This window comes from Monomorium pharaonis, chromosome 2 (genome assembly GCF_013373865.1).
Source record: "Monomorium pharaonis isolate MP-MQ-018 chromosome 2, ASM1337386v2, whole genome shotgun sequence".
Classification (NCBI taxonomy): Eukaryota; Metazoa; Arthropoda; class Insecta; order Hymenoptera; family Formicidae; genus Monomorium; species Monomorium pharaonis.
In genome coordinates this window covers 23,102,058-23,246,236 of record NC_050468.1, presented here as the reverse complement: position 1 = coordinate 23,246,236, position 144,179 = coordinate 23,102,058, and the positions used below count along the sequence as shown (strand labels likewise).

Sequence of the window (144,179 nt, the reverse complement as noted above, 5' to 3'; positions counted from 1 at the left end):
CTACCTGCAGCGTAGTGATCACGTAACTTTTTCAAGAACAGAAACGTAAAAAGTGAAAATATTTATTGAAGTTAATGAAAAAAGGTTTCGCCTTTCGCGTTTTCGCTATAGGAAATAATTTAAATGATTATTACTCAAGAATGGGATAAAAATTATTTTTTATAACATGAACACATGGTTGAAACACGAAGAAAATATAATGTAGAAATTAGATAGAAAATGTATACTTTTTTATAGTATTCTATTGGGAATCTAGATGTAACGATCCTATATGTTTATTACAATAATAAAAATTGACAGCTATTACATGTATATTTTTACTAATTACATTACAATTAGGATTGTAAAAAGCTATATAGGTAAACTGTGTTAGATGTAGAGAAATGTACTTACACTGTAAGTATATTATAGCATGTATATTACACTATAATTAGTCTATTTTTCTGTTATCTCTTTTTGAAAGATGACTATTAATATTATGTATTTACGTTATAAATGCAGACTGAAACGTAAAACTTGCATAAAAATGACTCGAGTTATAAATTTATTTGTAGAGGAATATAGTTGTTTTATATTAATTGTACAAAATAATTAAAATAATTAAAATAATTGTTTTATAAAATATAAAAAACGCAGATATTAATGTTTTTAAATAAAAATATTATTTTCGTCAAAACTGTAAAATAACAAAAGCTTCGTTTTATTTCTTTATTAAAATATCCTGATTTTTTTTAAATAACATTTATCATTAATATTTAATCAGCACGTACAAGACATTTTAGCAATGTTGAAATGTTACAGTGCTGTAAATCTTACAAGATAAAGAGCTTATAGGTGAGTTTTTTAATTCATCGATTACTCAATCGCACGGTGCGCAAATAAAGTTTTTACAGAGCAAAGTTGCATCTGCGCATAATGCGATTAATCAATCGATGAATTAAAAAACTCACCTTATCTATCGTTCCGGAGTCAATAACAATTTAAATTCAGAATAAACGTATAATTTTATCATATACAATGCACAAGGGTATCCAACGATTTAAATACTGCCCTGCGACGCGGTGCTCATGCTTTCTACAATGCCGTGAACTGCGCAGATACGTCATCGAGCGAGAGAGCGTCGTTTTAATATAGCAAACGTCAAACACATGCAGCTTATATTCTAACTTGAAAAAGTTTTCGCGCTCTTTTCAAGGAAATTCTCGTTTTCGACAGTGACATGTGAGCTTGTCACGATGACAAGAATGATTCATTGATACGAACCAAACGAACATCGGCTTTATGTGTGATTAGGAAAATAATAACGAAGAGAAAGAGAGGCAACAAGAAAGATAGAGAAAGAGATATTTTCGTGGACGCGGCTTAAAGACTGCTAGGTACAACCAGGAGCGGATCGAATCGATTCTTACTTATTGTGAATTGACAATAAAGAACTGCATCACGTACATTGTATATTTTGGTCTGCGTTTCTACAATAAATTTACAATTAAATATATTTGTCAGTTCAATTTTACTTTACAAATGTTTCTGATTACTTTTATTCGAAAATTATTCCTTGATTTATTCAATAAAAGCATTCATAAAAGTATGGTTCTTTATAAAATGAATAAATTTTATCTTGAATTTGATTGATTTTTTCACGCATTAATCTGATGCAGAAGAAGAATTAATGGTTCATTAAAAAGTTTATCTTCGAATAAAAAAAAGCAGTAATTAACTATTTTTTTTATTTGATAATATTAGTTATATCATATGCATGAATGTACAATTATTTCATAAATATTTAATATATTAAATATTTATGAACCAACTGTTAAATAATTTTATAAATAATTTTATTTATTTGTAGAATTATTTAATTATATATTAAATATTTATAAAGCAATTGCAGGTTAAAGGTTGAATAATATTTTAATACAAAATAAAGTTTAATAAGTTTCACATTGTTTTATTAAATAACTGTTTATTTACTTACTTTTAGTTCAATTTAATCGTGTTCAAAGTTTGATGGTCCAAATTATAAGCAGATTGCATCAACTCCAATTAATTTATATACAAAAATTCCATTAACAATGTTTGCAACGCAACCATAAAATTTAATCTTAATAATCCTTATTTTTTGATAATTTTTTGATAATTTTTATTTATTTATTTTAATTATAAATTTCAATATTAAAAGTATTATATCAAATACAAATAAATTATAATTTTCAGAAAATGAGCAATAAAAAAAATAAATAAATAATACGATAAAGAAATAAAAGAATACAATTAGTTTTATTTTGTAGCTGGCAATTTATAAATATAATATCGGTTGACTGAGTTAATCAGAGTTGATGAAATCAGCTTTATGATAATTCAATTGATTTGTGCGATTAGCTCGTCAAGTAATAATATATATATAATATTTAATTAACCCAATAAATGGACGGTGTCAATAATCAAGTTTCTGTTAACTAACACGTACAGTTGAAAATTTTGCTGCGAGCATATTTCGCTCTCGAATCGAATCAATCGGGGGAATTTGTTGGAAGTTTCTCCATCCTAGCGTTTACTTTTCGCAACTTTTGCCGGCCGTTGGAGAAGAGGATACGGTCCTGGCGCGGTAATGCGCGTCTGTCGTTGAGGTTGAGAACCCCCGGAGTGTTTCCAATCCCGAAGGCGATGTCCAGTGCTGCGTTTCGTCGTCGTCGTAGTGGTCGTTTCTGCGCCGCTCGTGTGCACCCGGTGACTCGGCGATCGCGGCGTCACACGTACGTTCGTCTAGGACACGAGCTTCACGGCCCGCGCAACCTCGTAACAGAACTGTCTCGTGCACGCTCGCGTCGCGCACGGTATTCGCCTCGGGTCGCGAATTACGTGAACGTTCCTTGACTAACTTCGTCGCCGTTGTCGTCGTCGTTGTGTCGTCGGCGACGTGCGTGCGTGCGTACGTGCGAGCGTGCGTGCGTGCGCGCGCGCGCGCGCGCTCTTGGCATCGACGAAGCGAGACGTGAGGAGCTGCGCCTGTGTATGTGTACGTGTGTACTTGTGGTGCTCCGAAAAAAAAGAGAGAAAAAAAGAGAGTGAGGCGCGGGCGGAAGGAAAAGGGACGGGAAAACAACGCGCGTAGAATTGCAGCGCGCGAGATGCGTTTGTGATTTGTAAAAGGAAAGGTGCGAATAGGTGCGGAAAGGAACGATAGAGGAGGACGGAAATACGTAAGACTTCAATATAAAGTGTGCGTAAGAAAGAGACAGAGAGATAAAGGCAAGAGCGGCGGCGCCGCTTCTTTTCGTTCTCGAGGGAGGGCGGAGGAGAGAAAGAGAGAGAGAGAGAGAGAGAGAGAGTGTGTGCGAGAGTACTCCGTCTGTCTCCTCTCGGAGCGTGTGGTTGTGATCCTCCGCTCCACCCCCCTCCTCCCTTTCTGCCACTCTTTCTCTCTCGTCCCCTCGTCTGCGCGCTAGCGGCAGGTAGAGGAGGTGCGCGCGCGAAGACACCGAGCGAGTGAGCGAGCAAACTAGCGAGGGCGCGCACAACACACGGCGAGGTAGTGGAGAACGAGAGTGGCGAGGAAGCGTCGGCGTCGAGACGCCCGGCGAGCGATCGAGCGACCGACTACCTGCTGACTACGGTGCCGGTGCCGAGTGGACGCGCGCGCGCGGCGCGCGCGGAGTTTGTCACGTTACGTTGTTGTTGCTGCTTATTGCTGCTGAGGAGGCTGCTGCTGTGTTGTCGCTGTGACTAGTGTAGTGTTGACTGTGTGTTATTGGTTTACTGGTGAATCGGCGGCCGCCCGCGCCGTGGGGAGAATGGGATACGCGGCGTGCCGTCGGGCCGTCGTTTAACGTGATAGTGCGTGTCGCCTGCTCCGACGGCGGTGGCGACGACGGTCGCAACGACGGCGGCGGCGGCGGCGACGACGGCGGCGGCGGCGGCGGCGGCGGCGGCGGCGGCGGCGGCGGCGGTGGCGGTGGCGGTGGCGGCGGCTGCGACGGGGCCCAACGGCGAGAAGCGGTCGGAAAAATGGCGTCCGATAACGAAGCCTCTTGCGCGAGTGACCCAAATTTCGCGGTGATCTGCTCGTTCCTCAGCTGTTTCGGCAAGTCCTGCGGCATCGTCTATCCGGACATCGCTCGGCTCCAGGAGATGCTCGAGAACACGCAGGAAGGTGGGTGTCTCCGCATCAGTTTCTAATCTATCTCTATCTCTCTTTCTCTCTTTCTCTCTTTTTCTCTCTCTCTCTCTCTCTCTCTCCTCTCTCTCTTTCTCTCTGTCTGTGGTTGTGTGTACGTGCTCTCACGCGCGCGAGAGGAAGGGAGGGACAGAAAAAGAGAGGGAGAGAGAGAGAGAGAGAGAGAGAGAGAGAGAGAGAGAGAGAGAGAGAGAGAGAGAGAGAGAGAGAGAGAGAGAGAGAGAGAGAGAGAGAGAGACATGGCCGTGTTGTATATACGCGCGAGACAGCGGCGAGGGAGAGAGAGAGAGAGAGAGAGAGAGATGGAGCGTGCGAGGAGATGCGCGGGAGAAAGCGAGAGGGAACGCGACAGCGACCCGCCCCCGCGAGAGGCCAGTCGTCTAAGCGCGTACTATTAGTTTCCTTCGTACGTCTCCGCTTCGACTGCGAGCCTCCTTCGTTCATTCGTTCGTTCGTTCGTTCTTTCTTTCTTTCTTTCTTTCGTTCATTCGTTGATTTGTTCCGGCGAAGAAGGCAGTCGCTCTCTCGCTTCCTTCGACACAACCGGAGCAAGAACGGCGGTCAGAGCGAGACGGGCGGCCGTCACCGCCGCCACCACCACCATCACCACCATCGCCTCCGCCGTCGTCGTCGCCGCCACTTTTTGTTTTGGTGTGTGCGAGCGGTGGCTTGGCGCGAGATATCGGTATAGGTAACTACGGGCCGTCCCCCTCCCCCCCTTTCCCCTCTGTGTGCGGTCCTCCCTCGAGTCCCTCGCGCGTTCCGCGCGATTTCGCGCCGACCTGAGCGGCCTAATAACACGTTCTCTCTCTCTCTCTCTCTCTCTCTCTCTCTCTCTCTCTCTCTTTCTCTCTCTCCGCGAGGCGTTGCTATTGACAGATACAGCCGCGTGAGATACGGGGAGGGGAAGGGAGGGAGTTTCACGTTGTTGTTGTTCCGCCGCGTGCTGCCACCTTCCTTGTCAGACCTGTCGGTTACACGTGATTACAAGTTTACAACGCGACGCGCTACGCTGCTCCGATTTCTCGGAAATGTCAATGATTGATCCGTCCCTCAGACGCTTCGCCGATCGATCGTCTCCGTAATGTAGAATGCGTAAACAAAGCGAGTGTTTGTCTCTCAATCGCACAATTTGCGTTTTCATTCAGGATTTAAGCTGTAGATTCGAGTCGTTTTTCCCTTCATAATACACACAGTCTAATTTGAATTTGAATAAATGTATTTTGTGTGGATGTTTTCCCAGTATCATGGTGTAGGTATCATTTTAGGACCGATTGTTCCAATTGGTAAACTTATCTTTTAGGTAAATATGTGTCTGTCTTTATTTAGAAAAAAATGAAGATATACACATGCTTACCGGTAAGTAAGTTTATCAAGAAGTTGGAACAATCGGCCCTTAATTACATATTGGACATTTAAATAAATATTTTTTTCTAGATAAATTATTTAAGTTTATAATAAATCGATTTTTTTTAATTTAAAATTTATTGCGTCCATTCGGACACAATACACATACATATACACGCGCACGCGCGACTCGGGACGGCTTGTATAGATCATCTGTATTTTTTTTTTTTTTTTTTGATAAATTTGTACTTTTTTTCTAGTGTCGCAAGAATTAATAGATCTGCACATCAAGTTGTTGCGGAAAACGCGTAAAACTGTGTCACCAGAAAAGTGGGAAAGGGCGCTAGTCAAATTTTGCCACACGTATTCGAATCAGGATGGATGGGAACTTGAACGCTTTGGTTACAAGAAAGCTCGCATTGCTGTTAAACTGCGTTTACTTAAAGTATGATTGTATTTCTTTTTTTGGCCATCCAGATCCAAGTATAGGTATCGATTTATCTTATATCAAATACTTTTTTATATTTTAGGTATTATTGGAAACACAATTTGACTTAAATCAAAAGTTTAAGAACGAAGTGAACAAATTGGCAGCTGCCGAATTGCGTGTGGAACCTTTAGGGAGGGACAAAAGTGGATTAGCATACTGGTGTCAACTGGACGAAGAGTGCAACATAAGAGTTTATAGGGAAGATTTAGACGAAGAGAATTGGGAATTAGTAGCTAAGTAAGTCTTGTTCTTATATATTAGGTCAAATAATTTGATAAATTATTATTTGCGTTATCATTTATTATTATTCTCGACACCTATGTCAATAGTGCATATTGTGTTATTTATAATAGGGATCGGGAAGGTGTTGTTAATCTCATAAATATCCTGTCAAATGGCGAAATTGGAGCTATACCAATTAATGAAGACAGTAACAGCTTAGAAATTTCTGAGAAACCTATAATCGATACCGGACAAGTAACAACATCTCCAAGCTTGGAGGACGAAACTGTGCAAGAGAACGTCGACGAGATGAAGCAATTGCCAAACGGTAGAGGTGAGTTTGAGGATGAACGAGAACAGGAGCAAGATCAAGTTCAGAACGATAACGTTAATGAAGTTGATAAAGAGGAAGAAGATGCTGAAGATGAAGATGAAGACATTGACGCAGAAGAGGAAGATGTGACGAATGATGAAAGTTCCAAGCAAATTACGGAGGAAGACGATTCTCAAGAGGTGCCGCAAATTCCGAGCGTAGAATCAAGAAGTTTAAATAATTCATCTTCATTATCAACGACTAATTTAAAAGCATTAAATACAAAAGTGGACGTAACATCGGTAGATGCGAGCCACAGAGAGGCTACTGACGAAACGTCCGCTTTATCGATATTAGAAAGCAAACCCTCGATAATTCATAAACAGATCGGTACGAAAGCCGAAGTTGAGGAATCGGCATCATTAAAATCTATCGAAACACCTGTTATTACTTTATCTCCACTAAAACTGGTAAATATTACAGAATTGAAACAATCGCCGGAAGAAAAATTAGTAAGTCCAACATCCGTTATCGCACCCTTAAATGCGGTGAAGAAACACGGTGTTTCCGACGAGACGATAGAGCCTATCGTAAAGTCTCACGAGAAACCTAGCAAGAACAATTTAGCTTTCTCGCCTACAGATTCTGTTGCTATGGGGCACAGCAAACTCTCCGTTAAACCAATCGATCAGTTGGCTGCAAATCTGGTAAGGATACAAACAGAAAAATTGGAGAAGCCAAGCGGGCCGAAGTCGCTAGAAAAGATAGCTGAATCTCTAGCAAGGTCTAGTAGTATGTTGGGAAATATGGTGAATGGAGAGGATGACAGACTGCCGCAAGACTTTTGCGCGAGAAATCAATCCGAAAAATTGACGCACAGAAGTCACCGAGGCATAGACTTATCAACGTCACCGCGTGGCTGGGAAAACGCAAACGAACAAAACAGACCGGTAGATTTCTCTGGAATTGATCTCTCTAGTCGAAAATTGGGAAAAACAATGGACTTACCTTCTCCTGGCTACAGGACGCAAGATTTCCAGCACCGAGAAATGGATCTGAGCACGAAAAAGGCGAACAAACCGGAAGTGTCGAATCTGCCATATGACGCGCGCAACGTAATGTTACGTAATCATGTGATGGTAGCTGATCTGAGCAAGAGACAAATGCCATTCAGCGCGTATGAGACGCCGTATCATAATACAGCTAGATTACCTGCCAAGGATGATCACAGATTGCCAAGCTATGCGATACTTTCCGATCCTAGCAAGATCACGGCGCTGAGGATGAATAGCACACCTCTGAAACGCCCCCTAGAGGACGACGACATGCAGCAAGATATGCTGAAGAGGATAAGAACAGATGTAATGCCAATCAGAGGATCCATGGATAAAAGACCGATGATGAGCGGCAACTGGAGAGACGAGGTAAGTGAGGCCATCGAGGAACCTATAATGATGGTTCAGGGCGAGGGATCTGGCAGCGATTGCGATGCAGTGAATCCCATTGTCGGAGAGACTATAGAGGAACCAACGGTTTTTTTCTATGGCGAGGGTTCCGGCGCGGAATGCGAGACGGGTAATCCCGGCGACGACGCGCCCACTGACAATAAAGAAAGCAACGAATCAAAAACCGAACCTGACTCAGCTACCACGGCATTATCGCAGAATAAGGTTTTAACCGAGGACGAGGTATCTACGGGTTCGATACTGTCAAACAAAACCCCTGTAAAATTAAATAGAAACTATCCGCAGTCTAATGTTAGCATAAACGATAATTATCAAATAGTAGATTCTATGCAAGAGAAGCCAAAGTTCAAGCACACATTAGGCGTCCAGATAATACCTAAAAGTACAACTGGTCCTATCAAAAGGGTATCCAGGTGGGACGTGGGAAAACCGGAGGAGAAGAGAGAATGTGACAGTAGTATCATATCAAACGAAGGAGACATATCACTGAAGAAAAATACAGATAATCACGGGCGTGATAACGTAGAAGAGAAATTGTTGAGTGTTGATGCCGAATCAGCTAAAACTGGATACGAAAATTCCGCCGATGTGAGTCAAGGCGTCAAGGTAGACGACCTTGTAAAAGTAAGTAGTGAAACCATCGAAGATAGTGTTAAACTGCAAGTGTCCGACGTAAGTTCGGAAAACATAAGTACAATGAAACAGGAAAAAGACTCTGATCTTCAAGAGCAGCCCGTGCAGTGCGATTCGTCGATATCATCATGTCAGGCAGACACATCGCAGGAACCCGAATCATATGTAGATCCTGAACCTACGACAGCTTCAACCAGCGCACAAAATTTATCCGATTCGAGTAGCACAGTTTCACATGAGTCGAATACCCCCGAAGTAACGAATAACGAATGCAAACCAGCGCCCGCATCTCCACCGAGATTTTTTTTTGGTCCCAATTGCATCTCGTACACATCGAAATCCGATGAATTAGAATCTCAGACGGAGCAAAGGCTGACCACATCTGTTGACGATAAAACGGATACTGTGCAATACGAATGCGTATCTTCGTCGAAATCAGCGGATGACGCAGTTTATTCGTATGAAAAAACGGAAGATTTTGACTTGACGCAAACCAATAATAATTCGTTGAAATCAGATCTGTTTACTTCAGAATCTGACAACGTTTCATGTGGAAATAATAGCAAAGACATAGAAAAAGTTGAAACGCCAAGTAACACATGGGATACAACGGAAGACGAAACTTTAGCTCCTAACAGCTCGATAGATCCAAGCAGTATGTCTGAGTGCAATGTTGCTAATTCAACTCTCGCACAAGTTGAAACGGAGGCAAATAAAGAATTAAATGTGGAAGAATTTGTTTGTGCTGATAAGGAAGAAGATGACTGCTCAAAATTGCATATAAGCTCTGCACCAGAGATGGTTACTGGAAATGAAAATGTTAATGATGTAAATATGATTGAAGAAAATACAATTAAAATCAGTTCGAACAGCGACGAATCCAACGTTCAAACGGCAGAATGTAGGATGGCTGAACTACCGCAATGCGATCAGTCCACTGATTCTGGAAATTTCGTAAGTACAGAGACTCTGGAAGATTCTTTTAAAGAATCGGATGATGTTACATCGCAACTGCTGGATGATAAAGAGAACAGAGATGAAAAATTATTAGTCGATGATTTAAAAAATAAGGATGACTATCATTCGGATAATACAAACGTTTCTAAGGAAGAGAAAAGTAGAATTGAATCCGAGACAACGGCGCATTCATCTTTATCGCCACAAAATTCGCAAACAGAGCTGGCCGATCTCAGGGAATTTGAGGAAGTTAACAACTCGAACGAGCTATTAGATTCTACGAGTGCAATAGAATCTGTGAATTATCAGGAAACAAACAGGCTTGAGAAGACCGATTTAGATTTTATCGGAGAAAACTGCGACAAGCAGAGTGATAAGAATGACAATTTCTCCGAAATTGATGGCCAAGAGGATCATTCGACCGACACGGACAACACGGAGAAGATGAAAGGTCTAGCCGGTTCTGATGCCGATTCGTTATGTGTTAATTACGACAAAAATAGCGAAAGAACTGATGCATTGTCAGATGCGGGAACCCAAGATGATGGATCGGGTGATTCTGAAGAAATTAAAGACAAAGGATTGAACGATGTGCAAGTTAACGATACTGTGTTCGGTATAGTTTCCGAAACACACCTTCCCGAAAATTCTACAGTGACTAGTTCGGAGTCTGTTCAAGAAAGTGATAAACACGATGTAGTTCCTACTATAAGCAGTTCAGACGATGCCTCTGTACAAGACTCTTCATCTCAGGAGAGTGAGCCTGTGCGAATAGATGATGAAAAGGTGGAAAATACTTCGTCTGACACTGATAAGCCTTCTACATTCAATATTTCGCCTGCAACGGTGCCTGAAACAAATATCTTCGAACTGTCCAAGTCTGATATTGTTGAAACTGTGAAAGAAACGAGTTCGTCTAACTTAGTTCAGTCTACAAGTGAGTTTATCGATAATACTTATGAAAATCCCAGTTCTTGCATTGACCAAGATTCGAATGAAGAAATGGTTATAGATGATCGTGTGTCTGAATCGAATGAATCGTTTAAAGAAATTGAAGAAACAAATGCAACAAATGGCGAACAATTAAAAGATACAACGCCAAAAAATATAACGCAAGAAGTATTAGAATTTGAAAAAGAAACTTTAGTAAATATTGAACACGAATCTTGTCAGTCTGAAACTGATTTGTCAGTAACAGAAGCTGAAATCTTAGAAAAAGAGAAATCTGAAACTGATGCAGACAGCAAATCTGATAATGATCTTGAAGAATCGATCGTAAAAATTGAGAATGAAACTTTTAATACAGATAAACAAGATGGGATAGTTGCGGATAATGCCTGCAAAATTAATAGAAATAAAGAGGTTGTCGAAAATGTAGAAAAATCGAAGACAGATACAACAACTATAATTATTGAACAATCGGAGACAGACATAATTGTAACTGCTAAACAACAATCGGAGATAGATACAACTACAACTGCTGAATCATTAGAGGTAGATACAACAACTGTAATTACTGAAAAATCTGAAATAGATACAACAACTGCAATTACTGAACAATCAGAGACAGATACGACTGCAACTGCAAAACAACAATCGGAGATAGATACAACTGCAACTGTTGAACAATCAGAGATAGATACGACTGCTACTGTTGAACAATCGGAGAGAGATACAACAATTGTAACTGGTGAAAAATTGGAGACAAATGTTGTAGATGAAATTTCTAACGAATCACAAGTGAAGGTAGCGAATGTTAATACACAGTCATTAGTTGCGAATTATGATAGTGATTCCAATGATAATGGTAGTAATGATGTTTTTGAACCTGATGTGATGATAAGCGATTCTAAGGATGATGCTGTTGCCTCAATAGAGCAAAAAGTGAATGAAGAGCAGTGCGAAAAATTACTTGTTGAAGAAGAGAACATTGACAGCACAAATTTAGTTTCTCATGTACCTCAGGAACCAGCGTCTGCCGAGCAACAGTTAGAATCTTCAGAAACGAAAATTGATGAAATATTAAATCAAGATGTGACTCTAGCTATAGAGCAAGATGTAAAAATTAAAGAACAAGAGTATGCCGATGAAACGCAAATAAAATCTGTTTGCAATAACATTGAATATCATTCCGAAGATCAGCCAACAATACCTTTAAATAAGGGTGAACTTCAAGAAGAAACTGATATTCGCGACACTTCTGTTACTGACGATTCTAAAATGTCAGAAATGTCATCAGATGTGACGAAACTTTCAGTAACTCCGGTCACGACTGAGATAACTGAATCTCTTCAGAACAAGACTTTCGAGATGACGACTGATTATAGCGAGAAAAATGAAGAATATCTCAATAATTCAATTGATAACGTAAAGCCAGCGCAAGACACTGGAGATGTTAGTGAATTAACAGAAAAGGCGGATTGCTTAACATCTGAAAATGTTTGCGATTTTAGTGAAAGCGACGCGAATGAAACCGCAAAGGTTTCATTTAGTCGAGAAAGCACGGAATTTGATGTTACGAGCAATCAAGTGACCGATGTATTCCACACAATGATGGATCAAGCAAAAAATATAAACGAGAAATTGAACATCGCTTTAGATACCGAGAATATCGCAAAGTTAAAAAATGTAAATGAACTTATTACCGAAGAGCTGCCTATTCCGTGCAAAAGATTCAAAGAAGATCTCGCTGCCTGTGGTAATGAAGACAATAAATATGATGTGAAGTCGCAAGAGGAATGTTTAACTAAGCCATTTACGGAAGAAGTGGATTTACCACCTGTTAAAACAGAATCGGATGTTATGCCAGTAAAACTGGAAAATGCATTAGATACAGATAAATCGTGGAAAACTGAAAGCGCGAGTTTAGAAGGAAGTGTATCCTCGGATGCCTTGTATTCAAATGCGATATCCGAGAAGATGGATAATGTTAATAATTTGGACAGTTGCAACAATCAAAATGAGCCTTTTAGTATAAACATGAATGTAAATAAGATTGCGGAAAACTTTGATAAGAATGCGCCTTCAAATGTGAGTAATGAATCGACGATATTTCCTGCTCAGGAGATTATTTCAGAAATTGATAGTATAAAGTCTGATACCAAGAAAGAAGCTAGTAAGAGGCTGATTGATGCCTCGGATATAGAGGATGTTCCTCCGTTAAAGTCTAAACCTCTATATTTGGAAACCGATAATAAGACACTGGAAAACTTAACAAGCTCTGATATGCAGATCACTAAAACTTTAGATACGTCCAATGAGATCGAAGAATTAAAACCGCAAATCGAGGAAAAAACGAAAGTACCAACGATCTCTACAACGCAATTGTTTCAAAACGATTTTGATACGGTAAATGATTCCGCGGCTGTTGCGCCGATAGAGGAAGATACGAAGAAGATTGATTTAGAAATTGTAGAAATTAAAGAACCTTCGGAAATCCCAGATATCGAGATGAAAGAACTTCCTGAAACTTCTGACGATTCAACGGGCATAGACAACGAAAGTGTCTATGTACCGCCGGAAGAAACGGATCCCTTAGCGGGTACTGATGATGATGCTTTAAGAAATATCACTGAGGAAGTATCTGACGCTTCTAAAATAAGTTTTCGCGTAAAGCCGGCGACTGATGTAGTTTATGAAGGATGGAAATTAGACAGCACTACGGAAACGTCAAAGGTTTCGCGAAAGCGACGAAACAGTACTCAAACTGAATCGAATTTCGAGGATGGAGCGAAGCAAGAAGACGAAGAAATGGGTGGTAAAAGGATGAAGTTACGTGCAAAACGTATGCCTGATAAGGAATTGCGAAAGTCCATCGAGGAAAGTCGTGAGGTAGCGATGAGTTCCGAGGACGAGGCTGTGAAATGTGGTCCCGATAACGTAACAGAGCATGCGAATAAAGACGGTAGCGACGATCCAAACATTATAAAAACGACATCGATTGACAAAAAGATTAGAGGTCGTCCTAGGGGTAGACGAAGGCGTGGTTTTCGAGGTGGACGTCCCCGACCGAAGCACACGGAATTTCAGGGCGATCAGGCTGCTGCTCATCCTGAAGATGGAACACCTATCGACGCTTTAAATACAACACAGAAGAAACGAAAAAAACGTAAGTATATACGCATAATGATCACTTGTGAGACATATAACATTAGTAAAAAACTTGTTGATTGAATAATTTTTTTATAGGAAAAATGGTATTGGGCTTAGAAATAGGCAGAGACATCTCGTTGGAGACAGACACACCAGTATCAGCACAGGATGAGACGCCTGTCAGACAATCAAGAAGAATAGCGCAGTTAAAGATAAAAGAGCAAGCGGACAGGCGCAGAATCGAAGAGGAAACTATGCGTGAGATAGAAGAGAAAAAGGAATCGGAGAAGAAAAAGAGAAAAAAGCAAAAAGTACGTAATGAAACATTATTTTATGTTAAACACATTAAAGCTTGTAAATACACAACTTACATAAATAATTTTTGTATTGCATAGCCGGAAAGCGAGGAGGAAGTTATCATAAAGGAAATTGAAAAAGAGAAAAAGTCCAAGAAAAAACGTCGAAAGAGGAAGAAAAAGAAGATGCTTGCCAAATTTAACGAAGCAAATCCATGGCAGAGCTCATCCGGATCTAGTAGTGATGAGGAGAATGAAAATGAGGACGAGGAAGAGGAAGAGGAAGATATGGAGAGCGAGGGATCCTTGCTTTTTAAAAGTGACCATGAATTTTCTCCGGAGAGCGATCTCGAGAAGGATCAAGAATCTGAGCCATTAAGACGCGCTAGAACAGCACAGAAAGGTAAGTCCCTTATTAAAGAGGAATTTAATGAATTTATTTGATTATTCTATTCTATCGATCTTCCATTAGCCCAAAACGAAGTTGAGGAAGCCGAAGATGAATATGCTTGTCAAAAATGTGGTAAGGCTGATCATCCCGAGTGGATTCTTCTATGCGACTCTTGCGATAAGGGTTGGCACTGCTCTTGCCTCAAGCCTGCTCTTATGCTTATACCCGAAGGCGATTGGTTTTGTCCGCCATGTGAGCATGTAAGTTTACTCTTTCTTTGAATAAAGTTTTTTTATGAATAGTTAAATATACACTTTCCATATAGTTTTATAACTATAATATATGTATAAATGTATTTATAAAATTCTTTTAAGAATTTATTGATGACTAAATTACGGGAGACTGTAAAAACATTGGATCAGTCAACGAAAAGATACGAAAATGAAGTACTGCGGAAAAAGCGATTAGCTTTTGTTGGCATAAGTTTAGATAATGTACTTCATAAAGGCGAAGGACAACCCGGATCGAAAGGATCGCAAACGTCCAGTCAAGAATCAGACAACGGTGAATGTTCTGTATTTTATATGGCTATTTATTTTCTTTTAAATATGACATTGTGTTAAAATGAATAGTAATTGTGCATCATTATAATGTACACGGTGTTTCTCTAGAATCTTCAGATTCATCTTCGTCGGGCTCCAGTTCCGACAGTAGCGAAAGTAGTGAAGAAAGCGAGGCAGTTTACCATTTACGAGAACGTCGGTGCGCTAACACTTACAAGTTTAATGATTATGATGATATGATTAATGCTGCTATTCAGGATGAAGTTGAAGCGGTTCAAGGTGCGGGCAATCAGGGAAGGGGCAAGGATATTGCAACGATAGTCAATGCAGAAAAGGAAGAGGCACAGGTAATATATGTAAATAGTATAAAATATGAACAGAGGAATAAAATGTAATATAGGAAAGTCACAATATTGACTTCCTAAACTGGCGTTATTTCTCTGAAATTAAACATTGTATTATATTAATACAGTAAAGTAAAAACATGATTTTAAATAATTAGAGAAATAAAAATTAGTATATAGTTTATATATGGTTTTTATAAAAGATACCAATAACGAATCTAATTTTTACATAATACGCTACAGGTTGCGTCTTGCGAATTAACGCAAGGTATTTGTACAATCGAACTTGTAAATATTTTGTCCAAATAATTCATATAAACGAAAAAAAAAATATTTAGTCTTGTTTGTTTTCAAAGTTTTACTTTTAGTTTTTGTTTAAGAATATATTATTTACAAAAACAAAGTAATATGCCAGTACTTGTGATCTTTCTCTACGTATTGTTTGATATAATATGCTATATTTTGTTTTGTAGGCTGAAGCGTTAAAAATGACACAATTAGAAGATGACAAAGACGATGTAGAATCAAAACCGGAAAAAGAAAGTGACGAGGAATATAAGGTTGAAAATGAAGAGATGGTTGATGAAATAGAAGAGGAACAAAATACAATTTCTACAGTTGCTAGAAAATTGCTATCACGTAAGAAACATCGGAAATTGAATAGTCTTGATATAAGCAGTGAAGATGATCCGGACAGTGATGAAGATTTCAAGGGTTCGAGCTCCGAAGAAGAGGAGGACTTTGATGATCATATTACATCGTCCGATGATAGTAGTTTTGATGTAAAACGACGTGGCAGGAAGGGCGATTCGCGTCCTGTTAGAAGATCTACTAGGGCGCGTATGACTAAAGCCTATGATGAAGATTTTAGTAAGTTTTGATAATGAACGAAAAACTTCTACTTTTTATTATCTTTATATAATCATGTTTATTAGTTTATTCTTCTTGAAATAAGTTATAATTATCTAATTTTTTTTCAAAATTTTCTCAATATCTTAAGATATAAGGGAAGAAGTTGAGATTGAAATTGCCCATCTGCAAATTGAATATATGTACAAAAAGCATATAACATATGTTATATATAACCTGACGTTTTTTTATATAAATAATATATTTATATAAACATATTGTATAAATTTTAATAAATAATAATTTAAATAATAATTTTAGTAAACAAAATAATTATTAAATTTTTATTTGAAGATTTTTAACTGTTAAATGGATTAGCATTTAATATACTATTATTTTTTATTTAAAGGATTCTAAAAATTAATTATACAAAATTTTTGAAATATATATTGTTATTTATATCACAAATTACTTGAGAATTATTTATATTAGTCTAATAAAAAAAAATTATTATTATTAAAATGATTTAAAAATATGACAGTTAATGAGAAATATGTCTTATTCGAACATAGGTATTTTATGCTGATATTTACTTATGTGATTCTACATATCTTTTCAAGTTCACTTAACTGTGCGCCGAATAGATTTTTCGGTCTTTAAAACATAGTTATGAAGATGAACAAGAGAATAGAATTAAATTGATTATCAATTTAATATCATAATATATATAATAATGTTAACGATAATAATGTTAACAAGCATCTGTTTCCCTTTTCTCCCCAAAATTATTGTAAACAATTTTGTTATGAAAAAAAAAAAATTTTTTTTAGCTAGGGATAGAATTTAGGATCTCCCGACTTTCCAAGGTGATCTTTAGCCATTTCGACTACTGAGACAAATTCTTCATTTGTTGTGTTTTTATATATCTGTACTTTTTATTATTACTAAAAAAGCAATTTAAATTATTTAAATAAAGTTATTTAATTAAATATTCTTTTTAGTTAACGATGACAGTGACGAGAGTGATCGACCAAAGAGAAAGAAATCACGATCTGCATGGGGAGATTCGGATAGCGAAGACAGCGATAATTCATGGAGACAGAAAAAGAAAAAGTATGAAATGTGTAATATTAAAAATAATATATTAAAACACATATATATATATATAATATTTTTAAAATTTTTGCAGAAGCAGAACAATACCAACATCTAGAGTCAGGACAATACCCAAAACCAAGGGTAAAAAGAAGAAAAAGAGAAAACGTATAATTGAATCTGATAATCAGAGTGAGAATGATGAAGATGATGAGCCGAAAGTTGAAGAACAATGTGAACCTAATTTGCAAGAATTTAATACCACTTTAAATGAGATGATAGATGTTAATAAACAGGAGAATTTTGAAACTTCTCCAGGCGAAGGCAATGTTGAAATAAAAGATGATGAATTACAAGAAGCAGTAACAACAGTAACAGCTTTAGATGTTACGATTCCACAGATTCAGCAGTCATCGGAAACAGTAGCGCCGATTCAGAAAATTAAAAAAGTAAGTAATTTTTAATTAATTGTTGCTAAAACAAAAGATTTAATATTGAATATTACTTTTTTCAGGACATTGTGCCTAAACCGAAAAAGACTATTAGACGAAAGGTATGTATTTTACATCTTTATTTAACAACTGATTATAGCCAGTATTTTTAATCAATTCTTAAATTTGAAACTATTTTAAGATGTTATTAATGCAATTAATCAGATAGTTATAGTAGTGTCTTAAGACATTGTTTTAAATTGTCTTGAAATAAAATTCGATTATGAATGTTTACTGGCATACCGGCCTATGAATGTTTTATTTAAAAGATCAACAATTACAATGATTTTATTAAATTTTATTCTTTATAGATTATTTATGGCGGACTTCCAGATGAAAACAAACAAGAAGAAGAGGAAATATTAGGTAGGCGAACTCGAGGACGAAAGATCAATTATCGAGAGGAAATGGCATCGGATAGTGAGGAAGTGAGTAACTTTAATTTTAATGAAATTATCATGTGTATCTAAATCCGGATTATTTTACAGGAACTCAAAAAAGCATTGATGATGAGAAAGGCTGGCGAAAGCGAAGATGAGTTTGTGGTGAACGAGACTGATGATATAAATGATGATGGAGAAAAAGATTCTGATTCAGGTAATATAACATTTTTAAATAGTAAAAGTGTAAGATAATTGATTGTAATTTATTATTTTTTTATAATATATAAATATAGTCTGTCGAACAAAAACGTGACTGGTATAACTTCAAAACTTTTATTAAAATAAAAAAATTTAAAAATATATGCTAAATTATGACCGTATCCAGGAGATTAAGGGAAGTAAATCTTTAAAATTTTTTATTTTTAATTATAAAACACTTTACTTTTGACTCCGAGTAAATTTTTTACCATTAAATAAATTTGATTTATTATTTATTATTGATATCTTTATATCAAAGAAGTTTGTCAGAGCAATTGTCTAGCTTACATATTTCAGAGTTTTTACTACCAACAAAAACTGAGAAAGTTTAAAAACTTTAGAGAATTAAGTTTTTATTTTTAAAAATAATGGATTTTTATGTAATTGTATTATTAAAGGAAATTTTTGGAATTTTACTTTTTTAAATTTAAATTCTATTTTTTCTGGAGTTGTTTCTTTGATTATTTTTTTTAATAATGCGATTAGCAATAAACATGGCATACACATTTTTATACATTCTCTTGTAATTTGTAAATTTTTATTTTAAAAAAGTGACAATAGAAGACAATTGCTCTGGTGTTGCGTGTTTAATCAGATTTCGAATTCTATAGATCCATGTTATTACAGATAGATCATTACATGATATATTTAATTTGTATTATTTGTTTTTAGTATAATCTTAAATTTACGCATACATGGCACTCAGTTGAATATGTATATATTTTTTTCATAAAGATCGAGGTAAAGTATTTTTTGTTCAAAATACAGTTGTAGAAGGAGTCTCACTATTTGCTTTTCTCCCTCTCTTTATCGGCATTTTATATTTACCGGTTTTAAAATAAAAGTTTTAATGGTCACCTTTTTATTAGGCAGATGTATAAATAACGATTATTGTGTACTTATACTGATTATTGAATGTTTTAGGAGATGTTTATATTCCTAAGAAAGATGCCCTAAAATTCAAAAAGAAGTCATTGAAAGCGAAAAAGCCACGTTATGACAAAAGCCCTGCAGGAAAGCGTAAGTCGTTATCTGATGACTTACCGAAACAAAGAAAAAAACCTGGACCGAAGCCGGGCAGCAAAAACAGAGGACGCAAGCCAAAGCTGAAAGATGACATGGACGGAGATATGATTGGCGCAGTCATGGACAATCCTATCGGTGACATAACATCTAAAATGGATGAGAATTTTCCAGATAACGTTGGATTAACGGGCACAACAATGTCAGTAGCGAGTTCTTTTACTGGAGACGTTCCTGAAGGTTCGCTGACCGGTCTTGGTGCAGGGGAGCTGGCTGATTTAGACGATGAGCAGCTTGAGCAAATGATGGATGAAGAGTACGGACGGCGACAGCTGGAACTCGCAGCAATCGAAATAGCGAAGAAGAAAAAAAAGGAAGAGCGGGAAGCCAAGAAGTTAGAGAAAGCACGTCAGAAGGCCCTAGAGATATTGGCTGCGGAAAGACAGAGGGATCCAAATGCACCCGAAGGAACGGACGGTGAGGCGCCTAAGAAGAAGAAGCGTGGACGCCGTAGTAAAGCTGAGATACTCGCTGAACAGATGCGCAGGGATGGCGCACCAAATCTGGGTATTGCGCCGGCAGCAACCATTAGTGGGGACGGCATGAGTAACATGTCACATAATATGAATCCTACCGCCTTATCTGCAGGTATGACTCCAGAAACTGACAGGAGCGTCGAAGGAGGTCACATGCCTCTTATGACTGGACCGGACGGACAACTTTATAATCCGGATGGCACCCCAGTGAAGCCAAAACGACGAGGTCGCGGTAAGGGCAAGAAAACGCTTGCGCTGGAGGCGGCTAGAGCCGCGGAAGCGGCGGCTAAGGCCGCAGCCGAGGCCGGTTTGATCGCCGGCATGGGTACCGACTCGAACTCGGACATGAAACAGAACGATGTACCAAACATTCTTCCTACTCCAGGTAGCAGCACGTCTGGCTCGGCGCCCTCCACACCACCAGCGAGTGCCGTGCCGACACCGGGTCCTCCGTCAACGCAGCCGTCGAATTCACAATCGGTTTATCCATCGCTACCACCTGGTCAACAGTCTTCCGTCATCACAAGAATGCTTCAGTCCCAACCGGTGTCAAGCACTCCACAGTCATTTACCGCGGCGGCGGCCGCGATGGGTCACAAGTATTTCGGACCTAATGCCAGTGGACAGATGATGGGCGGTCCACGAACAGGATACGAGATGCAACCACGCGCCAGAATCCCATCCCCTTACAGGCAGTCTGGTCAATCGTCCATGCCACCGCATTTTGCTGCGGTCAGATCGGGCACACCACCAATGCGTATGCGAGTACCCGGACCGCAGATGTATCACACACCACACCATCCAATGGATCCGTCTCCATCGGGCGGCGGACCGATCTCCATTAGTAATAGGGATCGCAGTTCGCCCTTGACGCCTGGTGGACCGGCAATGATTCCACCATCGGCCGGTAGTCCATTGGCCAAAGGTGGTCCAACGCCGCCACCGCCACCTCCACCATATGTTAGAGGTGGTCCGCCGATAGCTAGGTTTGCCGAGAATCCTATGGGACCTAGGCATCAGATGCCGCCGTTTACCAATGCCTCGCCTGTAAATCACAACATGCAGCAGCCTTCACCACCCCCCAGTCGACCACCTGGTAATTTTTCACCGTATCATCCGCCTCCGCCTCCTAACTACCACTACGGTGCCTACCCGCCGCCTCCGCCAATGTCCACGGCGGATGACGCAGCTGCCTATCAGAGTTCGCCGTATCCTTCGGAGCATTTCTCCTCGCCGGCAGAAAACCAACCGATTCAAGGACCGCCTCAGGGGCCACTGCCGCAGCAATCGCATCCGAATGATGAAGATCATGGCACCGGCGAATTTGGCGGACTGGTATCCTACTTCAGTAGCCAGAGAGAGGACGATCTCGATTCGTAGCATGAGTGAGAGCTTGGCCAACCCTGAATCATTAGGTAGAAGGATCGTGTGCTCAGGTAAGACCGTAACTTTTGCTGCAGAGGGAAAAAGCAGAGGGTAACACAGACGCGAGTAGAGCACGCGTCGTACTTTGAACAATCTAAATTTTTGAGGACATTAATGCATATGGAAAATAAAGCTATCGAGTCTTCCTCTTCGACCTCTAAAGCAAAGTTGTCTTGCAATACCTTGCACTTCTTACACTGTCGGAGGCAAATCTAAGGTTGGCCAAGTATAGAGTGAGCGAAATGATAAATTATAGTGACAGGGCGGAGCCTATTTTTTAAGAGTTGTAAGTTTTTCTGTAATTAGTTTTCAGTTTAATTGGATTTGTATACAATGACGATCGCAAAAACTCTAATTGTAGCGAAAACAATGCGATCGTTTCGTCTGCGAGATAACGAGACGCGGAAGATCTGACCATTTTTTATCATTATTCCTTATTATGATCCGCCAATGAAAAGTCAAGTGAAGTTATTTCCAGAAAGTTTTAAAAGATGAGAATGGAACTCATTCTTTTTGCGAAGAGTGGCGTGTCCTGTGAAAGAAAATAAAAAAATTGATCTTTCATAATGATGAAAAAGGAATAAAAATTATCGAGTGGTTTTGAACGACATCGTTATTAACATGTACATATTGTAAATATTCCGTAAGTCCTCTAGATTATATATATTACATGTATTATATATAAACACACGTGCAGTTATGCAAAATACTATAAAGATGGATTAGTGCGGAAAGGGCACAAATGTAATATTTAAATTTAATTCAAAAGAATGACATTTGAATATAATAAATTAACAAATGGTGTGAAAACTATTACTATAATTATTTATAAAGAAGAAGATTAAGAATTTATGATAGGCAGTATATTGTATTTTACAAATTTTACTTGATAATTCTATGAGAAACCATTAAATATAGTTATATTGGAGAACAGGAGGCTGCTTTAAATGTATCCTATGTGAATAAATAGAATGGATTTTAACAAAACCAGCAGTTAGCGTAATTGGCGATGCATGGGAAAATTTTATTACGTTACATTGTTTATATGTAATGATAATTTGAAAGATATTGTCTTGTTTAGACATTATCTGAAGGTTTTTATGCATTTCCAATTTGTCATTATTCTATTACATTAATATTGAGTGTTATTATGTGATCTACCTGAGTCTAGATTTCATCCAATGTAAAAACCATATTCATCGAGTGAGATGTGAGTAGAGAAGTCGGACTAGTATAAGTGTCTGAGGATATTTTGAAAATATAATTATACAAAAAGCGATAATTATAAAATATCCTTTTTGAATTAATTTGACCAATGCTAATTTTAATGTTAGTCAACATAGATTTTTTTATAACAAAAGATAATATACATAGTTAAAATTCATTTGCAGAATAATTTTGATCGTATTTTTGCGATCATGCGAGTAATCATATTAGCACCAAATATGAAATGTGAATATCGGCCAGTCAACCTGCGTGAATCGAAACAAACATAAATTTGTTTAGATAAATATAATTGCACTGATGGCTGGTGATTGCCTTCGCGTTTTGCGAAGATTAAGTTTTTTAGTTTTTCATATCTTGTGAATGATCATGACAGCCTCCTGCTCTTTGAAGTTAAGGCCGTTAGTGGCCGCGTGCGGAAGAAGAAAAGATCATGTATCTGTTTAGTTACACACGTACATACATACCTAATATAAATAGAAGCTATATGAATAAACAAGAAAAGGATATTACATTATCTTAGGATTAGCTTGCTTGGGAGAGTTTCCTTTACTACGTTGAACGTTTTGCGACCGAATCGAACGGTTACACACATATACACGTATAAAACACCCACAGACATGTACACGAACTCTACATGCCGTATAATGTAATAGAGGGATTTACTACCACTAATTTTATTATTTTTACACCTATTACGATGTATATCGATTGTGCGCAGTTCGATGTACAATCGCTATTGTCTTCTTCTTTAGGCACAGCATGTCTTTGGGGCCGCCGGTTCTTAGGCTGCGCCTCGAGGAATCAGCATCTGTCATGAAAGTGATTAGTTTTCTTTAATGTGCAATCGGCAGGAACTATTATCCTGCGATCTTATATATTGCATCTTATATGATTGCAATGCATTATGAACGGTGAATCGTAAAAAGTAGTCATAGAGATATGTATTTGGTTCACTTCGGAAGTTGTATTTAGCGGGATTCTTTTCTCGACAACGAGCTCCTACAGTATGTGCAGAATTAGGAACTATGATCATTTAAGAACATTTGAACGATTTAACGCATTAGCGGCCTTTCTTTGTATCTTTAAGAACTTAAGAAAATTATAATTAAATTTAAGAATCTTGAGAAAACGATATTTCTATTAAATTTCTTGAATTTTTGAAAAATATATCGAGATCGTTGATGCACTAAATCGGTCCTTGTATGTTCAGATTAGATATATTGGTCAGTAAGCAAGATACCATTAAAGATCACTGATATAGTATAGAATACTTTATAAGTATGGATATATATTGAAATTTACATTCAGATCAGAGATATTGTATACATTTTTTAAATCTTTTTGTGCGCAGCATTGCATGCATTTAATAAAATATTCTCTAATATTTACATATAAATTTATATATAAATATATTGTATTATACAAATATACATATATAATATAATATATATAAATTTATATACATATATATAAATGAATAGTTCAATATTCATTTATATATTGCTATACGATTTATAGCTGTCAAAAAATTGAGCGATATATTATGAAATAAGACATAAACACAGTTTTCTAATTTGTATGAAAATTTTGGGAGCATTGACATATGCTCATCCTTGTCCTTATAGGTATTTTTCCTCGGGGCGTAAATTAGCGAAGTGGCTCGTTAAGACAATAGTAAACATGGTGCAGTTTAGCTTTTTCTTTTGATAAGGGTCTAGACCAAACGCAATTATATTACATGTTGTAGCCTAAATAAAAGAATTTTGTAATAAAATTCAATATATTGAAATAATATCATAAATTTTTTTTTACTTTCACCTTTCTCTCTATTCCTTTGCCAGTCCTTATATTTTGATAAAATATATAGTCTAATAAATCTAATTTTCAAAAAAAGTGTTCAGCTACCTGTATAATTAACTTTTATGCTGTCGGCATTTATTCATTAGAATAATGTTTTTCCTTAAAAAGTTATTTATACGTACAAATAACATACATGTTTGCAAAGTTTTGAACTTTGTTTAGAATCACAAAAATGGTTTCCCCAGCAGTCTAAAGGTTAAAGAAATAAAATTTTAACAAATTAAGGGTATTGTTTTGTATAAAGATTAAAATTATACAAATTCAAAGTTTAAGGTTTAAAGTTTAAATTATTATGAAGTATATCTTTATTTCAATATCTTTAATATTACGTTTAAAATTTTACTTATTTTGTATTACATTAATTTCGATTATTAAAATATATAGTACAAAATCTTTCTGTACATATCTTTAATAAATACAAGCATGCATTTAAACCTTTTATTTTTTTTTGAAAAATATTTTTATAAAATTCTTACCACAAGCATACAAAATTTGTAATTGATATTTTTTTCTCAAAATTGCAGTACCTACAATTTTTGTATCTGCTATTTTTAAAATAGTTTTTTAAAGTAGATATAATAACAATACGGATGGCTGGGAATATAATTACTGTGAGACAGAAGGTTCAAAAGTGAAATACAGTATTTTCAAAGTAGTATCTTGATAGTTATAAAATGGTATACGTTATCTCATTTAAGACTATATACTGGCGTAAAAAAAGAACGACAAAAATTTTGACCGAATTTTTAGGCAATCTTCAAAGTGATGCAACTTTGTGAAAAATTATCTAAATTACATGTACTTTTTTTCAATTAAAGGGCAAAGACTCTACTTTGAAAATCTTTAGGCGAAAGTTTGATTTGTTAAGTGTGAACCTTTTGTATCGCATGAAAACCAAACATGTTCTTTTTAATTGAAAAAAATAAAAGTTTGTTATCATTTTTCACAAGTTTTTCGTTAAAATCTTACTAATATTAATCCAGATTCTTAAAGTTTATTCTTTCTAAGTAATTAAAAAAAAACATGTTGATACAATATTTTTTGTTGATTGCACACGAGTTTGAAATTTGCACTGCATTTTAAGGTATTTTAGCGAATAAATATTTTTTAAATATCATAAATTTTGAGTATCAATATAATATTGCATATTGATTTGGTCACTCTGATGACGGCAGTATGATTGAGTTAATCACGAATAAAATCAATGTGCAATGTCATATTGATATTCAAAATTTATGATATTCCAAAAATACCGTATTTATTCGCTAAAATACCCTAAAATGCAATGCAAATTTCAAACTCGTGTGCAATCAACAAAAAATATTGTATCAACATGTTTTCTTTAGAATTGTTTAGAAAAGAATGAACTTTAAGAATCTGGATTAATATTAGCAAGATTTTAAGAGAAACTTGTGAAAAATGATAACAATTAAACTGTTATTTTTTCAATTATAAAGAACATGTTTGGTTTTCATGCGATACAAAAGATTCACACTTAACAAAAATCAAACTTCCGCCTAGGGATTCTCAAAGTAGAGTCTTTGCCCTTTAATTAAAAAAAAAGTACATGTAATTTAGATGATTTTTCGCAAAATTACATCACTTCGAAGATTGCCTAAAAATTCGGTCAAAATTTCTGTCTCGTTTTTTTTTGCGCCATTGTATATGCTACTATCCAACTCTGATAATATTTAAATAAACAATATTAATACATAATTTAAATTATATGTGCGCGGGCATGTGTTATATATAAGATTTTGATATATATTGTGGATCCATAAATTAAATGTTTGTTTTTTTGCAAAAAACTTTTATATCTTTTCTCCTTTTCTTTTCGATATTTACAGAATATCCGTTTCATTTTAAATGCGTTGTATTGTACCTAGAGGTCTCCAAAATGTTATGGCTTATCAGTCCTTTAACATGATGCTGTGCTGCTGCTGGTTCGACCCGAGAGGCGAGAGGGCGTTGGTGTTAGTGTGTGTACGGCGAATTTTTCAAGTAAAAGCTTGTAAATTATTTACTGAAGAGTACCGGCTTTTGTAATGTCATTTTGTCGATATAATTATCATTAACTCACCAACACATCGAATGTGTATATCAAATTGATAATCACTAAAGCATTTATTGCGGCTCATTGAAATGGAGTCCAATGACTTTGAAGCTATTGAGGACAGGTATTTTTTTCACAGAAGTGGAGCTTTGCGTTTATCATTCATGTTGCAAATACATTTCTTCTCTTGACAACACAATCATGCTCGTATTTATAGCGCAGATGAGAATATAGCGAGCGACGAAACTGTCGGTGTGGTTCTGGAAGAAGCGGAGATAGTGGACTGCGATGCTGACATAAAACTCGATGATGACGACATACGGTACCACCTGTATGCAGTAAACAGAGATGACAATGCAGTAGAATACAAAGTTATGCATGTCAGCAACAATGACAGGGAGGGCAATGAACTTTCGGTGGCCACTCCTATGAATAGTACTGTTCAAGTTTTGACTGCGCCATTGAATGCGCAATTATATGTACTCAGTAATGGTAATGAGATTATAACAGATTCCGCTACAGCAGTTGTTCCCAATGTAACAAAACTGCAAATAGAAGGCTCGCAGAATATTTTATCCGCTAAGAAGAAGGTAAGTTGCATTTATGTGGTTATTAGTACTAATGCACCTTATATTATTTTCTTATTTAAAAAAATTATTTAGAGGACAGATAGACGAAGAGTGGTACACAATGAAGTTGAAAGGCGTAGAAGAGACAGAATTAGCAATTGGATCTCCAAATTGGCAAAGCTCTTGGCAGATTGTGAACTCAGTTCTGAACAGAACTTGGACAAGGAGGAAAATGCAAAACCAAATTTGGAAGCACAAGTACAGCATTTGCAAATTTTTATATCAACATTTGTCTTAATATTTTTTTTTGTAATAAAAGTTATATTATTTAATATAATTTATTCTTTATATAGAGTAAAGGGGGTATACTAGCACGAGCTTTTATGTACATTACGGAATTGAAAGAAACGCCTGATAAACTGGCTCGGAGCTTGAGTGAAAGTGCACAATTGACAGAAGAAGTCAAGAATCTTCAACAAATCGTGACTCAATTGAGAGACGAAAATTCACAATTAAAAGCTCAAATTTTGAAACAGGACTGTGTAATTATACTTGATCCTTAAATTTCTATAAGGATTTTAGCCTGATTCAGTGTTAATATCTTGTATGTTGCTGATATGTATATCGTATATCTTCCTTATACGGAAAGATGGGGACAAAAACATGGACTAAATATAATAGTTATAAAATGTTTATTTACAAGCATATGACTCAGCATATACATATATACGTGTGTGTGTGTGTGTGTGTCTGTCTGTGTGTGTGTGCGTGCGCGCGTGCGTGTATACATATACATATATAATATTTAATAGATGAAAGAAAATTTAAGTAGTTCTAAATTAAATTCTAATGATAAAATAAGATGCAATTTAAGAATAATAAATTGCAATTAATAAAACTTTGGTTTTTAATGATATATATTGAAATTTTTATGTAAAAAATACCTAAAGCACATGAACGCGGTGAATACACGAATAGACATTATAATTAAGATTTTCGAAATTTTGTATACCTTGTATATACGTATATGTATATATGTATATGTTTGCATATTTGAAAAACAATGACAATCATATTGTATAACGTTATATTGTACATATTGTAAACAATAATTGTAACACGAACAATCGATCTCGCAATAATAAATCATCGTCAAGATGATTAAATTAAAGAGATATACAAATATACAAAATGATATTACTGTTTAATCAGTAATTAACTGTACGAACTGTACGTCAGATGTATTGCTTAACAGTAGATAGTTTCACTTAATCGCTACAAAACGTGCTGATGTTATTTTCTCTAACAAGAGAATAGGTCTACGGCATTTTTATTTACACTTACAAAATACGTATATATATGTACAGAAAACACTGCGATATCATGCGTTATCTGTGCTTTTCCTCTTGCATCGTTAGTGCAGCGCGATGTCACTAGGGAAAAAAATGAGCTCTGCTTGCTTCACCGTCAAAGTGTACGCACACGGTTATCGATATCAAATCTCAGGGAAAATATAAACGCGCTTTTAAACGCGTTTTTTATGTACGTAATAGCCTAAATTATGATAACAATAACGCTTAGTTTAATACTTATTGCTTCGAAGCGCATTTTCTCTCTTTTTTTGTGCAGATCTTGCTTGTGTATGATGATTTCTGAAAGAATAAGTTTTTGAAAAAAGGAGAGAAATAAATTCTTCTCCGTGGTATAAATTAACTAGTGCATGTCGAGAGTATTAGATATGTAATTCACCTGCCAATACATGAAAGCTCGTGAGTACGAGACACGAATTTTCGTTTATTTCTTCATCGTAAGAATGCAAGTACAGTTTCGTAAATTGTTCATGAAAAGTTGCGTTTATGTTTGTGCATTACGCAATATCGTGTCTCGTAGACAACACGAGTGTCGTCAAAAGATGCTTCAAAAATTTTTAGAAGACATTCCTCCTTTTTTTTTAGACTTCCGTGTTGCTCGGGATTTTCTTGCTACTTATCCTTAACAAGTTATGTCTCTTTCTTATACTTACATTGGCCATTAAAGCAGTCCACGTATAATAGCGATACTTATAAAAAAAATCACATTCGAACCAATGAGTCATTTCTCCTATAAAAATAACTCTGAAATGAGTTGGGTCCAGCAACAAATTGCGCCTCTCTTAAGTCTAAACATCAACAGGCTAATGATCTCTCTGTACAGTAGGAATCTTGATCCATTCTTTTATCATTATATTGTCCTCGTCGTATCTAGTAAATTACGCTGTCGGGAAATAAGTAAAAATATACCTTTCTGTGTTGTACAAAACGTAAATATCGCCTCGCTCATACTTTTGTTACATTTTTTTAAACATAGCTGCTGAAAAGATAGAATAATCGCGTTTGTTTATATATATATCTCTCTCTCTCTCTCTATATGTGTGTGTGTGTGTGTGTGTGTGTGTGTGTGTGTGTGTGTGTGTGTGTGTGTGTGTGTGTGTGTGTGTGTGTGTGTGTGTGTGTGTGTGTGTGTGTGGTGTGGTGTGTGTGTGTGCGCGTGCGTGCGTGCGTGCGTGCGCGTGCAAAGAGAGAGAATCGAAAGCATACCGGTCTTCGATCTTTTCTATTAAAGACCGGACCAAACAATTCTAATGAACAAAGATGTATTTCTTTAAACTTATTGGCAGTGTTGGAAACTTTCAGAATCCGCGTGATTAAGTCGTTAAAACTGCAAGATCGAACATTTTGTCAAGGGATTGCGTAGATTGCCGTAGATAATATGCTCGTATATATATATATATATATATATATAACACAGAGATTCTCTTCTGCTGGCTGACAAATATTTTCTCGTTGCTAAGTATTCATGCATCTTTCTGTACAAGAGTAGAAAAACTTGAGGGAGAGAGATTCTCTTGATCACATCTCCCTTTTCTCTTTCTCACTTTCTTCTTTCGTTTTTTTTTCTTTTTAAAAGCTTAGCGCTTTATATCGGATAAGGAGGCGTGATATGTAAGTATTTACATATCTTGTCTAAATCACTTTTTTTTCATCTGTATGGATATTTGTATAATACTGCTTTTGCGTTGTTTTGTGCAAACATAAATTTTCCTTTTTCTCTTCATTCTCGTGTTTTATCCTCTCGTCTTCTTCTTCTTGTCTTACTGCCATTCGCAATTCCGTATAAACTACTACAAATATTATGATTATGATGTGAAATAACGAACATTAGGCAGTAAAAGTTATCTTGTATAGCTCGCTGGAAGTTTTTTCTACGAAATACAGTACTACGTTTTCGTTGAGAGAAAAGTGGTGTGCGGAATCGGCTGATCAGAATTTTTTGCGAAACCAATTAATATGGATTTTGTGACTGAACTTGCTAATAGTTGCACAGAATTAATACAAATGATTAATTCTTGTTATACACAAAATTGATCGATAAAATTATTTCCGGAACAATAGTCAAATAATCTAGACGAAGTTTATTTAACAAATTCGGAGACTCAATTCAGATATTTCTTAATCGATCCCGTTGCATTTCTCTCTCAAGATTGCAACCTCAAGGTTTCCTCCCGAGGAAATTGCATCTCGGTTGTCAGTCTTTCGATTATCATAAAAAATACATCCGTGTGACGTACCATGCCAGTTTTTCGATTCAAAAAGCGATTGCGCGTGTAACAATACATCGTATATATTTATCATGTTTCATCTGCGATTTATCAAGAATTTGCACGATGAAGAATGACTAGTACTTTCTCTTTAGTACTTCAGAAGCCTGCTATTGACTTTATACATTTACTACCTACTTCTCTAAATGTCTCTACTTCCCTAATCTACCTTCATGTCCGCTATTATTAACGGTAGGTTTTTTAACGTCAAATATCTACAAGAGTGATTATACACCTTTCTCAGTTAAGTAACAAATATTTTTCTTCTCCGAAACGTTTTCTTTTTGGACGGTGCTTCTCAGATTGAGCATCGTCATAACGTCACGTCGAAGATGATCGAACATTTTTTAGCTTTAAGATCTAAGAGTTTGGGGAGCACCAATTTGAAGACTCACAAAATCCTTGGATAGGCGTGTATAATGAGCGACTTTTGTCTGCAAATATCTAAATTGGACGATGAAATCTGTTTGATGGTGAGAAACGTCTGTGTTCGTGAGAGACAATGGATGAAAAATCATTAGAAGTTTCTTTTAACTCTGCGGATTGCTCTCCACAGATGATAATCGGTCGATGAAATGGATAGCGATTACTTTCCCTGCCTTAGAAGAGGTATACTTCGTAGGACAAAATCCACTTGGGAATTACCTAAATACCTTCGTGCCGTACATATGACGAGGCGCTGTTCATCCTCGATGCTATGAAATCCAAGCGATCATAGTGGTTCGTTCATCGACCCACAGAGAATAATTTCCAAAATTTGATCGGTCGCAAAACGAGCAATGTCACCCTGATTGGAATATCGATTAATAAAGATATTCTCGAACGTTTGTTCGCAAAGGTTCCTAAATTTCGAAACAACCGATATCAAGGTGTCTCGCTTCAGGATTTCGACAGGACGATGCAGCGTCGTTAGCCATAGCTTTACAGGTCAATGTACGGTACGAAGGTAGGCCTGTCTCAGGATGGTTGAAGCCGCGCATTTTTCTTGTTGCTACCGAACATGAACCAGGTCCCGACCTTCCGTCCTAGCGAATTTGTAGTACCCTGACCGATCATTGTCGTGGGCATCTCGTATGCCGACTCTCTCTTGTACGTTTTGTCTGCAACATCATTAAATTAATTACAAGATAAAAATAGATCGATCACAAGTAAGTCAAATAATTTAAATTAAACTAGACAATGTAAATTTAGTACGAAATAAAATTCGAGATATTATAGTGAAAAAATTATTCCAATGAGAGATGAAAATAAAATAAAAATAAATTGATACTTTTATTCGGGTAAATTGATTTCATTAATTGAAGACGTCATAGTGGCAAATATTTACTGCGAGGTTTGATCGGTGGCCTGTTCTGCTGCCTGCTAGCGGCAAGCCTGGCAAGCTGCCTAGCCGCCGCTGGAAACTCCAATCCATCGCTTCTGTCCTGAGCCACCAGCCTTCGTTCCTCGGCCATTGCCGCTAGCCACCGCTGCTTCTCCTCTGCTGTGCGGCAACAGAAAAGCAACCATTTGTCCCGAACGCAGCTGTACACCTTCAGGCAATGCCTGACTGTCACCCCCGATTGAAGATCTACAGATAAAATGGATCGTTAACTTGATGAATCTTTATTACGAGTTACGGTCGGTATTTTGTATATCGTATCTAATCGATTCTATCTTAATAACTTAATAATGCCTTTTGCTAAGATAGAATTACGCAAAACAATTTTTTTATAAAATGAACAAATTATATAAAATTATGAAATGCATGCAATATTTAGGAGAAATCTCATAGAAATCTCATAGATGTTTGTTATCAGTATTATTTAATTAATTATTAACTTAATATTGCGATATTATTATTCTGGTTCGATTTAAGACCGAAAGTAATGGTGCACAGCTCGAAGAACTAGAAAATATACATAAAATCACATAAGAAATATTATTTTTGCACTAAAACTCTACTATAATCGTTGCTGGCCTTTTAATTGTGTTATACATATCACGATCTTGTTCCAATTATTAGTTAATGAATTATTACTTTCATATTGTAAGAGACATATCTTGATAATCTAAGTTGCAATGCATTAACATTCGCTACCTTTTCCGTCAGGCACATCGATGACTTCGCTGGTGTCAAGATAAATGCGACCTTTGTAGACGTAAGTGTTGCGCTTAAGAATGTCCTTCTTGCAATAGACCAATTGATGATCAAAGAGGAATAACATGATGTTGTTCGTCCACATGCCAGTCTTCACTCTCATTGCGTCACCTTGATAAATAAGTTGCGACGAAACTTCTATGAGATCCTCACCCTACGACCGATTGCCATCGATATTAAATATTTCGAGATAATCGTTTTAGATAAAGCTATTAAGATAATCGGTATTATCAAGATGATTCAACATTCAAATTTTTAAAGTAGTTTTACTTACAACTACAAAATGCAACGTACCTCCCAACCTTCTACGCGCAGTTGCCATGCGGCCAACTTCTCCAGGCTTTCCATCCGCCTTTTTCTCTCGTTGATCAATACTGCAACGTCTCTCATCGCTTCCAAGGCCTCTTGGATCTTGTGATAATCCGGATGATCGGTCTTCGTGTATTTCAGTAGCTCTGCTAATTGAAGGGGGTATTTGCATATTCGTTGAATGGGTGTCAATAAATATCCGTCCAAGGGAATCTCTATGAGGCCCCTCATCAATCGACAGGCCTCGAAGAATTTGCTATAACGATTATGCTGGTAGAGTTCCTGTAGCGTCGCCGTGGCCATTGGGTGGCTGTTGCAGTACTCGGAATACATGCGAAAACCTGCCCTCTGAAAGAATCAATAACAGATTTGCATTTTCGTTTTCCTTAACTTTATCTGAAGCTACGTAGACAGAGTTCTTTCAAACTTTTCTCTCCAACTTTTAATACATAGTCCAAGAAAGTTAACGCAGAAATATATAGAGACGTATCAATCAATTTATCGTTCGCATGCGAGAGATTATCAACAAAAAAAAAAGGAAGCACGATATGAAATTCGTTAATATCACTAACATTCTTGAGGAAGCATTCGCCGACGCAGCTTTTGTACGGCGCGTTCCAGTCAATGCTGTCCTCGAGGTCCTTCAGGAATTCTGACTGAAAGTCTAGGAGGTCCTCGAGGTTAATGAAAATCGTCTCGATCTGTTCCTCGGTGAACATGTCCGTGCGCCTGCGGCACTCGGCGATGTAACCCTCGGCCACGTCGCGCAGGATTTTGACGAAGTCGCGCTCGGTGTGAACGAGCTCGCGGACCACGCTGGTCCTCACCTGCTCGTTCGAGAGCAAAGAAATGCTTGTCCTCCTTCTGAGCTGAACACCCGAGGATCCTCCCGAGGCCATCGCTGCCAGACAATCCTCCACCGTGTCTTCTTGACTTACGCGCAACTGTCAACAAATTATTTTAATTAATTAATTTATTATATCTATATATTTTTAAATTTAATTTAACCACTTAAAAATTTAATAACTATAAATTAATTACAGAGTTAAGAAACAATAAATATTTATGATAGTATTCACGAGATCACACATTCTACGGACAAGAGGCAATGTGTGAAATCTATTTAAAATCGATATAGATTTATTCAAGAATACTTACCCTGACAAAAGCGGCCGGAAACCAACCATGTTCTCCTCTACAGCTACCCCACCACCAATCCCTATCCAACGTATCTAGGACGTCGATGACATCCCCGGCGCGAAAAGCTAGCTCCTCCGGTTCCATTGCCACATGATCCCAAACAGCCTCGGCCAACATGACGATTTCCTCATCCATCGTTTGCTCGAATGATTTCTTCTTGTCCGTCAAGGAAGCAATCGAGGATTCGGAATCGGACATCATTTCGTCATCCTCCGATGTGCCGGCTCTTCCATCCTGCTCGTCCTCTGATAGCACATTGCCACCGGGTAATCTCGCGCCTACTTTTTTAGGGATATAATTTTATTGTAATAATAATAATAATAATAAAAGGATGCGAGCAGACATACCCTTACACACCCAGATCGCCTGTTAAACATTACTTGAATTTTAAACAAAATGCAGGTGAAAAGATAAATAAAAATTAATCGGCACGTGCCGATAATTAAATAAATACCATTATCTTTCTGATAGGCACATTCCAAATGTATCTATGTAATACATTCCACAGTGCAAAGTCTTCCGCAAAATTACGCAATACTAATAATATAAGAAAAGAATCCAAACAAAATTAGCTATTTCTTTAAAAAGAAACATCTTTCCGCTTAATTCTTCAACGCAAATGTTTCTCGGTAAAAACAAATCGACGAGCAATCGATTTCTACAAAAGCGTCCCACACGTAAACGACATTTCGCTCCGTTTACGTTCGTCGGAGGATTCCCTCTGGAAGCTATTGGGACAAGAAGTACGTCAGCCCCCGGGCCAAAAACCGTCCACCAACCGTGCAGCTCTCGGCGTGAGCGGAAAAAGAATGAAACAATAGTAGTTTTCATGAGATTCCTCGAGAGAAGGTAACCAAGCTCGCCGGAGTATCTCCTAAGTATTCAGTTAACCGCGTACGTGCGAATTGATCGCACCCTCGGGGTGGTCGCGTCTCTCGCGGGTGCGGAGAGACGAGAAACGTGCAAGAAAGCACACGGGGTCCTCCGGCAAGCCAGGTTTCCTTATCCCTATCGCAAAAAACAGAAGCGTATCCACACGAAGCAACGTTTTTACAGGGGGATGAAACTGTAGCATGATAATTACACAGGGGTAAACTCCCATTCCTTACTCTCGCGCAATTATCTTTCTTTTTTTTTTTTTCAGTCTCTTTTTCAAGTGGGTGCATTCGATAGCAACACGATGATGTGAATAACTCTTTACGGAGGAATGCATGCTGAATGCTCTTCAAGGTGATGGTTCTAGAGAGAAACTGGCGGTCACTGGCGATATATACGGTGCACTAGATGTCATCGAGGGTTTTCTACTGGCGTGTAAACTCTATCTACCCAGCAAACGCGTTCTGACATTAATCTCGTTAACGAGCAAGTTCCAGTCGCCGCACGAAAAGCACAGCTTTTTGAATTATATAATAAAAAGTGTCGCTGAAAAAAATCTTGTTTTCTGTATCGTTCTTTCGCGTTTCTCTTTTTTCATCTTAATTTTTTTAAATATCAAGTTAGTTAAATTGTGTGCTGTATTTCTTCGTAATCCAGAAGGATCGAGGATTAAATTGAACGTAATATATATAATTCGAGTGAAATGTGATGAATGTCTTCTTCGACGGTAATGATTCGAGAAGAGACGTGCGACCTCGCGTTTTACAAACGCGATAAGGGGAACAGTCGACGCGCGTGCTTGGTAGACAAAACGAGAGGAACGTGATCTACGTCAGAGAGTCTATCTTAAATTAAGAGGCATCAGAGCAATAACGACGAAAGGTGCTTACCTGAGGTCTTGGCGCGCATCAATGGTGAGAGCTGATTGATTCCCAGTGGCTGGCTAAGCGACCGCCTCAAATTTGTCCGAGAACTCCTCCCTTTCGTGTTACTGAGGTGCGCGAGAAAAAAGATGAGAAAATGTTAATTCGGCATTAATCCGTTTTTTTGTGTACCGCGTTAACGTGCGGCGTATCGAGCGAAGGGATCGACAAAAGCGTGTACTTCAGGTATAAAGCATATCGGTACAACATTCAGCAACAGATTACAGTATAGGTATATGTATATATAGATATATGTATATATGTATATATAGAGTACAACACACGACAAGAGGTATGTATATATACATATGTATATATACGTATGTTACGCGTGGCACAGATCAACTTTTTACTGGAGGAAAGATTAAAAGAAGGTGGTTTGTTATAATACCCGTCTACCTACCACTGGTCTCCCTCGATTTACTGGAAAGGTTCGAGAACAAAGAATTTTAAGTTTTCCCAAGTTGTCACTTGTTTTTCGGGGGTTTGTTGATTCGAGATGTGGGATCACGATATAAGTGTCGCGTTTGTGAGAGGAAGTCAAAACTTTGTTAATAAATTGATTCGAAAATAAAAAAGCAGCGAGCGAGCGAGCGAGCGCGTCAGGCTATAGTAGGTAACGGCCGTGCGACTAAAAAGAGCGGAATTAACAAGCGTTCGATATATCTTTTTATTTCGCATGTTTCTCTTTTCTTTTAACGCCTCCTCAATTGCGACACTGCTAGCTTTTCACACTTGCAGAGTGTGAAACATTATGCTCGCCTCGATTCCGGAAACCCAAGGAAACGTTGCTTGGATCTCAAATTTAGTTTGCAAAACGCAATCCGGCGATTAAATCATGTATCTGTCGAACAATTTTGCGTGTAAAACAAAATACTTATAGCAAATTCGATTGCACTGTACTAGTGCGCTCATTTATCACATGTCCATTGGTTTGTGTATGACGGCTTTAATGTGCCAATTAAATTCGCTATTATAAATATTCTTAAAAGTTTTAGTTTAAAGTATTGAAGAAATTATAATAAAAGATATAGAATATAATAAGATAATATTTCGGAGAAGAAAGCCTTTTTCATATAATTATAGTTTTGTGCAAACAAATCTTGTAATTTTTTGAGGATTAATATATATAAAAATAAAAATCTTATATATTCTATCAAATGTGACAATTTTGTGTGTAAAACAAAACAAAAATATCTTAAAGAGTTTAATTTAAATTAAAAGAGATATTTAGTAGGAATATAATAAAATGTAAAATAAGATTGTAAGATAATATTAAAAAAGCCTCTACCAATGACAGTTTTAATCATAAAAATCTTATAATTTTTAAAAAAAATATTATAATATATTAAGAAAAGTAATAGATGTATATCTCATGATTAAATGTGTATCTACTGAATGTGATAATTTTGCGTAAAAAGAAGACAAAAATATTTTAGAGAATTAGTTTGAGATGTTTGTATGAATTATAATAAAAAATGTAGTAACAAATATAAAAAATGTATCATAATAACATTATACAATAACATTACAGAAAAAACCCTTCTTTCAATCATAGTTTCTATTAGAAGAAAATCCTGTAATATTTATATTAAAATATATAAGAGATATTTTATGATTAAATTGTGTGTCCATCGAATAAGACAATTTTGCTTATAAGAGACATTTATAAATATTTTTAAATGCTTCAGTTTGAGGTATTTAGAGGAATTATAATGAAAGATCTTGAACAAGATCTTACAATAACATTGTAAGACGATATTATGGAGAAGAAAACCTCTTTCAATTATAATTTCCCTTCGGAAATCTTCTAGAATACATTAAGAAAAGTAGCTTTGAGCATAATAAGGAAGATCATTAAAGTCCCTTTTAATAAGGTTTGGCTTTACTTAAACTTCTTTCTCATTACTGAAAATCGCCTGAATAGCTTCGATGGTTAACGACTCCCTAAGTTTTTTGTGTTTATATATTTTTCTCTCATTAAAGATTTTCAAGCGAGGCTTTTCTAATAAAATCGGATCTCTATACCGAAGATCCAGAAGCAACAATTGCCTGGGGTTTCCTCAACCTTCGCGAAGAGTCGACGTGATTCGCAAATGGCGATGATTTAATGAGGCGTACGCGTCAAGGGTTGCCTAAACACGAGGCGTGAATGTGATAATTAAACGCACCTTCTCAGCGTAACGATATCATGGGAGGAGTGCCTCGGGCTGAGCCTGGGCGGCCTCGTCTTGATCGGCGACGGAGTCGACAGCATCCTGCGATAATTGTGAACGTATCCGGATCTGGTGTCCCACTGGAGCAACCTCTGCCCCCCTAGATCGCTATTCGTGCGACGCACGTGATTATGTCGCGTCGCGCGGTTCTGCAGATCCGCCTGGAACATTCGTGGGGATTTGCTGAGAAATTGCAATTAATTCACGTCGCGCTGAACACGCGCGGATTGATTAATTCGCATCTCCTGAAGATGAAACGCGTAAGTTTCCTCTTTTCTCTGCAATTCGCAGCGAATTAATATCACGCAGTTCCGCGCATCACGGAAAATAATGAGAAATTTAATACGTTCAGAAAGTTCGCTATGTGTTATTTCAACGCGACCATAAGATACAGCAAAAGTATTTCTATCTCGCCTTTATCCAAACAATATAAATCTACCTTGCTCTCCTTTTCTCTTTTTATTTTTCATTTCTATTATAAAATTGTTCTTTCTTTAGTTAAAAAATTTAGAACAATCTAATTTTCAACTATATATAACAACAATTATACTTAAACAAAACTAATTAAAAATAAATCTTTTTCGGTCATGAATCTTTGAAATCTATTTCGTGCACAGTTTGAGGAACTTTAAAACGTATATATAAAATTATACAAGAAACATCAGCACAAAGTTGTATCATATTTTCACATGTCGATCTATATTCTCTTAATTATTTAATCTATACGCAATTAATGTAAAATATTTTAAATTTTATGATATGCTTTTAATAATACTTTGACCAGGTTAAAAATTTGTTTACATAAATATATATCACAAAAACGGTTTTGCATATAAAAATTTAGTTGAGTACAGATATGAAAATGATTTTGTTGGATTATTAAAATAATTATGTAGCATGCTCAAATTGATTGTTAGAATGTCAAAATCTTTTGCAGTATTCTTCATTATGCTTGAACATCGTTTATACTTTAAAATCTTTTTCCGCGTATTAGCGAGTTTATCATTTATTGTAATTTTTTTATTTTTATATATTTTTTTAGTTTCAAATATATAAAAATTTTATTACAGTAAACTATCTATGTGAAATTAACCGAAATGATTTGTTATCCTTTTGATTTTTCAAAGTTTAGTCCAAAATCTTCGGTTTTCCTTTTTTAATCGCTCATAACTTGAGGATTGTTGATGCTTTATTTTCATTAAGGAAACATTTATTTTTAATTTTTTTGCTAAAGAATATTAAAAAGATACTTTTAAGATTTAAACAAACATTTTAAATAGAAATCGGGAACAAAATTGCTTGTAGACGTATAAAAATTAATAACACTTCACTTTTCGTTCTCTGTCAGTTGTCGGCATTATTTCTCGATAGAATAAACTTTTGCGCGGAATAATTAATTAATTACATATACAAAAGTTGTAGTTTGTCTACGAAACGAAATGATTTCAGGCAGTTGAGGGACACATAACAATTTCTTCGTCGCGAGTTAAATGCGGACGATCGCGCGAGCTGCTCCATATCGACTAATGACGAGCGCGTTTCCTCTCCCGGTATCCTGGCACTCGCGATATAAAAACAGCCATCACGAAACGATGTAAACGAATCTCTCTGCGAGCGTAATCAAACTATACGTGACTAATTCTGGCTATCGAGGAAACAGTTACGACCAAAAGACCGATAAGCGCCATGATTATCATGTTACTATAAATGACTAATTGTAAGTCATCGTTTACAACCAAGAGAAAGCGAGTTCATATAAAAATAAAACGTTCAATCACGTACACGTCTCGCAAAAGATCAATTCGGAAAAGAGCTGCCATAAAAATATCCAAACTTTACGTAAGAAACTAATTATGTCGTATGTTTTACGATAAGGGTCAAATAAGTTAGTTTTTGACTATTAATATTTATTTCTTATCTATTTAATTAAAATTAAAAGATATCCATTATAATTTGCATTAATTATTTTCATCAGATTTATACAGTTTTTCTCAGAATGTTTCATATAATTTTTCAGAATTTTTTAGAACATATATTTCTGTATAATTTTATAATTTCTAAGAAATTTCCTCCAAGGAGGTATACGAAACTTAGAATATTTCAGAATTTACACATATGAAAAATTCTGAGAAAAGACGTAAGTTTTCTCAATATTTCTGAAAAGTGTTCCAGTTTGTATACAAATTCTGCGAAAAATTTTTATCAAGCTAACCATACACGATAAATAATATTGTCAATATTTGTCGACACTGACAGTACATACCACTTGACTGTATAAATGTAAACGATAAGAGAAAGGAATAAAAAGTGTACCTTGAACTTGTCAATCAGTATCTGGTTGATGAGCTCAGACTGGGGCCGCAATTTATCGGTAACTCGCCTGCGAAGGGCCGGAGGGCTATCGGTGTCGTCGGGGATGTCGTCTGTATCGTGAGACTCGGAGCTGTCACCACCCCCCATCATTCCGCCACCACTGCCGCCAGTCAACGCTCCACCAGATACCATCTACGTCATACGCGCGAAATGTTTGCGATATTTACTTCCTTCATGTGTCAGCTCTTTTTCGCCGAGTCAAGTAACACGGATGCCTCAAGGACGTCATCTAAGTCGTCCAGAAGACGTTCCAAGGATGTTTGAAAGATTAAAACGCGCCTTCCAACACTTACGTAAGACTCCTATTTCACTCCTGAAACCGTTCCCGATCTTTCAAACGCCCTTGGACGTCATTCAAACGTTTCTTGAACTTTCAGCAGGAACTTGACTTTCGGCGGAACGTAGAGAAAATCTCCTTTTCTCTTTCATTTTCTCACCTCGATTTGTATGCCGCTGTCTCCGCTGTTACACTTGGCGTTTCGAGCGGCTTTGTTGCCTTTCTTCCTCTCCTTGCTGCTCCTCCAGACGAGTGGACCGAACCTGAACATATTCGATTAAGTCATGGTTAAGCTCCTTTCTTCAAAGTGCACTAAAGATTAAAGTTTTATCAAATATACTTTGATCGAAGTATCATAAAAAATACGATTTTCTCGTATCATCCGTGTCAAACAATTCAATAGCTCATATTATATGTGATATACGAAATTCTACGTGTAACACATTAAAAAAGTAGGATTTATCAGAGTGATACAAACGTAGTCCTTTCCATGTACCGTCCTTTTATTATACTAGTGTACAAATTGTACTAAAACCCTTCAAAACGCGAAATGAATTATTCTTTTTACTTGGTTGGAAAATAATCGACAGTTCTGAGCAGCAATATCTTCGGGATCTAAATCTAAGTCGTGCTCGGTCAAAGCAAGAGCGAGGAACCGCGATACGAACCGGAATTTCTGATCATTACTGGAGTCGTCTTTATGCTGGCTGCTTTGATCGGAGGTGGTCACAGAAGGCGTCTCTACGCTGTCTTCCTCGTCCAACGGCCCAGTGCCGTCGTTGTCTTCGACGGGGCATTCCTCGTTGCTCTCCTTGCTGCCCTTCTTGTGGAACCTCAACGAGAAGCTCTTACGGAATTTCTGCAGCACGCTCTCTTGCTGGCTCTGTGCGCGCTGCACAGCATTCTGACTTCCGCCGGTGGGCACATTGGCGACATTCAGGACGGGAGACGGCTCCTGCAGCCTGGAATGACTGACCAGAGGGATCGTCGCCTCGGCCAAGGGATGCTCGGTCGTCACGTGTCCCGCCCTGGTGCCTTCGTCCTCTTCGTCGCCGGACCATTGTCGACTGTAAACAGAATTTCGTATTCCCTTTTTCATTCACCTCGCTGGAAATGACATCGCACGAGAGGAACCGACAGGAATTCAGGGAGCTCTCGAGGCAAGAAATTCCTGATCTCCCATATTAGGAATTGCCTCAGGAATTATTGAATTCCTTTCCGTTCGTCTATCTCTGTCGACTCACTTTAATCCTTATGAGAGTCGGGAATTAAAAAAGGACGAAGCTCTTGCATAATGGATTGAGGAGCGTACGAAGTTAAAGCGGATCTAAAACCGATCCGAATTATGTAGACTCGATCCCTCCGTTCGAGTCCCGAATATGTCACATGTCAAGGCTAGAGTCAATAACTCTCCATCCGTACGTACGGCATGCATATGGCATGCAAACGACAAGCAGAGAAAGAGAGAGAGAAAGAGAGAGACCATCGAGAGAGCGATAGAAGGGATCTACAAATTTTGCCAAAAGCGGAATCGTGATCTCCCGGATTAAATGGTCTTTAAACCTCACAAGAATAGCTCCTTCTCATTTCCATCTGTTTTTTTTTTTCACAGCGTTACGACTGACCGATGGCCTCTGACGAAAATCGACAAGAGACAACCACCTCTCGTGCCTCGCATTATAATTCAGCGTGGTCTTTTCACCGTGAGGAAGACGCGAGACTGATAAATCACGGGAGACGTGCTCGAGGGCCGATGGCGCACAGCCAGTGCACGCGCGTTCGCGGTTGACAGAGTGACTATCCGAAACCGAATAACGGAAGCGCGTCTGCGTACGCGAAAGAGGAAACCGGCCGAAATATTTCGCAAACGTTTCACGAGCGGAGAAGTGTTGCGTTAGCGTTTCGCGAAATTATTGTGGCGTGGCAATTTTGTTTCCATACGTCGTCAGGCGGTTCCCTAACGTACCGCTGACAAGTGCAGCACAAATTATTCCGTCCTCGCGCTAAATATATAAATATATCCTCCCGTAACGCGATCATCCCCTCATGGCGCGGGATCTCGTTGCAATTACCGTGGCCGCGCGAACGTTTACGATAGGGCGCGACGAAATATTTTATGATATTAATTGTGCGCGCCTCACGATTGTTAACTACGAGGGAAACATTTATCACTGTATAATTGATGCCGATGCATAAGCAAAATCGCTCGCTATTAATGTTGTAATGTCAACGACGGGATACCGCACTAATAAGTTATTATACGAAAAAAATGTTCCAAATCTTGATTTTGAACAATTTGTTGACAATGTTGATTTATTAATGAAACTGTTGTTAAAATTAAAATCAAAGATTTTTATAAGACTCTGCGTATCCAATCTCTAGAGGAGATTCGCGAAAGAAAAACCTGTTAACTAAATTTTGTCAAATAATATATTAATTTTCTTAGTAAAACTCTAAAGACTATTTATAATTTAATCTACTTTTCTGTTTTTTTTTTTAAATTATACACTATACATTTTTGTAAAAATGAAATTTTATTCAAGTAAAATCCATTCTTGAAACAAATTTAAAAATATGATTTTAACATATGTTTTCTTTTTTGGAGCCTAATTGACCAGAAGGTTTCCATGTTCAATCATTAATTACTTGGAAACTATAAGTGCCTTGACATACTTTCACTATTTTTCTAAATATTTTTCCATCTGGCAAAGAATCTACAGATAAAAGAACATTCGGTTTAAAAGCATTTTGTGACGTATTAGAAAATAAATTTGTTGATCGAATTTTCTTTTAAATTCTACAAATGAGTCTCAGAAAAAGAACTACATATTGCTTCTTAGGAGACACTTCAGCGTGTCACAACAGACGGATGTAATCGTCTGAGTCAGTTTAATCGGAATCACGCACCACATCATAAAGGATATTCGTCACGAACGAGTGATCTCCTTTCGTATGCCAATCCCTTATTCTTCCTTGTCTGCGAATGTCATTTCCCGCACGCAAGATCGTATCCAGTACACTTCGACCCTTCTGTATTTCTGTCACGAAATCGTGTCACTTACCAAAGTCACTCGATATAAACACTTAAAAGTATAAACTCTCAAGATTTCACGTTTAACGCAATAATTGCGATAATATAGTAAAATATAATTTTAAAAAGCACGCGATTAAATTTCTATTAAAAAAAAAAACCGTCCTGGTGTCGAAATATAATTCAAAGTCCCCTTGCAACAATCTCTGATCCAAGTTAGGAAAGGCGTGCTCGAGGCAAAAACGATAAAAAATAAAAACCGTTTGCGTTTTGTTGTCCGTAGATGCGTCGACGTGCCACTCGAAGGAAGAACTTTGGAAGGAAAGAGCATCTGGCAACTGCCTGAAAACGAGACAGCGGCAGGAAGTGCAGCGGTCGACGTTCCACCGGCGACTGAGAAAGCTTTCGTAGAGTGAACGAGAAATCTACGAGCGTGTGCGTGCGAGCGAGTAGTACACGCACGGCTTGTGTGTCCCGTGAACTCTTCCAGGAACACATTTCGGAGGGTCGAATGCATTCAGGTATATGGCTCGCGGGGTGCGTAGCGTCTTCATCCCCCCCGCCCTTCTCATACCTTGCTCTCCTTTTCTTTCGCCTTTCTTCTTTTTCTCTTTTTCTCTATCCCGGCGGCGACCACAAAAGACACCATTTATCGGTGTAGCGACAGAGAACCTACTCCACCTTTCATCCTTTTCTCAATCGGCAGGACGCCAACCCACATTCAGAGAACTCAGCGTTTGATGTTTATGCAGATACACACAGATCGTTAATTCTGTGAGGTCCGACGAAAATCGGGAAATAGATTCGAAAATAAGTATCACTGACACTTTGACGTTTTACTTTATTTCTGATGTTATCAACATCGGAAAAGCAACTTTGTGAGAAAGATAAGCGGGTTAGTTATGTCACAAAATTGATTATTGTTTCGAACATTTTTCAGTTCTTTCAATAGCTTTTTAATCTAATATCAAGAAAAGAGAAGAAAGTAGAGAAGGGGAAGAGAGGAGAAAGAGAGAAAAAGAAAAAAAAACAAAAATAATAAATTATAAATAATGATATACATTTATCTTTCTTTTAACTTCTCAAACTTAAGAGATCAATCCTTTCTGTAAGATTTATTATAAAATTAGCAAAGAGAGATTTTTTTCTATGTCGACAATTTCATTTTTCTCTACGAATATTTTAACGTTAAACAACACGATTAATATTACAATGCTACAATAAACTGGAATAACTCTATTCACCCTGAGTGCAACTTCGAATATACTATTTAAGTAACGCCACGACGACTCGGGAATAACGCGGGGCTAATCAACGTCGGCACGAATGCGGAAGATTACGAGGGGCGAGAAAGTATCTTTCAGCCCTGTTCGTCTTATCAAAGCAGACGGCCCTTCTTAACGGCACAGAGCTCTTTCCCCAGAGAGAGAAAGAGAGAGAGAGAGAGAGAGAGGGGGAGGATGTAGACGAGATAAAAAGCCGGAGGTGGAACGTTTTCTATACAACCCGGTAATTAGAACATCCGTTGATCACGTCTGTACATGTGGGTCCGAACGCACAAAGTCAATGCACCCCAGGTAGGTCATCCGAAATAACGTTCTTATTCGCGCCTCGATAAACGTTCCTCTTTCTACGACACACACACACACACACACATACACATTGGGGAGATCAGCGAATTGCGAAAGAGAGGCTTGGAAACGCGGCACTCTGTGGGATCACGGGCGACCTTTGACACAACTCGCCTTTGTCCTCTATCAGCGGGATGTTTTTTTTAAAGATCATTTCATGTTTTAGAAATAGTCCTCCTCTGGCAACGTCTTCTGCGGGAGGTCTTCTTCTCACCGCTACAGTCTACTACGTCTCACTACTAACGGTGAATGATGAGAAATACAAGTCGTACAATTGGCGCGATGAAATTGCACAAGACGTCCTGGGTTTCCAATTTATTGCGAGGGGACGACGTTTCAACGTGCCTCTTATAATTGTCTCCCACCCTGTCGACGCTCGTCGCGCGTAAACGTCTCTAACTTTGTGTTTCTAGACTTTGTCGCGGTATTTTATTTTTTTTTATTTATCTTTTTTTTTTTATTCTATCTCGCTATTGTAGCTTTGACGTTATTGCATCGTGAATGAAGTTGACGTTCAATAAACGATTTTGGAATGCGCCATTTTATTGACAACCGAATAACACGGTGTCACCGATTCTTTGCCGCATGTACGATCTTGAAAATAGAACTTTACTCCTGTCGTATGTCAAATATTTAGTTAGGACAGACTTTTTCACTTGTACGTGACACCCGACGAAAATCTGTAACTTTAATATTTCTATTAAAGTGAAATAGTAGTTGTGATACATGATACTTTATTCTACATTCTATAAAATCTTGATACAAATTCGATGCTGAAACAAATTTACGAATACAATTGTTTACAGTGTGCACAAATTTTTAAATAGTTTATAAAAATTTAAAGATGACAAAAGTTTCGAAAATTTTGAGAATCAGATATAAAAATATACACTGGCACAAGAATGATCGTGCAGGTGTAAATGAAACCGGAGAGAAACCTCTGATGAAACATTCAAAATAGGCGATCGATTTTAAATCGAATTATCGGTTCAAAATTAAATCATCGATTCGAAATTCTCGAATTATTCGAATTCAAACTATTCGCATACCTCCAACAAATCGTTTTTAGTAAATATGTACAAAGAAACAAAAAAGAAATGGAATTACAGTTTTATTCCAGTACGTAATACAATAATCAAATATTTGGTTTCTAAAGATATCGAGCGTATATCAATTGTAAAAGTCTTAACGAGTATATACCAATCCAATAATCCTGAAGGACCAAGAACTTCTTCGATATTCTAAGTATACCTTCCCAGTTAGTTCCTCTTTTTCTTCAATACTTTCTCATATACGAGATCTGACCCGATTCGCATACTTGATTGTTGTCGGAGTTTTTATGTAAACAAATATGTAGTTTAAGCAAATTAGAATTTCATTTATCGCTACCACGTGTATCCCGTATATCAGTCTGCGTAATATAGAGTCAGCTTCCATGTTGGAAACGAGGGTTGTTTCTCTCTGCACAGCGTTGTCTGTGGCTACAATTTTAGTGAAAACGTGATATGAGCGCAAAGGGTGGATAAGAAATTTCATAAGCATTTACGGACAGCAAGGCCAGGTGTTTACGGAGAGAAATAAGCCGTATGTATGTGTGTGTGTATCGGCGGGATAGTCACTATACGAGGATGATTTCGGAATGAATAACTTTGCCACCTTCGTCGTGACCATTTTATTCGGTCACGTTCATGTCGCCTTTTGGAGTATACCTGTGGTTTCTAGAGAAGGTGATACCACCCGCGAGATGAGAGGGTACCACCCGCAAAAGAAGATACCGTTGTACATTTCTTAGATTTTCGTAGAAAGCAGATTTTGTGGACGATATGGGCTAAAGCGACATTTTTTAAAATGTTTTTATACGTATACTTCGGCTCTTTCTGCCATTTTTTTAAAAAGATCGTAGCACTATTTCCTTCTAGTCATTAAATAGTTAAAATTATGCAAAACGATTAAAATAATACAAAAAAGTTAACAATATTTGTCAACGTTATTATATAATTATTATTAATTTTATATGTTATTAAATATTAAAAAAATGGCAAAATAATAGTTATAAAATATTTGTTTGATGTAAGTGCCAATAGTAGATAACAAAATATAAATATATTTGTTCAATAAATAATATATAAAACTATAAAATGTTTAATACAATTAACCTAACAAAATAATACAATTAACCTAAACAAAATTAATGAACAGTCACAACAGATATCTTAGTGCTCCATAATAATATATTCCGTACCTATATGATCTTTTATATATTTTTCTAGTTCTCTTCAAAGCTGCGCGCCATTATTCTCGATCTTGAAACGCAGTTCTTAATTTGAATCAGAATAGCAATATCACAATATAAAAATATAAAAATTGATAATCAATTTAATGATATCAATGCTAACAAGCATCCTCTCTTTCTTTTCACCGTAAAGAATTTGTTACAAAAATGTTACTTCAATCAACATTTTTGTCATAAACTGGAATACTGAATAGTCTAGTTGTACATTGCTATTATTTTATCTTTGTAATTTCGATTACGGTTCGGTTTTTAAAACTTTATTGTCATGAATACATCAATTATAATCTCCCTTTTTCAAAAAGCCGAAAGATATGAAATAAACTACCTCCTCATTCCATCTATTATATAATACTGATTTATATATATGATGGACGTACCTGTCATGATTTCTATCCAAAAGTGCTGGGGTGCTGGAAGCTTTGATCCGCCGTTGAGCCTTGCTGAGACCAGGAATCCGTCGTCTCTCCCTCCCGGCGTGGCTGCTCGTTCTGTAGTCATGCAAAGGCTGAAACAAAATGTTAAAATAAATGAGACTAATTTTTTCTTCAAGTTAACATGTTAAAGGTTGAATAAAACACAACTGACAATACACGATAGAAGATAAATGTTGACACTAAACTAGAGTAATGAAATATTTGATAACTGTCCAGATAGTTTCAGATTAATATTGTTTATAATCTCTAAAGAATTCCTTCTACTCCACCCTCTAATATACATCGGTATGTCGAAAAGGGTCATGTTTATTTTCAGGGCGCGGATATACGTGGCATATTATTGATGACAATTGATAACCCCCGCGCGAGAAAGTTGCGTTACGTATATCTTTCCCACGATTCGACTGGGTACGCACGAATGCGCTTGATCACTCGTATCTTTGTATCAGTTATCGAACGTGCTTTAGCCGGGTTACCAGGTCTAATATTACGTTGCTAAGCTTCGCTACAAGTGGGTTACCAGGCAACTGGTTTTATTTAAAATCAGCGGTTTATCGTACCGTCCTTCCTCTCATCGCCATGGTTGATAAATTGCAAATTGTAATTGAATTGGATCTTATTTATGACTCTTCTCTCTGTTATGCAGATAAAGAATGACTACTTGTGAATACACGAGGGATAATAAATTACGATATAGGGAGTGCCCGGTAATAACTTCATCTGATAAATTAAACGGTATTTTTGTCAAGAGCCAGAACAATTTCTTCATTATTAAAACATATTAAAACACATGTACACGAATGAGATACTCGTCGCCGCTTTCACAACAGTGTCCGACTGCAAACTATTGATTACTCGCACCATCGGCACCGCAACTACGAACGCGTATCACTGCACCTTATCCGCGGTAATCGACGAAAGCGTTGATTTCGTGTGGTTTCTGCCCATCCTTTCACGCGTGCCTTCGTGCTGGACGGAATGGAAATGGAAGGGATGCAAACGGTGTTGAATCACAAAGGTTGATTATATCTTTGCAGCTGCCTCGACACCACGCGCGACGTTCTACTAATTAAGATTCTGCGGCGAGAAATCTATGTACAATATACGTACATATATACATACACATATATACAATATGTATATTTCTATATACAGAGAGATTTCATACATATATACCTATATATATATATATGTATATATATATACCATGAATAAATCCCGCTCGCTTGAACTTCAATCGCCGACACCCCTCAAATCCGTTCCGTTATAATCGTGCTCAATTCAAACGGAAAATTATGGAAATTTGGATCGTGCTACTTGGCCTTTACCTCAATGGAAATTTCATTTAACGCTCTTGCGCTCCAAGAAACTAGGGTATCTGTCAAATTATAATCTTGATCCGCAGCATTTTCGTTAGCTAATCAGATTTGTCGGTTATCCTCTCTGTTAAATATTCTGTCGATCTGAAGATTTTCAACCACCGCAGTTCCTTGCAGTTCATCCTGCGTAAATATATAGCGTTCCAGTGTACAAATAACAGGATTGAGAAAGATACTTTAAAATAACCAGTTATAGTTACAGTTTTTCTTTCTCAAATAGTAACTAGTTACCGTTACAAGTTACCGATTCTAAAAAGTAAGCAGATAGTTATGGTGTATCAAAAAGTAAGGAGTTTACTGTTTAGGTCTTTTTTTTTGTAATGTTTAAACAGTGTTATTTTAAAAGTAAAAAAATCTTAGAATTTTTGATATTATTTTACTTTATTTATTCATTATACTAAACATTTGCTGCATACGTTACATTATTTTGTATACATAAATCACATTTATTATATTTTTAAATAATTTATAATAGATAATAAATTAATATTCATATATTTATAAATATATGTACCTCATCAAAATTATAGGATTAATATTGTTCAGCTAAAGTTTTTCAAGTTCCATAATAAAATCATTGTGTAAATTAATGATCTCTAGGGCTTGTTCTGAAGAGTAAAGTCTCAACTTTAATGGCAGCTATTCTCGAAGATAATTATTTCATTCTATGCTAAAGATCATACGATCATACGAACAAGTTTGGAATATATAAAGTAACCGTAAAAATAATTGTTAAATTGGTTAAATTAGTATCAAAGAAGTAATTAAATTAAAAGTTATAGTTACTGAAGAAAAAACTCTAACTGTAACTTTGTTGCAAATAACGAATTACTTCTCAATCTTATAAAATGATCGTGGTAATCGCTCGATTTTATTTATCATTATTTAAGAATCAATAAATTAGATCGACTATATGCGACTGAGTATGCGACGTGGGACTTTTTGTTCTTGAGACGTCCGCTTCCGGTTATATAGATACGCAACGGATAGTGTCAGTTCGACCACGATACGTCGGACGTAAACGAGCGCACTGTCGTCGATGTGGATGATGCATGTAGGTCGACGCCAGCCGGCCGCGGTACACCACAGTCGCGTGTGCAACGCGATGCATCCCTACGTGCACCCATCGCCGAGACGTCACTGGCATCGGGGGCATTACTCACGCCGATCGATGATCGCTTCCGCGGTAATTACTCGGATCGGGAACTGTCACGCGTTTCCGATCCCTAATATTTAGATCGATCCGCCGGATAAAATATCGCGGCTGAACGGCTCCTTAACGCGACCGACGCCGACGTAGCGACGGAAATGCCGGATCTCAGGGAGAACTAATCAGTGATGATGAGTGAATCGCAGAAATACATAATATGTTAACTTCAGGAATGTAGTTTATGTACAGCTCCCAATGATCAAGGCTTAAAGAATATGAAACAATTATTTTCAAAAGTGTCCTCACAAGAATACTCTCAATAGGCACATTGTATAAATATTGCACAATATTGCACAATATATATATATCATAAATTAATGAACATTTCGTAATAATTATGTCAAGATGATACGCCATAAGGTGGCAGTTTTGTCCGAAACTTATTAAATATTATTTGCCAAAAATTAGATAAATCTAAGTTTGAGGTATTAATAATTTACAATTATTAAAAAAATAATTTGATTCTTTGTTTAAAATATTACCATGCTAAACATTTTATGTTGTAATGTATATTTCTATATTTTAATTATAATTTAAAAATAATTATGCATTTTTGTAAAACATGTGTATGGATTAATTATATTTTCAAAGGTTTTATACACAATACAACTAAATTATTTTTTCAATTATTACATAATTTCTTCCAAATTTAATTTTGCAAATATATCATTAAAATAATTTGCCACCTTGTTATAATTTTGTCAAATACTACTTCGAAATTAATTGGAAACAGTTATCAATATTTTACACAAAAGGTCAGTACTTTCTACATCTATCTTTGCAAACCTTCATAATTGCTCGTAATTGATTAACAATTTTTATGTAAGATTTCGTTATACATATAATTTAATAAATGTAGGCCTATCAGAAACATTGCAAAGAAAAAATTACAAATCGAGTTGGCGAAAAGTAAAGATTTATATGTCCAAGTTTGCGATTAATAGACGGCCAACTAAGACTGTTATCGACAGAATTGAACATTTCTCTATTTACTTCTGAAAAATGACGTTCTGCCGATTCTCATGTGCGTGCATAGATAAAAATAAATGAACCCGCTCAGTCTACATATACGTACACTATCTGGGATCGGAAAATAAAACAGCACTTGAGGTTCAGCTAATCAAGTCCTTGAATGTCTCAATAAAATACAAGGGTCATACAGAAACAAATTTGCGGTTTTGCACCTGTAAACAAAGCCATCACGCGTCGTGAGATGATGTATCCTTGTACAACCACAAATTGCACTTCCATTTGATATATTCATTACAGTATGTGTATTAATTCTTTTTAATCAAACGCGTGATGTTTCTTTTGCAGTGTAATAAACACGAAAGTCCTTTTGATTATTGATCGCTAAGTTATTTTTAAGTAATATTTTTAAAAAATATTTCAATATAAGCGGAGAAAATTTTATAGCAAAAATTACTATAGTAAGCAGTAAACGTGGACCAAGAAAAGAATTATAAAATTTGTTACTGTTGTAAAATGTTTTTCATCAAATTGCTATAGTATATATATTTATTCGTTACTTATGGTGTAATTCTCTAAAATTTCTTCTTATAATCCCGTGAACTGCCGTACATAGTAATTATTGATATGAAATTTTTCCCGTGCAATTTTGAAATTAAAAAGATGTTAAATTTATCTATTCATTTTTCGAATGTTTAGGGAAAAAAAAAAGATAAAATTATTGAAACGCGATTTTTATAACTTAAGATACTAATTTATTCTTCTTATTAATAGCATTTAAGAATCGAAGAAACCTTTATCCAGAGTCTGAGAAATATATAAATGTACGCGACCAGGAGAATAACTTATACTTGACAGGTGAGTTAATTTATCAAACAACCAGTTATTTACTGCCGCATTCACTAACGACAATGTATCGTTGTATCCGATCCGACGTAGATGACGTGAAGCCATTGTTATTCGAGAAAGAAATAATATCCCTTTTCCGGAAGGGGTGGGTCAGAGAAGATGTAGATCTTGCATCATTCGTCAAGTATATATGGAAATACAGCAACCCCAAGAGACGCTACGGCATATTTTTGAAGTAATAGATCTTTTCGACAAAGATACGACACATAAATCGATTTCTCGACCATCAATGAGAAAATACTACGCTACTCTCGTTTCAATCGTCAACCCAACAATTAACTTTGAGAAATAATCGAATGGATCGTTTGCTATTCTTTTTTCTTCAGAAGAAAGCATCAAAGGTGGGGCAAAAAACGACTCTTTCCGTCCTATCATAATTCAATTACTCATTGATCTTTTAAATAATCGTTACCGTCTTTTATTATTTTAATTACTCTTTTAATAATATCATGTAATTACTTAATAATTTAATAATGTAATAATGAAATAATTATATAATTATAATTATTAAGAATTACATAATTGTATAATTATTATAATTTCTTTATTATATTCATTTAACTTACGGAAACGGGGGCTGTGTGAGATGCGGCCGCTTCCTGCGTGCGACGGTGCCTGCTGGGACTGGGGCTGGATCGCTGGGAATCGTGTCCCCGCTGCCAGGATGTCGATCTGCTGTAACAGACGAACAAGGAAGTTCCATTATCTGCACCGCAACTGCGATGGTTTATGAAAACGCAAAAAGAAACTCGTTCCATTGAAAACTGGCGCTCGAAATTGGGGGGGAGGGAAGGCGTTACTTAATGTAACTTGAGAAATCCTTATCTTTCTGCAATTGTTGAAGTCCTTTCGACTCCTTATAATCATACACGCGGACCCTTCTCCTCGCTGACGTAATTAACGCGTCGTTATTTGATATTCAGCCCGAGAATGATTCAAAGACTTATTCATTCGCGCGCGAGAATCGCGCTTACGTTCGCAGTAGAATTGCATGTGTAGTACACGTGGGCAACGTTATCTCGATTAATTCATATACAGACTTATCGCGTGTTATCGGTATCGGATTGCAGTGTGTCCGATAGGCGCGATGCGCCACGTCGGTGATTAATCAATAAACACGGCGCGGTACGTCGCTTGAATCTTAATTAATGGGCCCGGAGAAGCAGGGCAGAATCGTGCAGATGCAGCATACGTCTCTCGACGTTGCATCTCGTTATCTTAATAGGTCGCGTTCAAAAGCGCGGTATGCATCGCATAAACACAAGGCCGCCGGGATACAGGTTACGCGTAATAAAATTGCGCCCGTGTAATTCGCGCGTTCAATAACGCAGAAAAACAGCGCTTCGTAATCGCGCGTGCTGGTTGGCAAATACATATGCATGCCGCATTCGTTTTGGTAAACACGGACTTTTTATTAACGTCACAACGTACACGTCGCTTTAAAAGTGCCGTTTAATAAATCGTGTATCACATGAAAAGGACTGCCAATCTTTTCATTATATTTCATCATATTTCCTTTTATTCATATTATTATACATATAAAAATAATAAGTTGCGATTTTCACATTTTTACTGAGGAAAAATTGATCGAGGAAAAATATTAAATAGGTGGTACTAAGATAACATATAGAAATGATTGAATACACAGTTATCAAACACAAATTATTATTTTTGATGTATAAAATAATATCTAGTAATTACAGTAATTACTTTCAAAATATTGATATAGAAATAATTTAATATATTTTTGTCAAAAATAATTATTATATTAATTTCTTTACTATTTTGTTATATTAAGAAGTACGACTTTAATATAAACATTAATTAGAAAATTGTAAATTTTTTGTAATTTGTCGACGTGATGCGCGTCGCGGTTTGGAAAACACAAATTGTAAGCGGAAGTGTAGCGGAAGTATTGCAATTAATAAAAATGCAGTTTTTCTCCCCGTCGACGGGGATTCATACGATTCAGTCGGCATTGTTTGTGGGTCTCGCGATCGGACGAGGAAAACATTTTCGTAATAAATTACGGTGGAGCGCACGGCTTATCGTCCTGACGCGATAATGGGTGCGATGTTGTAAGTTATGAGGTCAAGGGTCGTCAGGTACGATTTGTACCTACGTTCGTTTCGTCGATAACCCCTCTCTCACAAAGACGACGATTAATCGTTCCGATTGTCGAGACCGCGAGACAATAATCTCCGGTTACGTATCACATGTACGTAGCCGCGCAGTGACGTGGTCCAACTTTCTATTATAGTTGAATCCAGTAATGCGTAGCACTTGCGTATTACGAAAAGCGCGCGGAGAGAGCAATTTCTAATCCTCTCGAGCACTCATTCGCGCCCCGTAAATATCGAGCTCTCGTTGTTTCCTCTTGCGTTTCTAAACAAATTGCGAAAGCTTTTGCAATTTAATGGAGCGAGGGTGTTTGCTCGATTTCCCAGATAGCAACTGTATTGTCCGCATCGTTGCGGGGATGTTGCTCGCAATCGTCTCATGTGTCAGAATTGCAGTAACCGAGTCCGTATTCGTTGGCAAATTGATGCCTTCACGATATGACAACTTTGTTGGATAGCAGCTTGCCAGCGCGGCACGCTGGCAACTTTGAAATCATGAAAATTTGCGCTGCTGCTGCCGTTATGTTGCCGCTATGTATGTAATAATTTATAAGATTACACAATGCTGTTATGTTGCCGACAACGCGACATAACATTTGATGCCGCTGTAAAATGTTGGGCAATACATATATATACCGGCAGCAGTTTAATAACACGATAGCAATAATGTACTGTTGCCTGCGTGTTGCCTCAATGTCGGTATATTCAAAGTTGTTGAAGATAAATATAAGTCAAGTTCTCAGCGTCTCACAGAGCAAAACAAAATTAGTCTCAAATCTGTAATTATTATCTTATATCTAAGCAAGAAAAATCTTTATGTGATAATTTTGAGCAAAAATAATTTTCTCGCATGAAGAAATTAGTTTAGGGGAAAAATATTATATCTATATAGTTAAGAAAACACTGAACAGAAAATAACAATATTTTCAAACCGAGAATTAGAGAATTTTTAATACTATTATTATCAAAACAATCATATATGTATAGTGCTCCTTAGATCATTATAATATTGAAATAAAAATATTTGCTGAATTATAAAATTATCACACTCTTTAAAGAAGACTTTATATTCTTGTTTATATACGAGACAATAATTGTTACGCTGATATTAATTCTTTTCTGTGCATAAGCACTCACGATTTTGGTGTGATTTTGCTTCGACACGTTTTGTTAGCTGGGGTTCCAATCGTGGATCCGAAAAGTAACGAAATCGATCCGCGTCTGCGTATAGAGAATCAAGCCGGTCGCAATAATCTCAAGACGTACCGCGCGAGGAGGAACGAGAGAGAGAAACAAACGGTATTCGAAATCGCTCGGTCCCGCATTCTCACGACAGCGCTTCATTATTCGCGCGCAAATGTACGTGCGCAAAGTCGCCGTGCTAGAAAATCGCAATGACGGCAGGTACGACGTACCGATCGTCAAACGGTGAAAGGCGATAATAAACGCCGCGGAGTGCGGCGAGGCGCGAGTGGACGAGTGCACTCTTTCGTCGTTTTGCATTGCTCAGGAAAGAAAAGAGGCGAGTAAAGAGAGAAAAGAGGGGAGAGAGAAAAAAAAAACGATAGAAAGAAAGTATATTTCCCCCTCGATGACGGCCGCGGAATAGCTGACATAGTCGGCCGCGAGCCGACTACGCCGATTGAAGGCGGGTCAGGCACCCGAGAGTTCATTGATTTATTCCACTTTCCACGCGCGGTGCCGATCGAAACCAGCGCGGAATCATCATCTTGCATCGCGCGCGCGATGGGAGCGGCCGGACTTGTCGTCCGCGGAACGGGCGAGAGCTTTACTTAACCCCGTCGAGGATGAGCGACGTGCGGCTCTCGTCATTTTTGCGAAGGATCGGTTCCCGATATGTTGACTTTGTTCGCTGTCATGTTAACCTTCTCTGTTCCCGGCTGCCGCGGCAGGAAGGCGAAGCAGGGAGGCGTTCGCGAGAGCCTCCTTTGACCTTTGCTTATAATTAGCTGTACGATCATAATGTAAGACGAACGTCAAATCGGTCTCGAAGATCAGCTATAAATGGCTTACGTTGGTAGTGGTAAAGGTTGTTCAACCTCTCCTCGTTCCGTGAATATTAATAGATTGATTCTCAAGTAGCACATGTATTAATAAAATTTTACGGACGCGCGTTTTAATTATATTTTAGTTACAGTGACAGTAACAAATGACGAGTTGACGAAAACTTAAGCAGAGATAAGGTTGCATAATTAATTAGTCCTTTCGATGCTGAATTTTATTTTAAATCTTGCGTGCGCGGAATAATCTATGTCAAGTCTTTAACGTTGTTTAATTTTTATTTATTAGTTTCGTTTACTCTTAAAACGTTTATACACATTCATTAGCAGTGAAAGAATTGAATAGCTTTCCAGAAATTCGATAATTACTAATTTATCATACATTTCGGGTGAATTTTTATTATTTTTTTCAACAAAAAAAAAAGACAACATTTATATATAATTAGAGAGTGTCTCTAAAAATTGAGTGAAAATTAATTTACTATATTAATAAAATCGGATTTGATAGATTGATAATTATCAATTAATTTCTCAAAAAACATTTGATTAATTACCTATGTCTTAGGATTTTGCATTAGCCTGTATTGCTGTTGTTGTTATTTGGTATTTAAGTGCTCTTATTATTTACGAACTTTATTATTATTTTATATATTATTAATTATAATAATATACATATTACATCTCTTTTTTCTTGTAAAAAAATTGAAGATTGCGTGTCGAGACAAACATTTTGTAAGATATCAATATCTAAAAGCTTCGACGTAGGCACGGTGAAATATGGTATGTTAAAATTTGATGGATGATTACAAAAACGCGAACGACGACGCGAGATCTAATATTTACCGTCTGGTACGTGGAAACTACGTCATCAGCCGCGTGCCACGATCGAAGGATATTGGCACGTCGTGCTCGGTATACATAACCGAATATACCTGTGGTACGTGCTCGCGACCAGACGCACCGGATCCTTTCCGCGGTCGCGGAAATGCATGAATTTTCGATGTGAAAAGCGCCATCGTCGCTAGTGTATACGTCCCGAAGGTTTTAAGAAGTTTCAGGTCTAAATTACGTCGCCCTCGTACATGTTGCGCGGTGATCGTGCATTGGCGACTGAGAAACAAGTAGCTTTTGATACGTTGCATTTTCTTCAAGCATTTAACAAATTATTTAAATACATCATTTATATATATTTTAGTTTACTTTTTAGTGTACATATACATTTGCAAGTTACTTGGAAATAGAAGATAAAATTAATTTTTCTCCCTTGTTTTCTCTCAAGAGACAAATATAAGGCAATACCCTAAAAATTACTCCTTCAATTAAAAAGCTTTGACTAACTTGAGAATCTTTTCTTATCTTTTTATCCCCTCATAAAACTTCTCTAAAGCACGCTGCTTTTTTCACGTTTCTCAATTATTCTTAAAAAAAAAATATATTTTTTAACGTTGTTACTTTTAATGGAAAGGAGGCTAGACACCTCTCTCAACCTGCGTTTCTATCACATGCTTAATATGGAGGCTCGGACTCGCTGCTTTGCCCGGGGCGCCGAAATACCTCTACCGGACGCGTGGGTGTGCTTGCCGATGGGTAATAACCGGTCGTAAAATCTTACCGGTTTCACAACGCAGCTTCCCCCCTCGGCCCTGGCCGCGTCCTATGAATATACCTGTGTACCTCTTTTCTCGCTCTCGGCGTGCTCTCGCTTACTTAAAGAGGTGCGCGCGATGCGCTGCCGCTACTCCGCGCCCTGCAGCACGTAGATTCACGGATAAACGATTTTTCTCCCCCTCTCAACGGGCGCATTGAACTGGTATGAGGATGCGCCCGTGCGCATCCCACGAATGATCGTTCTATCGCGCGATGAATGATAACGTTCATGACATCCATAATAATAATCCGCATAACGTATTGCTTTGCCTTATGCAAGATGTTTCCGTGAAATTGCTGCTCCACATCAACGTTGCACGATGCAATTGAATAATAATCCAACAGGTTTGGATTAATTTCTTTACACGGTGATCGTTTTATCGCGCGACTATCGATAACGGTTGTATCATCGGTAATATCAATAATCCTGATTGTAACTCATTTTGTTTTATGCTTATAAATCAATATTTAACAAGAAATGTAACATTTCTTGTTCAATATTGATTTATAAGCAATAAAGTTATTGTTCTTATTATTTTTGCATTGCTATATAAAAAATTAAATAATCTAAAAGAGAAATTTTTATTTTTTTAATATTCTTATTACTTATTTTTAATGCCATTATATAAGCAATATTTAGATTTTGTTGTTCTTATATAAGGCAAGAAATAATAAAAGAGTTTCTTACAAAAACCAAACAAGTACAAAAGTTTAATTTTCAAGAAACAGAAAAAACTTCGCGTCTTTAAGTCGTTTATTGTAAATATGGTAATTTTTCTTCGAACGTATAATAGTTACAAGAAAGTTGTAAGCTTTTTGATTAATATGTTTTGGGAACTCATTTAAAAGAAAAAAAATTCTTGTGTGAAACTTGCAAATTTTACATTTTCTACTTATTTATCTTATAATTTTTTTATCTTATATTTTATATTTATAATACATTTTCTTATAACGCTAAATAATTCTCATAACGCATATCATAATGCTAAAGATAAAACAAGAAATATTATTTATTGTATAAAATAATAATTTTATTTTTTGATCTACAAAATTTTAGAGTTGTTTTCAATAAAAACGTCCTTTTATATTTTATCTTTTTGTATAAATATGGTAATTTTTTTTCAATTATATAAATATAAAAACAAAGTAGGCTTTAATTAGTTTGAAAATCCATAAAAAAAAAAAATAAAAACTTCTACTTGTTTGATTCTTGTGAAAATTTTATATTTACTGTCTATTTGTGTATATATATATTTTTCTGTTTTCTCTTTGATTCTCGCCGGAATAAAACTGTTCTCAATGTATCGTTATTGAAAATTAATTGGACCCATAACTCAGATTAAAAATAATGGACTTATTCGATTGTTTGAAGGAAAACCTTTATTTATATTAAGAGAAAACATATTATATTAAGATTATATTAAAATTTATTTATATTCAGAATAATTTCAGAAAATATAAGTGTACTTTTATAATACAATTAACAATAATTTTAGATTAATTTATATAATTTTACATTAATAATTTTAGAATAAAATTTACATTCGCGTAAGTGTTTTAAGACAGAACTATGTGTCATAGTCATGTAAGTGGGAAATTACATGTGTTTCGAATTAATTAACACAACTTTGAATTCATACGAAGCTCCATACACAGATATGATTTATTATACTTTTCATTTCATGTATCTTTATTTAAGGGATTGCTTAATGAATATGTATTATTCACCGGATGAATACGTACTCGTTATATATGCGCGTATAAAAGCCGGTTATAATATTACAAGGTAGATTACCGAATCGCCAGGCGATTTGAAACGTCGGACTCTTTTTCTCACATTTTCAAGAATTCAGAACTTTCACGGCTCACGCGAGCGTTAAAATGGAATTGCGGCATTTATCGATTCGTTGTTAATGGCACCTGTACTCGTACGTTTCCGCGGCCGTTTGCTGACGGATCTCTTTCAAGCCATTACAGCTTTGTACGTTTAGCGCACGAAGCAAGGGTCCGGACGCTGGCCGGCTCCTTTTTCCGTCCATTTGCGAGTTTCACATTCGCGTGTCACGTCATCTCGCTGACTAATGTTGCATAATAAGCAAAATTTGCGTGGAATTTGTAAATTTGTGAATTGATCGCCGCGATGATTACGGTGTAAAAAATGCGATACACTTACATTCTATTATTATTTTCTATACACATGCTAAAGTTAAGATAGTGAAAGTTCTTGAGTACGTAAGTAAATACAATTAATATTTTATTAAAACGTCAATAAAATTTTAATCTTGTTCATGTGCGTTTTTAAAAATATATGATTACATAAAGAATAAATATATAGTAATATAGAATAAATATATCTCTTCAAGATACATTATTCAAACATTTATCATCTTAATGGATAGGTAGGCGGACATGATGTCAATTGAACATAAAATATGTAGAGATAACTGTCTCAGATAAAAGAAATGATTCTAAAAATATAACTCGAAACTTTAGTCGGTAAACGGTAAAGCAATAAACTAAGAAAAGAAATAAAAACTCACGCAATGCATATAAAATTTTATAAAAGTATATAACTATTTAATATTTTACATTACAACATTATATTATTTGTAATACTATATGTAATATGAATATCATATATAAACGTTGCAAAACGTAGATGTACGCACACATGCATACATTCATAATATTATGAAAGTAAGAAAAAAAGACAGTGACGGAATATAATGAGTTTGCGTAAGATTATGGTACAGTATCGCGTGTGATATATTTACAACATTTTTTTTTATTTATACCATAAATCTTTTACACACAGGCTCAGTTACGACGCTCGTAAATCGAGCGCGGTGTTTCCTCGATTTTACCCCGAAGCCCGTACGCATGCCGATAAAGAGAGCTTTTGTGGACCATAAAAAAATCGATTCTGAAACCCGCGCCTCGTTGTATGTGCGTTAACCGTGCATCATGGATTCGCGTGCGACTAGTCAGTCTAGAAGAGATCTTCAGAGTTTTCATTCTCGTGCTCGCTTAAGGAAAAATATTTCCAACAACGCGATAAGCATGGCTATACGCATTTATTCAATGTGAGATAAACGCGCGACATAAACTAAACATTGTTTCGTCGCGAAAAATCAATATTTACAGTTGCTAATAATTGTGCAATGACAATTCTACACTGACATATTTCTTATTATATATTTTATTATTTATTTTACATGCGTTTTTTATATGTATAAAGACAACAACATATAAGATAAAAATCTTAATTTGTAATACAGTATAAATCAACGTAATACTTTTTATTTAATAAATATTTAAATTGTCTAATATACTTTTATCAACACTAATAATCTACTAATATTTCGACTCTCTCTCTCTCTCTCTCTCTCTTTCTCTGTTATATATGTGTAATATATGTATGTGTTTGTTTTTTTATAGTTCTTCGACATCCCCATGATTTTTCTGAAAATCGTGGGCTGATTTATATAACCGCAGTTGATGCCCGCCGTAAAATATCTTGTCCCGAATCACCTACGAGACGTAGAGACCGCCCGAAGGAACAAAACGATTGTTAGTGGCGGCGAATATAAAGCCCATCTTGCATCCGCGGTGCAATGCATTCGCGGCGAGACTTCGTATATATGTATCTATTGATATACGATTCCGCCTTCTGTCAATGGGCTCTTCTCTATCTTCTTCGTCAACTTCTTTCTCATCTTAGTCTTTTTGTCTCGTCTGCCGTTTTCTCAACGTCGCGTCGCGCCGCGGCCGTGGGAGATAATAAATCACAACTTTAAAGTGACGCACTGAGATTTGGAATCACACGGGAATGCACAGTAGCGCGGCTACAAAAAGAATTCGAAAAGGGTCATTTAAAGAAAATTTATTGTTTTAGGATAGACTTCTGACGCATTACTTAAATCGCATCAAATAAGGCAATAAAGTCTTACACTTTTACTTCTCTTATAAGTAGATCTAATTCGACAAGACTTTTATTTGCGACATAATGCTGAAAAAAAAAATAACACTCGTGTATTCTGCTGTTCAAGTCTTAGGATTCAAGATACATTTCCTGTGCACTTTGTGAGACATGCCATTCTCTGAATTAAATTTCAGTCAGCGAAGTTTTGATTTACATTAACAGGGAAAGTGTAAAATCGAGAATTGTGCGGATGTAGAATCCTCATCCGGCGGTGAGGAGTCTTCAGTTCGGTGGATAACATATTCCGGCCGTGAATTAGGATGCACGTCTTGTGAATGCATGTCTCGCGTGAAAGCCGATACGGCCCCACATGCGTGACCCTACTCACTATACACTTATTGAATTTCAGTTTGTGATACCGTGGCTGTAATTAATATAATCCTTTTCCATATATATATATAGGCTTGTATCAAATATATATAAATCTCCTGTTTCTTACTCTTTCGAGCTGGTCACAGTAAATCTATTAAGTTCTTCCCACGGAAGAACTTAATAGATTTACTGCCGGTGTCACCGTTTGATGCGATCTGTCCGCCTTCTCATCCGCCTGCACAAGATGCATGTTCGTTGTAATCCGTAGTCTCTTTATTTCAGTCGTAATAAAAGAGTGCAAATAAAGCAAATCACAAAGATCAGTATCTATATGAATCCTTGGAAGATTTTATGATGAGTTCTAGTTTATTATATTTTAACTGACAATATATATTTCCATAGATTTTCTTGTCATCTTTATGATAATCTTTTGTTGTAACTTTTTCTTAATTTTATATCTTGTATGATCTATTATTTTAATAAATTTTAAAATTTTGTTTTGTGCGCTGTAATTTCCTAAGAAGATTAAACTTCGGAAATTATTAGCATCATTAAAGTACCCTAAAAAAGATTATTAGGAATTTTAATCCAAAAGTTAATCTTTAATCTTTGTTATTACGTGCTTCAACGAAAATTGTCGAATAATACACGAAAGTTGACTTACGTGCAGCAAATCTCAAATTAATTCTTATGTCAGAACAAAGCTACGGTTAAGTCGGCTTCACTGGAAATCAGAGAGGCTTCGTGAACTGCAGGTATATCCATTGAGTCGGGTGTATCTCATGTGTCCAGCTTCCCAGGAACTAACTTTCGCGGTTTCCTCAAACTTTGTAATGGTTTTACTGGATGAGATCTCCGCGCTAAGCGGATTAATAGCACGGATCCGTGGACCAGATCATACTCGCCGGAAGTTGGTTATCCGTTGGTGGAATAAGAAGCAGAGAATGCTACTCCGGTAAAGTATGTATAACCGTTTAAGAAGAAAATTATATTCCCAGAAATACTCGACAAATACTAGGATCAGATATGTTAAGAAGTTTTAAGGAGTTTCCGGATTGTTTCTACGTTTTGATACATTGTTAATACAACGTTCACGAAACATTGGCATTAACAATGTATCAAGACACAGAGACAACCTGAAAATTTCTTAACATTTTTGAAGAAAATAAACTTAGAAGCTTCAAAAATAGACAAGAATTGCTGAACGTGTATCTATTACTTCAATTGAATTTCGTCAATTTTATATTTTTACTTAATCCTTTCGTACTTGCTGGGACATGGAAAAACATCCCAATCCTTCTAATTCATATCTTCCATAAAAAATAAAGATAACCATTTCTTTCTGAGCTCATTAAAAAATTGAATACAACTCTTTATAAAAAATTAACACCCATGTGAGTTTATTCCTTGATTTAGTCATTTGTGATGTCAATACAAAATAGAATATATAATAAAAAATAACTCAAGTAATATGAGGTTGGAAATTCTCTCATTCAGAATCAGATTTTTAATAAAACAGAGTCAATTTTTTCCGTTATATATTTTAAATTGATTGAATTCTACTCCTGTTTGTTCATTCCCTAAGCTGTATTGGAAAGAGATATATCGAAGAAATAAGTCCTCTGTAAAGAACGGTTCGTTCCCGTAACACGATCCGCATGGCCCTCGAACAAATCAGGATTGACCTTTTATTATTCATATATATTTTCGTGAAATCGATAACGGGTCGTTCTCACAAGGAATTGTAAAATTGCAGGATGATATTCGGGTCATGCGCGCCTCACGAATTGGTTTAAGCTTGGCGAAACTGGATCTGCATAAAAACGACATGTCACTGTGATACTTTGTTCGCGACAGGAAAAGAGGGAGAGAGAGAAAGAGAGAGAGAGAGAAGAGCAATTGCACGCGTGCAATTGTAATTATGCAAACACAACACTTTACTGTTGTGCAGAAGATAAAAAATACGATAGAATTTAAAAAGCCTTGCTTGAGAATTACTAACTTTTTTGCAAAATTCTTTCTACATTTAAAATGTATTTTCCACTTATTTTTAAATAATATTTTTTTATTTTTTAGACATAAATTTTATAAAAATATTCAAAAACGCGTTTTATCGTATCGTGTTCGTAAAACGTCTCTCATATTTTCGTATTTTATTTCACGAATATCCAAGGTAATAATCTTAACTCCACAGTAGAGCCATAGCGTATTTACAGGCACTCTTTCGCGATATTCGCTGCAAGACCTTCCATACACTCGCTCCAGTATTGTTTGATGTTACGTAAGAGCAATTTTTAACGTGAGATTTCAAGAAGCAAGAAATTTCAATTCCGGCGGAAGTTAGCACTTTATGAATGACTGCAAATAGTAGTTTCTTGAGCGAGTTCATTGTCATAAGAATAAGGAACCAAAAGAGATAACGGAAAGGAGATGGAAATGCGAGACCGAACGAATAATAAAAAGAATGTCAGAAAGGGAAAGAAGAGAAGTGAATGACCGAGAGGATTTCAGTGCCACGGCTAAGAATGGCGCGTAGGCAAGGTGGTTTCTTCTAAAGTCGGTTTCACACGAAATGGCATCTTCCCGGAGAACAAATAATTTCAAGAAGAGCTGCCGTGATCTATCGGTACACTCTTTCTTAGATAAAAAAGTCTCTTGTTCAATTCAATCCAATCGACTAACTGATCCGGATTAAGGGCATGCTAAAGTGCCCGTTAAACTTGATCGGGGTCGATAATGTAGAGTCATTTATATACACCATTAACAAGATTTTATATGTATTTTTTTATATAGATTTGGAAAATTTTTTCCAAAATTAAGATAGACGTATTAATATCAGTCTGTGAATCGGATTTTATACGGAGAATAAAAATTTATTTTAGCCTACTCTTTATCATTCTGTATTTGCATTATCTGGATTTGCAATTATAAAAAGTATAAAGTTAATTTTTACACATTTTTCTCACACTTTGGGAGCAAATAAATGTTACGATGTAATTCTACACCCAAAAATTATAAGGAACCAAGCGAATTTTAAATCCTGGTGCACAGCGGGAGTAAAATCCCAGGAGAGCAAAGTTCGACTACTTTGAAATGTTCATTCTTAGAGATTTTTTTAAACTTCAAATAGATTTTAAAAAGTGGTCAGACGTGAAGTGTACTCACGATTAGGTCAATAAAGTATCCTTTTACATATTAATACAATAAGAATTAATCCTTATCAAAAAGATAATGATTATTAATAAGATACGATTAATAATTAAAACACATGTAATGTATATGTAAAAATAAGTTCATTTTCTTTCTAGGTGGCAAACTCTTTTCTAAAATTACTGTCTATTATTGTCTACTATTATGATCTTTCTTTTCGGAAACTCATGCGGTAACGAAAAGCCCTATCGAAATTTCAATAGGAGAATAATATAAACGCTATACAATGGGCAACTCGTGAATGGAATAATGGCGAATGCATGACAAAGGGATTCTTATTAGCGGGCCGTCTCGACGGAAGGAAACATGAAACGCCGGTTTAAATACGAGAGACGTGAGCTCGTCTACAATTTATCAGAACGACACGGCACTTTTCGCTGAATACAAACGAGTACGTAGCCGGTGGTGGCACGCGCCACGCCGCGCCGCGCCGCGCCGCCGCGCCGGAAACCTGTCGCGACGTCAATGAGTTTTAACTCGGCTTATCTCTTGTCGATTCTGAATGCATCTTGCAAAGAGACAATTCTTGGATGGGTATGTCCTCATCCATCCCCTCATCAAGAAGTCATTCATTCATCTTTTGCAACTAGTTTGATGATTCTTATGTGGTTTGCCAATTCTTAATTGATTTCGTTACTTCATGGACATTTTGACGCGTTAAAAAGAAAAAAATATTAAAGATATATTACAATCGATGTCATGTTTGTGGCAAAACTGATTGATCGTTATCAATCTTCATAAATATTTTAATATAGAAAACAGAAAATTTTACCAATATCGTAAAATGTATTATTTAAATAGAGAATTAATTGCAATTAATTATCAATCTCGATAAAAGAGAATATATTCTAATATATTTGAAAAATAATAAACATAAACAGTATGCGACATGTGACATTTAAATGAAAAAAACAATTATAATTAATTAATTCTTGAATATTTTAATATAGAGTAAAAATTATTGCTCTAAATTATTAAAAATATATTAATAACAAGTGCTATGTTGAGAGCATACATAATAAATCACAATCTGAATATTTTAACATTTTTTATCTAATATTTATGCATACTGTTCTACATATATGTATATATTATCTACTAAATTTTATCGCACCCATTTTTTCAAAATGGAATACTGTAGTATTTTTAATGTGATCAATATGATATTGCAATTTATGATTCAACTTATTACAAAGTACGTTTTCCAAGAATAGTACGAAATGTGTCGTTTAATTGTCTCAATTTCGCTTATATTTTTTCTCCCTTCTGCCTGACGTTTATCCCAAGGATAAACCGCGTGTAATAACAACGTCACGATCGAGCGATCGTTCACCTTCTCTCTCTCTCTCTCTCTCTCTCTTTCTCTCATCGTCACGTTCCTCTCGCCTTCTCATCATCCCTGCATTGCCTTTTCGCCGCGATTACCCACAATTTCTGTAACAAGAGCCTGCGCCTTCTTTTCGCGTGAATATTACTTCATTACCACGGGGAATATGTATAATTAGCGCGTGACGATCCCTAATAACAAAGCACTCGTCGCTGCTAATAGACGGGGGTGATAATTGCAGAATCGACCGGCCGGCAAAAGTTCCCATGCGTGCCCTTTCAGATGTACGCGGTATGCATCTGCATACGTAACTGCATGTATGTACCTGGCCGACAGCTGCAATCTAACGTGTGTCGCATCTGGACCGGTTATCGTCGCGGCCGCATCCGGCGGGGATGACGTTTCCCCGGGAGACAGAGGGTGGCTGGGGACGCCCTTTCTCGCTGGCGCTGCATGCGTCGCGTGCCCATAGACTCTTAGCAACGTGAGTAGAGCGAACTACTCGAGCGGTGTGGCAAAAGCACAGCGATAACCCGCGAAATTTCCTCCTCGATATTCCCTCTCAAAGATTGTTGTCCCGCACGTGTTTTCTTCTTTATATACGTTCATTTTCTTTGATTTGAAATTCCGAGACATGTGCCCGCGCGAATTTTTATTGTACTTTTGTTGCCATCTTGAAGTGAGACGAAGGTACAATTGACGCGACTTGCTTGTTACAGGTATTCGAGAAATCCGACGAAAGCAGGAAGAAGGTGCGATTGACTTTCCCCTTGCGTGCCGGTACAGCCCTCTTCCCGTCCTTACGGCAACTCTGTCTCCGTTCTGCAAAACACTGACAGCTGCTGTGCAACTAATTGCAAATTCAGTCCATCTGTGGACCGGTTTCGCCGATGCATTTGGACGCGCGGAAAGAAAAAAACTTCTGCGTTCTTTTCAAAATCAACGAAATCGACGATGATAATCTTTCAATCCAATTAACAAAAAACATTATGTAATGATTTTTAACGCTTTGTACGCTTCATATTCAGCCTCCTGTCACGTAAAATATAAATATTGTGAATTATTGCGAATGTAACAAAGATTATAAAATATATTTCAGTGTTTTTTTTACAAGTAATCGAGACATATTCGGACAAAAAAAATCTTCCTTAAAAAATTCCAAAATCTTTCGTAAATCTTGAAAGATGAAGAGCTCAAGTGCGCGCGTGAAGTGTGCGACACGTGCTTTCACATTCTCTTTATCTCAGCTCTCTATCCCCTTTGTAGATCGAGTCTTTTGCAACATATTGAAACGAGATCGTCGAACATGTCCGGCAGCTGTCGCATGGCCACAGGAAAAGCACATCTGCTAGGTATCTGATAGGTATACTCCTGCCAATCCCTCCGCTGGCTCTCCGCCCTTAAGGACCTCCGTTCTTTCGCCTACCTCCCGTTATTATTTCGTAGGACGGCGCTTCGATCGATTCTCCTTCCTTAAACTTGTCCGATCTTTCGTCGAGACGACCATCTGCCTCTACTCCGTAAAAGGGTTCCGCCCAACCTTCAGTAAACGAGAAGGATGTCTGTGAGCGTTCTCTCTCTTTTAAAATGTACCCTTGTTAAACGTTTAAAAAATTTAAATGTTGAACGACGTTCCTGCAATAAAATTGTAAATATCAATTCCTGCGAAGAGCGAAACTTCATTTCCATTTATGCATGCAGAAAAAGGATAAGGTAAAGCTCCAAGATATATCCATGGTGTCCTTAAAATAGAAACGGCTAGTGTCGCTGCTGCCAAATGTTGACGAATAGCTGCCACTCTCTTAGTGTTAAAGTACGCTTTCAATTTTAATTAATAAAGTATCTCACAGCAAACGTATTTTTCAATAGGCAACTTTTAACAATGAATAAAAAATTCGAATCCATTACTGACATTTAGCTGATATTTCTTTCCGAGTCGACATTCCCTGTCCGACTCGTAATCTTCAAAGTTAGTAAGGCCGTTCAAAAATAACGACGGTACGCCCAGAAGGTCGGTCATCTATTTTTAGCTCTTCACAAAGGGCTTATCGTTACTGAAAAGCGTGACCCGCTTTTATTCACATAATTCTGTATTACATCAGAAGGATATAAACTCCGCTGTGGAAAAGTATCAAAAAAAGTTCATGATATCGAATTTCTAGAAAAAAAAAAGATATATGTACACATTGATTCTTGACACAGTCGATTCTTGACACGCTTATGGTCAAATACGTGTTAGCGAAAGTCCGCGGTTATTACGAGCGGAGGAGTCACATAAATGAGACATGCTTGCGACGTTTAATGACATGTTTCGAACCATGGCCTGTGACAACTTACATAATTCACGTAGCAAGTGGAACAGCAACAGAAATCGATACTAAACGACCGCCATAATGGTCAAGGAGGGTCGGCAACCTTGTCGGGGGAAATCAATTAGGTATTTCGATATAATAAAATAAGCAACGTAAAATTTCAATGCAATATTTTATCCTGAAATATCCGAAGGATTCTTTATTTGCAATTGCAAATTTTCAATTTCAACACATACGTCGCGTATATTTGTTGTCGTGCAATTTTTAAATTCCCCATATCAGCATCGATTTGAGAGAAGATTGGTTAAATTGGTTAAATTTAATTTAAGTGCTCAATTCGCAATTTTGGATTAAAAAAAAAAATTCTTATCCACTCTGAGCGTACCTTAGCGCTCGTAATTCGGTGATATTGATCGGCCGCATTAATCTCAATGCAAAACGTCCCACGCACGTTCGCGTGCATTCGTATAAACGCCAATAGCAGCGAGAGTGCGTTGACTGCGAATCGCATTTGCATAGTTAATTCGCCGTAAGAAGGAAAACGACATCATCCTCGTTATCTGGAAGCACGATGCACGTTTCATGCAAATCTTGATCTCTTGCTTTGTTAAGTCTCACCGCGTGTCAAGAAAAATCATTATCCCGGCAAACGAAGGTACAACTCGCCGGGGAGGGAAGCGATAAACTCGCGATATATTCGCTCGCATTGTATCACATCGCGTGGGCATTATATCCCGCCCGGCTGTTTAATATCCGTGGCGAAAACTTTGCGGGTTTCTATCACAATTGGCGCTGATGGCTCCCGTTATTGTCCTCTCCCAACCGAGGAAAATTCGGAGTGCACTAAACTGCTATATAGCTACTGCGGCAAACCTCGCTTTCTTTGTGAGCCTAAACAGGCAATTATTTGCGTAATGGCTTCTTCTCGCGACTGAGCTTAATTGAAAGCGATGCTACGGCACGATTTCTATATAATATCCGATGTTCGTCTGGTCCGTTAACGTTCACAATCCGAAGTTTGCAAAGCGAAATTTTATTTGTGAAGATTGGAAACGGGATATATTTCCGCGATCTCTTTGACAGAATTTTTGCCGTTGCAAAAAGAAGAGGCCTGTGATCAGATATATAATAGAAAAACTTACTATTGAATAATTTCCCAGCGCATATGAGAGAGAGAGAGAGAGAGAGAGAGAGAGAGAGAGAGAGAGAGAGAGAGAGAGAGAGAGAGAGAAATACATGATGTGTATGCCGTTACGCGTGCTAATCCAGGCGTGCGCTCGAAATTATAGGTCGTCATAATCTCGTCGGTACCGACGTTGTTGCCGCGGGTGATGCGATTATCCTGTCGATACAGACGCAGCTGAATCCCATGGAATTGCATGCTTGTTTTTATACGATTACCTCCTGATGCATTAATTACATGTCGTTTCTATGTCCGCCTTTCAATGATTCGGATACATCGCGATTATTTGAGAACGCCTTCGTATATTAATAAGGTCTGTTAAAAATCACATGTGCGAAAAAATATTGTTCAAGTGTATATTTGTTGATGATTTGTTTGTTGAAAAGTCTTAGACAACAAATAAAACGCAGAAATATATTTTCAAAATTGCTTTATTCATGCATAGAATAAATTAAATACTGTGTGTTTAAGAAATTTTCTGCGTTCAAAATTAAAGGGAATAAGTAGGTATATTATCATCAATTTTTTTAAATTTAGATTCTACATTATCATAAATTGTATGATATATTTTATCGCAAATTGTATGTTGTTTTACATTCATTAAGTATTTTTGAAATGTGTCCGCAAATTAAAAGTCTTTTTATCAATATTAAATATTTTATGTTTATAAAATTTGGTATTTCTTAATTGTTTTTCATATAAAATTTTCGTATAAAATTCATGTCACAAATTGTATCTTGAAAATAAAATGTTTATTTCGGTGTGATATTCCTACGTCTAGCTAACTTTTTACGTTGCAATTATATCTGCTTCGCAACTCCAAATGTACATTACTAAATATAATATACAAAAAGAACTGCTCAAAAAGGTAAAAAAACAGTAATTTTTTGTTTTAAAATATAAATATTTATACTTAATTAAAATTTATTATTTAATATATTAATATTAAATTGACTCCCGACTTACAAAAAATCTAAATGACAGAAATTTTATAATTATATTAATACCTTTGACAAACAGGAATAAATAAATATGTAGCAAGCAAATACGAAATTTCGTGAGATGCAAGGAGAGTCAAAGATGCCAAAAAAGGATTGGATCCAGTCCAACTGTTTCAACTACAGAAACAATTTGAATCAATTGGTTCGTAATTGTGGTTCGACTGTTTCGCTATCCATGTTCCACTTTGGTCAGAATTCTAACAAGCAAATTCAGGAAATTGGAGAATTCTAGAGAATCGCCACTTATAGTATTCTATTAAATTTCCATCAAGATATTATTTATATTGTACTAACGTCACTTTTTATACAAGTACTCGTTAATTGTATTATTCACTAATTGGTTAAACAGTTAGAAAGTTAGGAAAAAGGATATAAAGAATATACAATGCCGGCAAATTGAGTATGAAGAGAGAGAGAGAGAGAGAACATAAAGTTTCAATCTAATAACAGGTTAAGTTGATTATGTTCGTAACAACACGTAGGCGTGTATTTAATGAAAACACAATTTAATATAATTTGTTGACACTGCCCTTCGATACAATTTATAAAAAAGCACATGATGAAAGTTCTAGTAGCAACCGTAGAGATATAATATTATGAATTGCCTTTAACTACTAAAGCGTACATACACGTTGCAAATATGATTTCAATTACAGAGTTTCACTCGAATAGTTAAGCGTCTTTGGCGCATAGGTACGCGCCGTGAATGAACGACTATATCGATTTCACCAAACTAAATATGGTCATCTTATCATCGTAAAGAAGGAATGACGTTGCGGCAATATGTAAGACATTCAATTCAATTTAAATTTCAATTTTTTAAAAATTATTTTTACATATGTATAAATGTTCATAATTTTAAGCATAAATATTGGTCTCTCAATATTAGAAATAATTAGAAGCACAACTTTTACCAGTTGCTGCAATAAATAATTATTACTTCTAAAAAGCAATTAATAAAGATTTTACTTTTGTATAAGAGTTGCATTAAATTGCGCACATATATTAGAACGTGATTGCGAAATGAATCGCTTGAAATGTCAGAAAATCGATATTCCGAGTCTAAATATGTATTTGTAGCCACCTGAACGCAAGGCAGGCCGACCAGCACAAACTTATTAACTATAAGCAGTATAGAAGACGGATGAACGGACGTACGGACGGAGACGTCACTGAGTGCCCGCCACAATTAATATAATTACTTTCCAGCCATTGTGTTATCGGGACGGACGTACAATGTACACCCGCGCGTCTCACGAAATGTCTCGCCTTGCGCAACCTTGGCAAATACCCCGTAACAAAATGAAACGATCGAACCGCTTTTCTTGGTAGAAATAATTTACCCGACTGCACTTTACCGGTTAAACAAAAGAGCTGGCTTGACGACGAGATTTCCTCGGGACTGAAATAAGATCTCGATTAAAATATATACGATATTCCAAGAAGATAAAAATATTGCATCCATAATCGATTCAATCCAGAACGACTGTATGTACGAATTCAAGGAAAACCAAGTTTGAAAAGGATCGGTGCAATTTTCGAATTAATGGTCAAAACTGTAATTAAAAAAAAAAAAACTGAAAAGAGTAGAGTTTGGTGTTTCAATTCGTCAGTATCGAGCGATAATGACACGTGCGCAAAGAAAAGGGGGAGGGGGGGGTGGAAAAAAGTACACACGAAGTATACGTAGAAGAAATAGGTGTACGCACGTGTGCGTATGTTAATTCGTACAAAAAGAGCCGCTCCGTCCGTAATATTTCGTAACGCCAGGTGGTTAACGAGCGCCATTCACTCGTTGGGATTCGGTTCTTCATCCGACACACGCAAACGCATCGTTCGTACCGCGTCGAATGCAGTCAGGCTAGATTGCAGCAATCGTGCTCTTTGCTAGGAACTGTCCGGCTGCCGGCAGCAATGGCAGGATTAATCTCGCCGCTTGGGCAAGATGCAAAGACAATCTCGAAAAAGAGATGATATTCACCGTTCAAAGTGACAACGTAAGCTCATATATGTGCTCTCTCTGTGCAGAGAATAACTAGGATATGTGCGAAAAGTATTACACGAATACTTTTATACTGGTATCACGTCCAAAACATTTGCATGGTCCAATAAATGGCCAGAGAATGCGCAGATAATGGATTTATGATCAAAAATATTCTTCATGGCCAATGGTTCAAAAATATTTCACAGTTAAAGCCACCGATGAGATGTAACTAAAAAATCTGTATAAAAATATTAATCTGAAAATATATTCAATAATTTTTTTTTATAAAACACATATAAATAGATATAAATTAATTGAACTATTTCTCAATCAATTTTCTGGATTCGTATATTTAAATTAATATTGAAATTCATAATTATATGAAATTCAAAATTAAATGGAGTGATTCGAATTTAAATATCAAAACTTCAATGTTTTGCGGAGAAAATCGCAGAAATCAAAAAACAAAAAAGTTCTTACTTTTTTCACTTATTTATACTTATTTATTCATGCTGTCGTTTCCTTAATGAAGATATTGTTCCAAACTAGCCCCTTGTAGCAATGTAAGTATTACATGTAGCATTGACATCTTGCTCATATTGTAGCCACACTACGTATCATTTTCAATAGGTGTAGTATTTATTATCTCAAGATTATATCAACAGATTGAATTTAGCAATTAGTTTCTCATGTCATTTTACAATGACAATGCATTTTCATTAGAATGTGAATGGATGGAGCTACATTTACAGAAAACATTTTTTTTTTAATAAAAGAAATTATATATAAATTAATAAATAATAAATAAGTAAAAAATACATTTCTTGCGTTTTTCTTCAAAGCTGAACAAATCTCTAAAGAAAGTACGTTTTAAAGCACACGTCTATTTTTAATTATTATTATTTTTATTAACCAGTACCTAGTATTTGATCAAAACCATCATACATTTTAAAGAATTATATTTTTATAAATATTAAAAAACTGTATGCATGATTATGTTCCAGAAACAAATGTTTCTTAGAAATTTATATGTGTAGTGTCAAGTGTAATCAAATTTTAATTTAATTTTTATTAATAATACAGATATAACAATTAGCATGTTATTTAATATATTATTATATATTTATAGATGCTTATTATTATAAATGTAATATTATAAATGTACTATTATGTAAGTAGGAATATTATTTATTGTAATATGTATTCTAGACATATTTCCAAATACTTTCTTTACCTTGTAGAACTATTAAAGCTACTGACTTTTACGATATATTTCACAATCTGAGGAATCGTCGACCGTTGATAATTCTCGCGATCGGTGAAAGATTGACTAGACAAAGCCGAGAAAGGTGTCCACGCGGCAAATTGAACGTGACAGAGATCGAGACGGGACGTCGACAAGACAACCTCGACGGAATTTACCGCCGCCCACGCGGCTTTGTGTATACCCGGGTGTGTACTCCATCGCGTTGATAGAAAAATAAACAGATTGATCGAGGTTGCGAACCAAAATGTCCACTATAGATATCGATATCACGTGCTGAAAGTAGTGCGGCGCATCCACGAAATGTTCACCGCGAATGTCGGTCTCGCGTGCTAGAAATCGGTGCCGCACGCTCATATACATAATGTCTGTACGTTAGACGATGCAATACAATGACACACCGTGGTTAATTAATAGAACTAATTGCCACGGAGCTGCTCACCGCTCACGAAGATACACACAATTTACGCGCCGAGTCTAATTTGCGACTTTGCCATAATTAGCTGGCTCGGTTTGCTCGCGATTTCGCGTGAGCGAGCCGCTCGCGAGCAAGCGTGCCGTCGTCGCCGTAAAACGAGGTCGCTCCTCGAATCCCAAAGTTAATAGCGCCGTGCCGCAATGATTTCTTTCCCGTTAGATATTTTGTAACGCGCGTTATGGTTATCGAAGCCCGTGTCGATTAGTCGTAAAAAGCCCCCACAGTTTGTGAGTGGGGGGAGAAAAAGAGCCATAAACCTGGCTATAATGTCGTTTTTATAGACCTTACGGAATACGGTGATAAAAAGCAACGAGCTCGATCTACTATTTACAGTTTTCGTTAGCGGATAATCTCTTCGGTAAAATTATAATGGCGGAACGTGCTGGACGAATAAAGATCCAAAGGAGGCGCGACGTGGCGAGAGGCGAGCATTCGCAAAAGGTCACTCGCACTTTTGGCCGAATTCACTTTTCCTCTCGCTGGTATTCGCGAAGGAGAGTACTCCACGAGAGAGACACGCCCTTTTCCAGGCGGAAAGGTAGCCGCGCCGATTGTCGATTGCGAGCGCAAAACGGTGTAATTGCGAGACGCGTGATTGCGGAACGGCTCGTTCTTCCGTTGCGTGCCGTAAATGCGATCACCGAGGAAGACTTTTGCGGTAGCAATAAGCGCTGTGGAATGCCGCTGCCGGCACTGTTAATGTTAACGACGCTCTCTGGATATCGTTTTCAGTTGCCCTTGGCGAAAGAGACGCGATCTTGACTTTTATTCTTTTCGTGAAATCGTCGTCGCCACGTCGTCGGTCGTCTGGCGGTTCGTGTACGCGCGATTGAGCCACTGCTATTCTGTTCGTGCCATTTCGCGCGAAATGAGTATGGCTGGAAAGCGAGAAGAATGAATCGAATCGTGAGTCGCGTTGGAAAAGTGGATCCCCAGACGAGAGCGAGAATTCATTCGGCGAAATTGAGGCAAAGTGCCTCTTTCCCGGAGATTGATTCATGGCTTTTGAAGACCGTTTAGAGTTGAGTCGTTCCTTTGGATTAATACTTTCTTCTCTTTTTTTTTATTGAAGGCACAAGGTACAAAATCTGAAGAATAAAAAAAAGATCCGCCTACGCCGATAGATATGCCTTTTTTCGATAGATATGCTGATTTAATCGAAAATTTTCGTCGATCTCTATCTTCCTTTCTCTCTTGTATTATGTCAATCAACGGTCATTCCGCGACTATGTTGGTATTACGCTATGGAATTCAATCGCTACTTATGCATCTGATTTTTTAAATAATTTCAAATGTGAACTCTTTTGTCATCTGCGGGTGCATATGAGCTAAACTCGATATCTCATTTTTCTTACTTTGAAGATACTTTGTTTATATTCTCATATCATTTTATTTTCTTTTACGTTCATTTCTGTGTTTTGTATTGTAAATTTTACTTTCTTTTTACGTTGCTTTTGCGTTCGTTCATATACCACGTTTTCTGATTTTCTATTCATATTTTTCACATTTTTAAATATTTATTTTTATTCTTATTCTTTTCTTTTCTATGATTTTTGTTATTGTTATAATTCATTTTCATTCTGTGTATTCTTTATTTTGTAAGTTCTTAGAGAGTTTGCCCTAAAACATTTTAGCCCTAATAAGCGCCTCTCTCTCTCTCTCTCTCTCTCCCCCTTTTCTTTGCAGGTTTGTTTGACGCAAACGAAGAGAACTCGATGCGAGTTCTTTGATCATGTTTTACTCGAAGCATATTTCAGTCCCTCTGGATTGGATGAACGCGCGATATCAGGATTTGTCAGTGCGACGTTAATTGCCAAACGAGGAATAATAGAGTGAGCGAGCGAGCGAGCAAGAGAGAGAGAGAGAGAGAGAGAGAGATTGCCGCGCGTAACCAACATCATGGGCAAATAGTCAAATCCACGGTGACGATCCTGCAATCTACACGGACGGAAATTTCCGGATGGAACGATGAACTCGAGCGTGTTCTCATCACCAGTGCACTTTGTTAGCTGATCAATCAACATGATTTTTATGCTTGTCTATAAACGAACAAGTTCGTTATCGCCATTCGCAAAGTTTTATTCAAAGATTTATTGTGCACAGAAAAAATAGTATTTTAAACATTAGTATCAAATTAAAACTAATATTTATTTAACCATTATCGTTTAATATTATATATATATATATATGTATATATAAGCAAGATTTATGTTAATAATCTAATAATATAATAATGATAATTTTACTTACATATAATTTAATCTTATAAAAAGAATTTTACATTAACCGATTCACTATATAGTATTGGCGCATATGTGCAAAGTAAAAAGTGCCATAAGTGGTAATGCCGCACTGTGGATATTTTTTCCAATTTTCAAAAGATTTGCATAAAGCTCAAAAAACTTCTTACAAGTAAATTTCCATATAAAATACATAATTATTTGCTCTCACCAGTTTTGGTACAAAACGTTGATTTCGGCTTATCGGTAATCTGAACCGATTAAAGAATATTAAAAAGTTTTAATTCTTGATTTAAAGATATTATTTTCTGTCTAATATTATATTTTTGCTTTTAACTCATAAAAATTATTAAGAGAGAGAGAGAGAGAGAGAGAGAGAGAGAGAGAGAGAGAGAGAGAGAGAGAACAATAAGAATATATATTTTTTAAATAAAATTATATAGAAAAATTTTCTTTGTATAGAGTAAATTATATCTCTCTAACATTATATAATCTTACTTTAATATTTAACATTTTGAAAATAAAGATATTCTTAAAATTAAAATATTCCTTTTACTGTGCAGTTCTTTGGATCTCATATTTATATACTCTAGAACATGTACAAACGACAGTATCATTATTCGATGTGCCCGTAATTACAAAGAAATATGAGATTCTGCCTATTTTTCTTTAAAGAATAAAATATTTGAGCTATACTATATTAAACCTCGCTTGGCGAATATCGAGTTTTAATATATACGACTGCAGACTATTTACGTCATAGATACCTGAAACGCATTTTGTAATACTCATGCAGTAGAAAAGAGAGATACACTGTGTACTTTGTTTTGAAACAGAATAAATCATTTTGTTGTTATTTATATTTCCTTTCAATCATAAAAAAACTTATTAATACGAGTTCTAAAAAAAAAAAAATAATTTTCCTTTGATCATAATATAGTATACTATTAGTACGAGTCTTGAAAAAGAATTCTTACAAATGAAGTAAGAGATAAAAATCAACATATACATTACAAATCTATGGATTTGCCGTACGATTAACGAAGATTGTGTAATTGATACAGGAACAGGAAAAAATACTTTTTTTAAACATTACAAACTTAACCGTTGAACGTAATGGCGACATTAATGCTTGAATGTATAATATTAAATACTGAATTTTATATTCATTGTAAATATTTCATTTCGAGAAAAGCAAGATTCCGAAATAAGATTCCAAAAAATTTGTCCTTGCAAAGGAAAAAAACATACTGGAATACTTGTCGAGAATTCCAGGAGGGACTTTACCGAAAATTGGATTTCCACAACGGTTGCGTTGAGACTCCTCTAGAATGAAATGGAAAGCAAAAAAAGTAGTGTGATGCACAGTGACGCAGTGTGATGCGCTGACAGCAAAGAATCTCGCGGGATTCTTGCGGCTTTCGGCAACGTTATTACTTATCTGCATCTTCGTAACGGTTGCGTGATAACGCGCGTGGGTGTTCTGATGATTCGCTTTCGCAGAGAAACAATAGATCTACTCGCAAGTTGTGAAAGCTTATTTTACTTTTAGGTAAAGTCGAACCAATTTATTTAAATTCTTAATTTAAAATTGAAAGAGAGAGAGAGAGAGAAAGTTTCTCGTAAAATAAAAATAAAAATCTGTTAGCAAATTAGCACGGTATTCGTTGACTTTAATTTCCACTAAAAATTCTTTAATTACACACACACACACACACACACACACACACACACACACACACACACACACACACACACACACACACACACACACACACACACACACACACACACACACACACACACACACACACACACACACGTGTATACGCACAGGTACACGAGGGTCAAAAATTTCTAGATAGCTGTCAGCCAATTTTTTTATGAATAAACTAAGTAAATTATTAGCGACTCATTATTAACATTATTAATACGTACACGTTTAATATTAAGCGGAATTCTAATTGGAAGTTTGCTAAATAATTTTAAACATTTCGCAACAAGTGCAATTGCTTAGTGCAATAATTTCCCTTACCGCTATGTCAATCTTTCGTCATATTGCACAAGTATCCTGTCAGTGATATGTTGCTACATGAATGTGGATTAGTGCAAGACGCGCACTTGGAGCGCACAACTTTACACACCGTTGTAAATTGTCGATGCAAATATCGTCACGGTGTACGTAGTCGTACCGGCACGGCGACAACGAGGTGCTTATTAAATTTCCGTCATAAATCTTTATTAAGTTTCCCGGAAACTTGCGCGACGGTAATTTCCTTCTGTGTGTCGACGCTCTCGAGAGGATACGCGGGGTTCAGAAAGTCCCGGATGGTCGTCGGTAGGCGAAGAGGAAAGGGGATGGGGAGGGGGAGAGGGTGACAACGTCCTTTAACAATCGCCCGATCTCTAGGCAAGAGGTGAGAGAGGTAAGAGTACATGCTGATGGAATGACGAGAGAGATGAGGGGAAATGGTGACAAGGACCACCCGGGCCTTCGAGGATTCGCGTGAAATCTTGGTAAAGCTACTGGTTACGGATACACTCCATTATGCGCGCACACAATTCGGTCAGTCAATTCTACCCGGCTTAACTCCACCGTACCTCTGTGTTTACCACCCCTTTGACTACATTCAAATAACAATTACCAATAATTACCGGAAGCGAAAGGGAGCGGCCGTCCGGTTTGTCTTCTTTTGCTCCTCTCCATTTTAACGCACCGAAAATTTAAGGGCTCTCCGAAAGATGACTCAAGTACGAAGACGTAAGAGAGGATTTATTGTTTATCCATATTTACAATTATAGATTGTACTTTAATTCGAGATTTTTATCTAGGGAATTATGCAAATCTTGAGTGAATATAGAGTTACAAAGATAATGATTCGCGTACGATTATATAATTTTAGCATTTTTACTTTGATTTGATTAGTTTAATTCGAGTATTTTTTTAATGTTTAAAAAACATAATTCGGGTCATTTTAAATAATCCTAATCTTGGTAATCAGATTCTAATTAAAATAATATTTTATTATAGTTCTAAAATATATATTTATAACCTTGCAAAAGAGAATATTTTTTGTCTTGAAATAATTTAATAAATAACTTTATTAAATAATATTATATATATAATAAAGTAAAAGCAGGTTTTTTATTAGACAGGCTGTTGAAAAAAAGTCAACATTTCTCCAATAATAATTAACAAACTAATTAAAAAAATGAGTTAGTCCTAGAGTACATTATAACGTAAATTTAATTGCGATGTTTTAAAAAATGAATAAAATAAAGTCCATGCTTTCTATAACGTACACCATAATACGTATCATACATTATTAGAAAGAATATTTTTTGTTGTAGGATAGTTTAATAAACAAATTAATTAAATAATATTATTTAATAAATTAAAAAGATTTACTAGGCAAGTTATTAAAAAACATCAATATTTTCTGAATAATAATTAACATACTAATTAAAAAAGTTGTTTGGTTCTAGCGTACATAATAAATTTAATTACGCTGTTTTAAAAACTGAATAAAGATCATATACGTTCTATCCGTATATTCCATTATTAATATTATTAAAAAAACATTATTTACAAATTAAAATATTTAATACGTAAAGATTTTTTCTACTGGTAATAAAAATCAAGATTTCAATGAATTAAATTTTATTTATATAAATTTTGCTACTGCTGATATCTCCATCCGTATTAAAAATTCGAACTTCTTACTTTGACTCATCTTACGTCTCTATTGTGATCTCGTGATCTCCTATCAAATCATAAGTTGTTTTCGTGTTTTATCGCGAGATACTCGTTGCATCAGAATATACACGGCCGGATATACACGTCTAGCGGCCAATAGTGTGCGTACGTCGTGCGTGACGACGGCGAGTGACAGTGAATGGTCGCCAACCACCATGCATGGGAAGGATGTGGTTAGCCCCGCCAGTTTCGTGTTTCGCGCGAAGGTGAAACTTCGGGTATCGTACGCACACACGAGTGTAGAATTAACGCGCGAAGGTAACGAGACGCTTCATCCACCGGCTTTCCTTCGGATGTGCGCCTGCGGTACGTGAATTATGACTGTTTGAGAAAAATTCCAAATTCTCGCTGGAGATTCAATGATTTAGCAGCCGATAAGTCAATTCGCATTTGTTAACAGGAATAACACGCCAAATGAATTATTCAAATATGGTAAACGAATGCAATGGGAGTGAATTTATACGTGCCGCGAATTCTGCAGAATCAACGTATTCCCAGTGATAACGAAAGCAAAAGACTTCCAAAAAGAGGAATATTGCAATGTACATACGTATGATGACGTATATTTATTAAAAATTGAAAGAGCCTTCAAATTGTCCATTGCATTGAACGTTTATTATAAATCAAATGTTCTTTTCTAGAGCATGCCTTCTAGTCACCGTGAGGTTTCTTGTTCTTCCGATTTCTCGCTCTTCTCTCATGTTAATGTAGAATTACAATGAGTGGATTAAATAATTGAAGCGACAACTGAAGAAACGATTTAGAGGCACATGTTCAATTTATTTTAAATAAAAATAATCTTTGTTATTTAAACTTTTAATGAAATGTCGCAACAAATTCAAATTCTTTCCTAAAAAATTATTGAAAAAATGTATAACATAAAAATGAAACATTACTTCTTAACGTAAAATTTCTTGTTTCTTGTTTTGTCGCAGAAAGAAGGATGAGCACAATTAAATAAAGTATCCTCTTAAATTAATGCATATTTTTTCAAAAAAGTATGACAGTGTAATAAAATAAATAAGCAAAAAAATCATCAGTAAGCACATTTCAATTATTCTGAAAAAAAAATTAACTCAAAATACTAATTTCACATTTATTACATGTTTGAGGCATTAAATTAGTAAATATTACAAAAATTGATTATTTATTTATATCTGTTTTTGTAAAAACACATATTTAAGAAATATATAAGATCTTTTTCTTTCTCAATCGCACCTTTCGCAAGAGAAATCTGTCTGGTTTCAAGACTTCGAAAATAAAGGGCTAACGAATTCTGAGGTGGTAACACGCCGTATCGGGTTTGTCGTTTCGTGAATAATTCGTATTCGATATCACGGAAGGGATATATGCGAACGAGAAAAGAAACAGTATCCTGGTGCTTGATCCGGATCGGAAATATGCGATACGATATAGACGAAATGCGGCACCCGTTCGTGTCTGCCCGTTGTCCATGTCGCGACAGAAAGTAGAAAGAAGAAACCCAACCGCGCGCCATCAGCTCCGAGAAAAACTGGTTCTGGTAGAACCTGCCTCGAACACACGGAGGTCCCACGGGTGTGCTCGAGAGGAGCTGGCGACAGGCGTCTCGAAGCCGCGAAAAAGATAGGCCGAATTTGGCTATTCGACGTAATCGCCGTAACGTTACGCGAGAGCAAATCATTTTCCTTAATTTTGAAAATTGTTCCATAGAAGTAAATTCCTTTCCAAGGAATCTATCTTTTTATGGAAATTAAATTCCTTATATTTATATCAGTAAAATAGCATCGATTGCTCCAATTCCAAGGCATATCGTATCGTATACGCCCTCGGTAGATCTATTCCTAGAATCTTTTCACTATAATAAAAGAAAGTTTAAATATCTCTTTATAAATTTCACAGATCTCTTTATATATTTTAATAACAGAGTTACTTAAAATATGTTAAAACTTTTCCGCCTTCACAAGCATTTTCTACTTTCCCATCTCCCTCTTTAATAAAGGGATGATGAAAATTGAACGTTTGCTGTACCTTCACAATTTTTAATATCAAATTGAAATTTAGTCTTGAAGAATACCCTCCGAGTTCAACGTTAAGCGTGTCGCAGCGAAAACTCGAAGGTATCTGCATTGCAAAGTATTGCAAAATAATTTATGCCGGGGCTATCAGCGTAAATTATTTTTGGTCCCCGCTTATCTTTCATTTACTTTGAGAAAGAGTTCTCTCCTCCTCGAAGTTCGCATTTCTCGACAAGGAGCATTTCTCTGCCTTCAATGTAATCAATGAAACATCGAGAGACACACACATACACAAGTCGCTCGCGATCGCCGCGCAATACGCGTGTATTTTTGCCTCGATCGATCCTCCGCCACTTCGACGTTGAAAACACACGAAATATTCGTCCGACGTGATATTAAACAGCGGCCCACCGCCACCCCCGCGTGGAAAACTTCATTTTAATGACAAAGATGACGGCCTTTTGCCCACATGTACAGGTCGGCCGTAATATTGCGACACACTCAGTGCGTTTGTTATCATTCATAAAGATTTCGTTTCGTTACTCAGCAATTTTTTATACTTAAGATAATGAGATTGTAAAAATAAATTATCGCGGCATGTTTCTACACAGAAAAAAAAATTAATATCGATTTAACAATTATTGGCTATATATAAGCAAAGAGTCTGATCATTTTTAATTTCAGTAAAATATTAAATTTTTATTTCTATATCATAACAGTCATCTAAGAATACTTATATTTTTTCTCGATAAAATTATACGGAATCTCTTCACGTGAACAAGCTACGTCTGTTCAAGATTTATCAAAATCCTTAGAATAGATTTTAAAATTACTACTAATTAATTTTTTTCTTACCTTTTTCCGTGTAAGAATAGTTAACTATACGAAAGACGCGACTGTGTGCGAGGGAATTTACAACTTCGAGCGTACACGGCACGGCGTGGGCGCTCGCAAAAAACAACACGTCCGCAGTTCGCCGCAAAATTGCGCTCTGTAATTCCCATCAATTTATTAATTCGCGGGTGCAACATGCTGTAACTGCGCGCGCGCGCGCGGGGTCTTTCGTCGAATTAATATCCAGAGGTATATCCCGGCTATTTTAGCACGCCTTCCCATGAACTTCAACGTGTACGTACGTATAAATAGGTGGTGTATTTAATCGCCCGGCAGCTGCCCACACGCGCGGGTAAAGGCTAAAGTTCTATTTGCATTTTGTCGTTCAAATGTTCGATCTTGCTGTGACGTGAGAATTTGGATTATTGGGGTGCGCCACAAAATACATAACTTTGCGCGCGAATCCCGAGAATTCCGCCCGGTAAGCACAGATTTCGGTGTAACTTATGCAAATTGACAGAAACTTACTCGATGTAGTTATTAAATGTATACGGATACTCGAAGTGAATATCAAACAGTTGCAATAAACGGGGGGGTATCTTTCTCTCTCTCTCTCGAAATTTCCCTCGGGGAAAAAGCGAATTGAAATTAGTTGTGGCATTTATCATTCAAAATAATGTCGAGTGTCGGATAGCTGCAGTAAATAATGGTCTCGTTCGACGTCTTCCCCGAGGAGAACCGAGATTATATTGGCTCGGTATTTATTATTAAAACTAACGTTGCGAATTCTAGGCTGTTCTAGATAACATATTTCTTAGATTTCATATTGAAATATTAAAGCAAAAGTGCACCAAATGTCAGAATGCACCGCGGAAGCAAAAGATATTTACTAACAGTGCGAAAGAAACATATGGCATATCAGAAAAAGAGAAAATGACACGGTACAAATCGTAATATTGATTGGCGGGTGTTGAATTAAGAATTGACGTCGGATCGATCGAACGGAGATATTCCCGATGGGATATGAAAGAAATGGAGCAGTACGTAAAAAGGAAAGCCTCGATATTTGTACAATAATGCACGTTACTGCGCATATAACATTTCCTATTGATCGTCTAATCTAAAAGCTCTTCTACTCCGTTTTCACCTTGATTCTCACTAATTGAATGTTAAATCTTTTCAAAAAAAAAAAAATTATCAAAAAAATAATTGTCACAAAAATAGAGAAAAAAATGTTTTTAATTTAAAAGTTTCCTGAAATTTCCCTAAGTACCTATAAAAATAAATAATTTTCAAAGATAGAAAATTGACTTTTTAAAAATATCTGGGTTCTTCCATTTTTTCCGGGTAGTGAGTACAATGTATAATAATATAATAATATAATAAACAAAAATAGATCTTTTTTTAGTAAAAATAAATAAGCCAACCTGAAGTATCATGTTTCCGAGAAGTTCGCGTATTAAGACTTCGTTAAGCTAAATTGCTAAATATTCTCGCCCGCGAGAGTAATTACAAGGAGTTCATTAGAGGCGTCATTTATATTCCCCGCTGTTAATCAAGCTGAGTCGTATAGGTGTTCTTACTTGTCAGTCTTAGACCGCGCCATGTTCTCGCAACTGCGAACCAACTGCAGGTTGGTGAGCTTGGTGAGGGAGGACTCCTTCGGCAAATAGGCGGAACAGTGCCAGCTGTGTCTCCAGAAGATACTACCGCTCACCCTTTCACGGTTCCCCGGCGACGGCACCGCACCTTTCTCACTCATCTCACTGTCCACGACGTGGCCCGTGTTTTCGTGCACCGTATTTACATTTGTACGTTCCTTTGTCCCCATCCGACGCCCCGTGGAACACGTGGAGAAAACACAAATTTCACATCGCACGCGAGTCTCGGTGCTACGTCACAGTGTTTTATTGCGCGGCTCCTCCACGAAATTCGATATAACGATCCGTTTGTTTCACGGTATTCCGTAATATCTCGCTCGACCTGTTAATGAAATAGTTGGCCGGTCGGGGTCAGTAAATAAATCTGCCAATAAAACTCTTAACAAATGTCCGTTCATAAATTAATCGACTCGAAGACTGGATCATACGAGCGATTTCGAGGGTAATTTGAATTCGGGGCGATCATTTACATGATATTGAAAATAACATGATATCTTTGAAAGCCAGGTGGAACCGTGTAACGATCAGTCGGCAGACGCGATTGTATTTCCATAAAATATATGAAATTTCTGGGGCTGGTGAAATTCCGGCGACGGATGAAACGAACGAGCAAAAGTCGATCGATCGGAGAGACTCCGGCGATAATTGAAGGGAGTTAAATTAAGAGAGCTCGATCCGAAGAAGAATCGACAGCCAAATAATCCGTGGAATTCCCAGCCGCTGTCCGACGGCGATTATTACTTCGCTTAAATAAATCTTAATGAAGCTATTACTCGAACGACGTTCGTCCAGTTTCCCGATATGTCCACCGCCATAAAATGTAAAATGTTAGCTCGAGATAAGCTGAAGGTAAGTGGAAAACGTTTGGCGCAACGTATACGGTTGCGTGCATGTTCGAAGAAGCAATAACAAACAAGTAATCGTACTGAAAAACATTGTGTCCCTGCTTGAAGCTAAAGAAAATATTTGTACAGATTTGGTTGGCATTACTATGTTTTTGTGTAAATGTATTCAAGATAAACATCCCAGTAACCGATGGACATGTGCCTATATCTAGATATACAGAAACTTGTCGTTAAATTCAAATGGTTTGTTATTGCAACATTACAATTTAATTGTAACCTTTAAATATTAAAAAAAATTGAGATGAATAATAATAAGTTTTTGATGGGTATCTCTGAATGTAGATACACGTCACTAGGTTTTATCTTATTTTGAGAAAGCAAAATCGTTCACGAATTCATTTATTAGATTGACGCAATCAACTTTCGGTCATATTTTGACCAAATTATTGTCCGGTGTACCGAAAAATTTTTGTTTCCGACAATAGAATTCTTTTTTTTTCAGTACGCGTGCAGCGTGACAACGCAGGAAGGAAGCGAAACGTTTCCCCTTGAACTGGATGTACTGGATTTTCAAGGGAGACTTTTCCCGCATTAATGCGGAAGCCGGATTGCCGAGGTAATCGCCGAGGTAAGAGCGCGCTATCCTAAATTACTATAAAGTCACACGCAGGGAGAGACCGGCGACGTGAGGCGACCTCGGGGAGGTAAGGTACTTCCTGGCCGTGTCTCGCTTAATTAAGCCAATAATTCATCTCGCGCGATAAACGAGGCGCCGCGCGCCGCGAGAACCCAGATTCCGCGGTGTCCTCGCGATTTATCTCGCGCTGAATCCTCGCCGCTCGCACGAGCCTCCCCCTCCCTCTCGTTCGCTTCCAGAGGGAGGGAGTGAGGAGGGGGACGAGGAAGGATCGTCCTGCTCCCACGTGAGCGGAAGAAACCGGCAGGGAACCGCGGATCTTTCGAAGGTGAGCAGGTTTCCGGCGGGGAACTCCCCGAGGGGGTTGATTAATCGTGGTCGTTTTATAATTTTATTGGCACGATTACGTGCGAGAGTTATTGCACCGGCGAGAGCGACGACTTCCGGCCTGGCGGGATATTTATTTGATATCTCGACGCCGCGAATAAATTATTGATTGCGTTATTGTTATTTTTATTTTTGTTCTTTTTTTTAAAGTATTTGTATTGGTTAAAGTGAACACCGCGTTGGTAAATTCGACTTTTTCGCACTGAAGCTTCTCCTTTTATTCTGCTCCGCGCATCAGATTTGCGATTGTTAATGTGAGTATTTATTTAACAAATATCTAACTATGACATAATTCTTAGAAAGCAATATTTAGATAATGCTTAGAGAGCAATATTTCTTATATAGAAAGTGCAGCACACTGGATTCAAATAAATAAATAAATAGTCAATCTTTTGTAACACGTCACGTCGGTAAAAAAAAAAGTGAGATCTCTGTCTCGAAACTTTGCTGTGGAAGAGAGATCGAAAAAGAAATCGACATTTTTCAGCGGGAACCTCGCGGATTCGTTATGCTGCACCGCGAATTAAACCGGCTGCACTCAATGGATCATGCAGGAGTATTTTTGAGTGTTCAAGGTCGACGTGCGCGCGCAGACTCTGACGACACAGCACACAATCTTTTTCTTTTAAACTCTGTTCTCGCGGTCGTAACTTATCGGAAGGCTTATTGGAAAATTCTTCCCACAGCAACAGCGGAACACGAGGACGTCATTAGCGCGGAACACCGGCTGGGAAATGAATTTGGACTGCGCTCCTTGTTTTCTACACTCTTGTGTTCTTTTTACCTTTTTTTTCTCTCCTTTCTTTTTACTCCGGGGCCCGCACGATCGGTTCGACTTGCTCGAATCGTCGGCTCGAAATCCGGCCGACCCCGGTGCAATTAACGAGAGAACGGGCGCGCTGTGTAATTTCGAGCGTGGGTTCCGTTGGCGAGGCGGGGGAAAGGGGAGAGGAGAGAGTCACCGGAAACGTCCGCCGGTGGGTGAGAAAAATTGGCGCGCGCACGCGCCAACGGCTCGGCGACGCACGGGGAGATCGCCTCTCGCTCGCCCTTTACCGGTGCTCGAAATTATTTTTACATTTCGCGCAACGTGCGCATTACCCCGCGAATCTGCGTGCCTGACGTCACATCGCGCGACGTAAGTCGCGATGATTCGAGTGAACTCCTCCCTTCGTGTACCGGAGTATGTTACCTCGTGCGTTGACGGCGGCTGGAAGGCAACGTGTATCGCGCATATCGGAAGGAAATTTGCGAGGAGATTCTACCGGAGGAGGAGAACTGTCTGAGAGGTGCCACCACTTTTCAAAATCGCGACGCGACGCGACCGAGGAGGCTCCGTCATCGTCCCTCGCGGGTTGACGGCAGGTGACTGGCCATCTGTGTGCACGCGTGCATGCGCGGATCTGCTCCGACCGACCGGTACAACCACCGATCGATCCGCGAGGGTCGCCGATCGGCAGAATCCACGCGAGCGGCGCCCGCCCCGCGCGAGAGCGGAAACGGAGGGGGAGGGGGACGGGCGGTTTCGCGAACGCGGTAAAAACGAGACGGGCGATTCGAGCGCGGACAATTTCGCGTTAACCGATAGACCGGAGCCGACGACGACGGCGACGACGACGGTGACGGCGACGACGACGGCAACGAGGTGCTGTCGGCTCGGCGGCACGCGGCGTACTGCTCCGTCGATTGCAGCGCCCCGGCGAGCCGGCGACGCGCCGCGCCGCGCGTCCCGCGATGCGCCGCGCGCGTTGCACCTACGAGTATGATCGCGAGCCGGTTCGCCGACCGCCCGCCGTTACCTACCTGGCCAGCATGCCTGGCTCCCTTTCCTCCTTGAAGGGGAGAAAAGGGAGGAAAGAAAGGTGGTACGCGGACGGATCCCAGCTCTCTCTCGTTCGCGCTTTTTGCTGAGCGCGGATCGAGATCGGGTTTGCGCTCGCGCGCTTCAACGGAACTCGGAGTCCTTGATGGCTCTTTACTTCCGGCGTATCTCGAGCGGATCGCGCTAACGCTCGTATGAGATTATGCTTTTTTTTTCAGCGAGAATCTCGCGTCATGCTGTACGACGAATTAATCGGCTGCACTTAAGGGATCATGCAGGAGTATTTTTGAGTGTTCAAGGTCGACGTGCGCGCGCAGACTGACGGCAACACACAATCTTTTTGGAGATTGAGGATTGTTGAAGATCGGAACTCAACCGGAACGAAAAAATTTTAAGGATGTTTTGGCTCTGCAATGCCAGTTGAAAGTTGTAGAAAATTGAAAACTGCTTCTCTTAGAACCTGAGCACAATAGAAGAATATTAGGAATAGGAATTAGAATTTTGGAGTCAGTTTTGTCAATGAATATTAAATGTAACGCAAAATAGGTGCGAAAGTGTAAAGCATAAATGCGTCGTGCAAGATACAACATAAAACTTATTATAAAACTAATTCTAACATTTTAATTTCTATTTCTAATATTTAATATTTCTTCATTGTGCACAGGTTTTAGATTTATTCCTTTTTTTCAACGACAAAAAAATTTCATCTTGATGAATAAATTTTATCTGAATTTTGGCTGTGAAACCAGCTACAAAGAAAAAAAAAGAAGAATTTTTTATAATAGCTTATGACAAAAATGTTCCTAAATTGCTGCAGTCTTAGACAGACAGCTTTAAAAAATAAGTGGATCTAAATTAACTTTACACAAATATTTATTAAAGTATTACTATATGAGAAAAATTTAATTTAATTTGTAATGCTACTTTCGCATCAAATTTTCAATTATGTATTACAAAACAATTTTACATAAAAATAAAAAATTAACAAAAAATAGAATAACTTTTAAACGAAAATTATGTTCAAATTTCACAGAGATATTCATGATAATAATTGAAAAATCTGTAAACTCCTTTAAATTTTTGGTAATACTTTGATATATGACACATATATTCTTACATTAGAAAATTTGATTTGAATTATCTGATATGTAAAATTCTAATATTTAATTCGCAATTCTCAATTTTCAATGCTGTAACCTGCATGTTTATGACTATTTACTCTGTTATTGAAAAATTCAGCAAGTTTATTAATCCATAATCCATACTTAGTTTTCATTCCAAGATTCTGAGATTTAATTTATATAATATAAACAAGTTATGACTCATAATATATTCGTAATACTGATTTATTGAAACTAGCTGAAATATGGAAAACATCCCACCCAGATGATCGTTTGTTATAAAATTAATAAAATACGGTAATAGTTTAGATTATAAATTTGAGATAATTCAAGTTGAATGAGATTGGAATTAAAAAGTATTATAAGTTATTAATATCTTTATGATTGTACAACATAAGTTTATATAATTTATCTCTATAAATGTTTATTTTTACTTTTTTTTATTAAAACATATTTTATATAATTTTCATATGATATAATAAACATTTTTCATAATTCTACAAGAGCAAATACAGATATGATAGCGATTTAACCTTATTTTAAATCGCTATAAAATACATTATATAATACATTTCGTTTTAATTATCCTTTATGAATTTTTAAATACACAATTCTACTGGAAACGTAATATAAAATTATGAACTTCTTCATTAATAATTCCTTCTATAATTAACTTCCTTCTATTATTAATTTCTTCATTTTTTAGAAATGCTGTAATAATAAGCTGTTTGATTTGTTTTTTTTTGTCTGTTTAATATTTTTTGAAGGGTTTTTCCTCACTTTTTTCAGAAAATATTAATTAAATCTATACGCATAATGTTTTTAAATATTTAAAAAATTATAAAACAATAGATAATATACAGTATATAGTAAATAACAATAATTTTTAAAATTACCCCAGGTAATCGTTTGTGCAAGATAAGAAAAATGGAATGGCTATTTCTGGACTAACGCGAATCGATTCCATTAATTCGTTGCGCGGTAAACGCAGCGGAAGAGTGAATAAGTTACAATAATTGTGACCCTCCTGGAAAGGTAACGACCATTGATTAGTCACGAGGCACGCTCGATAATGATCCAACAGGTTTATGAATCATATAATTCGCGCGAGATCGACGCGAGATCATTGCACTGGCGTTCTTTATTGAACTCTCCTAGTCGCACGCTTGAATTGTTCGAAGAAATTCTCTCCCAATTTTTAATAACTCAAATATCAGTGTAGAAGAAGCGTAGAAAACGCGATTTGACGATTGGAAAATCGAGAAAGTGGTACATCAGAATTGATATGAATGATCGATGAGAAAGATTCGTTCCTCTACACGTGATGCCTACGATGAGTCGACAATCGAGTTTATTTCGGACAGAAATTTTTCAACAGATACGCACGATAGAATTAGAGACGGAAAAATTCAATTTATTATTACTCGTGTGTTGTATCCGTCACTTCGCGTCGCGATACAGAAGTCGATTGTTAGAGTAATGCACTAAAAATTTCGATGAATAATCTTAATAAAAAAAATTTTGTTAATATAATTTTCATCTCAACTAGAACTTACGCGACGATGATCTATCATTAAAATAATATGTTGATTCGATTGGGATGAAAAATCTATTTATATTTGCAAAATAAAGATGAAAATTGAATTTCAGCAAAATAAAAGCAAAATTATCCCAACAATATATATAATTTTTTAATTTAAACAAAAATTTTGCTAATCTGCATTTTGCAGTTTTCTATAATTTTATTTAATACGAAACCTAATAATTGTATAATTGTGTTCTTATCTATTAAAAAAATTTTTTGCAATCTAATAATTATATTTAGCTGTTCATTAAATTCATTTGATAAAAAATGACTAATAAAAGTATAAATGGTATAAATGCTAAGAGTTATAAATGTAAAAATAATCACAAAGGAGACATTTAAAAAATAATAAACCTATACAATAAAGGAAAAATGTAAGAAAAAACGAATCTGCATTCTTTGCTTTGTGAAAAGATTCCGTTCCACGAGCTCGCAATTAGATTAGTAAAGCGCAATGTGAATGTAAATCCGAACGGAATATCCGACGAACGAAAGCGTACAACGATCGTTTTATCGTTAATATCGACTAGTTGTACGTGATATGTATGCTACCGAACGCATTTCACGTTACCAGGCCTGTGTTTTTCAATATCCAATAATTATGAGATATTGTTATTAATTATTAAAATATTGTTGTAAATATTTATGAGAAGAAATATACATATATTGGAATTTTCTAGATCAAAATTCTAAACTTACAATAGTTTTTCTTTCCAATTTATTCATAAATTCATATAATTCAATTAATTCACTTAATGAAATTGAGTTAAATAATAGTTTACAAATAACTATTGTATCTAATTTTTCGAGAACTTTCTTGCTGTTTTGATTTTCAAATTTCGAGACAGCTATATAATGATAGATATTCAAGTTTTAATGATTTAATTAATCTGGAAAAGGAGATTCTGTAATTTGACCTGTAAGACAATTGTACGTACATAAGTACATTTCTATTCACTAAAATAACTGAACATGAAGATTCAATAATAAAAATGTTATCTTTAACTCACGAGCTAATTATTGTTAGCTGCTAATTCCTTATTCAACATTCATTTAACATCGGAAGAAAGTAATTCTAAAATAATGCGTTACGACCATTTACTTTCGGCGGCAAACTTTCAACAAGAGAATTCCTCTCTTCTGTTATTACGTTACAGTTTTCCGGTGGCAGATTGCGTTTGATGTGATAACTTTCTCGCTTAATATTGACAACAGTGCAAAGCTCTCCACCCATTACTGCGATGCAGTTTAATTACATTTTCCATGAAAGTGCCCGGAGGCGCGTACCAGGCGCCTTACCAGGATCACATTCCACCGAGAGAATCTTTCTATCTGAGCTGACGGGTACTTCCTCGCGATCGCTTTCCAAAGAGATCAGCCCCCGCCGGAGTTTTCGGAGAGGACAATAGAACGAATCGGTGAACTTGCTAAACTCATCTCGATTTTCGGCCTCTTTCACGCTTGATTCCGCGGAGTCATGTCGTGTAACAACCCTCTTCTTACATCCGGATGCGGATCCAATGATCAAAAAAGTGAGCTTTTCCTTGCCAATTCTTAAAAGGATTCCATTTCATTTCAGTAAAGTTACATTGCAGGGGAGAGTTATATTATTTAAGTTACTTTTCATTATACTTGGTACTGATTTGTTTGCAGATGAAAGTTGAAAATTGTAGTTTGATGTGCTTCAGGTACTTATTACTACAATTTAACCTTTTACTAATTAGTTAATTTATTATAATTGCCTTATTGCAATGTGTAAAAGATACGATTTTTAGATAACCGGAAATTGTACGTCTATAATATCATATCATTCTTGAAAATATCGAATTTATAAATTAAAATAATAAAAAATATATAAAGAATTATGAACCAATATTTATTTTATTACTAGCTATGCCCTGCCACGCGTTGCTGTGGCTCTCTATTCTTATGCTACGTTTTTTTCAAATTTTCTTTGCTTTCGTTGTTTAACTTTCAAGAGCTTTGCTTTACTGTTGCTCTTTTTATTTTATTGAATAAACATTTATCTATCTTTAATAAATCTAATATTCATTTATTCACGTACTTCTAACTTTTTTTTCTAAAAGCTGCCATGGATTTAGAAATCCATTCAAAAGACTGTGTTAAATAAGTTCCTTTTTTTTCAATAAAATAACAGCCATCTTTATTTTTCTTATTACCTTAATTTAAACACAATAGAAACATTCTTCGCCTCTCCCGTCTCTCCTGGTCTCTCCCGGTCTCTCCCCGCCTCTCCCCGTCTCTTCCCGTCTCTCTCCGTCTCTTCCCGTCTCTCCCAGTCTCTCCCCGTCTCTACCCGTCTCTCCCCGTCTCTACTCGTCTCTCCTGGTCTCTCCCGGTCTCTCCCCGTCTCTCCCGGTCTCTCCCCGCCTCTTCCCGTCTCTACTCGTCTCTCCCGGTCTTTCCCCGTCTCTCCTGGTCTCTCCCCGTTTCTCTCCGTCTCTTCCCGTCTCTCCCGGTCTATCCCCGTTTCTCCTGGTCTCTCCCGGTCTCTCCCCATCTCTACCTGTCTCCCCCGTCTCTCCCGGTCTCTCCCCGTCTGTCCCCATTTTTTACCTGTCTCTCCTGGTCTCTCCCGTCTCTCCCGGTCTCTCCCCGTCTCTCCCAGTCTCTCCCGGTCTCTCCCCGTCTCTTCCCGTCTCTCCCGATCTCTCCCCGTTTCTCCCGGTTTCTCCCAGTCTCTCCCCGTCTCTCCCCATCTCTACCTGTCTCTCCCCGTCTCTCCCCTCTCTCCCGGTCTCTCCCCGTCTGTCCCCATTTCTACCTGTCTCTCCTGGTCTCTCCCCGTCTCTCCCAGTCTCTCCCCGTCTCTCCTCGTCTCTCCCGGTTTCTCCCCGTCTCTCCCGATCTCTCCCCGTCTCTCCTGGTCTCTCCTCGTCTCTCCCCGTCTCTCCTGGTCTCTCCTCGTCTCTCCCCGTCTCTCCCGGTCTTTCCCCGTCTCTCCCCGTCTCAATGTGTCAAAATTTCAATAATATTAACAAAAAACTATTTTTTACACTTAAAGTATGGCCATCATTTTTGAAACACACGGTATTTCCAAAATCAGACCCCATAAGAACACTCCCGGTTACGAATGCAACGTTGTGTCAAAATTTCAAAGCAATCGGTGAATAACTAACGGAGATCTTAGATGAGTAACAAACATTTTACATTTTTATTTATATGGATTAATATATTAAAAAATATATCATTTAATAATTATTAAATAATAACAATAAAAAGATAAAAACATCAAAATAAAACTGACTTGAATTCATTTTTGCAGTTGACATATTTTTGTTCATATTAATTATTAGTTTTACTTTGCCACTTATCTTATATTATAATATCATTTATTGTAATAAAAGTTGTAATAGTACGATTTAGGAAACTTGATAAATTTAAAGAAATATATAGATTTAATCTTAATAGTAATTGCTTTAATCTTAATAGTAATTGATTTAATCTTAATAGTAATTAATCTTAATAGTAATTGCAAATATGTATATACAGTAAATATACAATTTTTACAATATAAACCTTCTTGTATAAAAGTATAAAAATTTAGTCATCAATTTAGTTCTAAAATTGCATGTTGCAATTACATTACACAGCCACACAAAAAAAAGGTTTGCACCACGGACCAGACCAATTTTTTAATTTTGTGGCTGTTATAATTTAGCTACATAAACAATCAAAACTTAATAATTATACTTAATTTTTTTAAATGTTGTTTAACATATACAAAACAAAATCTAATCTATTAAATTTTTGTTTATGTTATTCATTTCTGATTTATTCCATCTTTTTATCATTAAATGTTGCTTATATTAAGCAAACATATAAAATACGATTGTGAGGTAAAATACGATTTTTAGGTGACCAGTATACGTATTCAGCAACTCTCTCCTATGATTAATTCTTGACAGCTGAGAAAAGCAAGCACTTTAATAGAAACATATTTAAGGTAAATCCAGAGAGAGAGAGAGAGAGAGAGAGAGAGAGAGAGAGAGAGAGAGAGAGAGATCTCGCTCTTGCATTTCAATTTACGTCTCGCAATGCTTCGTGAATGCTTTGCGTGTATCCCCTTTACGTTTCGTAGTCCGGAAATAATTTGCGCGATTGTTCGCACAACATCATACACAGGTGTACGGAATGAAGAGCAAATGAATGAGATTGAAGGTCGAATCCGGAGAGTACAAACCTGCGCTTTGGAGAAAGTGTAGCAACCGAATACGAGAGCAACCACCTGACAAGTGACATAATTAACAGAAGAGGTCGAAACAGGCGGAAACATGTTAATGAACGTACGAATCTTTAATTTAAAACCGGCTCACACGCCACGATCCCACTTGCTCGTCGCGCTACACATGCATACGTCCCGCAATTATTTGTCTCTGCCGTTTATATCCTCGTTAACTCGACTGCATGACTATGTCGAACGACATGCTAAACACGCCCGATCGGATCGGTGTTTAACGATTCGAGAAATTCGGATAAAAGGGAGCATGAGGTGTATATAGGGAGGACGGGAGACGCCTCGCCCCTTTCAGTTCGATTCGATTCCACGTGACTGGGCGGAACACCGAGGACGAGCTTGTTTCTGTTGAGCCGTTGCCCAAACTAATTGATGCCCGCTGCAGAATCCATCAGTAAAGTACACGAACACCAGTGCAAACACGAGAACCCAAACGCTCGACCGTTGCATAATCTTCGCCGAGCATTGTGTCCGTCGTTTTAATTCTGATAACGTGGCCAATATGAAAATTATAGGATTCATCGAAATGAAATAAAAACGTGAGATAAATTTGCATTTGAATGATCATGCGTTTTTATTCTCTTCGGAATTCGTAATACACGACGCTAATAACATGAGAGGCGTTTCACGATTTGAATAAGATACCTGAGATGAATAAGATCCATTTAATTAATTTTTTTTTTAAAAACCTTATTTTTTTATGAGCATATTAAAATAAACTAAATGACAAAAATCTTTATTCCAATCATTCATAAAAATAAAATATATCTCCATATAGAATATTTGCAAATAAATAAAAATAACTTTTTTAATTCTGGTATTGAACCTTACTGATATGAATATTTATCATAATTTTATTCATAAGGCAAATCAAAAATAAATTCAAAATAACAAAGGTACTAAACATTATCTTGTAAAGCAGTTCTAAAATAATTTTTAATTTGGACAAAAACGAAATCCTTTATAATTTGTTCTACTGTGAAACATTATATTTATATTTTAAATATTTAGTTAATTTTTTGATCTTCGAAAATTTCTAGCCTCTTCAAATCATTGTGAAGCTTCACAGATAACAAATAGCAATGGTTATGTAAGTAGGCCTTATTTAATAAGTATGTCATTTCTAAAAAAAAATATTCCAAAAAGTTAATGCAGATACATTTGTTATTTTCTATAGTTAGAAAATTAAATACTATTATAATACGTTATAATAAACCATAAAATAATATATACTTAATAAACTTTGCTATAAATTAAAAAATGGCTTATATATCTACTTCGTCATAAGCTTTTGCATTAAATAATCTGCCACCTTATGAATTTCAAATGATAAATTCAAAAGTGGATCTTATTTAATGCTTTACTTATTCAGCTCAGGTATCTTATCTGGATTCCAAATCAAACGTAATTTTCATGTAATCACATATAAATATTTGAAGACAAAAATCTAATATGAATAATATCTTTAATTTACATGAATAAAATTTTTCTTTATTCCAAAAATCTCTATAAAAATTAATTCCGAATCTATTTGTCTTAATATTTTTTCTTTTTGTTAAAATGTTGGAGTATCACTTTTTGAGTTATCTGCAGTAATTTGTGTCGTGACATTGAAATAAATTCTTCATTATTAAACTAACAATTTCTCTTCATTATTAGTTTTCTAATGGATCGCGACACTATTAGAAATATATAATAATATTGCAAAATAGTGAACAACATCGCAATAATTGAGTATGTCAAATAAAGAAGAAAAGATTAAAGAGTTAAGTATCAAAACTATTTATTTAACATAGTTCGGCTTTAGTAGTTTCAGCCTGCGATGAGAGTGATAAGCCAATGGGTTAACACGTTCAACGAGAAGTGTAATTGTACTCACATGATACGCATACTCACGCATACTTTATGAGTTCGCTGGAATATTGCCGAGAATTCTTAGTATTTATCCGACTTATTTATAGATTGGATTAATATAAGTTCTTTATGGAACGTATGACTTCTAAAATAAGCACACTAAAGTCATTATAAGTATATACAATTGAAATTCGCGTAAACTTTTAATCAGAAGAAGAATTTAAAAGCAATTTATTTCTAATATTAATTTCTTATCAAATGTGATATATTTTGTCCTTTGCATTTTTTAATTATATTTATATAGTAAAGAAAAATCACCAATATTGGGATAGGTCTCAAACGACACTCTTATTTTTCAGAAACTAAATATTGCATTTTATTAATACTGATAAAAACGTGTTTTACTCAGATAATTAAAGAAGTAAAAGCTAATAATTTACACATGCATGGATTTTTTTATAGAAAATCTGATAAAAACAGATTCTTTAAAAAGCAAGACAAAAATTTACACAATTTTCTTTTGCAAATTGTATAGTTTAAATAAATAAAATTATTATTAATAATATTAAATTACTTTACATGTTTGTAGCATCTTAAGACTTTTGTTTATATTTGTCTTTTTTCTATAATGTTATTTAAAGCATAAAATCTTTATAGTGTTTGTTGCAAAATAGTACAACATATTTGTATTATACATATATAATAAAATCAGTAAAAAACGTTTCACATCAAAGTGAAAAACTCTCAGAAATCTCCATAAACGTTAATTTGTAAATAATTTATACAGATAGCTCATGCACGGAAAAAAGATATAGTTTATATTACCAGCAAAAGATGTAGTTCACATAACCAAGGATATGGCTGCATCATTTAGATGTCTTTAAACGATGATCATGCGTATAGTTAACATGACTTATTGACTGCAGTCAATTATATCAATGTAGTTGTTCTAGATAGTTGGTACAACTAGATTTGTGTCAAACAACTATACTGTTTTTACAACTATATTGTGTGGTAAAAGAAAAAAGAAAAAAATAACATTACTACCTAGTATTAAATTTAGAGCTCTTTACTCAAACTCTTTTTTTTTGTTTATTTTACAAAAAACTTAATTATTTCAAAATTCAAAGCAATAAATTCGAAATGATGTAAAAACTACTATATTAGACAGAAGACTGTACTTTCTATATAGTTTGCAGGTATATTTCTCAAGTATATTTTTAGTTTTGCTTAAGAAATGCAATCTAAAAAAACTAAGTATGTCGATATTTACGATCTTTCTCTAATTAATAAATATTATAATATGTATATAATTTATATTGGATATATTAGAACTAAAGGTTTTCAATTTTAATTTTAATAATTTCTTCAGAAAGCACGCAATGCAAATAAACATGGTATGTCTGGTGTCCTGCTTATAAAGAAGAAGTATGTCTCAATGTACTTTTTATACCTAATATTGAAGCATTTCACCGTTTTGAGGGAAGCACATTATTGAGAACATCGCGGTAAATCGAAGCTATGCACGGAAAATACCATCGAGCAACGGGTACGCGAACGGAGCGGTTTTTCTCAAGTGTCACTCGGAGGTTGCAGAAAAAAAAGGGGCACGCGCTTCCGCGGGCGGAACGCCGCACTGGGAGAAGCGGACGAAATGCATTTCAGGGCTTGTCGGCGTTAGTAACCCGGTGCAACGCTCTCGGCGGGCACTATGCGCGCGCGAGCCGATGAATAATTGAGGCAACGGGATACAAAAAGGAGCGGTGGTGAAACGAGCGCGCGGGGCGGCTCAAGCATCGGTTAAAAAGTCGTCCGTTCCCGCTACGTCCGTCATTCATAGCGATTGCCGCCGCGAGTAGCGGGATTAATTGCGACGCATAAGTCGCCCTATTTTTGTATCACATGCATATACGTGCGGATGCGCGCGCGTTTGCTCCGAGCGACGAGCTTCCATCCCTCGGCAACGGGCCGCGCGCGCATTCGGAATGTCAAATCTGAATGCTATTACACGATCCGCTCGCGGTTGTAATTTATCGGCGGTCGAGTAATTGCGGAAATAATGAGCTACCGTGGATTGCGCGCGCGCGCGCGCGTCCAAGATTCCGTTTTATTTCGCTGGGAAATCGCGCGACGGCGGAGCGGGGCGGAGACGAAAGAAATTTGCGGAGAGCATTGATGATTTCCATCTTGGAGGATGGTTCACCCCGCCCTCCTCCGCACGCCGGATCAGCAGCGTTCATCAGCGCGGCACGGCGGCGTAGCGTTTTCGAAGTGCAGTAATTACGCGGGTCGCAATTAGTTCGGCCGCTAGCCGCGCCGGCTGGAACGTCCTGGAGAGTTCATTTTGCTCGATTGTTCGTCAAGGAGAAAAGAAACGCACGCCTGCACCGTTGCTCGATCCTAATTGCATGTGCGGCGATGACGGCGACGACATGATAATGGCGTTTCGGCCGCGTTTTCGCACTTTCGAAATTTTTTCCCGTGTCATCGCGGACGACACTCGCTGCGGAACGAAAGAGTTTTACGAATCGAAATTTCGCACGTGAGTTTCGCGGCGAATCGCGACCGCCGCAGAAAACAAACATTTGTCGCGTCATGATTATGCATCATTATGAAAGTTGCACGTTCCCAAAACAATTTGTTGTAGGTCGAGTTAACGCATAAGTCGCCAAAGAATTCGAAATAGATTTATATAATTTTTATATGTCACAATTACCGATTTTCAGGGAATTTTAAGAGAAAATTCTCGTCGGGTAAGATACGAATAAAATATTGTAGAATAGACCTTTGACATTAATTTTTTGTTCAAAATTATAGAGTATAATATGTAACGGAATCAATGTGTACAGTTTGTAAAAAATAAAAAAGTAAATAAACGAATTAAATATTGTGTACAAGATAAAAGAAGACATCAAGCGTATTCGTTAAAAAATATATGCGCAAAAAGACATCGTATATAATTAATGTGTATAATATTTTACAAAGAAAGATAATGCATAATAATGTGTTTCCAATATTATGAAAGCAAAAAATTATTTTGAATAAAATGTATTTAAATTTAAAGAACGTTTTTCTTACGTTTATTTATTAAAAATTGTTTTTCTTATAATAAAATAATATAAAAAGTTATGCTAACTGGAAGAAATACATATAATATAAAATTGAACTTAATATAATTTGTAATATATCTCACACTTAATATCATTTATAAAAAATAATTAAAATTTCAACATCAAATAAAGTACTAAAGAATTGTTGTATTTTACATATATAGCATGCTTGCTCATGTACTTTATTAATTATATAATAAAGAATTATGTAATAGAGAATTCAATGTTTTATCTTATGTCTAATTTGTAATTAAAATTTAAATATTGCAAATAAAGAGAAATAAAATCAGTCAAACTCGTATTGAATTTCATTATTCGATTAATTGTTTTAGCTTGTCACATATAAGTATAATGCCCGTGTTAACATAAGTCGAAAATTACGCTAAATAATTAGACAGAGAAATTAGGATCTAACTATTAGCTAGATTCAAATTGAATATCAATATTTATTGTGGTTCAACTTGCTTTAGAAAAATATAGCATCTTGTTGGGAAATAAAAGAAATTATCACTAATGGTTAAAATTTTTTTTTATAAATTTTAAATAATTAAATATGATTACAAAGTTTAAAACTAATAAGAATCAATATATTATGTGAATTAAATGCAATAAGTACAATGTATATAAATTGATTAAAAGCAACTAATATAATAAATATATGAAAATTGTTGCACAGTAGCACAACCTCCGTTTGCACTAAGTTTTTTTTATTTTTAATACTTATAAACTTTATTAATTTCTTTCATACGTACAAATAATTTCTTTTCGTATTAAAAAAAAATGTTTAGTTTGCATTTTACATATTCCATACAATTATATTAAATTGCACACATACGTACTGAAATGTATAAACACGCAATACTTCACGTGTCTTATTATCGAAACATGCAAAATGTCGAAATAAAAAGAAAACATTCAAGATAAGTTGACAATATTAACATAAAGTATTGATATTGGCTATGCTATGAGATTATGACCGTGACCTAATATCGTACACATCCAAAAGTTAACGGAGAAAACAATGTGTTTTTCCGATCCGATCAATACGCGTGCGTTTAAACTTGACACTCACTGTCATGATCTCAAATCTCCCTACGGTGGCACGTGTGTTGATATTGCTTACGAAACCGGTGTTGTTATCGTAAACGTAAACGCGGTCATGTAATCCTATTTGAAACACGAATCTCAACCGAGCAGATTGTTTTCACCTAAATATTGTAGTTGGCAATCGATATTTTACCCGCGTATTACGAAAGAATTCAATAATGCTGCACAAATATATAATCTCATATATGCATTGGTATTTTAGAAATCATTTTTCCCTTTCTAATTTAATACTTGTTTTCGATGACAGAAAGAAAAGCAACTACTTTGTTCGTACAATTGCGTTTACAGTGACCTCGTTTCTTTTTGCCCGGAGAGCAATACGTGAATCCGGCGTGCGATTATTACACGTAGGCGATTAAGCGGGGAAGGGGAAGGGGGAAAGAAGCTTTTAGCGATTAATGTTACGATAGATATGCTAATAAAATCATAGAAAGCGTCAGCAAAGCCGATAATTTAGGTGCCTGATACTCGCGGCGCATCACTTAGGCGGTGATTAATGACACGCGCAATTGTCGATGGGGCGCAACGCTGAATGCATAGAGTCGCAATTCGCTGATCAAGGCGAAGCTGCGCTATCAAACTGACGAGTAGAAATCGTAATTTCCGCTTGACTTTGACACGAAAAGCGTACGGATTGCGATTTCAAGTGTATCAAGTGCGCAGATGCATTGCCGTCCCAATTACGGGTGCGAATGGACACGTGCGGCACATGAAATCGATACTCGTCCATCTACATGAGGATCAACGAAATGGGCCAAAGAAAATTAGCGGCAACAGGATGCAGCGATGCGAGCGATGAAGTTCCAAATATAACGCGTGCGGCGATATTGAGGGGAACGCGGGCGCGATCTCCCATCATTTCGAGCGCTTTTAATTCGACGGCTCGATGTTACATTTCGCGTACGATTGAAACACGCGTATTCGAAACGATGGAATTCATAACCGCAGTTTGGATCCTCGGAAAAAAAAGTATCGATAAAAATTGATTGACTTTTTTTTTTGGTTAAGAGTTACGCTCCGGAGATCGCTTTTTTTTTGCGCCGTTTGTTGTGCCTGTGTTCGATTTTCCACACACTCGCGTTTTCAAGAGTAATTTAACTCGAGTGTAATCTCGTATGAAATAAAAATATTCGGTGGACTCGATGATGCCGGAGCGCGTCACGGCTTCGATAAGTCTCGATAAAACGCGTAACGTCAACAAGTTCCACTTCGGAAAAGACTCGGAATAATTTGCGAAGTATATGAGGATTAGGATTATCTCAGACGTTTAATCTACCCGATTAATTTATCGAACAATTAGACGAATCTAATCGGTAGTGGCGATCGATGCCTCGAGATTTGGCCGACCACCTGTCGCGCGAATTACGTACCTAGGAAGATTAATACACCGAGCGTGGCCGACGTCGATATATGGCGGCGGGATCGAGCTTTGCGACCGAGAAGCCGCCTCAGCATCTACGCCCACACACATACGGGATTTCGGTACACGTAGGCGTCATTTTCGCTCGGAGAGCAAACGAGAGTTTACTTGACCGCTGTCGCTGTTGCTCCGTGTCCAGTGGACGAATCGGATAGCAAATTTTTCTATCCCGCCGAGCGTGAAGAGAAAAAGATGAGATATAAGAAGTTGGTTGAAATTTTTCTTCTTGTTCAAGTTCAGAAGAAACTTCAACAGTTATTTGAGACACGTTTCTCTCTTTGATATTCTTTTTATGGATTAATACACCGTAATTAATGCACCACGATAAATCACAAAGAGATAGACTGTTAATAATTTTAAATCGTCTTTTGCAAAAAAAAAAAACCGCTATTATCTGAAGTTGTTGTTCACTTTTTTCAGGAAATTTCCCCGATTAAAAAAGTAAAAGATAAGTGAAAAATGATTAAGAGATGTTACCCGAGGCGGATCTGGTAAAAAGAGGAGGTAACGTGATACATCGATTGGTAACAGTTTTATTCGGCTTTTTACTCGGCGTAGTGAGCTAAGGAATGTGATTTCTGTTGATAACAGAACACTCAATAGATATTAAATAAATGTCAGTCATCGTGCATGCAAAACGAGATTTGACGGTATAGATGAAAATTGAGATTTTCACTTGCCAACAATACAATTTATTCCATTTACCGGTTGCCACTTTTATTAGGTGGCTGTTCATGGCGGGCACTAAAATCTACAGGATGTAACTATAGTTATTAAAGAGATTGATGGAGAGGAATGGACAGTGATCTGGATATGTCATCAAAATAAATGATCACGCGAATGTTCGCGACATCAACAAATTCATATTTCTTTCAACATTTTTATGACGTAAATGTTTAGAATATTTAGAAACGTTATATGAGGGAACAATGTTAATATGTATCTATTTATATTATATTATAAATATTTGTAAATGTAAATATCAATATTATGTTTAAACATATATGTATGTAAATATAGAATAAAAAATATATAAACGGTTTATAAGGAAGCATGTACATCTAAATGAGTCAAAACGAGATTTTGCGAATTTTTTGTAGAAAATTGGAAAAGAATAAAGAAGTTGTATTTGTTATTCTTTATAAAAGTAATACTTTTTTCTATAAAACATAAATTTTATGTAAAAATAACATGAAACCGCGTTACTCTTCAAGTTTTCCTAAATCATGTTTTTAAAAAATTGTGATACTACTGTATCCGTAAAACTCATCAAAAAGCGAAATGGCACAAGATTTATAAAGTTAAAACATAAATCTGATCTTTGACATAACCGTTTATTGAAATATTGCGTTTGAACGAAATGGCAACTGGTCGAAGTCAACATCAGTATAGTGGTTTTTCGCTTATAAATTTTGTTCATTTTTATTGGCTGCTACCAAAAAATAAACATTGTGAAAAAAATCCCTTGTCAAACAATGATTTTTAGATATCTTAAAAAAGTATAAAATTCAAATCAAGCCATTTTCAAAATATAATAATCACATGTTTTTGAAAACATGATTTAGGAAAACTTAAATAGCGCCACTATTTATATTATATTTTAATAAAATTTCAGTGTCGAATATAAAGAAAAGTATATAATGTTTACAATGAAATAAATCTGACTTGTCTCATTTTGTTGTTCCATAAAAAATTCGCCAAGTTAATCTCTCGTTTTGACTTGTTTTCATATTATTATGTCTTCTTAATGATCTCTTACACATCTTTCGGAAAAGTCGTATATATCTTTCGAACTTTAAACTACTTGATTTGCAAGGTGATCCTGAAATTCGTGCATTTCAGTCTTACATTTCGCGATTCTTTGCGAATATCCAATGTCCCTCAACGTGACTTCCGCCCGACGAACTCAGCTGCACGCGATTTACCCCCGCGTACAGCGGAAACTCTTGCGGAGAGGTCGGCCGATCAAAAGTTTTGCGTTTCACCAATGTTAGAAAGAAGGAAGTTACATGCCGCGAATCTCGCGGAACTTTACGCTCACGGATTAAACGTCGAGTTCAGAAATGTCGGGAAACTCAGTGCATATAACGCCTTGGAGTTTGGAAGTCCGCGCGCAAAACGATCGCGGAACCGGACGAGAGATCGAGCGGGACGATCGACGCAGAGCTTCACGCTCGACCCCATCAGAATTCAATACTCGAGAATACTCTTTCCAAGTTTCAAATTGCCAACTTGAAAATTGCAAATTTGTAGGAGAGAGAGAGAGAGAATCAATTGGTCGGACTTTCTCAACTTTTCTGCGCTTTTCCAACGAAGAAAATGCCCTTGGCATTTTGCATTAAAAATAACGACTGTCAATCAAGAGTCATTCCTGCCGCTGCATTATCTTACGCCGACACGAATCGCACGTGGGCCGCGGCGTGGGCGACGTTAACACCACGTGCCCAATCGGCTCTCCGATGAACGCGTGATTACGTCGTGTCGACGCTTCGCACGCTCGTCTTTAAACAAAGAAAAATTCTCGCAACGCGACATTTTATATTATTAATGCGACTTTCGTTACCGTCATCGAGAAATTAAATCGTCGAAATCAGGTCGTGCCGCCAATTCGGATGCGCCCGCAGGCAGGAACAGCCGCGGCGATCGTTTCAACTGTTCGCATCGCGATATATATATATATTGTATATTCGCGTAAGTAACGCTTAGTCTGGTGGGTGGAATGATGCAAAACGCAGGCTGCGCGATGGGAACGCGCGAGAATTAACGTGAAATTAACGCTTCGTAACGTTTTCCCCGCGGGAACGCGCCGATGCGTCTGCTGCACGTGATTGCGCTATTAGTAACGCGTCATCGGGGATTCCACGTCATTCGTCATTACGCGTACGAAGGACAATCCCCATCGAATCGAGAAAGAAAACGCTCGAGGTTGCGCCGTCAAAATTACATTTACCCGTCGGACAAAGGACGCGCCGGCGACTGTCGTGATGCCTCTATCCCGCGACAGTTTAATTGAAAGCTTCACACGTGCGATTTTGCGCGAGCGCATTTGTTTTTACACAGAGACGCAGCCTCGCGGTCTCATCAGAGTGTCCTTTAGCATATTAATATATATAACGTCAGGTATGTTAATACTGCGTCAACCGTGACAATTTTGTGACACGAGTTCCGCAAATTCCCCCGAATAATCTAAAAATAATCTGTCTTTCAATATATATATATTTTTTTTTTTTCATTTTAATTTCAATACTTTAAATTTCGATACTTTATTACCTCGTGCCGCTTTTGGGGCAGCTTCATGTCGGAACTTGTAAACGAACTGGAAATGAACTGAGTAAAATCTCTCTCATGTGTCTTTGTGTTACGCAAATATTTGCCGATGGAATTTCAATACTGTAAAAATATTAGTCTACGAATATGTACGCGTTTAACTGTATCCATTTCTATTTCAATCTCACAAACTTGATTTTAGGGAAATTGTATTAGAGACATGTGCAGTGTGTCCTATCTAATGTGATCATGCCTTTTATTTTTATAGGATAAGGTCGAATCAAAAATATGTTCAGAGTTGTACGATTTCCCTGTGTGTGTGTGTGTGTGTGTGTGTGTGTATGCGCGCGCGCATGTGTGTGTAAAAGAAAACATAAAAATAAAAAAATCAATTTTTAAAAATTGATTTTTTTCAAGTCACAGTCATCCGCATTTTTAAAAATTAATTATTTTATTTAATGTAATTCTGCATATAAAAGTATTAAAAGTATTAAAAAGCAGATCGTATTTTAAAAAATTAATACCTTACAAGACCTTTTTTCGTATGATATAGTAATATGCCAGAATAAAGTGTAAAATATTGATTTTACAAGATTTTCTACAATCCTATTTTCATATTTTTATATGTATTTAAAATGGAATTATATAATTTTTTATATAATGTACAGTATCATAAACTACATTTACACATCGGGTTTAATAACACCGGATTTATAAAACTGGCCAATTACAGCTAGGCCTCGGACGAATGATTATGATTGGTCAGTTCTAGATGTATAAATCTGATTAAGAGTGTCGTGTAAACGTAGTCATATTATATAAAAAATTATATAATTCCATTTCAAAAAATAATAATCTCCACATAATTTAAAAAAATCCTTAAAAAAATTAATTTTACCATAATATGTCTTCCTTCAGACTATGCACCTTTTGGCTAAACATAATTTTGATTTGACGTTTACTTATAAAGTTAAAAGGGATTGTCACGGAGCATCCTATATGAAATCTAATACGTATCTGTAACGCTCGGTTTCTTGTATTATTAGATTATATCGCAAAAATAACAAATATAAGAATTTTTAAGTGTTTCTAAAAATGTCGATACGTTAAAAATAGATTTACAATTGCATTTTTAAGACCAGGTCACATGCTCTTGAACATAAAATGTTGTAACATTGAATACAAACTTCAAATATCGATATTTTAGGGGAAACTCGCTAATAAGCCCACGGAGCACGCCAGCAGTAACATTCGTATTGGAGGCTTAAATCTAATCCCAAGGATGCGGCGAGTCCAATAGGCCGTTCCGCCGCGACTCGCGTATGCAGAGCACGTATAATGGAATACCCAACGGGGTTTCGATCGGGAAGCCAATTACCAGAGCAATCGAACGGGCGCGCGGCACGGTGGCCCGGCAACCCAGTAAACTTAACCGCAGGATTTAAACAAGCGAGGGCCGCGGGCGCATACTGCATTTAAGGCGAATCCATTCGCGAATCCGCGAGGTCGTTCGCCTCGAAATTGCCTCTGTCGTCGTTTCAAATGGGGACGAGCTGGTTGCTCGCCCTCGGGCGACAACATCGCCATCGAGACCTTCTCGATTTATATCGAGATCTCCATGTCCGCGGACGATGTCGCACACACTCGGGGAAACAACGCGGGAGAAAACAAAAGTCGATTACAGGTACTTACCCGTTCGCCGTGTGATGTGCCAGGAAGGATTTGGGTAGCGACAAGGATCGCTGATGAGGATCCAGGACGACGTTGCCCGTGAGCGAGTCTTCACCTCGTGTGGGAGCGCTACCAGGTCTGGACAGCGTTCCGTCCTTTGGCGGTTCTATCAATGTTTTGAGCGAACCGATCACGGCGTCCTCTATCGGCGTAGACGCACCGGAGCTCTTCGCATTTCGCGGACTCTTCGTCACCGTGCGATCCGATGTGGTAATCCAGATATCGCTGCTCGAGGACGACGAGGTGGTCGTTGACGAGGATATGACGGCACCGCCGCTCGGCGATCTGTTGACAACGTTCATCCCTTGGATGGGTGACACCCTCCTATCCTTACTGTCGGCGCCATCGTAAGATCCCGGGAAATCAGGCTTCCGGTACACTCGGTGTATCTGATCTCTCTTCTCCGGCCCGGAGCCTATTTTATTTACAGAAAACGCTAATATAAATGTAATTTAAGTTATTCCGCTTATTAAATGCGCGTTGAAATAAAAATGAGTATTTAATAAAATATATATTATCTGTCGACAGCAACGATACCAACTTTCAACTCCCATTTCCCCTCCATCAAGAGAGAAAGTTAATAGTAATGGCTCTAGGTTCTATAATGGATATTGTTGTGGTGGGGATGGTTATTACGAATCAAAGTTGGCATCGTTGCTGTCTACTTAAAATATAGTAAGAGTTTGCTTTTACGCTTGTAAGAATTCAATCGAAATTACGAACCATTCCCATTGATGCCCTCCAATGGCGACCATCTATTGGCTTGCTTGAGCACGCTCTTGGGCCTCTCTTGATACTTGTCCCTGCTGCTGGCTGCTTCTAGTCTTTCTTGAGTTATCCCTTTCACGAAGTTCTCGCTCGTCCATACGCTCGAGGGAGGCCGGCGAAGAGCTAGCGCTTCCGCGATGGCTGCCGGCGTCGTTGGAGAGCCTCTGATGCGCCGGATAGCTCTGTGACAGTTTCATGAAAACCGGCGGTGCTTGATTCGGCGAGTACAAGGTCTCCCTTTGTGAGCAGTGGGGCCAAAAGTCGCACGTGCTGCTGTTGCAACGCAGTTTGGTGTCCGGGCTGATGCAGAAATCCTGATTGGCGGACGTTGCATTTGCGTTTGGGGTCGTAGCACCTCTCTGCAGCGTCCGGGGTCGTCTTGATTGCTGTTGGTGTTGCTGCTGCTGCTGTTGCGTCTGCTGTTGTTGTTGCTGTTGAGACTGCGAGGAATTCGGTGCTTTGGACGATTGCTGCTGCTGCTGCTGCTTGGAGGATATGATGTAGACGTCATACGTGTTTGCGGAATTGCCTCGCCTCTGCTCTTGGCTCTCGTCGCGACGCTCATAGCGACTTGGCAACGTATTTCTCGGCACGACACGACTACGCGTGCCATACAGATATTCGGTTACCATCTCCGGCTCACGGAAAAGATTCTCATTTATAGTATCGTCGGTGGACTGAGCCTTTCCTGGAGAATTTAAAAAAAAAATAGATGTGGGAATAAGATTGATTTAATTGCGATAATTGAGAATTGTTTTCTTTAAAAAAAAAAAAAAAACTTTTTGTCTAGCCAAATTTTGTGTAGCGGACATTTGATTTCTAATCATTAATCTTCTTATGCACTTTTCTTATTTCATAAAATTTTCTATTCTTTTTATGTTTTGCAGAACTTTGCATGTTTCTGTAAAATGTATAAAAAATGGATAGATACGTGAACACATTTAAAATAAATTTTACGAGAAGAAGAATGATTCGGTACAAGAGTACGAGGATTCCCCGCATATGATCATAATCCTTTCATAAGAACACGAAGTTTATAAAAGGAACACGCTTGCAAGCCCATCTAGCCTTCGCATCGTAAAATATTCGTAACGCCGTGTGCAACGACGAAAGTTAGAACGGTAAGACATCCGAGAGACGGTACTCACTGTTCTGAAGTACGTGGCGCTTGGACCTGTCGGTTCCTCGATCATTCACAATCTTCACAACAACTCTGTGCGCCTCATTCGACTCTCGGGAGTGATCCCTCTGCGGGCCGGTCGTTCCCGGTGACCTTTTCTCCGGCAATTGGAGGCTCCTGGACCTTCTAACCCGGGATTGATGGGAATCGGGCGATACTTGATTGGTCCTAGAGCTCTGGTGCTGTCGCGAGGGGTTGCCGCGTCTGAATGGATTAGGCGTAGGTGACCGCCCTTGCCGTCCCTCGCTGCTGGACGAGGAAGACGAGGAGGAGGACGGTGAATTGAACATTTGTTTTCCGGATTCGGAGGAGCCGGGCGATCTTCTGAGCCCCTGTTGACTTCTATGGATTCTCCTAGATATAACACTTAGGCGTCTCATTTTCGCATATCACTGGGGAACACATTTTGTGTGAGGTGCAGTATTAAATCTATTCAATCCTTCAACATTTAGAATGTTTAATCTTTAAAGCTAGTCTTTAGAAAAGATTTAAAAAATGTAAGAATAATTGTGCAAAATGTGCGTTGTAAAAAATAAAAAGAACTCTTAATAAAATATTTGTAATTTTCATTACCTTCTACGTTAAATTTTTATTTTTGTGAGAATTTTATAGGTTTTCATATGCATACCCTTGCCTGTTGGGCGATATTCGTTCGCCATTGGCGCGAATCGATTCTGTGGACGAATTCAACGCAAGAGCCGATGACGACACCAAACTGAGATTTAAAGACGAGCTAGGGTTATCATCTTCGTCGCTATCTTCATATCTAGTATCGAAAGATCGATATTTTAAAAAATATATTTTTAAGTCTTTAAGTCAAAAGTTTTTTATAATTAATTTATATAAGATACAAATAAAGAAATTAGTGGACGAATAGAATATAAAGACGATTAATGAAATACTAATGCGTTTGTTCACTTAATTCTGCCATAATGCAGATTAATTCTTCTGAACATTTGTAATTAAACCTAAACGTGACAATTCTTAATCGTTAATGAACTTTAAATTAAAGTTGGTCGTTTATTGCAATTTTTTTGCGTACCCCTCCACCGAAGAATCCGTATTCTCTGCCAAACTGGGCATAATGGGCTTTGTGACACAACTGTCGAGGCTTCTGAATCCCATCGACGACGACGACGAGCTGGACGAGTCGATATATCTTTGCGCGAATTGCGACCTTCTGGAGGACGATTGATCCTCCAGGGACTTGGCCTGCGCCATGCGATACTGCTGCTGTTGCTGCTGTTGTTGCTGATGCTGCTGGCTGGCGTTCTGTCTCTTCGACCTGGAGGGGGGCAGGCTGGAATTTTTTCTGGACGCGGACGGCAGGGAGCTCCAGTTAGTCTGATGAGACGGCGGCGACGGTGGCGGACTGATGATGTCGCTATCGACGATGGCGTTCGATCGCGGCAGAAAAGGGGCCTTGCTGCCATAGTTGCTGCGCACGGCGGCAGAGGAAGACGGATGTCTGGAAGAGGAGGATTTCTTGCCGGCGACGGTGTCCTGGAACGCCGGCGGCGGCGATATGATCGGCGTGAGCGACGGCGGGGAGAAGGACTCCGGGATACTGTGGGGCGACGTGCAGGCGCTAGTAGTGATGGAGTCGAAGTCCTGGCTGTGCAGCGCGAGGAAGTCGGGCCGCTGCGAGTCCACTCCTCTGGTGAAGTCCTGCGGACATTTGCCTGGCTCACTGTTGCAATGATAGTCCGCCAACTTGACCGCTGCCCGCCGCGACAACGGCAGAGTGCCGGTAGCCGCGGTTACCCGGTTGCTCTCGTAGTTCGTACGGCGGTTTTCGTCGAGCGACCGCTGCTGTACCTGCACCCAGCCAGAACGGCCGAGGTAAACGCCGTCGACCTCGCGATCGCACCATCGCACGGGTGAGAGCTCGCGGCTGCAGTTGCCGCTGATAAACAGCTCGCCCGAAGTGCCGCTGTTGCCCGATAGGAAGGAGTTCACGGCATCGCGACGACGAGAACTAGTGGACACCTGGACAGGGGATAATCCTCGTCGCTAATAGACATCCTAAGTGTCATCCTAATCTCATTGTGTCACATACATTATGTTGATTTGAATAACGCTACTCTACGTAATAAATTTAGACATTACGCGACCATTATGATGGTAGGATCAATTTATTTCTGAAAAAAAATATGCAAATGACGATAATTTAAGAAGATAGTAAGTTTATATTAAAGGTAGAAACATGCACCCGTGCATTATTTCCCATTAGTTTTCTCCATTATATTTAGCATAAAAGCTGATTGCAAAATAAATCATATAGAGCCGTTTTCGTAAATATTAATTATCGCTAAATGTGATTTAAGGGATCCTCATATTAAAGCGCGGTATTCGGGAGAAACTCGTTTAATTTATCAAATTAACATTTACTGCAGCGATTCATAAGAACGTCCCCTCGCGAGCTTTCGCGTGAGTTCGATCCCCGCTTCCGATTTCGCGATAAACTGACGGAAACGGAGCAATATGTTTCTGACGTCTCTACGATCCCCACTTACCTGGCCGTGGCTGTCTTGGCGATGCTGTTTGAGACTTGACGTCGACGTGGCCGACGTGGATGTATCGTGACGTTTCAGGGATGGTATCGAACTACCGCGGTTGTAGGATCCACGCGCGTTCCCACTGGATTTCCCTCTGCCACTCCCTGTCTGACTCTTGTTGCTGCTGCCGATGCTGTACGAGGAGCCTTGAGAACCGACCTCCCATGGGTCCGCTGACGCGTTACGGAGATGGAGAATCGACACGTTCGAGCCCCTGTAACCGAAATTTTCTTCGTTTCAAGATCGGATTAAGCTGCCAAGAATAATTAACGCAGTATAAATGTTCATTCTTTAAGTAAGATTTATTTGTAATTCATATTCATTTCAATTGATATGGATGACGATAACGATAATGATACACACATACGACGACAATAGGATAGAATTGTCAATATAATAAGATTGGCATTTTATTTCTTAAATTTAATAATAAAAAATGTGTGTGTAAGTTCTGCTTCTTATTTGTTTTACGCTTTTTCTTTAATATTTATTCTCCTCATACTTTCTATAATATATTTGTACAATTCATAAAAATCTTATGTTATTCGCTTTTAATTTATTAGTATTTCACACTCTGGTATATTCCATTATCTCGTATTTGTTTTATTCTAGTTTATATTTCTCCACGCTTTAAACTGCTATATTATATTCATTTCTACTGTTCTAGTGTATGTGAATAAACAACATTTCATTTGTGCGTCTCTGTCGTTAATTTGCTGTTTCTATTAATCATTTTGTATGTATAATACTCAGGTATAGCTTTAAATTAACTGTTGCAGAACAGCAATGTTATCTCGCTTATTGTATCGCTGTTTTATCATAACTTTAGTTATGTATCTCAATTTTATTTTGTAAATCAATGCACTCAATAAAATTATTATTATTATCACTATTATTATATAATAAACCCTTTGTAACAAATGTAAATAGTGCAGCGTAAAATCATTAGAATTGGAAAAACTTAAACAATTTTATCAAAACCTTGACCCTTTACAGTCAACTGATTTCACTTATATTTTGCCTCGGTGGAGCTAAGATCCTTGAATATCTGGCGAAAACAAAGTTGGAAAAAGTTAAGCCATTTCTGAGAAATCTTGCAGACGGATGGGCGGACAAATGGACAACCCGACCAACACTGCAAAATAATAAAGTAATTTGCTGTGCTGCAGTACTTAATAAATATATATAAAATAGAACATTAATATTTAGAGAATAGAATTTATTTAGCTTTTTTATATTATTCAATTATAAAGAAAAGAAATCACAATTTTTTTCGTACAATAGTTATTTATTACAGCTCCGTCAAGTAACATACAATTTTTATCCTTCGCGATTTATATTTCATCATCGAGATCAAGGAGGCAATTAAAACTATACAAAATTGTCTTCCTACGGTTGTATACTGAAAAAAAATGATATACATATCCAATAAGATAAGTTGTTGCAGGCTGTCAACTGTAGATATATTCAATACAATAATATATGCTATTGCAGTATCAACATTGCACTTGCATTAATAGCAAATATTATTGTATTGAGTATTTTATGTAGTTGGCAGCCCGCAACTACATATGTTATTGGTTATATTACTTTTTTTTCTGTGTATAAATCATGTCCGTTTGCTTCCTGTCATCGAATTCTTTTATTTGCTATCATCGAATTTAAAATTTTGCTTTCTTTGTCGCAAAAGGAAATCGACTCGTGGTGCACTTTAGCATCTCCGGGGATTTTACGCGACAGTCGGCACAGTGGGAAGCCTCCGGCTTCCGTCGACGTCTCCAAGTAAGATAGATCGTAGTCGTTTTTGTTTGTATATGTCCCACGTATCCGCTTCCTCCTCGCATGCGCGGCATTTTTATTCGCTTCTCTTTCTCATTCTAATGATACCTATACCATGCACGATGTTGCAGAGATAAATATTTATATAGTAATATTGTACATGAAGAAACGACAGAGAGGGAGGAGGGAGAGAAGGGAGAAGAAGGAGAATAAGCGAAGGTGCACCACGTGCATCTGTATGTCAGCTAAAAATTGGCGATGGATGAAAAGCAAATATCCAGATAGCCTTTCTCGGGAATATACGCAAGTCTCTCCGCGGGCAAATGCACCCCCTGCGATGTTTCTTATCCCTCGCTTTGGATCCTCGTTCTCCGCGCCTTTCGTCGAGCGCCGAAGGAAATTCTTGCGTGATCTATTTCACCATATGAAAGTATCATCCCATATTATGTAAGACAAGATGGAACTCTTTTTCTATGCGAGTTGAACTATAGTAAAGAGGACGCGTGTATGTTGCATAAATTTCTCTGCAAAGCGGATCAAGGGTAAGTATAAACTGAGAGTGGATACGATCGATTATTTTCACCGCATGGCCCGGGCACGAAGCTCAAAGTCGTCCGTCGGAGGTTCAATCGTCTTTGCCGCCTGTCGTGATTAGCGCGCGATCAAAGAGAGAACGCTGGCGATGAAAACGACGTTTGCGAAAATGAAATTCCCTCCCCAAGGGCTCTTTCGAGCTGCGGCGCTTCTCAAAGTCGCTGATACCCGCCGTATTAGATCGCAATTTTGAATCCGCCGGGCAAACGCGAAAGTAGTCGCGCGAAAACACTTTGGGAGCTGCCAGTCTCTAGAAAGGATGATCGCCGTGATTTTACGAGGATCTCGGAAAACTTCATTCGGAGCATTGAAAATAATTGTCGAATAAAAGGAGATACAAGGCCCGTTGAATTTACACGAGCCGCTCGGTCGTCCGGCGCGATTTAAGAAGCTGTTAATTAATTCGGGCTAAAGACAGAAACGTACTAGGGTGTAACTAGGGTAAGAGAGCGTAATTCGGACATTCGTTGCGGATAACCTCTCTCCCGCCGCAGTCGCTCCATATATACGAGAGAATGACGGGACGCGCCGAATAAGTCGACTTGGACGGGAATATCTGTCCCCGATTAATCATATTTACCTCTTAACCGACATGACACACGTAGAGTCGTTCGCTTCCCTTAGTAGTGCGGCGCCTTTAAATTAAACCGCTCCTTAAATAGAGCCAGTCTCTCGGTCTTCGAGCGAGATGGCGTGATGGAGATGTGACTACCCTCTCTTTTAATCCGCCGCTGCGTAACATTTCACGTCCGTCACACGTTTACCCGTCATATCTTTCATCTGTGTTAAAAATTTATTTCGCTCGTATACGAGCGCGGCGATCGCTCTCGCCCGCTAAATTTACTTCCGAGCGATAAAAGTGTCTCGCACGCGGGAAGGAGACAAATCTTTTTTTTTTTTATATTGCACGAGAGTTGATATTTTTATTTAACGTGTTTATCGTGCGAGGACGTTTCCCGAAGAAACTCTAGTTTTCGGCAGATTAATGGACATCAGGCAATCGGCCTTGAGAGCCGACTTTATTCTAGATTCAGGACTTGACCGATGAATTTTACATTCCCTCGTGTAAGCAGGTCACGCTCGACGACGAGTATCCGCACGAGGAGGCAGCGCTCAGGGAGTAGTCCTCGCGGTGGTCCGTTGGACGTCATGAAACTTACATCGTATGTAAACACCTGCATCTGAAGGAGGGAATTTAGACGGAAAGGACGAGCACGCGAACGAGATAACGATTCGAGCGAATGTTTCCGTCGTTCCTATAGACGACACTCACGTTAACTTCCCGCGCGCACTTAGATGTCTTTTTCTCCAGCGACGCAGGTGGACGCGGTCGAATTGATTTCACCATGCAGGACGTACAATTTCCACTGGAGCACACTTTTGTGCAAAATCTTGCGTTCAATTTGCGCAAAATCAACCCCTCTAAAGTATTTTATTTGTCGTTCTTGTTATTTTTCAGAAACTATCAATTTTTAAGTATCGCACTGTCATGCGATATCACCGATTGTAGAATTCACGAAACACTTAAAACGCGCCGGGACTATTCTTTCCGACGGCGGCGAACTTAAAGAGAAAAGTTATAGAACGATGCGCGACGTTACCTGTCGACACGCGAGATAGGGCCCGCGTTGATCTCGCTTGTATCCGCAGCTGGACTGACTCTGCGCGGCGGCAGAGCGGGAGGCGCGGCCTGGCCGGGGGCCTGACTCGAGGACAAGGTCGAAACGGGCCCTCCGACGCCCACGTTGCCCCCACGTATCCCATCCTCGGCCGAGTGCTGCCTCGAGGATTGCGAGTTCTGCGAGAGCCAGCGGCGCCCGGCATTCCGCGTCACCACCGTGGGCCCGCCGGGCCCTGGCTGATGACCTATCGCGCTCCCACTATCCAGCGATGTGCTCTGTAACCGAAATTCAAGGCCGTTCTTCGTGGGTAGAGAGACAGAAAATCCGTGGGACGCGACTGAACGTCAGGACTATACATGCTGATATACAGATCTGAGAGAGCAAACATTCTAATTTATTGTTAGAATTTTTTCTTGTTTAAACATAGCCTGAGATGGTACAATGTAAAGATACGAGGTTTAAGGTTATTGCCATCAATAATAATTCATATAAATGACAAAGCTTTCTTATGGTTGAGTCCCAGATAATAAAGTTTTATAATATAGTTAAAAAAAATGCAACTTTTCGACCTTAGTTTTAATCCTTTCGGAGCGACAAGTAAAGAACAACTAAATAAAATGTGCATAGGTTAAAACGTTATGCATTTTTAAATTATATTAACTACAAGTAACTATATTAAACTTTTGCAGTTACGTTAACCATGAAAAAGCTTCGTTATTCTTCTGAGGTAGTATAATTTCAAACTCGTAATATGTAATATTTTTATTTTTTTAACACAAAATACAATTAAACATTTAAATTCTAGTTTAGTTAGAAAGTCAATCTGAATCAACGCATAAATATAAAAATGGAATTATTATTGATGCAATTAAAATCGTAATTTATTTTATTCCAGAAAAAGATTTGAGAAAGTTTTGTAATGTATATAATTACAAAGCACCATGCTCTCAATATAGCATGGTGCAATTTTCGAAAATAAATTGTTTATTTTTTAACGTCTATATTTTGTAATAATGAAAAAAAAAATAGAAAAAAAGAATAATATTATTACTAAACTATTATTACTATTCAAAATTATATTTATGTTCAGATTTGTATTAAAACATTTGAACACCTACATGTTTCAAATTGTCCTTCTTAAAAAATTTTTTTTACATAAACTTTTATACAGGGAAACTAACAAGGAAATAATTGCTAACATCACATAATGAGATCAGAATTACTTGTACTTTGAAAATCTTATTTTGTTTAGAATTGTACTATGTTTAAGATTGTACCATCTTATTCTATGCCTTTTGCGATAGCCAAAGAAGACTTGAATTTCGATTCTACATTCATGTTCTATAATGCCTGATACTAAGAAGAAAATTTATTTTTAACATGCATTTAGAAATTATATATACAAATATTCGCCTGGACCCAAAAGACTCAATATGTGCAGTCTTAGAATTATCATGATAAGTGTTCTCGATACACAAAAATCCCTGTTAAATAATGATTAACGTTTCCATAATTTAACAAGACGTTATATTTAAGAGGCACTCTTTGGAAAAGAAAAATTTCTATCTCGGAAGTCTCTGACACGCACGTGTCACGTCACGATAGTAACAAAGTTTCCTTTTCTTCGACCGTTTTTGGTTTCCCCTATTAACCAGGACTCGTTAACGGGCTCCATTATCGCCCAGCCATGTTCATTATGAAATTGTGTCAATCACCAAAGAGGCCTGTATTGCTACAGGGTGTCATTATCGTTACGTCGATCATGGACTAAACTCGCGACTGCCCATAAGAGCACGAGGAGCTCCGTGCGGCTGTCTCTACTTCCAAATACGGTCGAAGCACGTACGGACGACCGTCGGCGGGTTGGCGCAACTCCGCCGCGTGTCGAAGAAAGTATTTTTATTCTCGTCCTGTGCCCGAGAGAAGAACTCGTCCGTACAAGCTATCTGTCGCCGTGACTCGAACCTCGAACATGTGCGTGTCGTTCTATTGACTTTTAGTACTCCGCACGATTCAATGTCCCATTGACGCGCCGCTCGATTTTAGAACGTTCGCGTTTGTCAATTTATTTACAATATCGCAATCAGCGAAAACACGTTCGGGAACACATTCCAGACATGACAAATGGTTTTATGAAATATATAAAAATTAACAAACAAAAAAAAAAACCGTTTGGTCATTTCAGTCACGGCGCTTTTAAATAATGACAAAAGCGACATTTTGTTGAAACCAATAAAAAGTAAATTCGTACGATTGTCTCGAAATTACGTACATTCACGTGATTCTTCCTGGACGTGACGGACGAGTCCTGCGAGGATCCTCTTGCGTAATGCCGAGCGAAAACCTCGGCCAGTCTGGATCTTCCCGAGGTCGTCGCATTCGACTTGGATTTACTTGGTGGCGAGCCATCGATGACACCCTTTAAATTTGGATTGCTACTCTTGCGCTCCGGAAACACTAGGTGCTCGATGTTCGGCGTGTACCCAGGATCGTTCCTGACGATATCCTGAAGCGTGACGCGGCTGGGCCCACTGTTACTGTAACAATTCACACAGAATGACAATTTTTGTCTATACGTTCGTAATTAATGAAGAAACCGAAATTGATGAAGAAATTATTACACTTGAAAGATAAAGGTAGAAGTTCATTCAGAGAAAAATTCAAGACGGTATTTCAAGGCATACCTATATAAATTATTCCATCTAAATAGACCTCAACCCTTTCTTTATTTACTGAACGATAAATTTTTGAGCTTGTATAAATTTTGAAACTAACCTGGGCCCAAAACCATGTGACTGTTTCTGTCCGCGTCTCTTCCCGCTGCCACGACCAGGCTTGATGTTCGTCGCCTCGGCCAATTGCAGCAAACGGTTGCGATGCTGCCGTAACAGCGGGTCCTCCCGACGATTCATTCTATCCTGTGCACCTGGAATCTTGTCGCTCCTGCATCCTGGAATTATCCAAGAAAAGAAGACAATGAATTCACCAAAGATTTATTTATGTTCAAAGGTTTACATACATTCTTTGATATACTCTTTTCGCGTAACACAAACTTTTCATGTAAGATAATTGTTTTATTATTGTGGACACATAGGAAAAATATTTTTCAAAATATAATAAAACATTCTTTTTAAATTCTAATAAGCTAGAAAAGTTAACAAGAGAGAAAAGGATAATGGGTTTAACCGCAGGATTTCTTTTATTACATGTGAGAAAAAAGTGTAACCTTTATAAAATATTAAAATATTTAAGTTAAAATAGAAAATATGAAAAAAAATTTCAATGATAAATTTAATTCAAATTTCCATAATAATGCTTACAGCAACAGTTTAATGAAGTACGTCTTGCTTGCAGTTACGAGTGCGTTTTGTAAAAAACAAGAACACGCTTTAATTTTTTTTTTTTGGTAAGGATTGAAAGAAGAATTTACCACGAACATGCACTGCTTGCGCTGCTTTCCAACTCGTCTTTTTTCTTTTATCTCACTTTGACGCAAGAAGAGAAAGCAGATATATAACAGAGAAAAATGCTGTTGTCCTCCGTCATCTGCCCGTTGGTTGCCTGCTTTTAAAAGCATTTTTTCCTCTCACCTCTCGAAAACTGGCGGTTCTTATCGCGCACTTAAAACGTCACAAATTCAGGTTTCTCAGGAGAAACAATAGTTTTCTTTTTTCAAGCAAGATATTTTCAACATTTGATTCCCATTGTTCGAGTAATGCTAATAAGAAAAGGCATAGCGCAATTTCATAAATGTACAAAATGTATAAAATTTCAAAAGTTATCCACTAATATAAAAATTAAAAATTAATTTTTTATAGCTAAAAAATAAAAATTTGATTGATTTTCGAGAACTGATTTCAGCCTTTAATTCTAGAATAGTGATCTAGTGCTTTTTACATTTATTATTAACTAATGCCTTTATTTTTTAAGAAATACTATTATAATAAATTGTTTAAATGTTATTTCCACTTGTTTAATATTTTCTTGGTTTCTACTTATTTTTTCTTAGAAAATATATGCAATGGTCTTAGATATTAATAAAATTATAAAATAATCGATAATATCCGATACGTATATTAATGATTTTTAATTGGGACATAAAAATTATCTCAGCATGCATTAAAGTACGCATTGAAGAAGATAATAAAAGATAACTATACCAGTCAGCGTTACATGTTTAATTGTCGATAAAAAAGTTGAATATTCTTACACTCTCTACATTAAAAGGATATCTAGAAGTCTTTTCTTGTAAGGCGTATGCACTGAGAAAAAAAAGTAATTGGTTCAACAAAATTTTTTAGTTGCGGGCTACCAACAATATATATTCAATACAACAATATATGGTATTGCTAAATAAATAGTTCAATCAACGTTATTGCACTTGCATTAACAGCAAATATCATTATTTTAAGTATATCTTTTGTTGGCAGCCCGCAACTAAACGTTTTATTGAATCAATTACTTTTTTCTCAGTGTGGTTAACATTTTACATATATTTATTCGATATTTTTATAAAAAGATTTTCTTGATCAAGCAAGAGTAAGATCTTTGCAATATTATTAAAATCGCGTACCTTTGGCTTCTCACGTTTTTGATACTCCAATGAACTTGTAACTAACTCTCTCAGAATTTCTAATTACGGATCGAGAAAAGTAGGAGTTAAAAAAAGGAACAAGACAAGTTATAATTCTAAGATATCATTAAAACTGCATGCGTTTTCAGATTTCAAATACTTGGGTGCAGTTCATAAGTAACTTTTTCAGAAATCCCTCCACAAGTGACGGAATAATTGATCATATACAATAATTTTTTAGTGTAATCACCATGGACCGGGGAAAATTTTTAGGACAAGTGGCAATAGAGTAAACAGAAAAGACAAACTGATACTCGTACTTTTTTCAATAGCGTCGCGCCTGACGGTAGTTTTAACAGTGCGCATTAAAATATCGACTATCGAAGAAAGTTCGACGGGTCACGGTCACGAATAGCCGCAAAAGCAACAATATGCATGCCGGAAAATTTAATATCGGCCAAAATTAATCGACGAGGTGAATATTTCGAATGTTTGTTTTTCCATGTTTTAATTTCCATCGGATCGTTCGGCGTTTCGGGTATGCGCGGAGAAGAGAGACGAATGCAGAAACGTCCGATTATTTCTTTGAAAATCATATTACGGCGAATGGAAATTTTCAGGCTGGATTCTCTTTCAATCGGAGGACACGAGGACCGGAAGAAGTCAAAATTGTCCGAAGCCTCGATCTTGAATTGCGCGTCTCGAGATTCATCAATCTTCGCCGTGATGGTCGGCGATTCTCGAGCGCATCTACGGTCAAACTAGAATTTTTTCTCTCCCGTCCCAAGTCAAGTTCCGCTTGATGCAGGAAGCGCCTTAAACGATGATTTTACGTCCCCCATTACAAATCGTTTTCCGATTCTACTAAGAGCCTCTGGTCTCTTTTGCAACCGTCGCGCCTACGTTGACGCGCGTAATCTGTGTGCTACAGTTCGGGCTCGATGAAAACCTCGTTTCCTCCGCGGCGAGGATTTTTTCCCCGTGGAAAACGGCACCTCCATTTACCGAAATTCAACAATTTGTTTTCTGCTCGGGCTCCGTCGTCCTGCGCGACGTAAAACGCTAGAGATCAACGAATTGAAAAGTCGAACGGTCGCTGTGGAATAAAACCCAGTGTGTGTAACGTTTTCAGATCAACTGAGCGTGAATTCTGAAAAACTACTGTTTTCTGTTTCCGCTTGATTTATTCGGACTTACACGTCCAAACGGGACATTTTTCTTTATAATTTCACTAAAGCGACATACATGCACGAAGAAGGCAACGTTCGAAAACGTAGCCTTCGAAGATAGCGCATCGTTGACGCGTCGTTCTTTCGTTTCCTCCGTTCGAGGAATCGCGGCAATTCGAGCTATAATTTGTAGTCCATAAAAAGTATCGTCCGTTTCGTGTTATCGTCGTCGGGGGAGAAAAAAAAAGGGCATGGCGGAGAAAAGAGCGGGATCGACGCCAAATCGACGAGCAAATCGGACACGCGGAGGGTTGATCGGATTTGCGTGCATTCGGACAGCGAATTTCGAGACGCGCACCGCCGCGTAGCCCGCCCCATAAATTGCGAGTTCTGATTGGGATTTACGAGCGGAAGGCACAAGCACGCGCGCACGTTGCGGCCCTCTTTAAAACGAGAACCACACGGAGTGCAACGCGAGTTCTCCAATCGGAATTTATGGCTGCGTACCTCGCGAAAGAAAATAAGAAAAATGTGAGGACGAATCTCGCGCTGGCGGAAGGAGATTTCTGCCACGAGCTCCGTACGCTTCCTTGCAACACAAATGTTTCGAACCTTAATCCTTTCTGCGGTACTAACCTTACATGATTTATACATATATATTTTAGCGCACTCCTTGTACACATCCTTTCACGTTTCTCTTACGTTTATACTGTATATAGAATCGTTTTATCATATTGGAGGATTTGAAGGAAATGAGGAGATAGTTGATTTATGAATATTAGTTTGATTGCCTTTGTATATTTATATTGTTATTTGCAACATTTTTTATAGTATGTTGATCAGTCTGCAGCAGTTATTTGTTAATTAGAATATAAAGTTGTACTTTATCTACTAAAAGGAGATCAAGAATTAATTTTTAAGAATTTTTGACCAAGTAAACAATTTTGTTATAAAGATAAACAATTTTAATGCTTGCCAAAAGTCCTACATTTATTTAACATTTTTTATATAAAAATAATTGACGTATAAATGTATAAATCAAAACACAAAATAATTGACTTAATATTTCCATTAATTTTTTACATACAAATTTTTTTAGCAAACTTTTAAAACTGAATTTTTCCTAACAAACGTCAAAGTTGTAAACTGTTACAGATATAAAGATTTCCTTGAAGTAGTCCTTATGGACTACTATAACGTATACGTTAATAAAAAGAAATTCTTTATTAGAACTTAAATAGATTTTACTTCAATGAAATTATAATAAAATCTTAAATAAACACGTTTATCTGATATTTGATTACTTATAAATTTGATATTATTATTTGTAAATTTCATCTCGAGACTTTATCCGTGCTGCAACGAAATGAAACGAAAACATCTCATTTTGAGTAATTTTAATCTGCGCGAGACTTTCAATGAAGATGCGGAAATTGCACGAGAGACGCACAGAGAAAAAGATTAATATGACGAGCTTACAGGAGATTTCTCGATTTTTAAGAACAGTATTCTATATCTCAAGTTTTCATTTAGGACTTCGTTCTAGCAACAAATGGGATCACGTACATGTAATATGAGTTCAGATTTACTGGACATGTGTTCCAGAATTATTGTCAACTTGTGCGAAAGAGGGTGAATTGCTGACAAAGAGATCAACCGAAGGAATAGTGAGGAAATTTATTTATGAGCGTCACATGAATGTTGCAACTATCGATTACTAGATAAATTGAAACGCCGAGAGGGAATATGATATAATAGATATATTATATATACATATACATATATATAATACGCGATACAGAATATAATATGAAAACCATAAATCTAGATCACGTTCGAGATAAATTATTAATATAAATTAAGTTTCAACTTTTATATTAGTTTAAAGTACCAATTAAATTAAAGTACACGAAAGTCATAAAATTCATTGAATAAAATTTTATGTCGCGCCTGTAATATGAGAATCAAGACAATTCACGAGTATGGCGGAATATCTCTCTACAGGCGTCAGAACACGACAGTAAGTTGAAGATGAGTTGCAGTAGTTCATGTAATTCTATAAAATATCTCAGAACTGAAATTTCCGTTATTGCGGACGACGTCCGATATTTGCGTGTCACTTTAATACAATTTGATTAAACATTATCCGATTTCTCTCTAATACTTCTCTATCTCTCAATCGCAATCTATAATTAAAGCTCGATATAGAAAATCAACAACCTAAAAACAGAGCGCGCTAATTAAAAATAAACAATTTGTCCGCATCAAATTAATTAATTAATAATACAGATTAATTGTTTAATTGTAGAAAAAATTTTTATATATAAATCATTTATTTTCCATGGGACTACGACAAGCGACGTTTAAATTCCTTTCTTTAATATATGGAATCTAGGTAATTCCATATTCGATCAATTTCTGTCAAGTTTCTTCATACGAATTTCAAAGAGTCTTCCACTCTTTATTTTCTCATAAAAAATCTTTATAGTGAGAGAGGTACAATGTGGCAATTAAAAAAGTATTTCAATTTCTCTACTAAGTTTATTTTTGTGCAGGACACCAGTAACTCGGGAAGACAACATCGCCTTTTGTAAAAAAAAATATAAATTTCATAAAAATTATTGTAAGTATTATATTTTTATTCTAAATTAATATCTGAATATCTATATTCAAAAATTATTTTTTCAAAAGAAAATTACTTCTAAAATATGGATTTAAAGAACAGAATTGAGGCGTCGTATTATGAACGAATGAAAAAACTTTGAGACTTTTAACGAAGATATTATTTTTGTACAAAATATTAAAAAATATTTATTTTTATGATATTCAATATTTTTTATATTTGCTCTTTATTGAAAATAATCACTCATGTACCTTTTATATGTCTGAATAATTATATTTTCAAAGAATTTGAAATTCACGCGTTTTTTTCAAAGCTTTATAATTAAAACTAGAAAACTTTAGAGTTACATTTTATATGTATTTATCATAAAAAGTTACAATTTTTTAAATAAATTAACTTCTACATAATTTTTAATTAATCTTTGATAATTATATCATATTTAATTTAATTTTCCAAAATATAAAACATAGTTTATTCTAGAAACTTGAAAGTATGTTTATAAATCTTTTCAAAGATTTTTGCTACTTCAAATAAATGAAAAAATAATCAGATTCGAGCTATATAAGTTTGTAGAAACGTTTTTCACATTGTATTGTAAGAGATAATAAAAATATTATATGACTAAATTATATTTTATAAAGAATTCATATAAATAATATTCATTCATATAATACACGGAGAATAAATTTTTTGTTTACGTTTGATTTTAAGAACAAATTTTTATTCAATCTAATAATATTTTGCAAATAAAATATATTACAATATTTCGGTTTTATTGCGAGTTACGTAAACATTTCATGTAAATAATAATATATGTATTAATGAAACGATGATAAAATTGATTTAAATTTATTCATATTTATAATCGTAATACGTACACTGAAAAAAAAAGTTGTTAATTTGACTAGATTTTTCAACTAAATTTTCAATTAAATTTCTTCAATTCAACTATTTGTGTATTTCAATCAAATATATAAATACTTAAATTAAAGTTCAAGTATTTTATGTATTTAAGTTAATTGCATAAATACTTGAACTAAAGAAATTTAATCTAGTTGAAAAATTTAGTCAAATTAACAACATTTTTTTCTCAATGTATTAAAAACAATCTGTAATAGTTATCAAAAATTATTTGCATTAGTATCTTGGAAACGTATTAAATTGCACAAGTTTATTATTGTATAAAAACTGACGTATCTTTTTCATAATCAACTGAAACAAATAAAATCGATGTGTAGTAGATAATATAAATAATTTGTAACGATCGATAGAACGTTAATGAGATGGCAAATGCACATTCTTGAACAAACATCATGTTAGATAATTGCAACCACAATTCCACGGAGTTAAGCGAACGAAGAAAATCTATTTTCACAGACAATAAACTCGTTTCATTGCTGATTTCAATATTTAATTACACTTTTTGAAAAAAGAGGAAGTAAAGGAAAACTCTACAAAATTTTTTCGTGTCATGTAATTTTTGAAATACAATTCTCGTAGAGATAATTCTCTTATTGCCGATATTTTGCAATAAATATGGTACAACAAATATAGAAGTTTTTGAGTGCGTTCCTACGATTTATACGAACATTTGGAAATATGTATGACGTACACGTACATATAATAACCATACTAGAGATTTATCTGACGGTTCTGGTACACGTAGGTGGATAAATACAATGGCAGTGACGTTAAGTCAACAGAACGTAGTTATCTGCGCTTACGAAGAAAGAGAAGAGAGAAAGACAGAAAAGGAGATAGTGATGTACTTGTGAGGACGCAGAGGATAACGTAAAAGCTCTTTAAGCTTGGTTACCATCGAATTACGTCGGATTTTCAGAACTTTCAAAAAGCTTTCCAAGAACTGACTAGTATTCCACAAATTCGAAGTATTATCATCGCTGTATATGATACCAGCTAAACTCTTCTTCTTTAATTCAAAATACTTAGTATAAAATAATAATATTTTCACACTAATTTGCGAAGATTATTATTTTTTATTATGATATTTTCTCTCTTCCTTGACTCTCAAATTTTTGTCATTTTGCAAACCTTTATCGAATATTGAAAGATACACATATAAACAATAATTGTTTAATAAATAAGTATTAATTATTATATAAATATTATTGTGTAATTAATGCAAAGCTAGAATAATTGTTAATGCATATCGTAGGAATTTAAAAGATATCAGTTACGCAACTAATCGATTAAATCTCACCTGCGATCGTCATTTTAAATGTAGTTCTTTTAACGTAAAAACCGTGTTGTTCACCGTTTGCAGATAACGCACGTATCATGAATACATTAATATTAATCATTGTCATCTCGACTATTATAATCCTTTTTTTAACTACGCGAGTAATCGCGTGATGCAGCTTGTCCCATCCACGAGTTCTCGGGCATGATAACAAACCAAAGTTAGGTAGAAGCCGGTTATGCAATTTCGCAAATGATTTCCCCGTGGAACGTACGAACAAGAGTAAAAGTAAGAGATCGAAATGTATATATCTACTTCGTACTCATCTATTAGAAACGAGAAAAAAAAGTCAATATTTTTTGTGACCACACTTCAATCGCAATTATTACACTGCGTATAATAAAATCTTTCAAAAAGTTACATATGCGTAAATATTATTTTAATATTGTTTTTTATTAAAAAGATTTTATTATATTATAAAATGTATAGTGATATTTTTTTAACAATAGCGTTCACAGTAATTAATCTTATCCATTTGATATAATACACTTTTGATAAAAATTTTTAATAAATACTTTACCAAACAAATTATTAATATTAATATTATATTTCTATATTAATTTCAAGAGTGCTAATGCAATCTTACACAGAGAATCAAATTTAAATTGCATGTGTCAAAAGACAAGTTTTGAACTCATTTAGAGACTCTGTAATCTTTCTTAGAAATAATTCTGTTGTCGAAAATGCTCAAGGGCGATAAGTTTCTTATCTTGGGTAATGGAGTATTACAGTCGACCAAGTCATAAAGTGGAGCATGTCCTTTAGATTTTGTAGAAACCTTCTAGTAAAAATCTAGACACTATTGAATTTTAGATCAGCTGGATTTAAAATATGACAGTGGCAATATTTTACTTTATTCAGAATTTGCTAATATTTCGATATTTATCTACAAAAAAATGATGGATTGGTGGCGTATCGTGTGCATTGTTATATTTATTTGACTGACAATGGATCTTCAATAATAACTTTTTTACATATATACTTTTTTATATATATAAATAAAGAATATTGCATATATATCAAAATTGATATTATATTTAATTTGATTTTATTACTCACATTAAATAGTAATTTAAAAGAAATAATGTCTGTGAGAAAATAATTTTCTGTATGTTTAATCTTTGTAAAATATTTTTGTGAAACATAACTAACAAAAAATAATAGAATTTTATTATTTTACATCGATACGTTATTCTGAGAATAAGTGATAAAAATATTGTAATTGCAAATAAAAAAATTTTCAAAAAAGCTTTATAACTTTGATATTTTAATATCTGTTAAAGAAAAATGCTTTGTCAGAAAATCACAATTAAAATAAAAAATATCAACATAAATAGTCTAAATAAAAAAGTTTTAATCACTTAACATAAATTAAATCTTTAAATTAAATTACATTAGTAAGCTTCCAACATAATTATCTGAGTGTCTGCGTCGTTAAATTTATATTTTAACTTTAAACACGACTGATCTCTGCTATATTTAATTTAATTCATAAGTACAATATAAATTTAATAAAAAAAAAATTGGAAACTCTTTCTCTTGTTGAGACTTTTTCTTCAGGATGTTCGAAGAATTTCAACACAAACATGTTATACAATTTAATAGTATAACTATTGAAATATTCTCTTTTGTTTGTTGAAATATTCTCTTTCGTTTATTATCTTTAAACTTAAATAAAAACTATATTTTTTCTTTGTGCGCTAGTTACTTAATTTTAATATAATTAAATAATATTAAGGGAGAAGTAAAAGACACATATAATATAATATTATTTATTTTAGATTCAACTTTATTTCATTTTTCTTTAACGGTTTTCTTACTCAGAAGAAAAATATTATAGAAATGATAAAGTCATTACTTAATCGATTTATTATTAAAGTTGCTCGGTATTTATTCCATAAGTATCGTATTACTCTGAGAAGAAAAGAAATAGATTCAGCTCTGTCGGATCTGTAAAAAACAATGAAGTATATGGCTAACACGTCGATCGCGACCGGAACAGGAAGTGGAGGAAAACTTCGACTGCACCGGAGGTATGTGAGAACGGGCGAACTTGCGAAACGAATTCGCAGTTTCTGGAGTTCAACGGTTTGGTTGAAATGATATGACGGCTAGCTTCGAGAACAGGCTCGATAGGGACGACTACGTCTCGTCAGTTTCCACTCGAACTAATGTATTTAACGAACTGTAATGACCGTTTACCGTTAATGGATTCGAAGCGATAACGCATTAGCAAAAGTAACGATACGCTTGACTTATGAAATGATATTACGCCCCTGCTAATATAATAATTTGTACTATTTGCAGACTGTACACAGATACAAGCTTATGCGAAAGAGGTTTATTATATATCTTCCGAATAAATACGGACGACTAATGATAATTTTTGAAAAGCTTATTCATAATCCTATTATAAATCCTGTTAAATACTTTTTTTTTAATCAAAAATATATTGCAGAAAGCTTTTAATAAGTTTTAAAATGTTTATTTTTCTCTTTTTGTTTCAAAAAATTTTAAAGTAATCTCTTTAAGTTTTAATAACAAAAAAATTCAAACAAAGATTATTATATATAAATATAATATTAACTTGTTAGAATTTGCAAACGAGAAAATATTCAGAATGCCATGGGATGAAATAGGCCAATAATAACGTCATTTAGAAAACGCGACGCGTTCTTGACGTGCTTTTTGTGCAACGTATTAACGTAGGTTTCACAATACATTATAGATCCTCTATCTACATAATTTATGGTAAATAACTAAAAGTGCAACATATATACGCCGGAAGATCGCAAGTACATCTCAGTCGTGCATCTTCCTGTAAGTACGCATAAGTCTGCCACAAAGTCCTCGTGTAAGATATCAGTTTCCCGCAGGTGTTGTCGAACACTCTCCTCTGCCTTTCCTTTCTCTCTCCTCATCTCTTTCTCTGAGAAACTCGCGGCATGCCCGAAAGTTCGTTCATAAGATAGCACATTCGCTACAAGAGCGTGTTTAATAGCATTCATCCTATTCCCGTACTCATTTATAAATTGCTCTCTCTCTCTCTCTCTCTCTCTCTCTCTCTCTCTCTTTCTCTATCTATCTATCTATCTATCTACCTATCTCTCTGTCTACCTATTTATCTATTTATCTATCTATCCATATATCTATCTATTTACTTATCTCTCACTTACATAACATACACACACTTTCTCATTCTCGTTAGTATTGATCGCAACCGTGCATCGTGAGTAGATACGCTTTAGTCTAGTTCAAGCATCTAATTGCTTTAGAAAAAGCGACTTTAATCATCTAAAAAAACATTAAAATGATTGCACATTTGAGTGATTAGACTCTTCAGTCTTTGTTTAGACAAACTCTAATAAACTCAACTACAAATTATTAATGTAATGTTAATTAATATTCAGCAACAAGACAAAAATGTTAGTTATAATATAAATTATTATACGTGTTAGTAAATTAATTTTGAAAAGCTTGAGATAATTGAACAAGCTTCTACTTGTAATAGTTAGGTATATTAATATTATACAGTTAGAAACTATGCACAATGTTTCATGTAACTCGCTCATTTAGAATCTCTGTTGTTTTTGATGATACAAATAAATACTGTAGAAAAAAGTTGTGCATCTTGAAAGGGCAAATATTACAAGTAATATTTTTTTATGTTTATTATTTTACAAAATTTGGAATTATCATTTTTATTAACATAGTAGTAGTTTATAAAAAACAAATTTAACTGTGTCACAAATATAGTATATGTATACATATATGTGTGTTATATATAGGTACATAAATATAGTCCTTTTTTTGCTAATGTTTTTTTATATCATAATTATTTTCATATATTTGTTTTACACTTATACATGCACATATATACTATAAATTAATCAATATTGCTCCTGGACATCCAACTTTTAATTCTACCAATGAGTTACTAAAGTCTGATGCAATACTTTTGCGATTTAACAAAAATGACAATTTTAACAAAGTTTAACAGAAAAGGAAAATATCTAAAAAAAAAGTTTTTTAACATTGAATTCAATCTTAATAATCTAAAAAATTTATATTAGAAATTTTTACACAAATATGCAAATTTTATATATTAAAATTTTTTCAAAAGCATCTGAATAATCCTACAAGTTATTACTTCTTAATTAATATATATTTATATAAAACAAGTTACAATGTTTACAATAAGGTATTTAATTCACTTCATTTTGTCGTTTCTCTTCTCTTATTTTAAATATAAACTTAAATATAAATTTAATTTCAACAAATTTTCAATTAGCTTGTATACATTAAATACATTTGGGACATAACATTGATCATGGTATTGAATTGTGGTAGAGAACTCTGACGCTACATTTAAACTTTCTTAATTTTTACAATTTTTATAACTTTTATGATCTCATGATCAATCTGATATTTTATATACGTGTAAAATGTAATTGAATGAAATTTAAACGATTGAAAAGTGCGTGATTTTTTTCCGATGCATGATGAAAAAAAAACTCAATTCGCACGAGCGAACAAACTTATACGCGCAAAGCATCGGACGTTACGTTACTGCATCATTATTTTGACGTAAACGAGCGAGTTACGGGACACGTATAAAAAGAAATGACGCGCTCGAATTTATCGGGCCGGTGCATAAACGCCAGCTGCATTGCGCGGGGCCTTTATTCGCTCTCAATGGGCGAAAAGTGTCCTTATCAAACGTGTCAACAGCACGTTCCAAGCGCGAAATCCGACCGCGCGTGCCGCATCGACTGCACGCATGAATCCCTACGCAACTTTGTCGTCGTGACGCGGCGCATAATTTGTACAAACGTATCGGCGAAGGTTGAGAAAGACAGCGGTATAATACGCCAATATTGTTGGCAGCATGTTATATGCGATATCTCATGCGCAAAAGTTCTAGGATAAAAGATTATATAATTGACAGGTTACTACCAGCTGTGAGGTGTCCACATTACTATCAATTAAAACTTAAATGTTTTCTAACAAATCATAGAAATTATAGCTATACGTTAATTTATTTAATTTCAGTACAATTTTTAACAACTCTGATTGTTATAACGATTAATCGAAAATAAAAATCAATCCAGTAATTTAAAAAAACAGCTTAAAATTAGAGAAACTTATTTTGCTTTTGAACTGTATATTTTAATATACTGCGAACAAGGTTTTAATTGTACCATTAATATGCAGATATATGGTATAATTATGATAAAATTAAATAAAATTTCTGGGGTTAACGAGAAATAAAACAGGAAATCTGATAAATTCAATTTGAAAGGTACAAATCAGATATTGTTAATATTAATATAATCTATCAATCTAAATTCTAAATTCTAAATCATAAAAAATAGAAATTCTATTTTTTATGATTTAAATGATATAAATATATATTTTTTCTGGTACCTCTTTAGAAATATATATAAAAATATATATAATATATATAATATATACACTGAGAAAAAATGCTAGATTCAAATAAATATTTCTTTGAATAGTGCTAATAACATATTTTATAGAAAATCAGTAATATTTATTTTAAACAAGTAATATTTTCTAAATTATAGAATACTACTACTTGTTTTAACTAAATATTATTGATTTTCTATAAAATATATTATTAGCACTATTCAAAGAAATATTTATTTGAATTTAGTATTTTTTTTCTCTCAGTGTACATATAAAATCAAAAATATAGTTGAGAGACTAAATATACGTAATATGGTTTTTCACCGTATGTCAGATATATGTATATATGTATCGTGGATTTTTCGCAAACAGTCACTGATTTGTTCTTCGTAATGTCGTAAAAAAAAAAAAAAGAAAATCCTGAGAGTAGAGAAACGTGCTTTCATGTCGGAATACTAAATTTTCAACTACGGCACAACCTCGTTCTTTTCATTCTCGCGGGAAACAGCGGGATTGACGGACAAAATCCGGAGAGCTGCGGTACGCATGTTGCCGCAGTTCAACGCGAGCCGAAAACAATTGGTAGCTGTAATGAGATTGGCTACCGCTCCGACCACTTCGCGTCAACTGCGCACAAATGCCACGGCCGATGCGTTTCTAGATGCAGGCTGTATAGAACGTCACCATCGACGAAACACTATTAGCCTGATTGGAAACACCAAGGTGAAAACATTTGTGATGCGCGCGCGATGATCAAACAAGCTCCCTCATTAATGATGTGTTACGGTCGCAGCATGAGCCGTTAAACACGAACGGAATACCCAAAGTTACAGAAATTGGATTTCCATGCTAGAATTAGACGTGCCAATAAAAGTACGACGCCGATGAATATTTAATAAAGCCAATCATTGTAAATACGATTCCGAGTGACCTGTGTGATCGAACGCTCACTGTAACGATTAATTTTCTAAATATACTCTCTGTTGTATTTTTCATTACGAGACTATAATTGATAGCGGATTGAATTATTATGTAATGTATATCATATCAATATATCAAATAACTCATGTGCTAGATAATAATAATAATAATAATAATAATAAATAACAGATAAATTACATAACGAGTTACATACGTAATAATAATCATTTGTTACTTATATTATCATTATACAAAACAACAAATTTAATACGTGTATTTGTTTTTCACAAAACAAAAGAATCGATTAATATTTTTTGTTACGTAAATTAAGTGGAAATTGAATACTTGATTTTTTATTCAGAAAACAATAATCTATGTTTGGCAATATTTCTTGTAAAAGATAAATGAAACAAAAATACTGAATTTAAAATATTTCTTTTATTTCATAAATCGAACGAGTTTGTTTACAGTAACAACCGAATTGACCAAAGTAGAACGCTGATGTTAGTTTATTAAAGGTGTGATAAGAGAGACACACTTGCATTGCACGAGGACGCTAATCAAATTCTCAATCAAAAAGGTGTGATCTTCTTGTCAAGATTTTGTCACGAAAAAAATGCTAAAGTGGTTCAGAAGTTTAAAAAAAAAACAGAAAAGAAGGCCGAGACAGGAAATGATACAGGGAGCAAATGTACTTTGTAGCTATGTAAAATGGTGCAACGAACAACTTCGACGGGCGTTACGGAAATCGATACTCCCAACCAAGAAAATCTTACTCGTTGTGTGTGTGTGTGTGTGTGTTTGTATTTGTATACCTGTTTTAAACGTGCTATATATACATTGTGTATAAAAAATTCGACACAAAACTTCGATTCAGTGCATCAGATATAATAAAATTTTCTTGAACATTGCTTTCGTAACGAGACGTCTACCTGAAGATGGAAATAACTCGCCTGTTTAATGCAACCGTCGTCAGGTCATTGTCCTCGGGAGATCGGAAAAGGACAGAGAGAAGGAGTCGAAGTTTTCCGCGAGATGGGGAGGGAATGAAGAGAAACACTCAGTTTCTTCCGGACGTCTACGTGCCGAGGATTAAAAAATATCATACAATACAATTACTTTAAAAAAAGTGTAATGGGGTCAACTGACGTCAAGCTTTCTCCTCGGACGCTCGACCATGTCCGGCGTATCTCAAACGCCCGCGGAATAAAAAAAAAAGCTTAGCAAACGGGGGGATGGAGCGTGCTTGGGAACGTCGGAAGAAAAAAAACGTCCGCGACGGGAAGGAGCCGGTTTAATTTCTTTAATCTGATTTTCCGTTTGAACGACTGGGACTTTCTGCGATGCGAATAAATAAGGCCGTAGCAAATTTCCGAGGCTCGTGTCTTTTGTCTCTACGTCTTTCGTGAGTTCCGAAGTTAAATGTCACAAAGAGATAGTGACGATGACGCCAACGTCGCATTACGCGAACCGCATATTATCTCTGCGCTGTCAGGGTTGCAATTTATTTCTCGGTATTTATTAAAGCAATGTCATTTAAATATTACCATTAATTAAACGCATATTCGTACAAAATTAATGATAGCAAAATCAATAAAAGAAATCCCTTTTCCTCTCGATAGCGGATTCAACACACACACACACACACACACACACACACACACACACACACACACACACACACACACACACACACACACACACACACACACACACACACACACACACACACACACACACACACACATTTTAGAGAATTCCTCTCTGATTGAGACTCGAATCGACTAGTTTCGCGAAACTGAACAAAGGACCGGAGCGCATGTTTGTATAAGACTATTGATCGTTCAGTTTCTTACCTGGTGATCCTGGTGTTCCTCCCACACCTGTCGTTTCCAGAATTTAGCTTCGTCCATTCTCCGGAAGCGCACCGGGTCCGCGGAAGAAGAAATTGACGTTCTTGCAATTCCGTCAACTGCGCGTAATGTTTTAAAGCTTCCATCTGGCGTGATTCTTCGTGTGATCGCGGTCGAAATTATATTCGTGTGTCTTCTCGATGGAGTTTAATGAGGGAGAACAACACTTCATTTTACGAATCCATTGTCCAAGGGCACTTTTCATGCGACACCATTTAATCCTCCACGTACTTTCCTTTTTCACTTTAACCAGTTGCCGCTTCACCGAAGAAAATACGTTGCTCTGTGTTGCAGAAACGGCACGAATAGAATTGTTTATTTGACGACAATCCTGTCCGTTGTTATTTCATTAAAACATATTTTTTACACATTCGTTTACACTAGTTTTCTTTTTCTTCCCTCGGAAATGCACGCTTGTCTCTTTTTCTGCAAATAAAAGAAAATTCGTTGCACGTTGCGTCAAAAATATTTTTTTTTTTTCAGAAGACAATAATTATTCAAATTTACGTGTTGAGGAGCGAGGACCCCCAAGCAAAAAATATTTGTTTAAACCATGTAAAACTTGTATTTAAAAAAAAGATAGATAAATATAATGTGTTTCTATTTTAAAAATATGTATCAATATTTTAAAAAATGCAAAATTAGAATTAAAAAATAATAATAGTGTTCTGTAAATAAATGTGCGTCCACCATGTAATCTAATACCAAATGTTATTACAAAATTTTGCTCTCAAATTTCAAATTTGGACAAATCATGTTTAATGTTATCATAACTATCGCTTTGAAAAATAATTTATCAAGAAAAATTCATTCAAAAAATTAATAAGACTTTTAAAGTAATTTTGTATTTTACTTTTTTAACAAATATACATATTTTCAAATTTTTTTATTAAAATACATATATTAAATATTTATTTCTATCTGTTTAAGTAGAAATTTTCCACGATATTGAAAAATATCCGATTTTCTATTTGTTAAGATATAATCCCTTAAATAATATTTATATATTATAGAATAAATGCTACAAAAATTCTTTTTTGATTCTTCAAATTTTATTTTAGTCTATCATAATTACAAATAATCATGGAGCTAGCAAATATTAAAACTATTTGTGTAGATTCTCTAGAATTTATTCCTTTTACATCAGATCTACTAATTATGTATCGATTTAAAGCTATTAAATTATCAAGGCTATCAATATCTGTAATATACGCGCATATACTTTTTTATATTCCGTCTTAAAATAACATACGTTCATCCACTTATTTGCACGGCATAAGCTTCTATTCTTGTTACATCAAGTTTTTAACATTATCAATCATAGCTTGTAGCTATAAAAAGTTTTTGTTAAAAAATTCTTTATTGTTAATAATGTACGTCACTTATTTTTGATTATATTACAATGCAATAAAAAAATTATTTGTTAATTTGTTGAAGATGACTCAAAATGGAACCGAAATGTCTTTATGTATTTAAAATTAATTTTTCATCAATTATGTTGCGCATTGAGATCCGCGCTTGACTCTTATTTTAAATTATTGTTCTTAAATTTCGGAATCTTATTAGCTTTCGTTAAAAAAAAGTTTATCAAATTAATAGCATTTATGTAAATATTTTTCACATAAAATCACGCAATCTTGGAAATTCTCCGAAATTCTTAAAGTGTCACAATTTTTTTTTCTTTCCAATTGTCTTTATGTCGAAACATCCGGTTTTCGCGTTTTTATATCTACGTCGAAATCGGGGATTAGATGTGGGGTAGGTTTTCTCTTCATTGCGAAAGACAGGAAAAACAAAAAGCTGGTCTTTATTGGTCCACCGAGACACGTTGGTTGTGTCAACAAGATATGAGAGGGGCTGTTTAGGCGGCACAGATTTAACTTTGCTCCCGTTCCTCAAATCCTGAATTCGTTTTTTCCTCCCTCATCCCATCATCCTGTATCCCATCGTAACTTTCCTTGACCGGCTTAACTGAATCGTACTGTGAACAGCGACATTTAATTACGAATAGCCGAGCCGTAATTAATTTCATATTAGGAGCGCGCGTATCTGTTGAAATAATTATTTGGTGGGGTATGTACGCTCATATGCATTTATAATTTTATTTTAATTCAGAGTTATAAAAGTGGCTTGACGTAGAATTGTTCAGAATATCAAATTTCATAATTATTTTCATTATTCAAAAAATGCTATTTCCATTTAATTAAAAAAATACAGAGTACCTTAATTAACTAGAATTTTTTTAGATTTCTTATGTTTTTTGATAAAAAGGCTATTCATATCCCGATAACAATCTGTAAGAATTTGTAGGTCACAATGGTGTCCCCTATGCAACGGATCTCATGAGAAATTCAGAGTTTCCAGCAAATGCGGCAATATCGTTGTGAACAAGAATAGATAGTGAATATTCCTAACGTTGTTAGTGTCGTTCTGTAATTTATTCCGATATCTGTCACATCATTTTATCAAGGTAACTGCTGCTTTCCAATAACGAAATATCGACCTACAACGGGTAAGGATTTTAATAATTTTGCGACCTAAGAAGCACCATCTCTCCTATATCAGCATTTTTTTCAGATCTATCTTAAAACAAGAATAAAAAAATTCAGGGCCTTTCGGCCGTAAAGGCCGATCCTTTCGATCTTATTTCACCTAAGATCCGTACTCTATTTTTGTTTTCTACGACGCTCTATGAAACTTGTACTCTCAATCTGACGACCGATCTCCTTCAACTCAGAGACCAAGCATCAGTTCGAACAAAGAATCTTCGGAAGAAAGCAACGGGGATAGAATCCCATGATACCAATAAACAATCCTCGCGCGTGATCGACATTTTCGCGTTACGAAGAAAAATTACGCGGTACAATGGTGACAAACTTTCTGTTCTCCCATAATCGAAAAGCGTCGAGCGATTTTTATTATCGCGTCGAACGTATGAAATTGCCACAAAGCAGTCCGAGCGGTCCGGGCCAATCGTCGAGATGGCCGCAGGAAAGGACGCACTTCGAATTCGGGAGTAATGAAATTTATCACTGCGACGTGACCGGAAGCGACAATGCGCCGGAATGTGCTCCTTCTGAAACAATTTTTCGTAGATTTGATAAAATTTTAAATTCATTATTTGACTGTTTTATTTGCGTCACATATCGCTGTGCGTTCAAAATGAAAGGCGAGCTATACACACAGCTTAAAATTTGCCTCGATCGTTTGTTGATATAAATTAAACGATTAGAGTGGAGGCCCATCAATTTGATTTCGACACTTTTATCTACAGAAGCAAACGGGTACTTAAGAATAAATTACCGATCCGATTAACGCGACTGCTCTCCGAAGATTCTCAAGAATTCATGATTCAAGAAAGCAGCGGTCGTACATAAAAAAAAAATTAGCGTACACCTGGAATCAGTCTGATAAAAGTCACGTTTATAATGTTATTACTATACGACGAACATAGAAATGAAATGAATTACAGTTTTAATGAATGCATAATGAGCTTTGTGTGCCTCGAGCGTGAAGAATGTGCTGCTGATAGGATCTTTCATTCACTATTGGTGATTTCACGATGAGCGAATAATATAAAATCAAAACATTATACGAATGTTAAGTCTTATCTCTCTGTCATTAACTTATAACAACAAAAATTCAACAATATAAAAGTCCAATAGTCCATTGATTAACCACATATATAATAAAAATTATATTTTTATTTAACAAACGAGTTTGACACTTTTTTAATCGATTTGTTTTTTTTTTAGTTAATGTGTTTCTTAATTGAACCACTGCTACGCATAATTCACTTATTGAAGAAACGCTTTATGTTTCATAAACTCAGTTCTCCATTTAGTCGCCAAATAAGCGGACGGGATGAGAAGCGAAATTAATATTCGTATGTGTCCAAGTGGGTCGCGCACAAGGGAAGTAATATAAGCGAAATTGTAATGATGGCCGTGTAATAATTATGCGGCTTTCGGAGCTTGTAATGTATTTAATCTCGTTTCTTATTTGGATGAGTGCGCAGTTGGTCCCGCTGGAGTAGCTTTAAGCTTGTAGTCGTTTCTTGGAAGAGAAAAAAATACGGGAAGAGGAAAAAACTGAAGGAAAGTGAGGAAAATAGAAGCCACCTATTATGGACGATACGTCAGATTGCGTCGCGATGTGTCGTCGTGATGATAAATGACGATGATGATGCCTTGATTCACAACGGACATTTTAATTTTTTGCGAAGGGAAAACATCGATCTAAATCATAAATGGATTATTCTTCAAAGTTTTAAATTATTATAAATCGTTCATTTATATAACAATTCTGTTCTTATTAAAGTATGATTTTAAATAATATCGAATATTTGACTTTTAATTTTGCGCAAATTTTGTATCTCAATTATGAATGTTGCGAGTCACTGTTATTTTATTCTCTGCGTGGTTTGACAAATATTATAATTAAGCATACAAATGAAACATTGAAACTTGATCGCGCGACCTCGTCGGCGTGGCACGTAAGCGAGGTCACGCGATTAAGTTTCAACTTTTCACGTCTGCATGCGCCGAATACGAATTGCGTAAATGACAAATTCTGTGTACGATAATTAGTCCGCATAAAGGGACGCGAGATGGAAAGGAACGTAAATCACATACACGGACGCAAAATTCGCGTTAGTGGGTCAACTGAATGGGAGAAATTACGACGGTAATTTAGAAATTGCGATACAAGTGGTAATCGCTCGAGCGACGATTAACAACTAGCGGAGACACATCGACTGGAAGGAGCTGCAATTACTAATCACAATGGATTTATGTCGTTCCTCGTACATCTTAGCCAATTTAACATTTAATTGATTTAGGTCCGGTTGCACTAATGATAGCTTAACTTTGAGCTCGGTTTAACTTGCTCTTTAGTTTTTCTAATTATAAGAATTAGAAAAAGACGAGAAAAAGTTTGTTTAACCGAGCATAAAGTTGAGCTACATTGATGCAACCGGTCCTTAATGATCAGTGCTGAACGGTGCATTCACTGAACGAGACAACTATTCGAAATTATTCTTTCCACTCAATACCGAAATCCCCAAGCGGCAATAGTTACAACAAATGTCAGGTGATAAATGTACACTAAAGAGGAACGAATCTCGGCAGTCAAGGCGGACTTGACACGGGGATACCCCGTGAAATTTGCCCTCGGAATGTTTCGTGAAAAATATTTTGCGTATTTGCATCTGCGGTATGCGCGCTCTATCGAAATTCGATGACGTTTGAGGGCATTTGAGTGCCAGGGAAAACAGATAAACTAGCCAGACAGACGCGGAAGCGGAGGTCAATGTCCTCGAAAAGGCGCGTATCGCAGGGTCGTATCGGAGATCCGTAGCCTGCAAACCCGGCAGAGAGGGAAACTCGATATGTAAAAATCTGAGGCAGAGAATCAGCAATAGCGATCATGTGCACGTCAATTTCGTCGCCAAAAGTTTAGTCTCGATAAAAACGAAGTGTCTCGTCATCTCGCGCGTTTGAGGGGAAAAAATGCGAAAGTCAGATTTGAACAAACTGCGAATGAATTCTCCCCGCTATACGATACACCTGTATACGGCTGCGGGTGAATCGTGTAGGCACGCTTCTCCTCGTTTCGCTCGCGGGATACGTTGTGCAATAAAAATTGGCGGAAAATTTTTCGGGAGAAAAATAAATTTCTCTCTCTTTCTCCTTGCGAGTTATCCAGTCCACGCGATCTTCCTTGCTTCCGTGTATACTCTCTCGTCGAATCTTCGACGTCAAAGTCGACGAGCAGTCCGGCAGAAAAAAAATGCGCGAGTAAAAGGGGATGCCAAATTCGCGTACGCATTCGCTTCGGGCCGCAGTACGCACTCGAATCCCCGTTTCCCTTCAGCCCGCGGCGCACGTCGCTCGCGTCTCGTAAACGTAATGCCGCTTCGGGTTCGCCGGGCGAGCTCGTCGGCGTCGCCCGGGAGTTAAAATAATGCCGCACGTTGCGGCATCGCCGGAGAGGAGCGTCCTCCTCGGCTCCGGGGTTGTCGAACCCCCGGTTAAATAATCTCACGGGGGCGGCTCGTCACCTTTTCCTCGTCCCCCCCTCCTCGGGGATCACAGCGGTGCGTAGGAGGTGTCAACGTGCCGGCGAGGCACGCATCCGCACAACCCGCGGCACTGCACGCACTCTCTTTGTTTTTAATCGCAATCGTGGACACGCGAACTCACCGTCCGCCATCCGCACACATGCACACACGCGAGCATACGCGCCTCGTCAAGACGCTCGTGCTTTCGACCGGGGACTATTTATGCAGAGGATGCGACATCTCACGAGGGGGGGCCAGTCAGAAAAGGGGTGGATTGGCGAACGTGAGTCTAACCGCGTGGAGAGTGATCTTTTGGGGTGCCGGTCCCGACGTTGACTGCGCCATCGGGCAGACTCCATCGCGCCGCTCGACGTCGGCGGCGTCGTCGGCGGCGGCGGTGGTGGCGGCGACGGCGGCGACGCCGTCGCCGCTGCCGCCGCCGCCGCACCGCTGCTGCTGCTGCTGCTGCTGCTGCTGCCGCTGCCGGTCGACTATCGATTTTTCCGCGCAGCCTCCGCGACCGGAACACGCCGGTGCACGTCTCTGCTTTAGCTGGTCCTGTCGACGGCTTTTGCCTGTTCTGCGAGACTGTCGGCTCGATCCCTGTTTCACCCCCTTTGCCGCCAGACCTACGATTGAATCAACATCTACCAAAAAGATTTCTCCGGCGACATCTCCGATCGAGATGGAACAATTATGATAATGAAGCCAGGAATTGTGAGAGCCGGGGAACTGCGATTGATTTGATTGCGATTGCGGTTACGGAGAGATGTTTCTGATTGGAGCCAGGGGCAAAAATCTCCTTCGAAGAAGAAGAAGCTAAATAAAATCCATTACTATGATGTCGTTTAAGTGATAATGATGAGCGATAAAAGATCATGAATAATGAGAATGCATGATGAGGTATTAGACCTCAAGGATGCAAATTTATATCACGTTCGTTGGTGAGTTTAGTCGAACTCAATTTCATCGGTTTTTTATTCTGCAGGAGTCTGGATCTTGATTTTTATCTTGTTTCTTTCGCATCCGCTGTATACAAATTCTTTCCCCTTGCTTAGAAGAATAATAGTTTTATTTAAAAAAATAAAGATATGGATAATTAATATGTCAAATTGTTCCTAGCGATTGTTACGCCGTTGACTAACCTTGTGTTGATTCTTCGAATATCGATACTTAACAACACTATCATCGCATAATTATTCACATGAACACGCATTGCTCTATTTAATTAACTCAACTGTAATTAATTTAATATAATTACTTTATGCAAATGAATAATTTACCGCATAGATCTCTGTGCATACTAACGCGATTAATAGTTGGCATGTTGCTCTTTTAAAGTCACGACACAACTTAACTAATTTTAATTCATGCAGTGTAAGACTCACGC

General features: G+C 36.6%; 3 protein-coding genes across 6 annotated transcripts; 2 read left to right on the top strand and 1 right to left on the bottom strand.

The window, feature by feature from the left end:
- Nucleotides 1-3,952: 3,952 nt before the first annotated feature.
- Nucleotides 3,953-24,372, top strand: LOC105836017. 3 transcript variants are annotated; one of them, XM_012679763.3, is made up of 17 exons: nucleotides 3,953-4,150; nucleotides 5,782-5,966; nucleotides 6,052-6,248; nucleotides 6,365-13,710; nucleotides 13,791-14,005; nucleotides 14,090-14,393; nucleotides 14,463-14,641; nucleotides 14,756-14,945; nucleotides 15,053-15,291; nucleotides 15,762-16,158; nucleotides 17,139-17,250; nucleotides 17,327-17,681; nucleotides 17,747-17,785; nucleotides 18,035-18,151; nucleotides 18,212-18,320; nucleotides 19,289-19,954; nucleotides 20,036-24,372. In XM_012679763.3, exons 1-17 carry the CDS (start codon nucleotides 4,006-4,008, stop codon nucleotides 21,301-21,303), a joined length of 12,063 nt encoding a protein of 4,020 aa, XP_012535217.1. In that variant the 5' UTR covers nucleotides 3,953-4,005; the 3' UTR covers nucleotides 21,304-24,372. The 3 variants fall into 3 exon arrangements, with proteins under 3 accessions (XP_012535217.1, XP_012535216.1, XP_012535218.1); XM_012679764.3 differs by having other exon boundaries at nucleotides 3,954-4,150; nucleotides 19,289-20,155; nucleotides 20,309-24,372; XM_012679762.3 differs by having other exon boundaries at nucleotides 19,289-24,372.
- Nucleotides 24,373-26,378: 2,006 nt separating this feature from the next.
- LOC105836019 (upstream stimulatory factor 2) lies at nucleotides 26,379-27,820 on the top strand. 2 transcript variants are annotated; one of them, XM_012679766.3, is made up of 4 exons: nucleotides 26,379-26,612; nucleotides 26,711-27,078; nucleotides 27,151-27,315; nucleotides 27,411-27,820. In XM_012679766.3, exons 1-4 carry the CDS (start codon nucleotides 26,588-26,590, stop codon nucleotides 27,618-27,620), a joined length of 768 nt encoding a protein of 255 aa, XP_012535220.1. In that variant the 5' UTR covers nucleotides 26,379-26,587; the 3' UTR covers nucleotides 27,621-27,820. The 2 variants fall into 2 exon arrangements, with proteins under 2 accessions (XP_012535220.1, XP_012535219.1); XM_012679765.3 differs by having other exon boundaries at nucleotides 26,381-26,612; nucleotides 26,706-27,078.
- A 2,158-nt stretch (nucleotides 27,821-29,978) lies between these two features.
- On the bottom strand, nucleotides 29,979-143,158 carry LOC105836020. Its single transcript, XM_036283306.1, is given in 26 exon segments — nucleotides 29,979-31,794; nucleotides 32,022-32,264; nucleotides 32,775-32,988; nucleotides 33,129-33,491; nucleotides 33,716-34,087; nucleotides 34,302-34,624; nucleotides 36,110-36,210; nucleotides 38,314-38,519; nucleotides 40,672-40,863; nucleotides 41,169-41,271; nucleotides 41,677-42,075; nucleotides 48,341-48,468; nucleotides 53,431-53,539; nucleotides 109,300-109,753; nucleotides 109,876-109,878; nucleotides 110,062-110,143; nucleotides 110,145-110,794; nucleotides 111,255-111,640; nucleotides 111,915-112,052; nucleotides 112,329-113,275; nucleotides 113,803-114,058; nucleotides 117,819-118,114; nucleotides 120,112-120,376; nucleotides 120,615-120,789; nucleotides 136,672-137,154; nucleotides 142,790-143,158. Coding segments are annotated over 24 exon segments (6,510 nt in total). The 5' UTR covers nucleotides 120,752-120,789; nucleotides 136,672-137,154; nucleotides 142,790-143,158; the 3' UTR covers nucleotides 29,979-31,651.
- Nucleotides 143,159-144,179: the final 1,021 nt, after the last annotated feature.

Excerpts from the sequence above, each read along its gene's own strand:
- LOC105836017 (XM_012679762.3), top strand. The coding sequence starts at position 4,006 with ATGGCGTCCGATAACGAAGCCTCTTGCGCGAGTGACCCAAATTTCGCG. Across the intron at positions 14,946-15,052 it reads CAGTCAAGAATCAGACAACG|AATCTTCAGATTCATCTTCG; the intron begins GTGAATGTTCTG and ends GTGTTTCTCTAG. Across the intron at positions 17,251-17,326 it reads TGGAGACAGAAAAAGAAAAA|AAGCAGAACAATACCAACAT; the intron begins GTATGAAATGTG and ends AAATTTTTGCAG.
- LOC105836019 (XM_012679765.3), top strand. The coding sequence starts at position 26,578 with ATGGAGTCCAATGACTTTGAAGCTATTGAGGACAG. Across the intron at positions 26,613-26,705 it reads TTTGAAGCTATTGAGGACAG|CGCAGATGAGAATATAGCGA; the intron begins GTATTTTTTTCA and ends TCGTATTTATAG. Across the intron at positions 27,079-27,150 it reads TTTTATCCGCTAAGAAGAAG|AGGACAGATAGACGAAGAGT; the intron begins GTAAGTTGCATT and ends AAAATTATTTAG.